This window comes from Chanos chanos, chromosome 13 (assembly GCF_902362185.1).
Source record: "Chanos chanos chromosome 13, fChaCha1.1, whole genome shotgun sequence".
NCBI classification, from domain to species: Eukaryota; Metazoa; Chordata; class Actinopteri; order Gonorynchiformes; family Chanidae; genus Chanos; species Chanos chanos.
In genome coordinates this window covers 19,919,730-20,024,316 of record NC_044507.1, presented here as the reverse complement: position 1 = coordinate 20,024,316, position 104,587 = coordinate 19,919,730, and the positions used below count along the sequence as shown (strand labels likewise).

The window sequence follows — 104,587 nt, the reverse complement described above, 5'->3', positions numbered from 1 at the left end:
AAATCATCCCTACATAAATTTTAATTACACATGCTTTAAATAAGAGGATATATCTAGTTCATCATGTCTAGCTCAGGGTAAATGACAATATTTACATACCCTGGTGTCTAAAGATCACAGCTGGTTCCCAGTTTACTGCCATGTGCATTGTTCACCTGTGTATTTAATGCTGCTTTTATCTATTGGGGGGGGGGGGGGGGGGGTTGCTCTTGGTAACATTTTAAATGCCCCATTGTTCTGCCAAACCTCTGTGAGGCTAAAATAAATAATTATGAGAAAAAATCATGTTACATATAATCCTCAGAGAATACATTTCGCACAGAGAGACACCCCCTCTCGTGCCTCCTGCCTCCCCAGTTCCTAAACGTGAGTCTATTTTGCCCATGCTAAAAACAAAGGAGGGCAATTATTTTAAAAACAGTTGTATGTTCCTTTTTTCTCTCTCTCTCTCTGGTCCATCGCCGTCCTTTAGGGAGCACAGCGGTTATGTGCATAATTATTCCCTTCTCCAGTCTGTGCCACAGTGTGACACATCAGTGAGTTTTCATGCAGAGAAATGGATGCTCATTATATGTCATGATAATCAGCTGCTAATGCTCAAAGTCTAATGGATGCATTAAGGCATAGTTCTTTGCATTTATTACAATTTACATTGTGCCTCTTCTTCGATATCTGCTGAGTATCAGTCAATGCACATCGTTTTGTGACTTCTGCAGCACACACAGAGCACAATCACATTCCTGCTCTCCTTTAGATTCCTCTCATCCTATTGGGAGATCAATATCTCATGTGCTCTGTGAGAGGCTGCTGATGCTTGCCAGCTTGGCTATCAGCCAACTCTTAAGCTTTTTAAAATCCCCTGGTGATTCTCCATGGCAGCGATGTGACGGTCAGTTTGTGTGTGGCATACATTATCCTTTTGATGTTTTTATATTCATTGCTTTTAGGGCAATTATGAGAGATATTCTTTCATGTGTGAAGAAAATAATTAGCTTCGGATACTTTCAGCCTCGGGACTTGAACATTTTCTGATGATTCAGTTTTCTTGACGATCAAACATTTCGCACTATTTTGCATCCTCATGATATCCATTTCCCCTTTTTCTCAAGGACATAGAATTAGTTTCAATCAGTGTATTTTCAAGTCCAGTTCTGGGAACCCATTCAAAGTAACCCTAAGCTAATGCTTCTTATACGACTAATTAAAAAAACGCTGATTAGTATTCAAATCACATCAGGTGTGTCAGTGATGAGTTAAAGCATGAGTTAAAAATTTCTATCCAGTGGGTCCCCAGGGCTGGAGTTGAGAATCACTGATCTGTGTGACATCAGCAGCTGCAGAGTGTCTGCAGGTTTGTGTCCTAATTGGAAAAACAGAGGCTGCAATCCAATCAAACTGTTCCACTGTGCTCTTGTTGAGATGCTCACTAACCGCATGGTACAGCTGCATCCGTACCAAACTGCACCTTTCCATATTTAGCCCTGAAAAAGGGATGGAGGAGACACTGTGTCCAAGTGCATGTTAGTATATTCTGTTAGTACAATCATACACATATACCACTCATACAGATATACTGGTGACACCTACATTGCTGACAAATTCTTTTGACAGACAAACAAAGAAACATTATTTCTGTTGTGGGTTGCGTAACAGAGTTTATGATCACATACTCATAAGAAAGCCTAACATTCTTTATTTATATTTTATATAAGTTTGCAGTTCTTGGACTTTGGTGCATTAATTTGTCTCATTAGGATGAATGAGACACATGGCAGCTTGATTCATTGTGTGGCTGCATTATACAGGAGATCAGAAGCTTAAGTGCTATTCATTACTTAGCTCTGCTGTAAAAAGCATTGCCTGAATAAAATGAAGATTGTTATTAAGATGGAGCAGTCGTCTCATAAAGGGCCATTTCTCTATCCCATGAATTTCATTGGCCTCTCGTGACCCATGAGTCCAGAATAACAATTAAATCAAAGCTGGATATTCTACTGCATATGGCTTATTCTTTGGTTATGGACAGTCTACCCACCCTTTCCAGGGAAACACACTTCATAACAATGTGAAATCAGCCTGAACAGCTTAAAATCAAGACACATCAGAAATCAGAGCTTATTTTACCTTTACCTTTACCAGTTACACAATGTAAGACATTGTTTTTCTATGTAAAAACAAACACTCAAACATTCTGAGAGATAATTAATTAAAATGAAAATGTAGAAAAATGGGTCAGGCAAGGATGCACACATCTTGATGAAAGCAACTGTTGTTAGGTCTTGTGTAACCAGTTCTTTTCTAAATCATCCAATAAGTTTATTAACATCCATCTGTGTTCTACTGTACTACTGTGGAACAAAATAATCTGTCATAGTGGGGAATCCATCTCGAAGTAACGGATCTATCATGAACGAAAAGAATTGATCAAAAGACCTGCTGGATGAAACCAGAAAGGTAGAGAGCAGGAGATGAAAAGAAAAGATAAGAACTCAGTCAAGACCAGCCTTTAGAGGTAGTGGATGTGGCACCATGGAAAACTTACCAGCTTCCTTCTTCAAAACCTTGCCTTCCTTCTTCCTTCCTTCTGAAGGCAACAGGTTTTCATCAACAGTTCTTCCACTCTGTACTTCACACAGTCTCTCTTCAGTATTGACTAGTGTCCCACTCCCTGTTGCCAAGAAACTCCAGATAAAAGTGGAGCGTTTCATCGAAAGCGTCTTTCGCCTTTTCCTCTCCCCATACAGACCAGGCTCCTGTCCAGTTTCGGAGTCTTTGACATAAAGACCCTGACGTTTTCCAACTTTTCCAACCTGCTGGTCTGCAAGTCTGATTAGTCATGTCTTTGGTTAGTCATCCATTCAGGACGGACAATCTGATCCAGGGAAAGAAAGTGACCTATCAACATGGCAATGACCGTAAGCACAAAGCTATAACAACAGGAGAGTGGCTAAAGAACAAAGATCCTGTGGAAACTTCATCAGAGCCATGTACTTGATCCAAAATTTGGGAACTAACCAGAGGATGGCAAACCATCAACACCTCCTCTGCCATTTGTCTGAACAACTCTGTATGAAGGCATGGTAAAAACACTGCCAAGTTTAGGGATGCTATGTCGGTACAAACCTTCCCAAACAGAATTATGGCAATAATTCAAACATTTGGTTCACCAAGTACAAACTCTACAGAGTATTCACTCATTCAACCCATTTCTTGTTTTCATTTTTAATCATTTTTGGAAATGTTTGATCATTTTGTTTTTTATTTGGAAGGTGTATGTTATCATGTGTAAATAAAGAAAAAAAAAAGATTTTCTGCAAACAGCATAGGTAATATATTAGGTAATATCTTTCAAAATACTCTTATTGTTGAGTATACTTTGGAATATATACAGTCAAAAATCATACCTTAGTCATACTAAATTTCCATGTTTGATATACAAAATACGTTACCTTTACCTCCAGAAGAACTTATGTTCGAGGCTCTGTTTAGATTGTCTAAATATTGTCATTAAGCTCCTGGCAGAATCTCGTGGCAGAAATGATTTGGATATGACAGTGTCACATTTGCTAGCTTCAGGTCGACTAACTGCAACTGCAGAGAGTTTCAATTATGTTGAATTGATGAGTTAAAGGTCTGGTAGGGGCGTGAATTAGGGACAAGTGATATTTTCCCTTTAAGAGCCACAGTGCAGTCTCCATGGCAATTTGATACAATGTTTGTTTGGTCTGGTTCTCGGAGACTCCTATCAGCAACAACTTATATCCAGCAAAAGATTTTTGCACCTACAACCTTACGGGGTGAGCAAGGATTTTTTTTTTTTTCATTTCTAAGTATGAAACAGATAGTTAAGGACAGGCTAGAACTCGACAGCACTTATAAATTATACGAAAGGCACTGAATTTCCATTAGTCATGTGGTTATCACCCCCCATTAAAGTGTAGCCAATATACATAGCCAATGTCATATTTTTCAGGCTAAATTCACGGCCTTATGACACTTACAGCTAATTATTGTACCATAATCCATTTCACCGTCACAGTAAGACCCCTGTCTCTAGTACTGCCATGAAACTCGTGAACCTGAGATTGATATGTCTAGAATACATTCCACTGTCAGATTCTACTGGTTTCTGAGCAACACCATTAGAAACCATGTTCTGGTGTTTTTTGCTGCTAATGGACCTCTGACAGATGCAAAGGATTTCAGCTTATAAGAAACGAGCTATGAACGTCTGGGTGTTTTATTGGATCCATCCCAAAGGAGGCTGGGATAATATTTTTTATACGTGTTAACTGATTTAATAAGTACTGAGAGCCTAAATTGGCTTGTTTTATAGTGTGGCGTTTTACAGGGAATTTATTGAATTGCTTCACCTTTAGAACAACATTTAGAACAAAATTTCCACTGGTGGGCAATTCATTTCAAACCCGAGTATCTGAGACATGACTGTGGAATCTGCCATTTGAGGAGAAGATAAGGCGCCTCAGTAAGAGGGAGGGTTAATTAGAGAGCTGTCTCTCCGGCTGAGCTGAACTATGAGTGCTCTATCTGCAGCATTTTGGCAAGTTGCATCTCAGAGCAGAAGGCTACTCAAGATGGATTGGGTAATGAAACAGCCCAGTCAGCCTTGTGTGCAAGCGCCCAAGCAACGGAAACCTTCCAGGAGGAATGAATTGGACAGCAAATTAGATTCCTTCGGATAAGGCGAACAACCAAGAATAGAATGATCTCATCTGCGTATAAAAGATTCTGTGTGTGTGTGTGTGTGTGTGTGTGTTTGTGTTTCATTTTACTTTTGTACCTAGCAAACAAGTCTCAGACAATGGAAACGGGGGTTGGGTTGCCAGCCAAAGTAAAGTATTGCAAACTGGCAGTTCCAACTGTGAACCATATTACAGATGTGCAAAACATCAAACTCAACTATAATGCAGACTCTATGCCACACCCATCATGCAGATGTATATCTGCTGCAAATGGGCATTATTGGCAAAAGGCATTTAAGGCTTTTTCATAAATCTCTAATGTAACCAGATAATTCCTAAACAATTGTTGTCCAGCACAACAGAAATGTTGTCCACGTTTTTAGGAGTAATAATCAATTGTTATTTATTTGCTTACCGAGAAGACTGCCACATTTTACTTATTGACGGAGAGCGTTTTGTGAATTGACTGAACGGTTGTGACAGAGTAGCTGGCGAAGCATCGGACTGATAAATCGCTCATACTGCCATCCAAGGCTCAGGGTGAAAAAAAAAGGTAAAAATCAGTATGCAAAGTCACAGTCTGATGCCATTCTTGCCAGAGGAGTTTGGGATAAATATAGACCCACAGCTTCTCAGCACTTTTAAGCTCTAGAACAAAACAAAGTTAGCGCAATACATTCTCATATGTAAAAATAAGATATTCATGCCCATGCTCTGTAGGGACTTCACCTTTCTCAGAGGTAAGCACGTCTACCCAGTCAGGCAAATGACTCAAAAATACCACACCGTCACACATTTTTAGGTCTAAAATGATAACCGCTGTGATCGCTGAGTTCATAGTCACTCCCTTATGCTCTTTTTTTTGAAACATCCCTTACAACTGTACACCTCTCGTTCACTGATCAGAGACCAGATGCCTTTTTTAACCTTTAAGTCTCTTTAAGTGCATGTTGATGTGCAAATCTGCTCAGACTAACAATGAAAAAAAAAAATACAGCAACCTTTAGCATGAATACACTTCTCAGCTCCATCGCTGCAACCCATGTTTGAACTGGAGCGTAATATCAGAGAAACCAGTCAAGCAAAAGCAATCTTATTTGATCAGTAAGCGGGAAATTATACAGCGTGGTGACCTTTTTTTTCTAAGTTAATACAACAGAATGACCTATGAAGAAAATATTAATGCTGGTAACACCAGCATTTGACCTTGATAAAGAACATGTATTATGTGTTCTCTTGTGGATTTTTCGACAACATGATAAAGGCCAAAGTGGAACGGGGAAAAAAATGAAAAGAAGATGTATTCTTAACTGTCTGAATTTCAAATCACGGCTTTATCCACAGAAGTTTGGTCAATGCTTTAATAAATGGATACCAAGATCAGGAGAAACGTTAAATATCAAAGCATGTTTCAGCAATGCTGTTCTGCTAATACGTCTGCAGTACCATTAGCTATGAACATGGCATTCTATTTGATATGGATATCATATCATGTTGGATACCATACATTTCTAAACACTCTAGTTAGTGTCTTAATTGTTGAACTGTGTTTTAATTAAGATCATCTCTCTGAAAACTTCTCTGCAAATTGAAAGATGCGCATAATTTTCCCTAATGTGAAAGTAAAGAACATGAAACCAAAGCTAAATACCATAGCAGAATTTTTCCTTGGGCAAGAGGATATAATATTTATCAGCACAGCTCTCTGGTCACATTTTACTGCAGTCTGTGGCATAGTTCTTTAATTTGCCTTGGACAGTTCATTAGACAAGAACACCACATTCATAGCGAGTTCCTCCATAAACGGAGTCTATTGGAAGACATTTCAGTATTTTTGATGCAGTGAGCAGACACTGTTATTGAAACGCAGATCTTTCATGGGCATATCTGATTGCTCTGAAATGCAAATAGAGACAGTCTATTGTGAGCTCAGACCTCATTGAGAGTCAGAGTTGAGCTTTGATCATTGCCGAGTGGTTTGCCTTTGTTTTTGCTCTCCTCATCGTGTTTCAGACACAGGGATCGATCCAGGAGAAGCTCTGTGACCGGCTAAAGATTGACATTTGTGTCAAGTCACTAAGGGGCCGAATCAAAAACCAACAGAGCTTACACCATGCTAATGTATGTTCACATTACCCAACTGCAAATCCCTCTATTTGTGTTATTTTAACTTCAGCATGCATTCTCAGTTCATTGTCATGAGACCATGAGTTGTCAGAATAAATGTCATTTCATGCGTATTACCTTTGTGCATACGTATGGGGTTAACTCAGTGAGAGCTAAATCAGTCATAACGAGGTGAGGGTGGAGTTTTAGAGATGAATACACTGGACCTCCATGTGTGTTACTATCAATGAGTGGTGTGCTATTGTTAAACATGTTACTCTATGAAAAAATGTATTTGTTACGTCACTTTATCTTGGATTCTGAAAAATATAAGGGGGCGAGAGAAAGCTTATAAAATTATAAAATGGGTAATTTCCAGCCAAAAAGGTCAAAAGGTCACTCCGACCGCGCTAAACTGAGCTTAGATGTACGTGCAATTAAAACATATTTGTTAATTACAATACGTAGGCTATGTCAAAGATGCGTAACCGGAGAGAAACACTGAAGTTGCTCATTTTATATGGAACTGCCTGTTCTTCACAGGCAGTTTGGCAAACCTATGCGCAGCATCAGATGGACGTTTAGACAGTCACGCTGTTACGAGGTTGTATGTTACCAGCTGTAAAATTATAGGCTGCAAATACTCTGTATGTGCAATTTTGACTCTCTGGATCAGAAGTCCCGCGACAGACGCAAGATTTCGTTGAGCAAAATATATTTTCACCGGTTTTGCTTCAGTTGTCGTAACTGAGTACCTCTGACTTTAAGCGCCTAAGGCAGAGATTGTTGATACGGGTTTGCAGTGTGGGAGGGCGAATGACAACACCAGCGGCTCAGAGCGGTTCAGCACCTCGTGTGAGAAAGGGACATTGCTCTTGGAGACACCCCTGATGGATGCAACTATAAAGCCACTCTTTTTAAAGATAATATAATGGAGAATTATCGTCTTTACGGAGTAACGCGTACAGGCGACGTCTAGGGGATCTAACAGTGGTAAGCGTTAACCTGTTGTGTTTCTCCTGTTTTGGATAAACGTTAAGATTTTCTGTGAATTATGCTTCCAATATTGGTACTGTTTTTAAAAATATGATATAACACGGTCTTTACTATATATTCTTGGATTACCGCATATTTAAAGCGTAAAATGCAATCACTGACAATGGGGATGCGGTGGATTTAAAATTGTTTTTAGTCATTCAAGAAGGCATCTGTAATATTTTTTGACAGTGGGTTATAATCAGAAATGGATGATTGTTGTGAGAAAGTGATAAATTGGCATTCTGAAATTATTAAAAAAAATAAATAACAACGTTCACAACAAAGCGATGTGACAAATGGCTAATTACACCGTAGACCTACTGATGGTCGCCTTCAAATTGTTCACCAGTTTCATCAGCGAAAAAGTTGATTTTTTTCCTCCTCATAAGAATTGTACTCCCCGTTTCACTTTAATTGTCCAAACGATATTTTCAAAAATATGTTGAGCGCCCCCTTCTGTTGTAAATTTCTGCCACAGGTTCTCCAGAATCAGCCGCTGTTTCCGACCATGCATCTGGTCTCTTGATTTTACGTCGAATATCAGTAATGAATCCACATTAAAATTAAATCAGAATGAAGCTCTCTCACGATAAACACATATAAAGTATGCTGTTCTTGAGGATCACAGGATTATAACTGACATTTGAGGATTATAACAGACATTTCAGAGGGAAGGCTTCATTAAAATTACTCTGTATTTTACCATAGTATCATATACTTTCATATGTTTTACCATAGTATCATATAATCCAATAAACGATAGAGCTTTCTACGTGTCCATATGAAGGACAGTAATGCAGAGGTGACAGACTGTCTCCCAGCTAAAGGGGAGGCGCTGATGAATCGTGGCCTGTGGCTGTTGTTTACCGTGTGTGAGTCTGGGTAGCCAGTTGCCAGTTATCTTATTTGCACTTCTTTGTGTTGTTGACTTTCGATAGCTAAAGTAAACAGTGTGATCCAGCATGATGATCCTACTTGACATATTGGTCAAGTTGAGTAAGAGGTGAACAGGCCGTTAAATATGTCAATGTCACATAATGCAAACGTTACAATAGCCCTGTCTTTATATGACAGTTTTTTTTACTACTGTAATATGTGTATTGTATGTGCATATATAATTATATATATATATATATATATATATATATATATATATATATATATATATATATATATATATATGTATGTGTAATTATATGTATATATAGCTATTTAATAGAGAAGGATCTATCATTTCAGTGATCTCAGGACATGAGAAATCGTCTATGCCATACAATACATAGGTCTGGATTTTTTGTTTCAATGTTATATTTTACTATTAACCTTCTCTCAGAGTGAAGCATGTTGTTTGGCTTTGCCTCTCGAAAGTAGCATCTGTTTTGGACAATAATTGAATGACGAAGCCCAACCCACTTACCAGAATTATGAGCTTTGACTGCTGCATATAAAGAGAACAAAAGGACATCAGCTGCCTGGTAGGCCTTAGTTTGACGATGCAGCACTGTGTACAGAACTGCTCATTTGAAGACTTCATTTATAAACAGACCAGGGAATGAGCGGTAAATCCATTTTAATGACTTATGAGAAATGACTCTGTGAAGCCAAGTGAAACTTCTGGACAGCCTATATCACCAACAGAAACATAAGACTGTGGGGTTTTTTTGTTTTTGTTTTTGTTTTTCTTAACAGTGATTGAATGTTGCTGTCAGTCAAAGAGAGTGACATCCAGTTAAAATGTCAAAAGATCGTGACAGACGAAGCAGAAACTAGCTTTAGGGGAAAACACTTCACATGCTTTTATCTTTCTGTGGTACTCCGATACTAGAATGCTGTCTGACGTCACTGCCATCAGAAGCTATTTTTACCTCAGCCTTTGATGGGATATGGAACATCTTTCTGTATACCTGGATGGCTGGTAGTCAGGCATTTAATCATTCTCCGAGGTTTCAGACAGTGCCACAAACATCAAGAAACTCATTTGTAACATTTGTAGAAAAAGAAAAAGAAAACGAGAGGCTAGGTTTTAGTTTTATGTAACATTTGAATTATGAATGCTCTGTTTCTTAGTTCTCTGTTCAAATCAGAAATGTACTCGGGTTTAGAGAACTGTGATGTGAGGTGAATGTAAATATGAAAGTTTAGTCATGATCAGGAATAATCTTTTCCCTCAGTTGTTTAACCGAGAGAACTCAATTAGTTTTCACATTCTTGGGAACAGTGTGTTAAGATGTGTTACATTTTATCTGGAAAACAAAAAAAAAAAAAGCCAAAGCATTATAGTTATACACCAGTGCAGATGCTGTTTTCCAATAGTGCCGATGTAACTCTAATTGTACTTTCATTTCAGGTTTAACACATATATGCAGAGGAAGTGTAATTAGTTGGTTTTATACAACTGTTTGTAATGGTGTATTGCATTGCTAATGTATTGTTGTGTCAAATCTTCCCTTAAATGGACCATTATATGATTCAGAGCATGTGTTTCTTTTGTGTTTTTTTTTTGTTATAACATTGTGTCACTTAGCTAAATCTCTAACCACTGTGCTCTTTCTATGTGAAAACCACTCTAATCTGTCTCCAAACCACTCTGGTTTGGAGACAGAATGGACTTCACTCAACATATTACCCTTCTGATGTGGTAATAATGTAAAACGCAGCTCATTCAGACCATTTATAAAAAGCTGTTGAATGATGCTGCAGACTGATGAGTGTAGTTCTAACCCTGACGACCCTCCTCTCACACAGTCTACACCGTTTTCCTCTGGACTCCAAACAACAGTACTGTGATAAAAGAGAGTGGACTTTTCTGCTGGTGAGCCCCCCACGGAAGGGTCCAGAAATGGGCTCCAAAGGAGTAGAGAGGCGAAGGCAGGCTACCCCTGCCCAAACTCCGGAGGGGAACGTGGTGATGAGTTTTAGTTTTGAAAGCTACCAGCTGGAGGAAGAGGACTGCCAAGGCAAAGACATCTCAGAGAAAGGTGTACTGGCCCTGTCAGAGCCTGGTGAGAGACTGGTTTTTCAATGTATCTATTGTGATCTTTACTTAAATATGTCAAAAGCAAAATACATATATGCTTAGATGTTTTGAAAGGGCGAAGATGTCTGTCGTTTAAGAGCAAGACCGTGCGTTGCTGGAACATTCTCAGCTCGGTAGATTGTCGAGTTTAATTGTGAAGGTTACATCACCTGATGTGACATACCAAGGTCTAATCATGTTAGTCTAGACAGGAGGCTGTCCTCTCTTGTTGCCTGGACACAAAAGTCATACTAATCAAATCACTGTGCAGAGAATCGGATGGCTTTTTCTCTCCTGGAGAAGGTTCTCCTCGGCGCTTTGGTCGACGCTGCTCAAACAGCTTTTATAGTATGCTTATCTGTCTCGATACGACACGGGATATTACTTTGCTCTGCAAACCACGCTGGTTCAGGTTAATTTGAGCTATTGATGTAGGCTGTGCTTTTGCTCAGACTCTCTAGAGTATTGATTTACGCGTGCGCTGAGCTTACATCGGTCCCCAAACATGTAAGTGCAAATGCTGCTGTTTTCAAATGCCAGTTTACCAGATCGGGCAACATTTTTTAAAATTTATTTGCAAGACCAAGATGGGCATCCCAGCTGTACTTATTATGAAGGGAGAGAAGTGGGTAAAGGAATTGTAAGGCCGTAATAAGACAGTTGGGAGAAAGCCAGACAGGGAATGCTGAGACCTTTATGAGCCAACTTCAATCAATGTCAGTCAGTGCTTCTGCTGCAGGACCTGGTGCACTATAACAAGTATACTCTCATAAATATACATGATAATAAGGCGGTGCTGTAACAGGGCAAGAAAGGATAACTGCTTGACTAAATCCCTGTTGTCTAATGAGGCAAATTGATAGGGACCTCGCTGTGCTTTGGTATGCTTGCTTTTACTAATTCGTGCGGGATCTCCCTGCGTAGCCTTCGAGGAGCCCGTTCCAGACGACCGATATCATGGGATCTACTTTGCTATGCTCCTGGCTGGAGTTGGCTTCCTGCTCCCTTACAATAGCTTCATCACTGATGTGGACTACCTGCACCAGAAATTCCAGGGTAAGATATCCTGTAATGCCCTCCATGTCGATTACAGATGTGTCTCTTTTTTTTCGTTAGCGTGATAAATGGCATTAATTGTTTCCAGGGTGTTCTAAGGCCAATTGTGCAGTGCATTGTAGTATTCTTTGTTTAACAGGATCCCAGTAAGAATGCACAGACGTTGAATGTAATTTTAGGTGGGGCTGTTTGTGGTTTTCTTTTCAGGAACATCAATAGTTTTTGATATGAATCTCACATACATTCTGGTGGCCCTGGTTGCTGTAATACTGAACAATGTCTTAGTGGAGATGCTGAGCCTACACACCAGGATCACTGTGGGTGAGTCTGTTGGCAAAACACACACATACACACACAAAGACAGAGAGAGGGACAAAAGAGAGGAGAGAGAGTGAGAGAGAGGAAGAGAGAGAGCTATGACAGACAGGGTTAACGGGCATAGGTGGGGGAGGAGCCTCTGGATTGACCTAAGAGAGACACAAGCCCTGAGGGATGAGAGAGGGAGAATGACACAGTCTAGCGACCACATCAGTCATCTGAGCTCTCAGACTAACACAACTCTCTCAGAACCCTCTTTTTTCCCTTCCAATGTATGCATACAGAGACTGAAATGAAAGAGATAGCATAGCATATCAAAGAATCAATTCATTATAGAGGTACTTCTTTGAGGGACAATGTATCTCTTTCCAAGGACAGTTGTCATTAGAAACACATAGACCAGAGCATTTTCTTATGTCCTCTGTCAGTTCACTGCCGATAGTGCTCTTTGTTCTTGGGGTTTGATATATGATTTGCATGCAGCTGTCCGTGCCGGATAAAAGCATGACAACGTGAATACTCTCATTTGTTTTTAAGATGCCCAACTAGTCACATGACACAAGGAGAAAGAAAATACAAGAGAGGCTGCAGTACCCAAATAAGATCAGAATCTGTGCTTAACCAAAAAAAAACAAAAAAAAACAAAAAGCAAAAAGAAAAACCCAACCTTTCTTTTGTCTTCTCTGGAGGGATGGGGATTACTGCGCAATTATTTTTCAGAACTGAGTCTACAGGGATATCTCCTCCATCAAAATGAATTCATAGATATAAATCCATAACCTGTTTATCAAACAAAACAGGGCGGTGCATTTCGCATGCAGTGTATTCCATGCAGACGGATCTGAACAAAGCCTTTTAGGAGGAAAAATGCATTCTCTTCATGCCTGTGTGCTGTGGTTCATATAGGAATGACTGGATGACTGGTGAAGTAAAGGCCTTTTTTTTTTTTTAGGTTACCTCTTCGCTCTCGGTCCGCTGCTCTTTGTCAGTATCTTTGATGTATGGCTGGAGGAATTCACCAGCAAACAGGCCTATATCATTAATCTGGTCTCTGTGGGTGTCGTGGCATTTGGATGTACAGGTATCTATGGTTGAGTTTTATGAGACTTAGATAAGACGGTCGTGTGCAGTTCTAAGGTTTTTGTTATCACCTTTCATTAATGCCGTTTATGACTTGTCTGAGGTGGAGATTTTTCTTCCTTTGTCAAAACACTTTCTCTTCACTTCATCTCCAGTGCAGCAGTCCAGTTTCTATGGCTACATGGGGATGCTTCCCAGAAGATACACACAGGGAGTAATGACAGGAGAGAGTAAGACTATTCTGTTAATGCTTCTCTTACTCTTAATCAGTGTATCACATTTGTTTAGATTTGCAATTCATGCGTGCCTGAGAAAGACAATGAAAGAACACTAACTGTAATCCTTTGGAAAGAAAGAAAGAAAGAAAGAAAGAAAGAAAGAAAGAAAGAAAGGGAATAGAGAATAGAGAATAGAGAAAGAAAAGCTTGCTCAGAATTTTACTTTCTTCACGCAGGCACAGCAGGGGTGATCATCTCGCTTAGTCGCATCTTCACTAAACTGCTGATTAAGAACGAGAGGAAGAACACCATCATCTTCTTCCTCATTTCCATCGCCATAGAGCTGATGTGCTTCGTGCTGCACATGCTGGTGCGCGGAAGTCGCTTCGTTAAATACTACACCAGTCTCGCTCGCCAGGGCCTGACTGACGCCAAAGGTCACACTCACCATGGCAACCACTACCAAGTCCACCATGACGTCATCACAGAGGAAGTAAGATTTGTAAGTTTTTTATTTTGATCCCCACTCCGTAGGATGCTCAGTACATTGTTTTCAATAATTCATCGCGTATACATTACACAATACTAATGTCAGTCAGGTTCATTTCTCAGAGTTTTACTCTGTTATTTGATACCATAATTTTTTTTTTTGTTGTGTTTTCCCCCCCAAAGAAAACAGTCATTGAGTTTGAATTAGCTGGAGTTGTGTCTAACAGAGACTCTAACAGAGCTGCCTCTGCGTATCACTTGATCAGAGTCGAAAGGATAAAAGTTGTTTTTGTTGACATCCTCTTCCACTTCAGCAGTCAGACACAAACACTGAGAAACCCTTCAGAGCAGACAGTGTGAATGTGCTGTCTTACTGCACGAGTACTTCTGTTATCTTCTGTTTTTACACTTCTAGACCCGGTGTCTCAGTCAACTGCTCCACCAAGTCCCCAGTCACAGTAGACACAGGGGAAAAAGCCTTTGTTTGGTGTGATATATACGATCATGCCCTTATCTGTGTATTAAATTGCTGTAAATACAGTGACACTAAACTGCTGGCACCACACTGCTGTTTTGCGAGAGACATTTCTAAAAGGTTCCTGAAGAACACTTATACGATGGAGTTTGAGCTTCCACTTTGGCCGTTTAATCCTCATTTGTGTGTTTTATTTTCCTGAAATGGCTCAGTTATTTTGGGGGGCTTTTGTGCTGCTTGGCTGGGCTTATCCTTCTAAATGTGTTCTAGATGCTTCTGAGAAGGACACCAACTAAGCTTGATTTACTGCTCACTTAGCCAGAGACGCTTCAGTTAGCGTAATTTATGGAAGCACTTCAGAGTAACATAATGTTTTTCCTCAGGGTGACAAGCAGAATACCAAAAGCGGTTCCCTTCATTTGAGACGTTTCCCTTTTCTGTGGTGCAGTTTTAACACAGCGCTTGCTGTGTTGTTTAAATAAGTAACGCGATAAGAAATTATTCATCAAATGAGAGTTTTGTAGAAATTTGATTTCTCAATTTAAAGCGAGTTTTTTTCCCCTCCTCAGTTTTAAGGGTTTTTTTTTTTCTTCTTCTTTGAAGCTTCGTTGATGTGAGGAATCGTTCGCTTATGGCACTCTGAGGGAGTCTGTTTCTCTTGAGTCCTTATGTGTTGCTGCTATTTCTCATCGCCTTGGGACCTGAGGGGTCTTTTTTTTTTTGTTCTCTGCAAATTAAAGAGAGTGGTTTTACTGGCTTAGGCAGACACTTAATCAAGTAATGGCCCTCTTCACGCAGCCCCCCCCACCCCCCTGCAGAAACGCTGCCTCATCAGAGAGAGCTCCATCTCGACTGAGTCCAGAAACTGCCCCTAACAAGGTTACGCCGACTCGCTCGAATTTTGTCGTCGGTTTGAACATGTTGTTCTGTTGTCGCTGCAAATATTTTAGTAATTGGAGGATAGTCCCTCGTTCCTGCATTGAGAGAGACACCGGGACAGAGTTGAGTTCTCTCATCTACCCTTTGGTGTCTGCAGTAATGTATTCAGTATGGATTGACCACATGTCCTGACCCCCCCGCCCCCTCTCTCTCTTTCCAAGGGCAATGGTGTGGTGGGTGTGTCCCCTGCTGAAGACGGCACGACTGAGGCTGAATATGCAGGCAGTAACACGTACGTTAGATTTGATGTCCCCAAACCAAAAGTAAAGAGGAACTGGCCCGGAATTAGAGGTAAAGAACAACGAGCGTCAAAATGACAGTGAATTACAGTCACGGTTACGTTTGTTTCGTTTTGTTTTGTTTTGTTTTGTTTTGTTTTGTTTTGTTTTGTTTTGTTTTGTTTTGTTTTGTTTTGTTTTGTTTTGTTTTGTTTTGTTTGAACTCTGTTGTTTGGGACTTAAAGAAACCCAGAATGTGAGAACTGGGGACTGATGATGATTGTTCTACACTTTACAGATATGATCCTGCACCGGTACGTGGTTTCTCGTGTGATCTGGGCCCACATGTTGTCCATTAAGGTCACCTACTTCATCACCCTGTGCCTGTTCCCGGGCCTGGTCTCTGAGATTCGGAACGACACACTAGGAGAATGGCTTCCAATTCTCATCATGACTATCTTCAATATGTCAGACTTTGTGGGCAAAGTACGTTTTAGACTAACTGAAATTAATAGTTAGAAACTAGCTCTAAAACTACAGTCGCCTGTTGATATTTAATGAAGACCAGTTTTACTATTAAGACGTTCTTTAAAAAGCATCATTGTATAAACTTTGGGAAGAATTCTGTGCGGTGAATGTGGTATGTGATACCTGCAGCTCATAGCTTACTCTTTCCTTTTGTATGTGTGTCCTTGTGTGTTTTTTTTGTTTTTTTTAGATCTTGGCTGCTCTGCCGTATGACTGGAACGGGTTGTATCTTCTCTTCTTTTCGTGTGTGCGGGTGGTCTTCATCCCCCTCTTCGTCATGTGTGTGTACCCCGCCCAGGAGCCCATCCTCGGTCACCCTGCCTGGCCCTGCGTCTTCTCTCTTCTCCTGGGCATCAGTAATGGCTACTTTGGCAGCGTGCCTATGATTCAGGCCGCGGGCAAAGTGGCTCCAGAGCAGAGGGAACTAGCAGGTATATCCATCTTTTCATTTAGAGCTTGTGTGTGTGTGTGTGTGTGTGTGTGTGTGTGTGTGTGTGTGTGTGTGTGTGTGTGTGTGTGTGTGTGTGTGCATGGTTGATTGTATCTTTGTACATGTCTTTAGATCACTTTATGTGTTCCCAAAAAAAAAAAATCACTATTCTTTACAATATATGATGTAAAACAAAGGTACATTCATCTGGTTTGACTTTGCTCTGCAGGAAACACTATGACGGTGTCTTACATGGCTGGACTCATGCTAGGTTCTGTTGTTGCTAAGGCTGCCTTCACTTTCACTGCCCAAGGCCCCAGCCTCAACCCAGGGGCAGCCAACAACTTCACCCTGGGGTATTAACACCATGCCAAAAAAAAAAAAAAAAAAAGAGAGATTCAGTATGTCAACTCCCGTTGTGTTTTTCATTGGAGGCAGTAATTGCAAATTCACTGTTTTTAGCAATGCAGCAATCTGTCCGACGACATGAAGATATGTGCTGCAGGCTTTTTTTTAATGGCCAAAACCAACCGTGAATCTGTGTACATCTCTGAATGTAGTTAAGTGTGGGGGAGAAAAAAAAAAAAACAGCAACAACAACAACAGATATTATAAAGAGTTCTGTGTATGCTTCATCCTGTTACATATGTTTACTCAATAAGAGCATCTCATTTGGCATTGAGATGTCAAATGTGTGCCAACCGCTCATGAGACTGGGTGCATTGTGACCTTTTGTTAAGGGGCTCTCCTGTCAGTTCAGTGTACAACAGGATGCCTGCAAAAGCAAGTGTTACTCAGGCAAACTGCTCAAACCCCCTGAGGTATTTGTGTTTTGTTTCTCTCTGGAAAACAATGTCTCATAATTTTGCTTAAAGGCTACAAGTTTAAAAAGTCAAATCCTTAACAGGAGGAAGGCAGGATGTCTCTAATAGTGCAATCTGAATGTTTCTGACCTTTCTTTGTTGGCTAATGCAAAATGAATGTTAATTCCTGTAAATAAAAGATTTTTTTTTTTCCTGTTTCTGTTCTTTTCTTTTCCTGTTGCCATGTCAATGTGATATCAGATCATCTGTGAGCTTTTCTACTTGAAAAGAAATTAAACTCAAAATTTCAATCATTCAACGGTTATCTTGTAAAATAATTGAATCAGCCGTATAGCCGTGTAATAGGATGGCATCCCTCATGTTAAACCGGCAAACACAGTACTTTCTCTTTTTCTTCTGGATTCGGATTTTTCTCTTCACTCTGTCAACACAGTCGTTTCAAGGACGTTTTCAGTCCTTCGAGGCCAAGCTGATCCCCTTTAGGTTTGAATAGATTGTTCTCTAGTGACTAAGGTATTGCTAATGTATGTAACTGATGAATTACCATGCAGCTCTTCACGGGGGCCTGGGGACCCTTGTACACAAAGACTGGCTCTTACGTGCTACTGAAGGACTGTCGTGATGCATCAGAAATCAAAAAAGGGACCAGACTTTAACAATGGTGTTGTGTGTTTGTGTACTGACTGCATATTTCATGTACAGGGAGTAAACTGGCTCCATAAAAGAATATTTATGCGTTGCTATAGCAGTGTGAAGAGGCACATTTAACAATACAATTTAGCAAAGGCAAAAGATTTTGTAGGTATTGTGCTAAAAACATCTTTGAAGTTGTAGGATCAGATTTACCATCATCATTAACACATATTTTAAAAAGACACACAAAGAAAACATGAAAAATATCACACTGATCTATAAGTATCTTTGTTACTGCTCACGTTTTGCGTCAGCTATGAAAAACTGAGCATCTCTCTCTCTCTCTCTCTCTCTCTCGCTCTTTTTTTTTTTTTTTGAGCAAGAGAAACACATGTAGGGCAGCAGATGGTGCCATTGTACAGCAAAGCACTTTGATTTAAACTCTGACTCAAGGACCCGGGGACTGAATTTACGCTGTACGCTCTTAAGTGCAGAGGACGACATTAAAAACCCTGGTTCGTCGATACGTGCTTAGAATACTGATCGGTCCGATTCCTCAGTAGAACAGTTAAACTAGCAGACGATATTTAGGAAGAGTCAATGTTCCCGCGCACCCCTTCAGAGAGAAATAAGGAGCTATAGTGAGTGCTTCGACTCACTTTATAGGTTGCAGTAATGTTGTCGGGGTGAGGTAGCCTCCGCTTTGATTGCATCATTATGAGATGCGTGAATTACCTACGTGTAGGGTTTATTGTGTGTGAAGATCCTGAATTTCTTTTATTTGCCCCTACAACGGATTGCTGTGCTTTTAACAGAGACCTCCAATCACACGGTTTGTCACTAGGGGACTTGAAAAATGTCGTGTAGTTTAGATGTATGTTCATCCAACCTGACAAGATGATGGATGGTACCCAGGCCGCACGGACTGCTGGGAGATAATTGCTGCAGCATCCAGGGCGAGCTGTGCCAATTTCCCCCCGTTTAAAAACAAAACAAAACAAAACAAAACAGTTCCAGTACATTTAAACAAATTGATTATGGTTTTGATTTGACGGCGAGCAGTCACTAATTTCACTTTTTAAATTTTACTCACTGAATGTGTTGCAGGCAATCCACTTAACCTAAATGAGAGAGATGATAAACTAAACTGTGATAAAATCATTTGACTTGTGCCGTACACTCTGAAATACAGATTCATAACAAATCTTTAAATATCTGGCTGCTCCACTGCGCGTGGCAATTCAAAAACAATATTCAGTTTATGTAGTTATATTCCAACATGCTGACAACACTATTACCGCAATATCCGTCTTATATGAAAAAAAAAACTTCTACGCTTTGATATTTGCGTGTAGTTGCAGGGTAATGGCCACTAAGCAAGAATGTTTTTCAAATGTGTTTGGTCAATAACGATGATGAGAAATTGATGGGGTAAATATTGTGCAGATGAGGCTGTGAAAGAGCCGAACGGTGCTGTGTTAGCGTAATGAGGCTTGAGTCGGTCCATTCAGAACGAGCCGCAGCATGCTGCCTCCGTTTCCAAGGCAGGCACTAATAATGTGGATTACAAATGCTGCTGACAGCCGTAATGACAGAGTGTTCCATCGTCTCCCTGGAGACGCACGGGACTGTATCGACACGCTGTTGACACGAAGACGCATCTCAGACCTGATCCTGACTTCTGAGTGATTCATAAAGCCGTGGTGTAATTTTGCGAGAGGCTCACATCACCCATCATCAGGACAAAGATTAGATTGGGTTGGATTAGAATGGATGAGGCAGATCAGCCTAGCACGAAATACAGTCAAGCGCAAAGCTACAAATAGCTCCATTGAGAGAGTATCAGTGTGACAGGGAGTTGAGTCTGAAATGGAGGAATCAATCCTGAGGCGTTTGGAGATTTAAGGCACATTTGTCCTTAATTTATCTAATTTATTCTTAGGTAATTTATTCATATGAAACCTGCTGGGTTTGGCATCGGTGCTCAGGCCAATTAATTATTCTCTCAACAGTTTGTCTGCAGGAACAGCTGCATGAATTTCAACAATCATGAACGTTTGGATGTTTTAGATTATGTTAATCTTTCAACAGCATTTTAAAAGACCTCTTAATTTTCTTATTTCTTACTTTTTTGATTATTCTTAGGAGGAAAATACCCCAGTGTTTAGCTATTGTATAAAACAAATTACAACACATGTAAAATAAAAGTGGTGTCCAAGGGCAGGGAGGAAACAAAAAATAAATTAACGTGTTTCTTTTTTCTTCCAGCTTTAAAAACATTCCATCTTCCACATGAATAATAACAATATGTGTTCCACATGATGAATGCACTCATGAACTCATAAATACAGCTGTGCGCTTATTCTTTCTTATTCCATATATGGTATATGTAGCTTGTTTATCCATTGTTTGTATTCAGTCATATGCCTAAGCAATTGTCTGTGAATATGAGGAAGGAAATGCCTTTGTCCATATCTAAGCCTACAACATTTTATCCAGGAAGCCGATAACTTGTATTAACTCTTTGCGATTCTGAAATTTTGATTAAAATGTTTTGTGTTAATTCTCATTTATGCTGTAACGCACCTCTGAATTCCATCTCGTCTTTCTAGAACATGAGCCATTCTGAGCGATTTCACTCACATTCTTAGGCTTTTTACGCTCAGAGAGACATCACAAGAGGTACATGGATACAGATATGACCTAATTAATGCAGCAGAGGAATGTATGGAGCTGTATGTGGCCTTAGTCACAAAGAGAGCGCTAATTTCAGCTTTGCCGCGGGAGGGTCTCTGGTGTGTAAGGCTTCTGCTGCTGATCATTTTTCACTGTGCTCTAGTTACGGAGCACTCGGAGCCATTTGAACAGCCTTGAAACACTCAGGAGGAGATGGATCAGTTCCGTGAAAGTGAAAGAGGCCAGGATGTGTTAGCTGACATCCTATTTATCACGCGAGCCTCGTCTCTCGACCGTTACGATAATCCCGTATTCCTCTCTGTCCTCCGAGCTGTGGAGTGCACTCGTGTACAGCACAGTGGATGACCTTCACACTTTGACCTGAGGCGTACAACTTAAGCACGAGAGAGAAGTGACATGGTCACCCGATTCCGTACCCACGAGCTGAAAGTATTGCTGTGACAGCTGGGTCCTGAAATATGACACGCGACTGTGGCGGTTACGGGCAAGGAACTGTGTAAGCTGTTGTTGTTATAGGTTTCGGGTTTTTTTTCCTTTTTTTTTTTTTTTTTTTTGGTCTTGTCTTACACCCACAACAGGTGTTTGTCCTTTCCCCCTCATGTCAATGTGCCTTATCGAATCTCAGGGCAAAACAGAGCTAGATCCTTAAGAGTTTACAGATTGGAATATTTTATGTCTCTCTCCTTTGACAATGTGATAATGTTGAATCTTCCCACGCATTCCAAGGCCCTAACAGGACTCTCTCTTCCCAAAGCTCTGATCGTGTGCCTGACTATCCTCCTTCTTGTGTCCTGCCACAGGGCTCAGTTTCTCTCTCTCTCTCTCTCTCTCTCTCCCTGGAACAGTGGCAAGGACACAGTCAAGGTCAGAGACCTAGTTTTCACACTTTCAGTCATGTAGGCCACCACACATTAACACTAAAGCCATTTACAGCTTCCAGTTTTAATGTGGCTGGCAGCCTCAGGCACTTTCAAGGCTGTGTGGAGTGGAGCTGCCTCTCCTGTTACAGTCAGGGAAGATAAAGCTGTAAATTTGTTGTGATCTAATGCCAACTATTTTGCAGTGATACCAGCCCTGAGAGGGTTATGCACACGGGAGTGTGAGTTTAACAGTCAAGTGTAACTTACACAGAGTGAATCAAACCAAACCGGTGTTCATAGAACAAATTCCGGAACTATTTTTTTTTCTCTTTTAACTTTTGCTTTTTAACTGCGTCTGTTAATACAACATCTCAGGTGCAGACAGAATGCTGTTTATTTACACAAGACTTAAGAGAAGTGAAAATATTTTATCTTTGAAACCCGGTGATGAAACAGGATTTCGTACAGATGTTTCGTAACAGCCACGATTGCGTCAATATCTTGAACCACAGACAACTCTTTAATGGCGACGTGCTCGGTTTGCATTTTGCCTCACTTGAAAGTCGCTCTTGGTAAAAGCGTCTGCTGAGTGAAGACATTTAAATGGAAAAAGTAAATCTTACTGTTAGTTTAAACTCCAGATGGGTTGACTGACCCTCATTGTTCTTCCTCCTCTTCAGTGGCTTCACACAGGCATGGTTTAGAGGGACAGAGAGACACATGGGATGTGGAACATGAGCATGTATGGGACCTGGTGCTGACAGAGAACTCTGCTCTCAGAATAAGAGAAATATACTACGTACAACGCTTGGAATCTCATTATTCAAATTCTTCTCTCCAGTGCGTGGAACTCTGCGCCCCGACAGCGTTGAAATTTTAATGAAATATCAGACCTTAGCACATCAATATTATGACTTATGCCTTTTTAGTCACAAAGTGTTCTGTTTGGAGATGTTCCATTTTTAGACCCTTTAATAGACTCCTAATGATCGTGCTATGAGGTAGGCCAGTCATCTGGTTTGAACCGCAAGCAGTGAAACCACAGGGCGGTTCATAAGGAACAGTCATTGTTTTAATAATGGCGATTGTGCATCCGTATGTTCTCCTGTTTTCTTGTTTTAAATCTGCAACCAAGCTTGGATTTGGATCAAACCCTCATAAAACTTAAATGTCACCTGATGTGTCTGTTCCTTTTCATATTTAACCAGTAGATGGGGTACTGAGGTTGCAGTAAATTACCAGTGTTTTGAATGGTAGGACTGGACGGCGTTTGTCTTTTCATATGCCAATGAAATAAGACCCCCAACTGAGATATGACCACAGCACTGCGACAGTCTATTCTCCTACTGATCAAGCCCCTCTAATACTGACATGATTGTGGTATAAAAGCACTTTAGCCAGAGTCAGCTCTGAGGGTATAATTCTCCTGTCCTGTCCTTATGCTATTCTGATGTGTTTTGACATCAGAAACCAGAAAGATGACGTTCAGAGAGGACACAGCTGCTCAGACAGCATTCAGACTTAAATCGTTGAGATGAAAATGAATCGGTGTTGATGTGTCTTCATTTGCATGTGCAGAAAGGAACGTTTACGGGTGACAGACAGCAGATACCGAAAGGACGGATGTCCTCATGACGTACTGACACGTACACAAAAATATATCTAAAAAAAACAAACAAACAAACAAACAAAAAAACCCATGTAATATTTTTTAACCTGACTGATTCGCTGGGAAATAAAACAACGTCTGTTACTTTCACATCATATGTTGATATAAATCTTCCATTTGGTGACAATAAAAACTGTCCTTCATAACTGTCATGCAGTCTCATGCAGTTTGCAGTTTAAATTGGAAAGAGTGGTTGTCCTTACAGCGTAATGTGTATTCACATTACTTATAATATTTGTTTTCTTTTTTTAGTTCTTTATGTATTTTTATATTTCTGATCAGGTCGAGTGACACACCTTCACTGTAATGTTGCAATGAACTGTGTAATCCAGCAGTTCACTGGACAGGTCTGCAGAAGAGAATGTCAAACCACCATTTATAACTGTGAGCGTTGCCATCCGGAAATAAGACAGATTAAGGTTTGATGCATGTAGAATTTCTTGGTGTTGTTTTGATTCACACAGACAGATGTAAAATTTTGAAATTACTGGACTGTCACTTAGTATTTCAAATAAAAGGACTTGTTAAATCCTACTTTTCTCCACTTATGGATTAGAAGATAAGCTTGTGCAAAAAGTTCTGCTTTGAACAGAAACTGTAATCAGGATTATTTTTTTTTCTTGAGTATAAATGAAACCACCTGATAGTAATTCCAGTACTCTTTATGCATTTTCAAAAGTAAACCTCTTAGCAACAACAGTGGCGCTAAACATTGATTTTAGGACATTGTAAAAGGCTCCATTTCCGCACACACGGCACTGACATGCTCTTTATGGGCTTTGAGCTTGAAAAGGATGCTTTGTGGATTGGATTATGGTTTGACAGCAGAGACAGAAGCACAGATTAAGATGACCTTCATTTTAACTCACTCTCTCTCTCTCTCTCTCTCTCTCTCTCTCTCTCACACACACACACACACACACGCGCACACACACACACAAAGTACAGGATTGAATTTCTGATAAGGCTGAAGGAAGATAGAGTTTCTGCAGGGAGCCAAGGGCTGCCTTTCTTTAATCTAGGCCAGCAGAGATTGGAAGGTGTAGAATTGAGGACCCAGTGACCACGGTCCCCTCTCCATGTCTCCAATTCCTTGTATTGTCAGCAGACTTACAGCGTTAACAATGTGTGAATGTGCTGGCTAAAGAAATACAGCATCTCCTGGATACAAAGGAGAAGGTGAGCGGGAATGAACGGGAGGTCAGCGACAAGAGGACTGGGGAAGCGTAATTGAATAGGAGACTGGTGTGAATTTTCTGGGATGGGACACTTCACGCATGACAACTATCTGTGTAGAGTTACTGCTCGCACAAATAAAAAAAATGTTTTTCTTACTTAAACAGCTGAAGGGAACAGGCCATGCTTTGATGTATTGGTTTAAAAGATGTGGCTGTTTTTTTTTGTATTGTAACTAAATGGCTTTCGACATGAAAGGGAATTTTCCTTTGTGTACAGATTTTGAGTTATACTCCAACAAATCAAAATTCATATTTGGTGTACTTAATTGCTCAATGCGACCTTCAAATCGATTCCTCCTGTATCGTACTGCAATGTTTCCCCTAACACCCCTTCATGGTTCCTGTCTTTCAGGCAATTGGTTTGTAGAGGACCTGTTATTATGTTCAAGACTGTGAGGTCAAAATATGTATTGCACCTCTATAAACTCATCTTTCCAGCACCCTCCCCAGTCAAGATGTGACCGGTTTTTCATCAGCTCTCTGGAAGTAAGAAGCTCCCCTCTTAAAGCCAGCCTGGTATCGTCAGCACATGTCTGGCTCCTGGGAAGATGATGGCATTGTGTTGGGGGAGGGGTGGGGGTAAGCATGATAGCAGTGCTTTATTGAAACCATAAACTCGTTGACGTCACCTCTGGTAAGCCAGCGTTCAGTGAAAGTTCTTTTTTTTTTTTTTATGTATCAAACCAAGGCTGTAACTCTTTGTGGGTCAGCCTTCACAGTTGAGCTAATGTGCGTTTTACTATTCTATAAAACTTGGTTTGTCCTCTCTGTTACACTCTTGTCCCCGTCAAGTGGATCCCTGTGGCATTCTCCCCCTCATATTTTCTCAGATTAGTAATGCCTGACAGCGGACTTTATTGGTTCCTTTTAGAAATTCAAAGCTTATGTAAGAAATCTGTGTTGACTGACAGAACTAGACAGAACCGCAAAGAATGCTCATGGAAAAACTGAAGTGCTATCACTCCAATAAAACCACGTCACCTCAAAAACCGTGGAAGGTCAGTGGTTTACACAAAAATAGCGCAGAAAGACCCTTGCCATCTTTCCACAGCTCAAAATCTGGTCTTCTTTACTTTTTGAAAGTGTTTAGAAAGTGCTTGTATGTATTTAGTAGAGGGCCAATCTAGAGATTTATCCACCTAAAAAAGATTCTCAAGATACAAACCAGCTTTTTTTCAGAGTTGGAATGTTGGAATTCTGCACATTCTGAACATTCTATTATGAACAGTCTTAGAGCGTTAAGAGAGGCCTGAGAAAACACTTCATTACACATTACAACATTCTGGGAACATCAAGAAACCTTCACAGAACTTTGTTCCCAAAACTTATCAATTGTATTTTTATTGCTCTAGAAACGGGAACCTGGAACCCAAGGATTGCAGCGTGGAAGAGGTAATGTTGGTATACACAGAGCTGACCCTGATTATACCTTTCATGCAGAAAACATTTGAGAGACACTCTGACAAACATAACATCTAACACACTGTCAAAACTTCAGAGCGAGTCTGTAGACATTTCCTCTAAAGCCCAGATAACCCAAGCCATCCACAGTCATATTTCTGAACATTCACTTCAGAGGGTACAAACACAGCACGGACTAGAGCTATTACGACAGGTTCAAATCTTGTTGCGAGTAGCAGAGGCGCTGTTCTAATATCCATGCTGCATTTACTGTCGCTATAAAGCACCCTCAAGGATATCTAGGATCCTTGTAAAAAATGTATTTGCAGCTACAACAGCTCAAACCATCACAAATCTGGAAAAATGGTTTGACAACAAGGACATAAGCCTAGATATTTTGTAATAAAACATGAACAGATTTAATCTGTGAGAAAAATGTTGCAGGAGAAGGAAGAGAGATGGATTCTGGGTGCTTGGGCTACCTGCTCTACTCTGGTTGGAGGGATGGAAGCTGGGTCGGCGTGACCCAGATTTCAGGCTTTTGTTTTTGCGCGTTGGACATGGGACACACCCAAGAGACCAAGGGAAGACGGAAGCACTCACCCAGTGGAGAGGAAGCACAATGTGATCCCACATGCTTTGAACCACAGGGACATTGTTTTTGATGAATTAGCCGACAAAGCCACACGAGAAAACATAACAGTAATTATAGCATGGTACACTGCTTCAAAACAGTAATATAATGTAGTCCGACGCAAATGCTACAATGTTAGGGAATTAATTTTAAAAAATCAACAACAATGACCTGGGAACAATCAGCTGCTTGCAGCCCAACAATCATCCACACAATTATAGTTACAGCCAGGGCTGAGTAGATCGATGCCGGGGGGAGCCCACGGCCTCTGTACTTGTGGAGGGCATTAGAGGTCAGAAAGTTATATGACTAATGAAAATTTCCGACAACGTGTTATGACTGTGCTTGACTTACAGAGATGACGAGGTCCATTTCGGTGAAGTCATAAGCGAATACATGTGTGACAGCCGGTCTCTGCAGATACATGAGACGCGCACAGGCGATGGGAGTGCCAATTATCACAGCCAGAGCTGGAAAATAAAAAAATGGAAATGTTTGGAAGATGAGGGTCTTTTGGGGTGTCATTACTAACCTTAGAAACTTTTCTTGTTGTGGCCGTCTCAGTGACAGCAATGACAGCTGGAACTAGACACACAAAGGCACTGACAGTTTCATTGGATTCTTTCAAACATTTGTCTCCCTTACTCGTAACATAAAGATACTTTGTACAGCTTGGCTCTTACGACTGTGTACTTGTCTGTTTTTGTGGAGTGACAACAACAGCTGCACGCAGGCGTCTTTCGTAAGGGGAAGCTGATATACGCGATGTAATAATTTAAAAAAAAAAAAAGAAAGAAAGACAATCCGAAGAAAGAAAAGTCCAACTGAAAGACATTATTTGGCATGGTGAGTCACAACTCCCGGAGTGTGCTGTGGTTTGTGTGCCCAGAAACGGCATGCGTGTTGTGGTTTCAAAGAGACTGACACGCCCACCCTCTGGGGGCCGAAGATTCCTTGTCTAAGGATATGACAAACCGCAAACATAAAAATAAATGGTGCGTGTGTGTGGGTGCTTTCACAGAGACAGAGAGAGAGAGAGAGCGAGAGAGAGAGAATTATGGCACAGATTTCATTCACAGGGTTTGTCCTTTCATCTTCTCTTTTTTTATTTTTTGTAGTTTTCCACAATAGCTCAAATTGCGCTGAAGCTCTTGCTCTGTTTGAGTAACACTTCGGTCATTTGAAAATCAAATAACACTGGCATTTCGTAATTTTATTTTATCGGGGAGCAATTCAAAACCAAACAAAGGGAAAATCACAAATGGACACGATGAAATTGCGCTAGTTCTCTCTTCTCCCCCTGATCCTTTGGGTTTTAGACAGTGGTACAATATTATGCCAACACTATCATGAGCAAAGAATCAATACTGAAAACCGTTTTATCTGAATGATCATTAGGATTTGACCCATGGTTTATATAATGCTAAAATTGCACCGAGCTATCGGCCGTGAGACTTTAAAAAACATGTTGACCTAAACCATCTCATTAATCAAACAGAAAATACTTTGAAGCGTGGCAACCAATAATATAATTCTAAGCCGTGTTGATGATAATCCATTGCATAAGCCTAAGGAATCTTTCAAAACTATACAGGTTTACAGAAATTCAGCCATTCATCTTCCTTGTCATAGCTTTCAAGAGATCAATAATGCAAAATGACACTTTTTATATTCAGGCATCAGCCAAGAGCCTTCCATTTTGTATTTGATTTATTCTTGTGGTATGAGCTGTCATCTTCCATCACTGTAGCTTTTATCTCAAAATAAGAAACGGGAACTGTAAATCCACAGCGATGCTGGTCGTTGTACAACAGAATGGCAAAAGCAATCTGCCTCTTCATCACACCAATTTATTTAAAGCATCGCTCGCTTATTTAAGACGTGAGGGGTGAGGTGACCTTCGGCGAGCAGGTGCCACCCATGTTAATGACAGACAGCTGAAGCACATCACAGCATATTTTTTTCCCCCCAGGATTCAAGGCCAACCCTTCTCTCTAACCATCATTGCTACAGTCCACCTCAGTTACCTCAAGGAATATCATCTCCAGCCGCTAGAGCACGAGCACCAGAGCCCCTTTAGGGGACTTGTTTTTGTGTTTTTGCAGAATCCTCCTCAGCTTAATAGCATTTACAGATGAGTCAGGCCTCCGGATTCCAGTGAGAAAAACACGCTATAAAAGACACTGAGCGACACTCCAGCGAATAAAACTGCAAATGTCTCGAGAATAGAAAGTTGTGTGACTCAGCCCATTCATCTGACAGAAGAGAAAGCTTGAGAAACCTTGGACCTGAGACAAAGCAAAGTTAATCACAATCAAAGTGACTCAGATAAAATATTTGTGTATTTTCCTTATCCTCTTTGTAGGTTCAACGCCATTCGTCTTCCTAGCTCTGCGGTGTTGCTCTTTCTAATCATCGCAAGCGGATTTCTGTTTGTCTACAGACGTGGAAAAAAAATCCCTCTATTAATTCAGGAATCATTTCAGCTCCACACAGTGCAGTGCTGAAGCCGGAGTTGTGACTCACTCATTTGGGGATCTGCAGGTGAAAAAACACAAAGTGACCGTAACGCTACGCTGTTGCTGGGTTTCGGCTCTCCTGTCGCTTGCTCCACACTTCCAGACAAATGTGGAACAGTGTACAAAGTGTGGATCAAACGAACATTTCCTTCAGAACGCTGATAGAGCTAAAACAAGGCCGGAGGCACTGTGATCATCTGATGTGTACATCAAATCCTTGTCCAGTTCACTCTGAGAGGTTTTCTGTAGAGTCAGAACTCTGTCCAACCATGAATGATGGGTTAATGGGAGCATTTCTTTCCTGGTCAGCCTGTGTAGAACCTGCAGCATTTGTCAGGTCTGCTTTAATCCATCCTCTAATGTCTGAGGCAGCGCTGGATCTTTTGAGAAATATGCTTATGTGACCATAAGAACCCTAAAGCATGTTTCACAGAGGCAACCATGGGCATGCTGGTCCATTTAACTCACTCCATACAATAACTTGGGCTCATTTTTCAAAGCTTGTGTTTGTCCAATAATGCAGTCATTGTTAAGATGATAAACATGTTTGAAAACCCCCAACATTGGTGATATCATTGTTTTTGTATGTCTTTATAAATAACATTATTTTGTGAAAATAATGTAACTAAATCTGCACAAACACGCTGGCTAAACAGAGCCCTGAAGTTCTGTCTGATTGCTGACTATGGTAGAAGTACTCAAATTCCATATTGTCTCAAAACAGATTTTGGTTTTGGGAGGTGGGTAAGTACATCAGACAAAATTGTCTCTATTGAACTGACTGATCGCCAAGAGGACAATAAGAGTGAATCAGAAAAACTGATGGAGTCCAATAACAAAACAACAAATGGATGTCATTTGTCCCTCTCAGTTGGATATATGAGGACACGATATCTTCTGAAACTGTCACAGGCTAGGGCTGGGAGTTTTCACAGGTTTATTTATTAACTTAATCTTGCATTTATACATGTATCTGTTCAATAGATGTATACATAGACTGTTCTCTTGGCTGGGTTTCTATATTATTTTACTGTCTGCCACTTTGCCTTTGTTTTTGAAGTATTATCCCGGTATTTGTGTTTGCTGGTCTGTGAATTTCCATCATTAGATTTGGACATCTGTGCCGTAGAATATATCATCAAAGGGCAGAGAAAAATGAAGCTTCATCACAGGGCAAATTCCAGTGACTCTGAGCTCAACTTTAAACAAAAATGCGAATTATTTGCATACCTTTCTGTCTCCTCTTGTTCATTTTTTTTTTCATCTGGCGTTGCAAGGCTGTCATTATCAGCGATGACAGCTGAGCGCATCCAAAATATTCTTGAAAGGGACGCTTTCTGTTACATGTTCTGCTTTTAAGTTCGAAGCAACATTTTGGTCTAGACGTACTGTCTACATTCTAAAAGAAACACACTAGTATGAGGTCACTGAGTGAACGTTAAGAGAAACTAATAGGGTTGTTATGTGGGATTGTAGTGAGATGTACCCTTTGATTCTTGCTGAGTTGGAGTACTTAGGGTTTTCTATTCCATGTCCACTCAGGCTTCATCTATCCTTGACTTAAAATCCCCTGACCTGCTGATTCTGTCTTTTCCTTCAGTTAAAAGTATGCAAAGAATCCTCTTGTATCAGGCAACAGGAAAACACTTCCACGCTTTTCTGAGGAATAAACAAGTGGTGTGTCTCTATGGATCCCCACACAAGCAATACACACACTGCTCGTCGGATACATAGAAAACCCACTCCACTAGAGGAGCAATGATAAGTATGACCTGTTTCAAATCCAAATTTATGGATTTTGTACTAAGTGGATCGTTAAGCCTGCCTAAGGATAAAATTCAGCTCAGAAGCCCCGATGGCATTTACCATCTGAAATATTTTTAGCATTGCAGTTTGTTCTCAAAGTGCAAATGCTACTTGAACCGCTGACTCTTAATTAGAAGCTCTATTCAAATGCTTCAACTCACACACTGAGTAATGATTCAATCCATTTTCTCAGTACTAGAGACATACTCCCAGGATTATCCAAAAAACTCATATTAAACAACTTGCTTACAATAAAATTAGATTTGGCCTATGTTACGGTTTGCCTTGGCTACAGGTCAAATGATTTCCAGCGAACATCGATGAAAGACCAATTAATAAATCTTTTGAGCAGAGCTGCAAAACTGATTCCCATCGGTTTTCCATTTCTTTATCCAATCAGAGACCCTGATTGTTTTGAATTTTCAAAGATTAATCAGCTGTTTGAATGTGCTGATCATTAGATTTTTATGAGCCAAAGATTAAACAGTGTAACTACCAGCAGGTAGATACAACAGTTTCCAAACAAAGAGGGAAGGTCTTACATAAGCACCATTGGCACGTTACTGCAACCACTACACAACTACTTTGTCATTTTTGTCTACAACCTCACAAAGGCAGCTGTACCAAAGAGTTATACCTTCGGTATTTTTCTTGTTTATTGTGTTTCTCTCCAGCATTATTTTACCATTACTGAGTAACAGGCACATCCTGCCTAATCTGTGGGTGGTGTGTATGGTGTGCCCGGACGAGTGTACTACAGAACTAACCAAACCAAAAGGACAGTCTAATGCCAATACTCCTGTGTGTATTTGTGTTTGTATGGGTGAGGCTGATGGAGCACCTAACTGGTGCTCCAGGGGATGAGGGTGGACCTTTGAATTCCGCACCGGTCACGAAATGCTCTACCGTCTGGCATGTGATGACTGAGAGTCAGTGGAACCACAGAGAATGTTAGCAATGATCAGCCATACAAAGCTCTGGGCCAGTGTAGGACTGCATGTGTGGCAGCCCCGTGCCGTGCTTCGGTTTCTACTCTTTTATATAAATATACTGCTGGTGTGGAATCATCAGGGCTTGTCAGAGTGGAAAAAAGTTTTTCTCATTCAGATTTTTAGGACAGCTGTCCCTGGTCATCGGCATTTACGCTGATTAGGCTTGTTAAGATCTTACTAAATAGCAAATTTAGTAGAGTGAACTAAAATCAAAGAACATTTTTGAGATGAGATTGAGACAATTATTGTGATAAAATTGTAATAAATTGTAGTCAAAATTATAATAAATTGTAGATAGTAAGACTGCTTGAGAACTTGAACAGTGTTTGAACAAAAAATGACCAAAAACATTTTTTAAATTCATCAAGTTAACTTAAAAGCAACATTAAAGATTATACATTTGAATTTACACCAGTGAATAACTCGGTCTGTATAAACATCAGACTTTCAAATCCTCTTCCATGATGGGATAATACAAAAACAAACACTTCATTTTTTTCCTCTAACTAATAAAACCAAGGCTGTACACTAAATTGTAATTGTAATATATGCCAAGGATGTAAAGTGACTTGATAGAAATTCTCTGAAAACTGCATGTCTCACACACACAGCCAGATCAACAGTAAGGTGCTTAGGGTTTAGACAAACTCTGAGACTGGTACAAGGCCGGGGTTAAAGCAAAAGCTGGAGTTAATTAAAAATGTCTCTAACGCTCCCTCGCCAGATTCGTGGCTCCCTCATTATATCTCTTAGTGGAGTGGTGTGTTTAATTTTTTTTTTGTTCCCCATTGAAAATCAGTTCAATTTTCTGAAAGCGCTCTTCTTCTTGTCCTGATGGGAGCATTATGTCCTGTCTCCGATTGGGTTCCACTGGAAAACGCTTAGGCCAACAACACCATTCTTATTCATGTGATACTTGACAAGAAACGGCTTAAGCTTTCACAAATGGATTAAACATTGTTCCTGTATTAGAAGTGGATTTTTTAAAAAAGAAAAAAAAAGGGATTGAAAAAAAGAAAAAACCTCTGCTTGATTGAGTCTTAGGCAAATTTGTTTTTGAGGGTAGTGGTAGGAGGGCTGTGTATGAGAGTAAATTTGGAAAAATAGTTTCAGTGCTTTAAGCTGCACACTCTTTCATGCTTTATTTAGGTTCAACTTTGCATTAACTGTTTTCTGCTATGCACTTTTGATCACTGCATTAAGCAAAAAAAAAAAACAAAAAAACGTGGAGGCAAGATTGACTGCATATTGCACAAAAACATTTTATCTGTGTAATGTAGAACACACAACTGTGATTATATGTCCAATATTCCTTTTTAATCTGTGATTCATTGTAGAGTGTTTACAGTGTATTACCACTGATTCACACAGGCAAGCTGTCTGACTGCCTCCTTCATTCCACTCATCAATGGGAGCCGTACATGTGTGTGAATGTGAGTGTGAGTGAGTGAGTGTGTGTGTGTGTGTGTGTGTGTGTGTGTTGGGGGGGGGGGGGGGGGGGGGGGGCGTAACAAAAGACAAACAAACTCATGAATAAAAAAAAAAAAAATTAAAAAAAAAGCAAAAAACCATGAATTCTAAGTGCTAGTGTAATGTGGGCTGGGGCAATTTGGCTCAGGATGTGAGTATCCCGCAGTACACTTGATTAAAGGCCTGTGACAGACAGTGCATGATGAATAGCACCCAGAGAGAATGAAAGTCTGTTATGAGAGTAGGCTGCCACACTGAGATTAAACCCCAGCAGGGCCCATCTTCCTGGGAGAGTCTCTATGCTGCATGGCAGCTTGTCTGGCCCGCCCGTCAATTGCTGGGCTGTCAGTCACCAGCAGACTGAGGGTGGGGGGTGGGAAGCAGAAGTGTGCATGGAGTTTGAGTCCCATGGGACCCCTCCGCCCCTCCCTACCCCCCACCCCCCGCCAAACACACACATACACACACTGCAGCACCGCCACCAAGGACCCCTCAGAGACAGGGGGGAGTGAAAAGTTCAATAAATTTTGTATCCCCACTGCTGCTACTTCACTTAAGTGCCACACATGAAAGGTGAACAGCGTTCGGGAGACGGGATGATTTGTTTCCCCACGTTTTGGAGGAGAACTGGCCCCAGCTTCAAAAAGAGATCTCCAAGCATGTGATTCAACTTGAGATGCACTGAGGCGTTTTTGAACCCCAAAAAAGTGTTGTGTCTCTATAAAGAGAAGAACAGGGAGTAAAGCAGATTATATTTGGCCTTAGGGATTTTGTGTTAACTATTCATGTGATGGATGTAACAGGCATGAAGAGAGAAAAATTTGAGATCAAAATGTTTCTATTAAATTTAAGGGAAACATCATCTCAGGTTAGGCATGTGTTTGGAATTTCTAAAAAAAAAAAAAAAAGCTGAATTTTTGTAATTGCCTGTAATGACTTTAGATTGGAGAAGGCTCAAAACCAAGGCTAACGTTTTTGTTTTATTTTCCTTCTGTCTTTTTCGAACTCCCTGTGAATTACTCCCCACGCGATGCACTTCTGTGGCCTTATAAGAGAGTGGCCAGAGAGTATTCTCAGGATGTCAATGCTTTCATATCAATTAACTATGACACAATTGATATTTTACACCCATGAATGGAGTACCATGGTCTGTAAAGATGATGCCAATCTTGTACATTTTAGAGGACTAACCCAGAATACGATTTTATTGTAAAAGCCAAACAGTCAAACTGAATGAGAGGAGTCATTCAGAGGAAACTAAAGGGTCTGCTAGGAATGAAGATAACGTTGACATTGTTCAAATAATGGGTGTACGCATTTTAATCATATTTTTCATAGACTTTTCTTTCACTGCAGTTAATTAATATGAGAACTCTGTTTTGTAAAATATCTGCAAAGATTCATTTGTCTTTTCAAAAACATCTGTAATTGTGAAATATGTGTCCTCAATCGAATAGTAAAACGGCTTCTTTTGTGTGTGTGTGTGTGTGTGTGTGTGTCAGTGACTGTCTTTGGCAACCAAGGACAACATCTGACCTAAATTTAGCCTTCACCAGTTTATATTTCATTCTCCCTTTATGTGATAATAAAACTAAAGCCAAAGTCTTCACCACAGAGTGAATCCTAGCTAGCCTCGGGTTTATGTTGGCCATGAGGGCGAGTTGAATGGGTAAGTAAGCAAGTTTTACAGTGGCTGATGGAAAGGAAATCAATCCTTTTGGCTGTAGCCCAAGGCACAGCACTTCCCTGGGTTTTCATGTGCAATAAGCAAAGCAAAGCAGATGTATATGCTTCTGGTCGGTGTCTCCTCTATTTATCTCCTCCATTCAACCCATTAATTTATCACTCTGTTTTAAACTTCACAGGGTTGCATATTGCCCCCCTGCACAAAAAGAAAAAAAAAAAGAACTATGCAGAAATTTCAGGGGCAATAAATCATAATTCACAAAGCATCCTGTAGTTTCAATAAACAAAGCTAGCTACGTAGGTATGGGTCGAAGAGCCCTGGCTGTGGAGGGGGCCGTGAGAGATCGAGATTTTGAAAACTCTCTCTTCAGGATGTAGGACTTCAACCATTGGAGGGCGCTACTCCTCAGTGCGCTGCAACTGCAGTACACCATGCATGACACTTCTAAACCAAACATTACTTCACAGTTGTTAACTGTAATAACTGTACAGAATGGTTTGTGTTATGTCGACCATATTCCAATCACGAATACAAACATTTACTTTTCGCGGGGTTGAGACAGAATGGTGACGCGGATTCAATATTTTAAGCCACAGACCACATAAGTAATAATACGTATAAATATACGCTCCAGTAATAGATCAGGACCATGAACCATCACAGCATGGGATCTTTTTGGTTACAGATAACATGTGTCTGAGTATGACAGAAATCCTCTCCATGACAACCTGCATCATATGAATCACAGCGCCATGTCCCCGGAGCTTGGTACTTGGGCACATTAGTGCCTTTGGGAAACATAAAGCAGTGATGCTATGATGGGGAGTGAAGACTTGGTGCTTTCTCCCCCTGAGTTCTCACTGCTCTCTCACAACTGTTTTGTTTTGACAGTCTCGTGTCCTTTACCACAGATGTTTACAGAACAACGATCCCCCAACCCCCCAACCCAAGTCAACTGCATCATATTTCTTTCTTCTGTCGTTTTGCTTTGTTGGAAACCATCTGGAGAAGCTATAAGATGGGTGAGACTGTTTGATGCCCCAATAAAAAAATTCTATGTACAAATTAGTAGTGGGGAATGTGGCCTTATATTCATTTCACGGTATTTCCCACATTATGGACGATAATGATACAATATCGCAATATGTTCTATTTACTTATTTCAGAACCAAACTAAAAGCAATGCAAAGTTTGTTGAGCACACACATTCCTCTAAATCAGTTATATTGACAGGGACTGCGAAAAACATGCTGGGGAGCAGTCTGGTTGAGCAAACTTGACGTGGTGAAATTCATTCAGTAGAATTTTGTTCCTTTAGCAGTCATATTTTGCCAACACATCTCGCAAATCACAGGCTTCTCTCCAAGGTTAGATGTTCCGAATTCAAGCCAGCTCCAAATGGTAGACCTAAAAGATACTTTATCATCAAATTTTCCTTTAATTTTGTGCTCACTCATTTTTGTTCCAACTTGGTCACACAGTTTTCTACAACTTCTACAACATCTTTGTTCATAACAGAACTGGTATCTATTAGCAATATAGGTTAGAGGGTAAAGTGCTTAACTTTGTTCAGCGGGCTACCTCGTCACACTAGTTCACCTATTTCCTCAGTTTTTCTTAAAAAATTTAAAAAACAAACAAAAACAAAACAAAACTACGTTTAGTAGACTAGCCTAGCTTCAGTATTACTGAATCTGGTCACACTCAAATGTAGAGACGGGAAAATGTTATGACATTTGCCATATTGAGAATGTGTCAAAACCAACATCGTGTAACAAATTGTCAGGAGACTTCCCCCCTCGCTACCCCGCCCTCCCCGTTTAAATGGTTGTGCGTTTATAGCCTCAACTGTATATTACTGTTTGGATAAAAAGCGAAAAAATATGTCACAATAATTTTAAATGCACTTAAACACAGTTTCTTTATCATCCACTAAAACGCGTGATATACAATATTTAAAATACAAAAATTAGTGAACAGAGATTAATTGAGTCTTATAATATATTGTTGTCTTCTATAAGTAACCCTTTCAGTATACAAGAATGTTAACCAATAGGACATAATCTCAAGTGTAACAAATGGACCATAACTCATCCACTCATACAAGAGTGTTGCTCAGCGCGGTAAGCATTAGCTAAAGCACGAACTAATCAGAAATAAAAAGTTTTGCATGACAACAAAATCCTGCTTTGTTCTTTTTTCCGTTCAATGTCAGCCTCAAACTTTGTAAAGAAGTTTACATAAACATCTACATTACGTTAACGTTGGCCATCTTTGATCCACAGATACGTCAAATTAAAAGAATGTAAAATATGAATAGGCTACTACGAGGCTGATCGCCGTCTGATCATGTTTTGTTGTGGAATCGCCCGGCATCAGTCTCACCCATGAAGCACGACTAATCCTTCATGAGAAATACATTCCGTTAATCTAACCAGCAAATAACGTTCTCTGGATGAGGGTATTACATTGAGAGTACATATTGCGAAGTCGAACGTGCTCTTGAGTTTATTTTTATCATCGAGAATGTCCAGATTAAGATTATAGCAGTAAACGCAGCGACGACTGTCATTTGACACAATACGCTTTCAAGAAATGTCCTGTCAGCCAATCTACTACAAAGAGTGACGTCGGAAATCATGTTTTATAGAGCCATAAAAACTCACCTGACAGCCCAGCTATTGTACTGACATTTCTCTATGCGGTTTAATTTTTTTTTTAATGGTAGGCCTATCTACAAATATAGGCATATGTCACCAAGAGGCACGTTACAGAGTCTGGGACTGTGACACTGGGGAAGTAAGTTTAAGTTTCTCTAACTGTTATCCCACATAGGATTCCTACCAACAGCCTACAGTCATCTGTAATGTTAACACCGCATGGGGAAAATTTGCTGCAAACGCGACACGAAGCCACTCTCTGTAACGCATTTGAGAGCATAGCAGTTAGATTTTATGAAGTGCGATTTAATGAGGTAGGGAGAAATCTAATATCTGAGTTGTAGAGATTAGCCTAAAAGCCTACATTTATTTTACTAAATGGTATATTGTTTAAAAAAAAAAGATTAAGACATCATTACTTTTTTAGAAGTTCACAATAGCTGTTTTAAAAGCCACCACAGGTTGAGGTAGTGGAAAAATGGAAAGTGGTCTTAGAATGCAGTGGGAATTTTCAAAATCAGTGAACTGAAATGTTAAGTTTTGAATTATTACACACTTCGACACTCATGTTTTAAAAAGACTGTTCTCTCAAATTATTTCACATATAACACGCGATTTGGGGGATCACAAGCCTGTCTTTTTCTAAATTTTTCATCAATGAGAATGAATAGAATTTACTCTCATGTACAGTCACATTTTGCCCACATATGAAGGTCTTTGTTTAAATATAGCCTACTCACCACGTTATAGCCTGCTAACCTGATGAGCTCATGATCTGGCTTTACCGTTCTTACTTAAGTACAGCTTATGGAAATCTGACTGCCGCGCTGTAACAGGGTATACTTCGTGTAGAATTATGCAACTTATGCAACAAACTGTGACTTCATTTGGTGTTTTGAATTCAGTGGTTGCTTCAACACAGGAGTATTGCTTGTTTGTCGTCGTAGGCCTAAAATAATTACTATGCAGAAAGCGATGAACATAGAAAGACTATTACTCCACCTCTCCTCGTGATCTGCTCCCCCATGCCAAACAAGCTTTTCAGTCACCCAGGAAAATACATCGACGACAGCCATGGGCATATGCAGGAGAACAAATGTTAGAGTACGTGACCAAGCATCGGAAGGGCCCTTCTATAATTTGAATTAACCCGTAGTCCGTACCACGTTTTGACCATAACAAAATAAAGCATAGATCTTTATTTTAATGACAACACAATACGAACTGCACGGTTTATTATGACTGACTGATGAGTTTTTCAGAATAATTGTAAATGTAACGGTCCATGGAGAGGCATTTAGACGGAAATCGCAGACAACTGTATGCATTTCAATAATGATCTGGGTGTTCTGAGTGCAATGTATTTTCTCTCATTTACCTTGAACTATTGTACGCCCTACAGTGCTTAAGAGAGCGTAACAAAAACAATAGGTCTGTTCGACAATTTGACTGAAATCATAAAAAAGACCACAGTGAACCTACAAAATATGCAGATATGTAGTAGGCCTACATCAACACATTTTAATGTGAGCTACATTTGACTCATCGCATCGATTAATATGCAGAGGACGCCTTTTCAGAATTCTGTTGAATTGTGAGAATTATTCGGAATTTTGTATCTGTGCAGTGCTTAAGTTTCACCCCTTGCCCTTGTTCTATGACAAATATGTGTCAATTAAAAAGAGTTTTAGATAGCTATATGGCCAACATTTGAACCCCTGAGTCAGCTTCTGTCAAACATGAAAACGTGCCTACTTTTGTCTGGCATGTGGGCCTACGTGGGGCTGAACAATTAATTACAATCAGCTGTTTCTTTAGAGTCATCTAAATTAGTCATACTTTCATATTTGAATAAAGAAGTCTGTGATGACAACTCCATGAAATTATCTATCCTTTATAAATCAGTGAAGTCTTGTGAGGCCCAAGAGCAGCAACAGATCCATCGACACAGTAACAGAGACGAACACTTAAAAAAGAAAGAATGAAAAAATAAACTTTGCGTTTGAATCTGGTCAGTCTTCCATGATGTAAACTGGGTAAACTGAGTTTTCTATCGACGCTGGTAGCGTTCTGTACAACGGCTGAACTATGTCTTCAATAATTTACCGTTATTGACCTAAAGGGAAAAAATAGAGTTCTTGTGGTAGAAACAAAGTTCTAAATTTGTAGACACGTTACCGTTAGCCCAGTCGAATGTGGAATGACTCCAACAAATAAATAAAAGTGCGAACTAAATGATACAGTTTAGAGCTGACGAGTTTGCTCGCAAGGATTTGGTAGGTTGTCGTAAATGATGTCGAACAGCACAGCCATGTCAACATGCTTTTAACTTGTACTATTTCATTAAAAAGCCACTTAGAATTACAATGATATTTAGACTACCTGAACGCGCGTGTTCTTTCAGTTTTGACAATAATGACTTCACCATCAGCTCGTTTAGTTTTGGAGAAGAACACTGGGAAACATATGACCTAGGTCTACTATATTTTACAAAACGCGTTAAGAATATGAGGTCTGTAAGAAACTGTCAATATGGATCAATAACTCTGAAGGCAGATTTAACCTCTGTATCAGAAAGGAGGCAGCACATATTGATTCAACCCATGTTGATAAGAAAATTACTTCGGCTAAAAGAAAAACAGCTACCTGTATGTTTGTACGCAAAAAAAGACCTTCCTTGTAAGGCATTATGTACTTTATCAATAATGTCCATCTTGACGCCTGGTAGCCCATACAAACCCTACAAATCTTTGGAAAAAAACAAAAATTGAGCGCCTGTTGTTATAAAATGAGGTGTAGGTTATAGTGTTTGCAACGCAGACTTACCTTTATTGTAAATGGGTGAAGACTGATGAGACAAATAGCTTTATTAACACCGAGTCACCGAGATGGATCATGAACAAAGGTTCTATAAAAGCAAATCGACGCAACCAAGACGATAAATATCTATTGCCTCGCGCTCTTCGATTGACAACGGAAACAAACAAAACAAAACATGTAGCCTCAGTTGTGTTGAGAATACTGTAATTTATTCGCACAAAACGCATACATAACCCACCTTAGAACTGAAGTGACTCACTGACAGAAACTGATGTAGAAGAAAATTTGTTTCTAAAAGAACAGTAAAGCAAAAAAAAAGACAAAAACAAAAAACAATATGTCTGTCCAACACCAGACAGTCGAAAAAAATCGGATCATTACAGCAAAGCACAAGCTAATAAAATTCCTACATTCCGCCTCAATTTTGAACGGACAAGGCAACGTAAACAAAACTGGAGGTGGTTGTCATTTACTGCTGCTCCATTGGTCATTAATAGCTGGCCGCACCATTGCTCAGGCAGCCATGAACTTTGCTATTGCATTAATACGCCTTGCTTCCATGAATCATTCTCACGACGAATCGCGCCTATTGTTCCGGTTGATCCTTCGGGAAAAATGGGTACAATCCAGAACCAGTGGCCTTTTCCATAAGTAAAGTCTTTCAGCAAGAGTTTTAATGGTAAATACTCGAGTGGTCGGGGTTCTCTTGAACAAGCGCATTCAGATATGTTTCTCTCCTCGTCTCGTTACAATTTCGGTCTTTCCCTCTTCTGCTTCCCTCAAAGGGATGCCTTGAAACCGCCTCATCAGGGCGCGACAGGGGTAGCTTGAAACCGCACCACATTTTTCCTAATCAACATTTTTTTTTTGCAACGTGCAAACGTTGCGATAACGGAGTGGAAAGTGAGAACAAATTAAAGGCGTCAAAAATCTAGTAACTGGAAAACCATCTCACAGTTTCAAGAAATCAGATTTATTCCTCAATACGGGAGTCCATAGGCCCGCATTATCTTCGTAGGACTAATAAAATAATTGTCAGTAACATAGGCTACATAAATGACCACTCTGCAAATTTCTGAATTTCTGTCTTATCAGTATATTTCTGCACTCAGTTGTATGGATTTATTTCAATACTTATCCACAGTGTACGTTAGGGTTCTTTGGAGTCAGTTTAAGTTAGCCTAATATACGTTCTTGACAGCGTGAATAGGCTGCCAAAGTAAGTTTACACTATGTGACATTTAAAACATTTCATGGTTGACTTATTCTGTAGCCTAGTAACCTACGCAAATAACATTAGGGTTTAAAAGGAAATGTTGCTGTCGAGTAATAATTACGGAATTCATACTAAGTGCAAAAAAACAATTCAATGCTGCTTATTATAGGCGCGCAATTATTTTAAAATATATTTTACAAACTGTTTAGGTGACGCAACAAAGCACACATCCCTAAAACTGATTCTTTGTGTCATCGCCGTCCCTGCACGCTCGTTGTTTTTTTCTTCATAAACATAAAAAGTTAAACTCGATAATAGTGTAACGCAGTTGCCGCAACCTATTCGGTGTCACAAGGTTCAAACAAAAACCCTCCCATAACTCTGCCCAGTACGTACTGTCTCGGTGGAATATGTTACAAAATCTTTGTAACTTCGTTGTCAGATTCGGACGTAATAGGTGCAGTTTATGTCCATAACGAAGTACGCTTCGGTCCCTTTAAAAGACAGCGCCTTTGCGGCCCAGAGAGTGCCCTCCAAAATTCTCACTGCTTGTTTTGATCATTCAAGTCTTGAAGGAAGGAGGGGGGAGCTTGAAACAGTTCAGCCTCCTTGGTCCATAATTGGTTTTATAGTGCTGGAGAGGAGCCAAAGTGTTTACATCGAGTTGATCGACACTTCAATGGACCTATCACGTGTTTTGTTGTAGGATTTGTCAGGTTAGGTTCGAGGAGGCGGTGCTTGTAGAACAATGCTTGTTTCATTGCTGAGGAGCTCACTAAGATCTACAGTGGTTATTAGGAAGGGCCTTCTTCCCCGAATTCTATCCCTCCGTGTATCAGCGGATGGTTTGTAAATGGATTGTACGAAGTCACATAAACGTTTGGATTTTGTGAAGAAACTGGATACTTTAAACTGAGAGTCACCATTGCAAGTAAGAGATCGATGTTTTCCCGCAGTTGATACATAGTTGCGTTCGTATTTTTAGACAAAGCATACCAAAAGCACTTTTAAAAGAATTTGCTATTTTCTCTGACGAAGAGGGCAGGGGGTTGGTAAATATGGTGTAGTTTCGACTCGTTCTAACTCTGCTAAGACACGCGTGTTACGTACGTCTGTATAACGCACGGCAACTAAAAAGTTTCTGAGTCGAAATGGAAGTATTTGAAAGTTTGAAACGTGGCCGACGAGCAGCCTGCCGTTTCCACTACCCAGCATGGCTGTTCAAGTCGCGAACATAAACTTTGACTCGCCATTGTGTTTATTTGTCTGTTGGTCGATCTTCCGTAAAACATTAAACCTAACTATCAGTTTATTAAAGGCAACGTGGAATTGAAGTTGTAAACTTGCATACATGTTGCTCGGCTCCAGATGAAGCCGAAAGTGGTTACAAACTAATATACAAACATGAATCCAAACAACATATAGTCTATCTAAACGAGAAACAGAACCCAGTTCTCGCCCTGACGCAATAGGCATATTACCAGTTAAAAGAAAGAAAGAAAAAAATCGCTTCTTCACGTGATATCGCCATATATTTCTGAGGACGTGTGAGCTTTTGCAATAAACTGTTAAGTAAGATAACAATAACTAAAAAAATGCTTGTCCTTCCGAACCCCCACAAACAGTTTAGCCTTCTTAAGTGCTAATGTTGAAATGGCAACATTATCTAGAACGACGTCTTCACTCGAATTTGTAATGACTTTGCCAGTGCACGTTCTTTTTTTGCCCCTCCGAAATTGTTAAAATGATGTAATCGTCCGAACGCGTTTGAATTCCACACCTCGTGAATTGCTTAGTCTACAGTGTAAAGCCTCCACACCTAAAGCATTTCAGGAAAGTGCGAGTCCCGTCCTGGCACCAATAGTATAGTGATGTCTTGATATATAAAACGAGCTCGATCACCTCGACAACAGTGTATAACAAATAGGATACACAGCGCGGCAATTGTTAATGTCTTTTCCCATATTCGAAGTCTTGCACTGAGTTTAGGCGCGTCCGAAACATGTATACTCCAAGGGTTTACAGTGTTTTGGCTGTGTAATGCAAGTATCTACAAGGATTTGTTTGGAGAAAAACTAAATCTGTTTATCCGTCGTGAATATTTGTACAGCATACAACCGTGCAGGCTACTTCGATGAACAGTGGGTGAAGTACCGACCTAACAGAAGGAAGCGCCGGATTCTATTTATACTGCGCGCATCGAAAATCACAAGAGCACCAAATGAACCACTGCGATCAGGGCGAAATGCCGCGAATAAGCTTTAATGCATCTTGACTGTTTTGACTGGAATTTTTTTCACAGTACTGATTTTTTTTTTCATAAAGTCTTCGTGTCAGTTTTACGCCAATCGAACTTAAAGGTCTAGTTTCTGTTTTTTCGTAGTTTATAGGAAAACTGCGTCATTACACCCTTCTAGGTCAGACCAATTCACGTCGAACTCGGATATCCATTTGGATATATTTTCAGTTGTCTACAGATTTTCTCAAGGCTTTATTCCTTTTTTGTTTTAGGTCGGCAGAATGCCGGATAAAGACACTGATTTGCCTGGGAATCTATGGACAGTATAGCCAACGAACTGGCTCTTTCGGAATATCCGATCGAACTGTTTCTTGTATCAAGTTTACCCATAGTGGATGATGGATGGCCGAGATTTCGGACCCCCCAGATCTGTTCACGTACCTCCACCTTTGCTTTCCGGACTGGCAATGGAGTCACACCGACTTGGAGCTGCAGCTGCAGCCGGTAGAATACCCCCTTCTCCCGGTCACTTGGGCGCGGGGCACCCGGCGGCTTTGCACTCTGGAAAATTCTTACCACCGGCCATTAACCTACATTCTCATCACAGTGAGTAGAGTTGTTTTCTTTTTTCGAATACCACGTAAGCAGCAGTCAAACGACAGTAAAATGTTTGAGATGCCTACGTTATATCTTCATCGAAGTTGTTGTAAATAATCCTGTCGAATGGGTATTACTGTCCACGCATGTTAATGGAAGTGGTGTTTGGCCGTAGCCTGTTCTGTAGTAACGGGTCTTTTCCGAACTGCAGAATGAGGTGGACAAATGCTTCGGTTATGCTGTGTCGTTATCGGTTCAGTTTAAGTTCCAAGATAAGGCTTTAAATATGGGGGGAAAAAACTAAAGAATCAGTGCCGTAGCATGTTTTGCATGAAAACTATTATTTACAGAGCTAAAAGGCAGAACTACATTTCAGTTTATCCGCATCTGACAAATTTGAAATAAACTCAACTGTCGTATAGATAAGTACCATTATTAAAATAAGTGTTTTAATGTTTATTAATCTGAGATATATTCATTTCGGAATAAGCAAGCGTTGGCTTCTGCAATACAGTCCTTTTTAAAGATAACGTAGCTATGGTCATGCCTTGGATAGTGAGAAATTATGCATCTAGTTTCCCCCTATACTCTCTTACAAATACCGCGCGATCACATATTTAAAGATAGTGGGAAAATGATACATGATTGAGAGCGAAATGGTACGCATCCAACGAAAGGTCGTATGATTTAAGGCGGGGTGGGGGGCCTGGCCTGCGATAAAGTGAAACACACTGACCTACTGTTCTGTTTAGCTGGGGGAAAACTTGTATTGCGTTTTCATCCCACATCATAATTATTGTTTTGTCAGGTTGGCAGGATACCCTCACTGAAATGGCAAATAACTCGGCTTTGTATAATCTCCTCGTAATAGAATAGACTGTGGTTTCAGCAACAATGTCGTAATTGTGTTATTTTATTGTATTGGTAAAACAGTTCAGGTTGTGTTTAAATTTTTGGTCTTATTACGTGAAGCCTATCAAGTAAATGTGTGAGTCTTTTGTAATTCGTGGACACGGGGTTCTAAATTAAAATGAATGCTCAAGGGAAGCATTAAGGCAGATATTATAGAACATGACCGTAAATAGTTCAAGTGATCTACTAGCGTGCACGTCCTGTGTTTTAACCCAAGTTTTAACCTAACGTGCCTCTTTTGACTGTGTGGCTAAATACCTGTTTGGCATCTGATTAGGCGATTCCTAAGCAAAGATGAACAAACGTCAAAAAAGTGTGCTTATATTTCCTCGTTGCTTCTGTTGTTGTAACTGCTATAGCCTTACAATGGGGAAAATACACTTAAAAGTAGATTAAAATTTCCTGACTGTATTGGGTAGGAGGGGGAGAGATAATCTTCTTGAACAGAAAATGGATTCTGCTTTAACGGAGTGGGAGTGGGCTAGATGTTACTGTTTGAGTATGGCTGTCGGAGAGCACTGTTTGTCACGGGGGAGCCACCCCCTGGCTTCCATCATAAGTCTGCTGCAAAAAATAGTAACCTTTAGGAAAAGGCTGCCCGATGGTGTCAAGCAATGGCTTTGTTCTTTATTTCCAGGTCATTGATCTGGCTTGTAGCTCTCTTGGATTCCAAAAGTAGTTTAAGGCAATTGAAATTGTTTGAGTTTCGTGCTATTGTGTTTTAAAACTCAGATTTGTCTTTAAATCATCCATGTTATTGTTCCTCCCAACAGTTCATATTTGTTTATTTATCTATTTATTTATTGCTCGTTATTGAAAATAGCCAGATAAAATTAATCTTTTGTGTGGAGACCCGCTTGTTTTAATCAAAATTCAGTACTTAGTGTAGTATTGTCGAAAGTGTTATTAGTTAAACTTTCCTGTTTCATTCAGAGATCCTTATATAACTATGAAAACATTCATGAATTGATGTTATTAAAGAGGATTTTGTCAGATACCCTGTAATGATCCATACATGAGCTGAATTGATGTGACGGGTATGAATAGATTAACCATAATACCCAAAAACCTTATCAGAATGGTCAGACAGTGTCTTAAATAATTACACACCCTTCTACGTCCTATTAAGAAAATATTTAAAACTGTACAACTGGGGAAGTTGCAAAACAGTGCGAAGGGTTACAGTTGCGTTAAAATAAAAGCTAGCCTGCTGTGAAAGATAAGTTCTTCTATTTAGGTTTCCGTCGTATTTTATGGAGATTTGGGGGAAGGTCCTGTCTTCTACAGAATTCATTAGAGAAGCGTATTTCAGTTTTTCAATTGGTTGCCATCTCTGGGACTCTCCGGCCTCTCTGGGACATCTTCTGAGAATAAGTTGGGGTTTTTTTTTGGTCTTTTAAGTACAGCTGATTGTTTGGGAAAATAAAAAAAACATATATATTTAGGAACAACTTTTCATCTCCTTGCTGTGTACAAATGGCACTCTAAATAGCTTTGAGAGTTTTAAGCCGTGTAATTAATTTGGCCAAAAAGTGCAGATGAAAGACCAGTGTGCTTTTTCTTCTTTTCCCCAAACAACAGCGTGCTCCGTTTTACTTGCTTATTGGACAGTAGTCGGGGGAGAGGCTTTGCCCGGTCTCTCTACTTTGAAAGAGAAATGCCTTTAAGCACCAGCTCCTGAATGAGAAGGCACAGTTTTATGTTCTAAGGGAAGCTGCTGACCATTTCCAGCCTACCACAGTGAACTCCCAAAGACCTTTGAAATACGCACTTAGAAACCTGAGCTCCCTCACCACAGTATGACACAGGGAAAGTGGAGATGAGATATCGCCTTCGTGGTTTCAGATCTGAGTGTTTCTGAGACGTTCTTGATTGGACGTAAAGGTATAGAGTCTCACCATATGCCAGACATTCATTGGAAGGTGGTAGCGATTAATGAGTTTACAATAGCGTTGAGACTTTGTCATGCTGAGTGGGTTGGACTAACTCAATGTTTGATATGGCTTTTTTTTTTAATAATAAGATATAGAGAGGTAAAAGATGTTTTTAGTGCAGCTTAGCCTCTGTACATTCATTGTAAGATTAATGATTATCTTGCAGACAAGGTTAATTTGCAGTAGAGCCTATCATGTCATCCAAGTTGTAACATAGCTGAAGTAAAACCTCAAGCCTTACCTCTGTATATCTTTTTCATTATCATTACTCCAACAATATACTATGGTGTAGTTGTAAAATGTGAATAGATAGAGAGATCAGGGAAACTTTGGACTGATCTTTCTACTTGGTGACTCAAAGGCTAAACAATGAAATAATGAGCACTGAATGTCTGTAATAGAAATGATATTGAATTCAGCACGTGGTGACAAAGTAAACAGAAAATATGTGTCTTTATGTGTCTCTGTTTGACTGCTCCAGTAGCTACATTTTACATTATTAGTTTATTCCATTGTCAAATTAGTGTTTGCATGTTCGGAGAGTGGGCAGAATTCTTTATTATGGTGTTTTTTTTTTAATGAAAATGCGTGTTCTGACTTGAAAGTTCCCATGCAAACAAAGTCTTAAGTTGTTTTTTTTTCTTCTTCTTCTTCTTTTTGAAAGATTGAATTTGTCTCAGGCCCATCCATTTGGAATGAAAGGGCCAGTATTCCAATGTCTGTATCCTTCCAGCTGAGCAAAATAACCACAATTTTCATCACAAACGGAAGGTTGTTTGTCCTTCATGCTCCATTTTGTCATAAATGAACTGAGATTTAACTGAAAAAAAAAAGCCTCATGCGTAGAGTCAGTGAGCTGAAAATGCATCATATGTTTATGGAATGACTCAGTTTCCTGAGGACTGTATGAACATTCCCTGCCCCTCCAATAATAACTTTTCAATAGCCCAAATTTCCCCTTTGAGCGAGTGGCTATTACTGTTCATTTGTCCTCCCTCTGGCCTCCACCTCAGCAAACATTACAATATAAGATATTTTTTATTGGCCTATTACATATAATTTCTTTTTTTTTAATGACCAAACTTGACAAACATGTGGTTTGAAGTAGGATATTTAGCTAGTTAGGTAAAATGGACAAAAATGTGTTTGGGTTTTTTTTTTTTTTTTTTTCCAGTTCCTTTTTGTTTATTGTTCAAAGGATGGTGCACATGGTGGATTTTCTCTCTCTCTCTCTCTCTCTCTCCCTCAAATATGTTTGATTTAATTCAAGGAGCCCATTGTAATTTGGAACATAGAGAGTTTGTAAAATGCACCCTCCTTTTGAACCCCACTCTCTGTGTCGGGGGGGAAGAAGCATTCTGCCTTACTGGACTAGAACCAAGTCACATGCTGAAAGACTCGAAGGGCATGTGAGCCAAGCCCTGTGCCTTCATTTTTTATGACTCTTTTGTTCACATGCCTGTGTTGTATGCTGTAGATAAAGATATATATATATATATACAGGACTTTTTTTCATTCTCTGCGATATTCTGTGCTGTGTACACATTTAGATAAAAACTTGCCTCTGTGCTGTACACTGCATTTCTGTATATTTTCTTTTCTTTTTTTTTTTTTGCTCTGTTGAATTAGCACTTTGCCAGTATTTTTTTTTAGCAACTTAGAAAAACAGTTACAGTGATAAAACTAACATTTTGTTCTGTGTGCTCGTGAAATATTTTGGATACCTGCAGGAGCTAGCAGCTTGAATGGTTAATAGTCAAAATAATATTTTTTTGTAACAAGATTTTTTTTTTTTTTTTTTTGCCCAATAGGGATTTCTCTCCAAGAAAGGCTGTTGTAATCAGCTTGAGCCAGTTAACATGTGAAATATGTACATACCAACACCAACAGCTCATTCCAAAATTTCAACAAACACACTCTTCATACGAAACCGAAGTTGACAGATGGGTGTTATTCTTGGATTTCATAAGCCCAGCATTCTTTAGCCTCACTTCTACACTTCACATTTTCACTTTTTCAGCAGCTCCTGCTCTCGCACCGAGGTGTTCCATTTGGATTGGGCATTAAGTAGAAATCTGTGAAATTTTCATAATGTGGCCTCTTTAATTCTGGGTTTTTTTGTTTGTTTGTTTGTTTGTTTGTTTGGGGGTTTTTTTATGTCTGAAACATTCTACTTTATATATTTTAAGAACAGTAACTACAGTTGGGAATGCGGTTCTTTCTGCCTTTGAGAAAGTATCAATAAACGTGTAGCTTTCCTTGTTCAGAGCAGTGCCTGTTTCCCTGATGCACCTGATAATCCCACATCTTAGTCGTTGTTGTGCGTGTGGTGTTGTTTGTTGTTGTTTTTTCTGATATTTCCTCAGTGGTTGTGGAGGAAAACCGGACAATTTGCAATTAGGGCAACCAGGTGTCCCGCTTTGCATTGCGATGCACAGCATACCGCATGTTGAAATAACGTCCCGCGTTCTCATTGGTCATTTGATTTTTAACCATCAGAAATAAGAGCACATGAATGCGTTCTTTAACCCGCCCAGCACATTAGCCGCTTATGCCGTTGCGGCGTAGTTTCTACTCTATTTAATAGTGCCATGTCAAAAGCAGCAACCTGGCTCATACAAGTGCAACATAGCCAAGCTTTTCTAAAAGCCTGGCTTTCATCCAATGGCTGAGAAGAGAGCAGTGAAGGTGGTCATCAAGAGGCTGTGATGGCTGTCAGTCAAGCTGTGTGGACGTGGGGCCGGTGAACTCCTCTGCTACGTTACCAGCCAAACTTAGACAAACTTTGCAGATATGAAAGTAAAAGCCACCAGGCGACATCATGGCCACAACGACAAGAAAATGTTCTTTTAGTGAGGAATGGGCTACGACATATTCCTGGGTGTCCTTACTTAACCTTTTCCAGTTAAGGAGTAGTACCATTGTATTGGCCTACTTGTCTCCACATTTTATGCTTCCCAGCGATATCAGATATGATTGTTCTAACATTGTGAACAGCTTAGGTTCACTGACAGTTTGAGAATCAGCCGTTGGTTAATCGGCCAGTGGTTATCTAAAAGCCCTAGTAATTTTACAACTATATGATGAATATCGCTTCCATATGCACATTTACTTTTCAATTTCTTTTATTCTATATAGTTGTGTTAGTGCAAGGGAGAGAATGTTGCTGGCCTAACTGGTGTGCTGTGGAATCGACTAGAAGACAAAGTATGGGTGTTTGAGCCGAAAGACAGAATACAAATGTTTTTTATTCAGTCAGCTGAACATTACATCAAAGTTTTAGGTTACCTCTCAACGTTGGTAACATGTCCCACGTTGTCCCACACAAACTTGCTGCTCGTCCCGCATTTGGTCTGTCTGCATCTCCTCACCCTTTCTGCAGCGTGTCCATTTAGTGAAGGGCGATTAAGAGTGGCATTAGTGAAGCTGTCAGCTGCTTGTTTGATAATGGGAAAGGAAGTGGAAGATGAGGTGGAGAACACTTTTAAATTGTGTAACGCTGTGTCTGGGTAATAGCTTACATGTTCAAATTCTGTCAAACCACATTAATCTACTTAGAGATTATATGGCTTTCTGATCCCTAGAAAATGATTCACTAAATTCAGTTGGCTGAGTTTGGCAGTTAAGGCCCCCCACCCCTCCCCTCCCTCCCAAGAGGAGCATACACTTTTGCCAGGGTTGAATAAGTTGGCGCAATTTGTACGTGTTTGTTTTTATTTATTTATTTTTTTGTTTCTTTGGCCGTTTTCATACCTAATGCTTGCGTAATTACATCCTTACTAATGGAATGGACGCAGGTGTTAGTTTTAATGTATTTACCTAGCCGGGCATGAAACGCAGAATGTTTTAAATCCAAAATAAATGAATATACAATGTTTAAAACAAAGTCATAACAACTGGTGGCAGAGCAGAGTGAGGAAGAAGTAGTGAAGCGTCATGGAGGAAATGTAAATGTTGGAATCGTGAATGCTTTTGAAGCGACGCTGGCGTGGAGAGAGTACGATTGAGAAGTTTTCGTACGGAGCGTCAGAGGAACCCGTGTCTCCTGCCCTGTTGGTGGTGTTTCAGGCTGTTTTATTAGGCAGGGACCTTTGTGTTTGGCCCAAAGATAAGACTGACCGCTGACATCCAGCTGTCCTCCAGTTGGAGAAGCTCTCGGTATTGATTCGTCTCACAGAGAGCAGGATCCCACAGTCCACGTCCCAAAGTATTGCTCCTTTTTTTTTTTATCTGTTTTTGGAAAAATACAATAAAAGTGTCTGTTTTGTGTCTGTCTGTATGCATGTATGTATGTTTGTTTTTTGTTTTAATAAACTTGGAGGCTATGGTTTGTTTGAAATTTGTTGAGTAACCTCCACTGACTCCAGGGGAGAATCTTGCCCGAGGGCACCGGAGCAGATTGGGAGGCTTGCACAGCAGCGAGATGAATGCTCTGCTTGCCCTGCACTCATGGTAGTGTTGATTCTGTTACTGTTGTTGCTTCAGCCTGTTGTTATAGCAGACTGCACTCTGCCAAATACAGGGAGGAACACAGAACTTGGGATCATGATTAACTGTTTGTTAATTGCGATCTCTTCTTTTCTTTTAATGACTCGCTGGTTTTCTAAACCTGTTTAAGTCTCGTGCAGTGAGAACAACAAAATCTAAATAAGACCCTGAAGGATGTTGAGGGAGGAAAATTGCCAGTAAAAACTGCCACTGCTATCCAGGTGTTATCATTGCCACACTCTGTACTGTGCTGGGCTTTCAAGGTTAAAAGAACATTCCTATAAACTGCAGGGCTGGGTGGGGGCTGCTAAACTAGTGATTTGTTGGTGTTTATTCAGCAGCGGGTGTGTGGTGAGAGCTGAATTTAATTTGCGACCGTACTTAGCGCTGTCCGGTTCCGTCCTGCGAGAGGATCTTTCTCTGCGGTCTCTCCTCAGCGTGGGTCGGAGCCAGGCCATTGTAGGCAGTTTGTGACATGTCCTTCATTGTGATCTGGCGTGACAGGCGGGGGTAAGCTAGGCTGAAAGGGTGAATGGGTGAAACGCTGGGCTCTTCTCCCTGAAGAGTCATGGTGCAAGGAAAGCCACTGACAAGAGGCGAGCATGGAGAAAGGGTTTTTTTTCGGGGGGGGGGGGGGGGGGGGGGGTAGTTCTGCGCGCGCACACACACACACACACACACACACACACACACATACACACACACACACATCCCACACAGTCTTGGCTTTCTTCTGAATAAAACATTCAGAGTTTAGTGTCCCAGTGTACAGGCCCTAGTTCTCTCATCTTTCAGGGGGCAGAGCGTACCCCGGCTTTTTGAAATAAAATGCCCTGGCCATTTCGCCTGCTGACATCAATGTATTTCATAGATGAAAACTGTGCTTTTCTGGAATATGATTATTTTAATTTTTTTTTTTTTGCCTTGGCTTTTAGTGTTTGGAGATGTCTCGGTGATTATTATTAATGGGATGAGGGAAGAAGCGGGCTTTCCTTGCATATTTCTCTCTCTAATTTCTTGTTTATACACGCTCCATCTACTGAAAGCTTTTTTTTTTTTTTTTCCCCCTCCGTAAGCTTTTGATCTGTATCCCCCCCCCCCCTTTCTCCTCATCATATTGCTCATAGAGTGGTCTCTCCTAGAAATGATGTGAAATAATACAACAAAATTCTCCATAAAATTGTTCTGCTGCATGTAGCGGGATGGTAAATGGAATAGCTATGTCTCATAAATCCCACATTTACCATCTGGCAGAAATTGACAATAGAGAAAAGACTTATGAAGTAGTAATTTGACGGTAAGTGATTGGAAGGCTGGCGTGATCGGGTTTCTGCGTTTGCACAGACGCAAGGCTTTAGAAATCGTACACTGAAGTCAGTGCCTTTTAATTTTCTGCTGGAAAGGTAGGTCCACACACTAGAGGAAGGCCACAAAAGACATTTCTGCCTTTCATTCAGATGAAAGCCATGTGCTCTCACTTTCCTTATTATTGCTGTTAAAAGGAATTAGGTGGTTTCTGTAGGCCTTGTTGTTTACATTAAATAACGGCCATTTTAACTTGTTGATTGCGCAACTGCGTTACCACCACGGATAATTGAAATGCAAGAAATTAGCGATCGCGTTTCATGTCCCTCTGCCGGCTTATTTATAGAGCGCTGTTTATGATTTTTTGGATGGAGTCTTGCATTCTTTCCCATTGATTTACTACCTGAGCCTGTCCCATTTATGAGCTGACCATTTTCAGTGTCTTATTAAACTTCTGATGAGTGTGTTTGTTTCATTGTTGCTATTTTCTGTTGAGTTGCCTCAGTTGTAACCGGTGGGGAACAACAAAGGTCATTTGAGAGACCTGATCCTCCCTTTTTTTTTTTTTTGAAGTGTTTGGAGTGTCTCCGTCTTGAGGGGTTGAGTTTTATGGAGGCACTACATGCATGCTAAAACACACACACACACACACACACACAGGTGGACAGGCAAGGCAAGTGAGTTGGCTTGTGTAGCGGCAGGAGGGTCATTGTAGGGGCTGGGCCACACAGAAGATGGCCACATTGGCTTACTGTGGCAGGGATTAAGCCAAGCTTCTGAAAAGCCAACAAAGGATGTGAAATGAAAACCAGCACTGCTGCCCTGCTCTCATATCATTACCTCCTGTTACAGTGGTGGACTCTGAAGTGCTGAACAGGCCCAAGTTATTTTTTGCCTTTCAAGTTGAAGCAAAATATAAATAAATAAAATCTTCATAGCCTGTCTCTGGGTAGACATACCTAAAGTTATGTCTCTCTCTCTCTCTCTCTCTCTCTCTCTCTCTCTCTCTCTCTCACCTGAAAGAGACTTTCAAATTATTTTGAACATTTGGTATTGTCTATTTTGGGCCAAAATATTCAATTGGAATATTTTTAGGGTTGGTTGACTTTTTCTAATATTTTGTTGGTTGTTTGATTTAATTTTGGATAACCCCGACATTTCCATGTGGTTTTGGTGAAACTCTGTTTGAGGAACTGCAACTTAGCTGGAAAAACAGTCAGTCCCCTTGAGTGACGCTTGTAATGCATGTCTAATGCTGTTCAAATGAACTGTTAGCCGTGGTTGCATTTAGCAAAGTCATTATCGTACATAACAAGGTATGTCACAGTTGCTTTTTTGCACCCTGCAGGGCGCAGATATTTAAGTGTCGACGTGTCGTAGAAATGGTTAAATTTGGGTTGTTATTTCCTACTGTTGAATGTTTTTGCGCTTTCTTTTGGTAATCCTCACGCGCGTTTGGGGTGGAAGTAAAACCACATAACTGCTATTGTTTCATTGCAGAGCAGTCGGCAGGAACTCATACACAGACATATTTTAAGCTTGTGGTTTTATTTGCCTTATGCTCCGCAGAAAAGTCCCCAGGCCATGAAGTGCGAGTATTTTTTTCTTTCTTGCAACGCCTGCAAAATGCATTTGGATGTTACGACAGCGCAACATTTATCACGCTCCAGTAAGCAGAATATTCAGGTTTAAGACCAATCGCAGAGTGTTCCACAAGTGTCAGCCAAATGCTGGCTTACTCACTGGACTTTGGTCAGCTATTTGTTATTATAAGACACTAAAATTTGGGGGGGGGGGGGGAGTCGAGACGTCCAAAATAAAAATTTACGATTATTGGTCGATCAGAATTGCAGAATGCGTCCGGCTCCTTGAATGTTCTGAGTATTTTTCCTTTAAAAAACAAACACGTTGTAAGCCTGCATTCTGCCCTGTGCTTTCGTTTTCCGAAAAGCATTTGCACCAGGCTTCCTGCTTTAATTCTCTTTCTTTTTTTTCTTTTTTTTTCTTTTTGTTTTACAAAACACATTAATCTGTAATTCAGTAAATTTGTTTTTGCACAAGTACTGTTTTTTTTTTTTTAACTGGAAAGAATTCTCCTCTCCTGTTTACGTGGCAAATGCATGTTGGTTAGTCCTTGTTTTTTCTTACAGTCTAAGTACGTGTTATGCAAACCTCCATGACAAAGCGCATTTTTTGCTCAATTAAATGGCATGTTCATTAAAAAAAAAAAAACACCCTTCCCCTACCATTCTGGATTTGTCATCATAGAGCATATTGCGGGAAGATGAATGAGAGGCAGGAGTAAGCAGTCAGCTGCCAGTGTAATAACCTGCTCGCTGAAGGGTCAGTACTGGACAGAAAGCCTTATTTTCCAGTGTCAGTCTACTATGTCGTTGTGTGCATGCATGTAATGAAGAGGTGGTGAGAAGACTTTCTGCACGCAGATATTGATGTTAAATGGGCAGCTGCTCTTTGAAACACCGTAACTGTGTGTGCGCGTGTGTGCATGCCTTCTGCACATCATTAAGCGTGGTCACGTAATTGCAATCCAGTGCAGAAATTTCAGTCCCTGCCTCCACTGCAGTCTGTGGGTCACTCGCATTATTTAAGCAGCAGCTAACGGCCAATAAAACACAACCCCAGCATAAATACACGGAGGCAGAGGCAGCTAACAAACGTTGCTTGTTTAATATCAACAGAGCCGTTCTGTTCTTAAAGGATAGCGACGTGCTGATAACTTCAGATGTCATTGACCTTTCTGGTGCTGTATCACGTTTCTGCGTCTCTTTCGACATGCAAACACCGATTATCCCAAAGAGGAAACGCAATATATTTACTCCAGTATATTAATTTACAATCGATAATTTAAAATGATCGATCAGGACGCGCAAACAGAATTTGATTAATTAATTATATCGAACTGTTCTTTGTGTCCTCACGCATGTCATTTGATCAGTGTGCTGTACATACATGCAGTACTGGCAACGGAAACTCTAGCAAAAATCTGCCTTTTAACTGAACATTCAACTGTTTGTGTAGAGAGAACACGCTATCTATTATCCTTGACACTTTGTAGAGCGAAATGCAACCGAGAGACATTGTTGAACGCAATTGTAGGGTTGCTAAGTCTGAATAGGCAGTACCGCCTACGCGTAAAGCACAGACTCTCATGTGCTAGGCAAAGATTACCACAGCATGTAGGATTTACTGGTGTATGTTGCAATTATTTTGTCATTCCCCTCTTGTCAAATTGGCTTAAGAAAAGTTTCCGTTTGAGCCCCACAGTGTAGGGAGCGTTGCTGGAATCTGGTTTATTGTAATACGTCCAGGTTGACTTGTTGGAACGGGTATTTTTTTGACATGTTTTTGTCTCTTCACAGGTGCTGTATTGATAGAGGGGAATGAATCGCAAATGACTTGTTTTCTAGTGGGTGGTAGATGTGACAGAAGCAGAAAAGCAGAGATCTTCTTTTTCGGTTTAATGGATGGGAATAGTTTGAGAATAACTGTAGTAAAAAAAAAAAACACAGCCCTAATCCCCTCCGCAGAATATAAGTGCTTCACAAAAGAAAACTCCAGATAATATATAAACAGAGCTGCCTAGCGCAGAGGTCTGAAAATGTGTACATGAACACATGTGCACACACACACACACACACACACTTTTCACACTTTTCCACTTTTGGTTTGGTGAGAGTAAGATGTTTTTGTTTTTTGTTTTTGTTCTTGTTTTTGGTTTTTTTTTTTTTTTGGATGGCGTAACCTCTCTTACAGTTTCATAATGCTTTTTCCCTCTCATTGTCGTTTTAGTTATTTGGTCACAGTTGAGTGAACAGTGTGTGTCATCTCTTAGAGGCCTGGGTGTAGGAGGGAAGCTTTTCCACTTTTTGTATGATTGCATAAACCACAGTGGAGTCACTCCTGCACGGCATGTGACTGTGAACATGACACCTCCCCTCTTTTTTTTTTTTTTTTTTTTTTCCAAAAACCAACTTACGTAAAGGACTCATCTGAAGTGCTGCTAATTATTAATTCTTCTTGTCACACGTTTTGCAAATCTCATTCACGGTGCTTTTATGGCTTTATATACCATAAACACAACAGATTTCATATCCGTTCCACAATTGTGTTCTCATACAGAAATGCTTTGTACTGGTTATCCCATTGTGCTGAACTGTAGTGTTGGTGAAAATGCTGGCTTTTGTAGTTTGTGAGTGTGTGTTTTTTTTTTTTTTTATTGGAGCAGGTGGTGAACTGTGCAGTGCCAGTTAAGAGTGTTTCTGAGGATTTTAATGGGCCAGGCTTTTTCATTGCTTTGGTTTAAGGCCTTGAATTCTAATTAGTGTCTCTCCTTTCTCTAAGAACTAACAGTTCTTTCTGAATTGTCTTTAAGGACCTGGCTTTAATTACAGGGGGGTGTCGGGAGGGGCGGTTGGGGTGGGGGTGTTTGCGAAAGCTCTCTGCTCTAGGCCTGTGGGTCACAGCCGAGTTGAGTAGCATGAGCAATTAGGAAATTCCTCTGTCCTATTCAGCGTGTCTTGTACAGTGCCCTTTGGTTAGGATAGGAAAGTTGGTCAAACCCTCCCACCCTTCCTCTTGAAAATCTCCTGTGTTGAGAAAGTTGAACTGTACGTGACCTCCTGAACTCCTCTAGGTTTTCTCATGCATCCCGGGCTTGAGCTGCAGCCGGGATAAAGCCAAGGCGTCGGAAAGGCTTGATGTGCTCGGTAAACTCCGTGTTCCGAGGGATTGTCGGCTTGCATGGCAGTGTGAAACGTTTGCAGATGGGGGTATGAATATTTCAGAGATAATGTGAAACAAATGACTTTGTAAATTCCCTCCGAGGGTTTCTTGGACATACTTCTAGGTAAACGATCTCGCCTCGCCAAGCAAGGGAATGGCTTTAAGTTTCCGCTGGTTGTGCGGATCCTGCATGACTCACATACTGGGTGCCGGGAACGGCTAGCAGACACAGCGCCCGACTTTGAGGTTTTGTTTTATTTATTTGACAGGAGCTACCACTTACGTCGGAGGCAGTGGAGCGGACCTCACGGTGTGCCCTGGAGCACTTCAGAGGGGATCCAGCCGTCAAAATAGCTCCCCCAATTGTAGTGTGCAGACTCTAACAACACGTGCAAGAATATATTGTGATTCCATAGTGAGTCCGCTGGAGAGTTTACAAAAAACACTTTGGTTGCTGGGGGGGGGTAGGGCAGTATGTCTGGTTTGGAATACTTTGCGTATGATTGATTGGATCTCTGTCTTGCCTTGCGTTTTATCTCGGGGGTGTGGCGCTAGTTGTGGAAATAAGTTAAAGCACATGTTTTGTTTTGGGTTTTTTTTTTTTTTTCTTTTTGTCGTTAGATGCGACCCCCATGTAAGGAAAGGAAATGCTGACCTGATTTGTTCCAGGTGGTGGGCCAGTGCAGTCCCGCGTCTGTGGAAAGGCAGAAGAAACAGGCTTGGGGTGGAGGTGGGGCATGAAGGGCTTAGGTCTCTCTTAACTGCACCGCTGGCTGTTGTCAAAACACCTGACGAGTAAAAACAACCAAACCCTCTGTGCCTCCCGCCTGCCGCTCTTGCATTGAAACTGTGTCATCTTTGAGGTGTAGAGAATAGTCTGGCAATGTAAAGCAATCCATCATTTCTAGGCTGTGACCTCTCTCCTCTCTCTCTCTCTGTCTCTCTCCCTCTGTCTCTCTCTCTCTCTCTCTCTCTTTCTCTGTCTCTCTCCCTCTGTCTCTCTCTCTCTCTCTCTCTCTTTCTCTGTGTGCGTGTGCGTGCCACTAAATGCCAGTTAGTAGTAGTTTTTTTTGTTTTTGTTTAAAGATGAAAGATGCCCCAAAATCAAAGGTAGATTGCCTTTTGCCTGAGCTGGTCTTGGTATATTTGCATTCCCACCACCTTGTGCATTTGAAGAGACCTGCTCTAAGCTTTGGTTAACGTTGAGATGCAGGGAGAAGAAGTGGACCTGAGGCTGCAGGCGGTAACCCTAGCCTGAATAGTCCTCACAGATCTCCAGCAGCACCGCTCCCCTCCCAGGTTAATGGCACGCTAACCTCTGATACAAAGGGCCTCGTGTTGTTCTCCAGGCCAAGCTGGTCCTCCTCTTCTGTTCATGCTAATGCTCTGTTTACACATGCAAAAAATGGGCCATTGTGCCAAAGCAGCCAGAGTTGCAGAAGAAGTGTGTGTGTGTGTGTGTGTGTGTGCTCGAATCCATCTCTCGTTTGCGTAATAGGTGTGAAGGATTCCTCCCACGCTAGTTTGAGTAGGGAGAGGGGGGGGGCAGAGAGAGAGAGAGAGAGAGAGAGGCAAAAACATGGGGAAGGGGGATGTGCTCATTAATTTCGAATGCATCTCGTGTTCATACGTAACGGTTGATTGGACAGTGTGGTGTGTGTGTGTGGACTGAAAGGTTTAATTTGCTGATTTAAATGCAAGGGGTATCACTGACTTTGCTCAGGGACTTTAGTTCCAGATAGGCCTATTTTCACAAAAACAGTACACACACGCGTTCTCATCAAAACACACTTCTCGTGTTCGTCCATGTGGTATGAATCTCCACTAGTAGGTTTTTTTTTGTTGTTTTTTTTGTAATTTTGACAATGCTTTAACAGATCCAGATCTCTGTATGTGACCATGTTGCTGCTGCGGTTGCATTTTTTTTTTTTTTTTGAATCATCGAGGCTTTGAAAGCTTTGTGGGAGCCAGAGAACTAAACAGTTTGCATATCCAACCCCCCACGCCAGTGTCAAGGCTCGGCAGAAAAGGGCCTGTTTTATTTAGACAGTCCCCTTCTTGAAGCTGCACATCTGGTGGCTATTGTAAAGACAGTTAACATAACATCGTAGATGACTAATAATTATTCATGACATTTGTTTACAAGCAAAAGCAATTTGCGTTTGCGGTCTCCCCGAGCCTGTCGGTAAACATTCTTCTTTGAAGGGAATTAAAAGGCCGTCCCGCTGTCGAAACAGGTTTGAGACTTGTGGTTGTTGAAACTGTAAAGAAACCACTGGCTTGCCCCAAGTAATCATTTTGACTTTTTTTTTTTTTTTAATCTCCAGTCATTTTACTTCGCATTTGAGCTCTCTTACTTTTTTATTTATTTATTTTTTTTTAACAACACTCCTCCGTTCTCTCCTCAGGCGATGCCTTCCCAGGTGCCTCAACCCCATTTCTAAGCAGCTATGTGAGCAGCTCCAGTCACCACGGAGGGCCCAGTCCGCTGCCCACCGACCCAGCTTTCAGAGCCCCCAACCCAGCCAGCCTACAGATGGCCCAGCTGTGGGCCACTCATCCCCACGACGGTTAGTCTTGGTTTCTCCCATATTGCCGTGCTCATGTCAAATGCATGCATTTACAAAAAAAAAAAAAAAAAAGAGAGAGGGAGAGAGAGAGAAGGAGAGAGGGTGCAAGGGGGTGGGGATGTTGCCACTTCAAAACAAATCTGGAGTTTGTCCTATGTAAGCCTGTTTGGGCACATTGAGCTTAACGATGGAGATTGTTGGCAGTTCACTGGGCTGAGACAAAGCCCAGATGCGGTGACTGGGTGAAAGACAGAGGAGAGATGAGCAGAGGACAGGGTAATGGAGGAAGAATAACACACCCTTCCTGTCACAGCTGACAGGGGGGTTTAAAAGCCGCTTTTCTGTTTGAAGTTAATGGGAATTGACTCGTGGTTTGGAAAGTGTAAGAATGTAATGGGGGCTCTGCTTTGGGAGATAAAGGTACTGTAGAGAGTTTGGTGAGAGAGAGTGTCCGTGTGCGTGTGCGTGTGCGCGTGCGTGTGTGTGTGAGAGAGAGACAGAGAGAGTGCTGGTCAAGACTTGTGGTGTGTCATTTGTGAACATGCCCATGCGAGATAATTGGCATTTCTGCGTGCTGATGTCATTGAGCTTAATTTGTATGAGTACCCTTCTTCTGCTGAAGCTTCGACAGTAAGCAGGGTTTTTTTTTTTTTTTTAAAACCTGTCTCCGCAGTTTTATTACAGAAAATAGCATTGTTTCAAGGCTCTGTAGGGTATCACATTTTTCAGAAATCCCATCTGCTGAGACAACTTGAACTGATTGTTCGACAGAATTCACGTTGTGAAAGATGAATGTAGCAAACAAGAGAGCTTAGTCAACCAGCATTCAAGTAGTTAAATCACTGCCATTTTGAGCAAACATTGATTTTTTTTTTAAGCATACAAAATGGTTCACATGTAATGCCAAAAGAAAAGAGAAGAGATGAGTGAGAGCTATGGCAATGGGTGGGGGCGGATTATTACCAACCCTCGCTGAAGGGCCTTGTACCCACTGGCCTTTGTCTCTGGTCCCTACAGAGAAATTTCAGATGAATTGTTGTCTGAAGCCTTGGCCCAGATCTGAGTGTGTGCCTGCTCTGAGCTGAGCTGCCTACATACATACAGAAGTGATGAATGGTTGACATTGAGGTGCACTCTGTCTATTCGTAGCATGTGAAAATATTTGAAACGCACATGTTTATTCTGAAGGGCGCGTCTGGCTCTTATTAACTCGGAAAGTATTAGTGACAGCTGTGGATTTTTCTATCCGTTTATTTATTAATTTATTTCTTTATGCATACATACATATATATACATATGTACATAAGAAGATCATACACGAGATGATCATACAAAAGCGTCAATTGTACATCGCTTGGTCCTTTTTCACATATACTGTATGTGTAGACTACATCTGATGGGGTATTGCACTGTCTTAGAGGACAAAAATTCAATCCCCTGGCGCTACACTTTATCTCATGTGCTCAATTAATAAACATGAATTGCAGCGAATTTTAAAAGGCTTGAGTTTGTTTGAACATTGGTCTTGCTATACATACATACAAGGTCTTTTTTTTTTTTTTTTTTTTTTTTATATGTGATAACCCCCTCGAGCAGCAGTTGACTCTAAAATAAGCCAATCTCTATGGATGCGATAATGAGATTTTTTTCTCTCTCTCTCTGTCTCTCTCTGCCCTTCCTTCATGGCACAACACCCAGGGTTCTTTTACAGCCTCCCCTCCCGCGCTTTGCTCGGCGCAGATAAAAGTTTGTACCGCATTCCCATTTAAAAGAGCGTTTGGATCTTGGAGCTATGGATCTTGGAGCTATGGGTGCACTGCAACATGCCTTCCTGTTTTGTTTTGGGGTTTTTTTTTTTCTCTTTTCCATGAGCCTTACATTAGTTCAACATTATTGATCTAGTCTTTCAGCAGTACTCCCACCTCTTATGGTACTCTCACTAAAACACATCACTCTCTCTCTCTCTCTCTCTCTCTCTCTCTCTCTTTTTTTTTGGTATGCTTTCTTTTTAATACATTGCATTTGTACTCGTATGTTAGTACCGGTTGTTAAATGTCTTTCTAATCAGATCTGTAAATAGTCTTTGTCGCTCGCCATTGGTCCGTAAGGGAAGGTGGAAGGTGTGCAGGGCTTGTCTCTGTGGGAATAAGTGATAGGAATTTCCATGCCTGTTCTTGCTGTCACACACTCAAGTCTAGTCAAATGGGAATGCAAATGATGGATCTGTCCCGTGGGTGGAGAGGTGATGAAGATGAAGATGGTGCTGCATCATCCTGAGGAATCCATTTAGGGACAAACATTTAGTGTTTAACATACGTATTTATGTGATTAGAATTTATTGTTTGGAAGATCTGTTTGGCCTTTCCATCTCAGGCACATTCAGAGGCGTGAAGGTGAGATGAAACTGATTGAGTGTGACATGTCAAGAGTTTGGACCCTGTCCACCCACCGCTTGCCCTCTTGACCTCATGTGTGTCCTGACCCCCAAGGCTTTTTGATCAGCCTCCTCTTTTCCCTCTTAGCCTCTCTTGCTCTTTGACGTAAAGAAGAACGTCCCAGCAGGGGAAAGGCCTTTCTGTGGAGATCCAAAGTCGTTTTCAGTCAGCCCGGGGTCTGTTGGACTTTTCAACCAGCGTGGCTTCTGAATGCTAATGACCTTCTCTCAGTTGTTATAACTTTAAGCCGAATTCCACTCCACATGTCTCACTTAAATATAACCTTCTTCTGTCCTTAGTAACTCATCCCTCGAGAACGGCCAGGTTAGATCATGTCTTATGTGCCGAGAATCCAGATACATCTTTTCTATTTCACATCATCTCAACTCTAAAACCTTAAGCTGTTGGGTGGATTATGCCCCCCACCCCCTACACGCCACCACCAGATCCATCACTATACCCCTCACTGTTTCATCCTGAAGTGTTGAGGTTTTTTGTTTTTTTTCTTTTACTGGGTCCATTTGGCGGATCTAGGAGTTTCTCTGTAGTGAAGCTCTCAGATGCACATTTGGGGTGTGAAGGAGAAATGCAACTTTTGGAAAGGGACGTGAACCTGCCAAAACAAGTTAGAGACAGAGAGAGGGAGGAGATTAACTACGATTAAACACAAAGCTGTTTGGCAGGCTGTTTACTAGTGTGTCTCGCTTGAGGTTCTCTTGACTTAGTATTTTTTTTTTATAGGGGAACAGAAATAAACGGCCTTGTGCTCACTCGCACAGTGTTGCTAAGGGTAGGATGTCTTCAGTCCTCTTCTGGAATGGTGTCGGAATGTCATCAACAGCCTCACACTATGGTGTCACCTGAGATGTGCTATATAAGGAGATTGCCTTTGAACCCTCAAGGAAGCGTTTTTGCTGAACTGTTTCCAGAGAGAGAGAGAGAGAGAAAGTTGTCTTACTCTCTGTCTTAGTCAATAAGTGGATGAATGACTCATTTCTAGAGACACACGTTTGTGATAGTCCTTAGTTTCATTTTAAGAAGTTGAAATTGATGACAAGTGCAATTTTTAAAATTGCCGCCAGTGATGAGGAACTCTGTAAGCTGTTAAGCGTTGCCCTTGATGAGGTTTTTAGTCTGTTTTATCTGCTCGGTGCTTTGTCAGACAGTTGTAACTAAGTCAATCAGAATACAGACTGTCATCCGAAACCAGCTGGCAGGAGTTTCCCGTTATTCCATGCAATTTAAGACTGAAAAACAGATGCAGTTGAACTCTTGATGCTTATCTCTTGGAAGTCAACCGTATACAGCCCATGCAAATAAACAGTAAAAAAAGAAGAAAAAAAAAACCCTCACCTTTGAGAAAACTGAGTGCAACTGAGTAATACGACCACATTTTTGCACGACGAGCCGAATCAACCCTACATTTAGCTCTGTTTACATAAAGCTTTGGGACGTGCACTTTGCATGCTTTTAGTTGATTGGAGAGCCAAAGACCTCACTGAGGAATTTGGACTCTGAGATCCTGCAGCCGCGAAGCAGATTCGTCCGAGACGCGGTCAGGAAAGGCAGCGAGTTTGTCTTCTGCTATGTGCTGGACACGCTTTCACTTCTGTGAGCTCCTATTTAAAAAAAAAACAAAAACTCTTTTCAGACTTCTGGTGACACTCATTAAGCTTGCCTGACCTTTGACCCTGTCTTTTGCTCCAGCAGGCCTCTGGCTCTATCATCTCTGCAAATGCTTTTGAGAAACATTGCAGCGACAGCACTTAACACATGTTCTAATCCACCACTGGCTGATGGGACTGGATATTAATTGCACTGATTGCTGTAACAAATTGCGCTGCGTTTCTCTCTTTCAGTCTTTCTTTTATTTTGGGTGAGGGGGGGGGCAGTTAAATCCAAGCTGCTGTTTCCAGATAACAGGTACTTTTTGTCTTTTATTGAGCAGTCACATACTGGGTTTTTTTTTTTTTTATTTCTACTTTTATTGCATTGTTTAATATAGTCGTTCACCCTGCCAAAGTAACTGCACTGAAACATTTCTGCGTATTTTGAGATGAGGCTCTGGTTATGGCTGAAATATTGACATGTGGCGTGATTCTGTGACATAAGGTGTGCTGAAAATTCTTATGAGGAGTTTGGTTGGTTGGTCCTGAGTCACGTAAGAGAACAGAATCCAGTACGACGGCTGTTTGACCTTTCCTTCAGCTAAGCTTCTCCAATTGTGTGGTGGTTGAAACCAGAGACAGGGAGATACAAATGTTCTTGTTTTAATTAAATTCCCCTCGTTTGCTTAATGAAAAAGGAGTGTGCAGGTTCAGTCAGATGTGCTGCTATGGCTTCCTCTCTCTCTCTCTCTTTTTTTTTTTTTTTTTCGGTCGAGGTTACTCATTGCTTTAAGTATATTCTTACGAGCTCCCCCCTCCCACCCCCCTCTCCTTTTTAACCTTTCTCTAAACCACTGAGCCCTCCTGACATGCCCATAAGAGTTCTGAGTAATTGCATGCTTTGGCTGCGGCAGATCTGAAAACAAACATTTCATTTGTCAGTCCTCGCATTGCTCCGAGGGCAAAGTCATTTTCGGTTCAGCGTGCGCCAGGGGCCAGGGCGTTTTTGACGCCGCCATCGTCGTGGTTCTGCCAAGTTTCCCCGCACAAACCCTACAACAGGTCGAGTCAGTTCTCAATCTACGCCTCAAGTCTCTCTCACCATAAACACTCGTCTGCCCCACCCAGGCTGCACCACACCAGGCCAGGGCCTCTGACTCAACAGCACAGACCCGGCCGTCCGACCAATTAGAATTCAGAGCTCGCATCCAACGGTGATGAAGGCGCTTGCGTGACCCCGGCATTCACGCACCAAAGATTTGACTCAAAGCCTTTCCCGGTTCCCTTTTTAAGAAATGTCAATTGATTCTATCTTTAGAAGCCAGCTTTATCTTTGCTCCCGACCACTTTTGTCTCATTAAAGGTTTATTTAAAAGGAAGAAAAATTTCATCTCTTCCTCCGTTTCGTTCTCGGTGTTTGATAGTACAGGCATAAAGGGTGTGGGTGTGTGGTGTGCGTGCGGTGTGCATGCTTGTGCAAGTCTGTGTGAGTGTGTTTGTGTTATAGTCTGTCCTTGGTAAAATCTTTGATGAAATTCATGATTTTGTGCATGTCTGAATGGGCACTCCCCAGTGACCAGCTGTCAAAAGTGAGTAATAGCCCCCACCCCCCACCTCCCCCTTTGGCTTGGGGTGTCCATAATTCAGTTTTATGATTCCACCAATGCAAGCTGCCGTTCTCTGGGTATGAAACAGATTCATAAACTGATAAAAGATTAAATCTTCAAGCCCGTTGTTCGGCTGAACAAAATGGAAAGAAAATGCTATTGAAATGGTAACCAAGACTGACTGAATGTTTTTGTTTTTGATAGCAGTTGCAAGTTGATGGGGCTATAAAAATGATAATGCCCTTTTTAAAATGGCACAACAAAGAAAGAGGGAGAGTGTTTTTTTTTTTTATCACAATTGTTTTGGGATGGGTTTATTTTGTGTTCCAAAGATGGAATGTCTAATGTAATATGTCTCTCTTTCTTCCTTTTTTTTTCTTTTTCAGGTTTCCCCCACCTGCCAGGCAGTCTGTATACTGCCCCCTACATTCCTCTGAGCCACATTGAACACCCGCAGCTGGGCCAACACACTCTCTACGATTCCCAGAAAGGTCTGTGTGATGAAGCGCAAATAACAGAAACACTGAAAGTCTGAATTATGCGTTTACAAGCACACTTTAGCCAAAATACCTTCTAAAGGAGTTCTGACCCGTTAACTGAATGGCCAGGGGGGAAAAAAATTTACATTATGCTGTCAGGTAACATTCATTTGAGTGCTTAGATTCAGTTTTCAAATTAAAATGGTTCGCCTTGACATCATACTTTGAAAGAATCTGTGTGGGAAGGTGCTCTGGTATGTGTTACTTTGTGAAAGGCCAGAGCACTGAATTTGTTTAGAGCGCATGTTTTTTCTTTACACTCCAGGGTTCTTCTATAACCTCACGACTAGAGCCAACAGGCAAACAGGCAATGCAACTGTGATAATGCAATACGGCTTTAGAGGTCATCACAGCTGTTTTTCTTAGCCAAGCACAGTGAAACGGGTTATATGCTGTTTTGACATGATTTCATCTGACTGTGGACAAACTTTGACGTGTTATTTGACAGGTGAACTATTATAAAATGAGAGATTTGTGTGTGCAAAATTTAGCAGAAAGGGTAAATAGACTCTGAGTGATGATCTCTGTGCTTTCTGCAGCCTGAAATCACTGACCTGTTTTACTTGGTCTGGCTGAGTCCTGATGGTTCTCACCTTGTTCTTCTTCTTCTTCCTTTCTTCACCATCTCCCAGAGGGGTTTTACCTGTCTGGATCAGTGGGCCAGTCATCCCTGCACTCCCAGTCATCTGCCGTGCCGAAGAGTCCAGTGGCCCACGTGCCAAGCTCTCTGTCCAGGGAGAAGGAGGCTGCACCTTCTCACAAGAGCTCTAAAGACGCAAGCAGAGAACTCAGCAAAGAGAAGACTTGCAGGAGTGACCCCAGCCATTCTCTTCCGCGTAAGGAGAAGGAACGGCCGAGGGAGGAGCCACGACCCCACAGCGTAGTGGACCTCACCCAGGACGTGAAACCAGAGGACGACCGCAGAGGGGGCGTCTCGGACCGACCGGCGAAAACGACAGAGCACACATGGCCTTTCTTTCACCAGCACTCACCTGCACTGGGTGCATCAGACACTAAACCCAAGAACCCCCTTCAAACCTCTTCACTCAGCAACTGCAGAAGCAGCAGCGGCGGCGGCGGCAGCAGCAGCACTCCTTCGAGATACCCGTCCACGGAGCAAGACAGGAGAGACAGGGACCGAGACGATGAGAACGCCCGGCCGGGGTGCCACCCTCCTGCCGACAAGCAGAAAAGAAGCGACTCGGTCTCCACCTCGGTCGGGACTATGCACGTGTCTTACGCCTCTCCCACCTCCCTTCCCAGCAACCCGTCCCATCTTCCGCCGAGGCTCGTGTCCTCTGGCACCTACCCTCCCCCACACCACATGCCACCCAGCCTGTATCCCTTCTATTCCGCGGCGAAAGAGCCAGGGAAGGAACACAGAGTGATCGCTCCTACTTATGTGCCTTCTGTCGAGGTTTACGACGAGAGGAAAGGACCGATCCAGATTGCTTCTCAAGCTCGAGATAACAAAAGCGATAAAAGCAGGGAGAGGGACTTGCACAGATCGGCCCTGCTGGGTGGGGGAGAGAGATCTCAGACGGATCACGGCCGGTCCTCTGTCAAAAGCGAGTCTCCACCCCATGGGGATGTCAAGAGAGATATTGTACGGGAGGAGGGCTCTGTTATCAGGGCGAACGGCTTGGCCATGAAAAGGCCTCTGCCCTCAGAGACGGGCACCAGTAAACCTGGGCATAGTCCAGATGCCAGAGACTTAACCAGCACCATGTCCAGGCAGGTGATCAGAATGGGACTCGAGGTTGAATCCCGCAGTCAAGAGCGAGATGGAATTCAAAGATCGGGACACCCGTTTTCTGGATTGGACCCAGCTGCACTGCGTTCAGAGAGGCATCCGCCGAAGGGCTTCGCCTCTGCAGAATCCAAATGGAAACCTTTTGACATGGAGAATTATGCCACCAGCCACATGGCTGCGCTTGCGGCCCAACACGGGCATGGACCGAGAGGGGAAGAAGAAGGGAAGAGGTTGTACCTTGACCCGGCGTGCGTTCATAGGTCTGTCAGGAGTGGAGGTAGCCCTGAGGGCCTTCATCCGGAGGCCCATGGGGAGGTGTCAGCCATGCAGAGTCTTATCAAATACAGCGGCAACTTCGCCAACGAGTCTGGCTCCAGGCACAACTTGGAGAGCAAGAGCCCGTTTGGTGGCCTGGGCAGTATGAAAATGGAGGCCGCCAACCATGGCGTGTCCAGAGTCCAGCATCTTCCACCCCAGCAACCCGGGAAGCAGCTTAAGAGGGACCCGGAGAGGCCTGAGAGTGCCAAGTCCTTTGGCCGAGATGGGTCCTCCCAAGGGGAAGCGGAGGTACGCCATCCCCCGGTGGGCATCGCCGTGGCCGTTGCACGTCAGAGGGACAACAGCAGCAAACCCAGCTCTGGACTGTCAGACAGAGACAGGCCGATCTTGGCCGGAGGTATGAAGGGTAAGGAGCCAACTGTTCCCCTCACCAAGTGTTTCTCCCACTTTAACAACTTGCCCAGATCTACCTTCGATAGGGCTCAGTCCGAGTTTAGGCTCTCTAAACCAAACATGGCTGAATTGTGACACACCCATTGACAGTTCTCATCACCAGGTTGTTTGGACATGCTTAAAAACCATATCATTTTTATTTGGTCATCAGTATATCAAATGATTGCCTCCCAATTCAAGCTGCTTGCCAGAAATTCCATATCTTTTAAAAAAAAAGAAAAAGCAAGAAAACAAACAAAAAGACAGCTGTGATAATGTGTGTGAGCTTGGCTTTTCCCTTTGCCCACCGTTGATCCAACACAGTGTGGAGAGTGCGTTTATATTTTCACTGACTAAGACACTGCTGCCTGCCTGAATTATAAATGTAATTTACAGAGCAGAACTAAAAGCTGCAAACAAGCACTGAATTCTAATAAGACTTATGGTTTGTTGCTAAGCAATAGAGTCAGCAGAGAGAGGGAGGGGAGGGGAGGGGGGGGGGGGGGCGGAGGGAGAAAAGCATTAATTTATGTTCTCCTGTGTGCAAAGGGATTGTGGTAATAACATTAGCCCTCTTGTACAGAGAGGATGTTTGAATTTACACAAGTATTTAAAAAGAGAGAAACAGAAAGGAGAGGTCTTGACTTTATGTGCTGTGTCTCTGATGTGAGAAGGACAGTGTGTTGAACTGGCTTTTGGTGACCTTGGAAACAAGCTGAGACCTTTCTCTCCCGCCCGTCCTCCCCCCTGAGCATGACAGATCAGCGTGATCTTTCCTTCCCCGCTCTGAGGTTTACAGAAACAGAATCCCCTTCCCTGCTGCTGTCTGTCAATACAGAAAGATTCAATACACTCTCACACAATCACTCTCAGGGACATCTAATGCATTTATCCTCTGGTAAACAAGGGTTTGCGTTTTGATATTTGTTCAGTGGTATCTGAAGTGCAAACTTGAAAGCCTTTTGTGGCTTAGGAAAGAATTGGGAAGATATTGTTTGTCTTGCTCCTTTTCTGTCACTTGACAGTCACAGCTAAACTACTCTTACAATTTAAAAGGGGAAACCCCCCCCCCCCAAAAAAAACCCCAACAACTCAAATAAACACTGAGGTATTACTGTTGTCCCTTGGTCTTGAGAATTTATTTGGAATAAATGGATTGGGTGGTGAGGTTGAGGTGGACATTTCTAAAAGGTTGTTACCCTCTTATCGTTATTTCTCTTTCGGGGGCACCGCACTGTCAGTTTCACATGCTTGCTGTAATAGATATTACTATCATGATGTGACAATAACATTTTCCCTTTTAAGATACAGAATCATGTGCAAAGACTGCTGAATGCAGCAAAGTGTAGAGGACATATTTAGACCCTGTATTTGTTTCCACAGTAAGAAGTGAATTCATAGCAAACACCAGGTGTCTGTAGTGGGAGGAAAGCTATCAGTTGTGTTGCAGGGGAATAGTATGATGCAAGTACGACCTGACCTTTGCTGATTCTTTTTGGACGGGAGAATCTCTTATTTTAGCTGCACAGAGGTTGTTGTTATTATTATTATTTTTTTTGTTGTTGTTATAGTTTCCCCATGTAAAATGTTAATGTTATCTCTTATCTGAAATGCTGGAAAATTTGAGGCTATATATCTGTTGGTTTTTAATTTTGATGCTTCCCATAACATACAGGCTCAAGTCACACTGATGAGGACCGTGCTGAAGAGAGGGCTCGTCACCGTGACGACCGGCTCCTGACGGGCCGTCTGGAACGAGAACAGGAGAAAGTGTTGAGGTAAGATGAGAGATTAGAACCAGGGCGCAGATGTATTCTTATTTGTCCAAAAATCTCTCAGCTCTCCGAAACATGCCTGAAACCTGAACTTAAAACCCTCCTGCACTTTTAACACTAGTCAAGACTGTAAGGTGCTTTTTTTTTTTGTTTTGTTTTTTTTTTAAACTTTTTTCTTATTTTTCTGTTTTTTGATTTCTTTAAAGAATGAAAGCCTCTCTTTAACCTCTGCTCTGTTGCTTTATTTATACGTTTTGTCATTTTAATCTCGCATGGGGAGTTCTTCAAATCTCCAGTTTTGTGTTTCAGAGCCCCTAAATCTAACGGTGTGATGAAATGTCGTGTTACTTGGAGGAGGATATAAAGGTTAAAATCACACAGACCTCAGCCATTTTTGTGGTCTCCCAGATGCTCAGACAAGTACAAAAATAAAATGTCGCAAAAGGAAGGAGGGATTGTTAGAAGCACTGTTGTTCTTATATTAAAATAAACCAGGCCAGACGGTTGTTCCTCTTAGATTTCTCGTTTCAGTTCTGTTCTGCTAATAATGTTTGGTTGTGCAGCAAGTAATCCACGGCTTCTGGAGATGTAGGAGATGTTTGCGTTGTCTTTTGAGGTCTGTTGTTTTATTCACTGTATTTTCTGTTGTCTTCTGTGAGGGGGGGGGGGGGGGGGACAGATCTTTTAAGTCCTTGCCCAATAGTGTGTGTCAATGTTGGACTGTGCAATGCGTAATCCATGACTTCTAGGAGATGTTTGCATTGTATTTTGTGTTCTGCTGTTGTTTTAATTAATAAAATAAAACAACAGAACACAGAACCCAATACATGCAAACAAATTGGCAAAATGGAACATAGCCCTGATCCCACCCAAAAAAAAGAAATAAATAAATAAAAAAAAAACAGCATGAGTTTTTGCTGTCAGGCAGACAGAGATGATGGAGATTGATTTTTCTTTTTTTTTTTTTTTCCATCTTCCATGGAGTTCTGTGGAAAGTGGTGATAAGAGTAGGATGTTTGTTCTTTTGAAGGTTACTCATTAAAGTAAGTCCATCCTCTGAAAAGACTGGCGAATGTGCCCGTGGATCTTTGAAGATACGTCCTCCACCACTGCTGAGCTCTGTGAGAGACGAACAGGAGCTGTGTAATGCCCTGACTTAAAGCATATGCCAGTGCCAAACGTAGATCATACCATATTTTCACGTGGACAGTCCCTCACTTATATAACGCAGCCTGTACAGAAAGTGGCGTTGGTAAATTGAATTGCATCTCACTGTGGAAATAATTAATTTAACTGCCCAAACCCATGTTCATATCCGTTCGACTCAAACTAAAAATGGGAGTCTGGTTCTTTGATATTTCTCATTGGCTTAGAAGGGCAACTTAAAAAAAAAAAAAAAAGAGAGTCTCGCTCACAGCAAGGGTTTCTTTAAGGAGCAGATGGATTTATGGGTAGTTTCTCAGCTCATAGGAGTCTATTTTCAAAGTGTTGCACTCATTTAGAGTGGCAGACCAAGGGAACCTTCCCCACTGTGGAAATTGGTGCTTATAAAAGCAACTGGCTCTCACAGCAGGACTCTGCTCTCTCAGCATTGCTCCAAATGTAATGTGGAATGGAAGTCCTAGACTGGGTGAATTAGTGCCTCAGTCAAAGGCAGGGGGAAAAAAAAAATCCACACACCATTACGATTATGGCTTAGCATTAAGAGCACAGATGGTTCTTGGAGAGCATCAATAAATACCTAGTGAGAAAGATTTGGGCGTGGTCACCTGGTCATTCACATACTTTGATTTCAGAGGGGTTAAGTTGTGGTTAACATTCAGCTTTTGTTGGGCACACTTGGAACGAAATGGTAGTTGTGTTTAATTCATTTAATTTCGTTTCTAAATCCGTGGCTGTTTTGCATCACTGTTCTACTTACCGGATTTTAGAACATGGGCTAATGTTGTGTCCCCGGACATGTTACTAATCATTATAGCTCACCACAGTATATCTCTGCTGGAGTAATGAGCATGACATAACAGCTGTTCTAAATATTGTGATGCGTGATAACTAAGACAGAAGAAACTAAATATAAACATAAATATAAAACCAAAGCTGAATACAAAAGCTCTGTAATGTGCCCTGAATGTAACCACAAATACTAGCTGTCTTCAAAAAACAAACAAACAAAAGAAACCCTCAAACATTTTGCTTGCAGGAGTGTGAAATGTCAGTGTATGTACTTCAGCTTAACCTCCGGAGGCTGTACCGAATTAGCTGTATCTCCCTGTTTGCAGAGAGAACAAGGAGCTGGCTGAGTACACTCAGATGCATCCTCCCATGGTTTCTGCTAGCGGACTTAACCCCAACCTGATGGTAACGGGTGGTCCGACCCTGGCTGGGGCAGGGCGCTGGCCCGCCGATCCTGCTTCTCATCTGGCCTCCCATCCTTGGCTCTCCCGTCCAGGACCCCCCTCCATGTGGCTGCCTGGATCCCCATACGGTATGAACCCTTATTTGGACTTAAACCACACCGTCATAAAACTATCTGGTATGTGTACTGGCAAGGATAGTGTCTCTAATATTTTTTTGTTGTTGTTTTTTAAATAACATGAGTACAGGAGTTTGGAATGGAGGTCAAGCAGAGTTGGTGTGTTTGTATTTCCTCAGACAGGCTTTGGTGGCCTGCTGGTCTGCACAAGACTTTTTTTTTTTTTTTTTCCCCGTCTGTGCCGAGAGGCTTAGACACTCTTAAAAAACAATCACGGTCTATGCTTGTTTGCCTTCCAAAAATAACAGCAAAACAACATGATCATGTTGCTTTTCCCCTAACACTGAAATTTCTAATTTCTGTCTAGACTTTACTTAAACACCCCCCCCCCCCAAAAAAAAACAAAAAAAAAAAAACAAGAATGCCCAGAGAATAGCAGTTCAGAAGTTCTTCGTGGTTCCTGGCAGCTGCGTGTTCGCAAAGCCGTTGCCTGAGGTTTGGGGGTGACGTTATGGTGGAAAAAACTGGTTCTTGGAGGTGGGGTGTGAGGGTGGGGGATTTGATCTTGAGCATGCATGAAACCGCCTGAGTGCTACAGCAAATGGACCATCAACTACAGACACTGTACAGACTGCCTCAGCCCTAACTATGTTGCCCTCGGCTCTGTTACGTGCAGGATTGGCTCCTCCTTCCCTACACCAGGGTCTGCCTCCTGGATACCCCCCCACTATACCAGGCTCCATTCCCTCACCTTACCAGTTTGCCCGGGACCCACAGTCTGGACAGTTGATTGTCATTCCTACAGAGCACCTTCCACACTATGGTAGGTCCCGTGCCCATTTTCTTAACATACGTTAAAGCGATGTTTCTCGTGCAAGCCCATGTCCAGCTTGTTCGTGTCTGTGTCAGCGCCTGGGCTTGTATGGTGTGGGGGGGGGGGGGGGGGGGGGGGGGGGGCAAATGTCCCCGTGTGATGCCAACGTACGCATAAAGATTATATGAGGTCTATAAACCGGGCTTCCATATTGCTTATACTCCTCCTCCTCCTACTCCAATCCTCCAGCTGAGATTTTGGAGCGTGGCCCCCCACTGTGGTCAGCCATGTACCCGTCAGCAGGCAGCTCTCTCCAGCACGCCCACCAGCTGCAGCTCCTCTCTCACCAGCAGCTTGTGCGCCAACAGGAGCTCTACATGATTCAACAGCAGGCCGCCCAGGTCATGGAGCTACAGAGGAACGCGCAGTTTGTGGTAAGTCACTTTTACCCATTACGCTAGCACCGCTCTGCCATTACGCCAGTACAGCTGTTCCAAAGTGCTCCTGCAGGCCGGAACCTGTGATTGGTACAGAGAAGAACGAATCTGAATCTGTAGTTATGGTACATTTGAAGAGATGGTCATTTTCAAACCCTTTTTGCGTAGTGACGTCGTTTTACTTCAAAAAAAAAAAAAGACAACTTAATTTGTTCATTTCGCAAAGTGTTTGGAGCGTGTATCACTCTGAGTCTTTGTTTTCCCCACAGGAGAGACTCAAGGCAAGTGAGCAGAGAACAGAGCTGGAGGACAAAGCGGACAAGCCGGGCAGTGACGGGGTCAAGCCCAGCTTCTCAGGTGTGTCCGCCCCGACCCTGCACTCCCGCAAGCCTCCCCCGCGTTCTCCGACGCCCTCCACCTCCTACAGCAAGCCCCTCACCCCGCTCCCCGTTCCCCCTGTTCCCTCACCTGTCACGGCGCTCAAGTCTGAGGAGAGACAGAAAGGAGAGAAAGCCCTCTCTCAGCAGTCATACTCGGATCCCTCGACACCTGCTCCTCACCCCCCCAGCCCCGCATCCGCCTCGCCTCCTCCTCCTTCTCCCATCCAACCCAAAGAGGAGACTGTGGAGGTGACGGAGAAAGAGGAGCTAAACCTACAAAAGCAAGCCCCTGCGGCGTTCCCGGCTCTTTACACTGGTGAGGTCCCACAAATGTTTGTTTTGCCCAAACGTAGAAGTATGTAAGGCCTTAAAATGGCCTTATTTCAGTAAAATGGCCTGATGTAAGCTGTTTGGGCCTTTTTGGTTGTTGTTTGGCTGCTCTTTGATTGTCTAATGTGCTATAAAATCCAGTTTTCATTTGTAACTAATTTAGACATGCAGTGATTATTACTTTAAGTGCTAATGTGTGTGAAAACATTATCATCAGTCTTTGAGGACAAAAAGTGATAAATTTTCAGCAATTTACACAATGCAATATCTGGGATATCGTCTGTAATTAAAAATACAAAGCAAGGGATGGGGGGGGGGGGCACGGGGGGGCATCAAAGGTGCAGTTGATAAGATTTGGCTTGTTAATTTCCACCAAGCTATTTTTGGGGAGTGTGTTTTGGGTGGGGCCTGTGGAATCCACACAGGACAGCAATCAAAGGCATCAGAGTGCTTCTCCTCTTGTCAGACCATGCCAGAGAGACGAGGCATAATGAGTAGTCTGCAGATATCCTCGCATATGGGATTACCAGATGCCACTTCACTGCAATAGAGACTTCTTACGATCGCAGCTCTATCTGCCCTGGTTTTTTTTTTCTTTTTCATTCCCTCCCCTGGCAGCGTCCCTTTAAAAATGTTAGATGCTGGGAATCAATAGTATTCTCTGAATGCTGCCGATCTGAATGTGTGAGTAGGAGCTTGTTGGAGTGCGTGTGTATCTAAGGGCTTTTGGGATGGCTTTGCCCAAACCGTTTGGCTCATGAAAGTTTTATACAGCTTTATTGCTGAGTTGCATATGGGTTATTAATCACTTTTGTCACTCTGTCACAGGGAATGAAGTCCCACCCCACCCCCCACCCCCCTTTTTTTTAATGTAAGCTCTCCAAAACCCCCTCAAACTGTTCTCTCATCTGTTTTGGCAGAAATTCCTCCTGGCTACCCGTACCAATCCATAACCGCACCCTTCGGCAGCCGCTATCCTTACCTTCTCCAGCCTCCTGGCGCTGTTGCCGACGCTGATGGCCTGGCTCCGGATGTGCCCCTTCCGGCCGAGGCCTTGGAACGCTTGGCTCCGTCAGCGGATGTCAAACCACGGCACTTGCGTTCCCCGGTGGTGGTGGAGCCCATGCAGCCGTCCAGGGAGGTGGAGCTTATGGACGACGGTGCTCCGCTCAAAGAGGAGCCAGGTCTGGAGGATAGCAAGCAGATTCTTAGCCGGGAAAGCCTGGGGTCTCTCCACTCTGGCACAAAAGCGGCACCCATCAGCAGCCAAGAGTCCAGTTTGCCTGCTGAACCAGCGCCCTGCTCCAAAGTCCCCGCGACATCACGACTGGAGGATGATCTTGAGGAGGACCAGGAGGACGGTGGAACAGTGAAACTTGAGAGGACCTCCTCTCTTCGCCACGGGCCATACCAAATATGCGAGTCTGACTCAGATGAGAACGCCAAACCAGAGACTTCGGAGGCGTCGGCAAGCCATGCAGACGCTGCCTACAGACCGTCGGCGGGATATGCCGAAACGCGTCATGTCGATACAAAAACTCAGCCATCCGATCAGGCCCCTAGGCTCACGGAGAGGGTAAGCTCAGGGTCGGATCTGAGAGAACCTGTTTCAGACGTTCAAGACCTGGAGTCCTCGGGAAACAATGTGTGTCTCCCACATCACAACCCTCCTCAGCTCCAGCCACCTGTCATCCCCGTTACCATCCTACCAGAGGACCCCTTGGCAGGTATGAAAGCCCTGGTCACTGCTAGTGAGCTGCCCCAGGCTGGAGCCCTGTTTGTCCTGCCCGAAAATGGCGGGTCTGATCACTGCTCAGCCGTCAGCACCCTGGAGTCCACAGCCCTGGAGGGTATGGCTCTGCTCAGCCAGATGGCTGAGCTAGAGATGCAGAGGAGTTGCAGCAGCACCCAGAGTAAGTATTGCCCCCCACCCCCCCACCCACACCCTTTTAGCGTGGTCTAGGACGAGAGGGGGGGTTTTGGAGGAGAAGAAGGAACACATAAGATTTGATCACTGTGGCAAAAATATGCAGAGCGCAGCAGGAACGGTTTTCAGCCTGGCCGAGTCTTGGCGGTGTTCGCCGGAGTGATGAATAGTTCACAGATGATGCTGCGGCTTTTATCGCCAGCGCTCAGAATACTTCATACATCTTTTAGAGTAAATAAGTAGATTAAAGGAGAAAATAATGGTGCCGCAAGCAAGTCTCATTCTCCGGCATCACAGCAAATCCATTTTCACATCTTGACACAAAACACCCATATTTATGGCTTTATTAGTATAGGATAGCCTGGGGATGAGCATAAGGTCTTCTTTGTGTGTGTGTTTGTCTGTATGTGTGTGTGGCTAGAGGTAATTAATGTTTGTATTGATCCTGTGTCTATGTGTGCACAGGCATAATGCACTGTGGACTAGAGAGTCTTCTAGAGGCTGGCAGACAGGTCCTTCTAGAGGCCATTGAGTGTCAACCTCTGGTCAGCATCCGCCTCCCTAGAGAGCTGGACCCGAACAAGAAATACAGTTGGAGACAGAAGAAAGATGAACCTGTAAGCCATTCCTCTTTTGCAAGAAACTCTTGCAACCTCTGATTGTATTTGCCCAAGTATGGAGTGGAAAATAAAATTCTAGTTGACCAAAATAGTTGCTTTCAAAATTCCAGTAAGAGATTTAACCGGAAACTAATGGGCGTTTTAAAATTTTGATGCTTAATTTTTTTTTAATGTGACTAGAATTCAGCTTCAGATGGAAAAAAAACGTTGGCAGTCTAGGCAGCATCCATTATTTTATTGTTAGTTTTGTTTCAATTCTGTGTTTTTCCACATGGAAATAAGTCAAATGGACGATACTAATTTATTTGTGTGCCCCGGCACTTACCTCCTGCGTTTGAAGATGTTTTTCTTTCTTTTTTTTTTTTCCATAGAGAGTGCACGTCAATAAGTGGCGTTTTTTTTTTATAGTTTGCTTTTAGTCATACTTAAGTTTTCTATCCACTTTGATAATTGAGGTTGAGGGCCACCTCATGCACTATTACTGCAGCTGAACACAGTCTGTTACCAGGAAAAGGGCTAAGGGTGAAACACGAAAATATTAAGTGCACCCATGGCGCTCAACCCCCCCCCCCCCCCCCCCACCCTCCACTCTTCCCTTTTTTTCTATCTCAGATGTTCTCCAAGAGTTCTCTGGATGGGATGGATGCCACGGAGGTGGAGTACCGCGTGAGATTGGCTGAGGTGCAGAGGTGCTATAAGGAGAAGCAAAGGGAACTCGTCAAACTCCAGAGACGGAGAGACAGCGAGTAAGTCCTTCATACAGAGCTGGAGCAGCTTCTTCAGATTACTCCCAGTTTTACCAACTTACTCCATTCATAACAATGATTGCCCTCCTACCAGTGTAATCCTCTTTCTTGGCAGCTTGTTTGTATGTTTTGTTTTGGTTTTCTTTCTTTCTTTTTTTTTTTTTTTTTGATTGGTAAGGATAAGATTTGATTTTTATTGTTTGATTTGTGACTCACTGTGTTGTTTTTGGCAGAGAGAAACGTCAACAGCTTCAGCTTCAACAGCAGCAACAGCAGCAGCAGGAGGAGGAGGAGAGGAGCAGAAATTTGGCTAGACGAGGCCCGGGAAGGCCTCCAAAGAGGAAACATGCCCTGTGCGCTCTCTCTCCTCCCTCTGGCAAACTAGATTCAAAGTGTGTAAAGTGAGTATTGGGGGAGACCTTGAGCCTAAGTATACCTCAGTAGAGCAGCATGCAGCTCCGCCCACAGCCGAGAACTGTTCTGATATGGGGTTTTTTTTTTTTGGTTGCTGTTTTCTTTCTTTCTTTTTTTTTCTTTCTTTTTTTTTTTTTTTCCTTTTTTTTCTGGTGCAGGATGGTCAAGAGCGGGCTCTACTCGGAGGATTCGGAAAGCGGAGAGGTGCTGAGGAAGCGCTTTCGAGCCTCCAGCAGGGAAGAGGAGGAGGAGGAGGAGGAAGAGGTGGAGGGCGGGGTGCTGAGAATGAAGAGAAAAAACAAGAGTTGGAATGACCAGGAGCCTTCCTCCAGTTACTCTCACGAGGTCAGTTTTGGCAGCTTTTGTCTTGGGGGGGGGGGGGGGGGGGGGGAGAATCATTTTTGGAGAGTTTAGTATTTTTGACACACTGCTTTGGATTTTGGATTTCATTCATCTAATTCTGCAACTGTACCTCTTTTTAACAGGTGCCTAAAAAGATTAATAAAAAGACCAGAGTGAGTGAGCAGGAGCAGTTGGCCAGTAAGCTGGACAAGGCTCTGTCTCTCACTAAACTGAGTAAAATGAGCAAGTCCTCTTGTAAATTTGTGGAGGGCCCCTCAGGGAAATCCAGAACTAGTTCAGGGAGCTGCCGGAAACTTCCCACACTCACAGACATAGACATGAGAAGCAAGATGGACAAACCGAGCTTGTCCAAAGACCTTTGCCTCTTTCACAAGTCTTCCAAAGGAGGTAAAAACAAAAATGCCACCAAAACAAAACCCTCAGACACCTCCCTGAAGGGCAAAGACCAACTGAAGGCTTCTTTCTCTCCGATGAGGTCAGAGATTAGCAGTTACTCCAACAGTAAGTCAAAGATTTGAAAGCTCTTCTTCACTTCTTATTTATCCTGGGCTTTGCATATTTTAAGCGTGTGTGCATGTGCGCGTGTGCATGCGTCTCTGTGTTTTGCGTTAGTGAAAGCTGTGTTACTTACTGGCTGCGTTTCAGCCTTCTTCATTGTCAGTATGGCAGGCAGATACGGTTCATTGGTGTTTTTCTTCAAATTCTCAAAATATATCTAAGTTTATTACACCGGTGTGTAATCTCACCTGTTGGATATCTTTTAATCAGTGCTGCGGAACATGACCCAGTTTTCCGTCTGAACTCGCGTTTTCAAGCGATGATTACAATGGAGAGATGTCTAAGGCGTTTGTGTGATTATAACACAGATACCGACTCAGAGGAGGACAGCTCCATTAAGGAGATGTGGCCGACCCGCGCTCTGCTGAACCAGCCCGGCTCCCGACCTCACATCTCAGGACTGTGCAGCACACCAGCCAAGAAGAAGCGGTCGTCGTCGAAGAGAGGGCCTTCGTCGTCTTTGTCATCGCTCAAGTCCAAGCAGGCAGCCAAAGAAAGGAAACAAAAGCACTTTGCTTTATTGTTGCAGGAGGCAGGAGTCAGCTCCTCCGAGGACTCGTTCGACCAAGGTTACTGAACAAAACTCACTATGCACAGATTTACAGATGATAGCTCCTTTCCGAATGCCAACACTCCTTTTTTTTTTTTTTTTTTTTTTTTTAAATGTAGTCATGGCTTGTGGTTAGGGGGGCTATTTTTTTTCTTCCTGAGACGCCTGTTTTTAGATTCTTGTGGCAGGGTTTTCTACCTCACCTCTTGTATGTTTGTATATAATATTATTGACTCTCTTTTTTAGAGTCCTGTTTTTAAATGCTGGGGTTTTTATACATTTGTCTGGCCTTCAGGGGCTTTAGTAGCATTGTGAATTGAAAATTGTGTGGCTTTGTGGACACTTGTTTCTTAACTGTATTACGGTTTGGCACCCAAGCTTCATTAAACATGCTAATTTCATTTTTATTGAAAAGGAAAAAAAACCAAAACAAAACGAGAATGTGTTCTTTGTCTCTCTTGCTGCATCTCCTCCTAGTGTACTAGAATGCAACACTCTGCACATTTCTAATTTTCTCTGTTATTCAAATATCCCTTTCAAAGCAGCGAGTCCTAGAACTCAAAGTATCAAATCATCTCTGCAAAAAAACAAAACGAGAAAAAAAAACAAACAAAAAAAAACAAGCTCATATGTTGATGAAGGTGGAAGAGCTTGACTAGCTTCATTTTTGAGGTCTCTTATGATCTCTTAGTAGGTATGAGATTGAACTGTGAAGTCATTTTCCATTACTTTACCTCATTTACATCCTCAGTCATGGAAATTTTTACATTCAAATATTTGTATATTAAAATAGACCCTACATATAAAAAAAAAATGGAAATTTTTTTTTAAATATCAACCGGCAAATCCAGACTTTTATCAACCATTATTTTTACTACACCAAAAATAGGTACAAAAACGGGTGTCTCCTTTTGACTGATGATTTGAACGGTATCGTGGGATATTTGGAAAATAGGGTGCTCCCTGTTTGACCAAAAAAAGAAAAAAAAAAAAAAAAGAAAAGAAAAGAAAGAATAACCTAGCTTCTCTAGACTGCTCGCTTTCTCCCCGCAGCTGCTTGGTCACCCTTCCACCTCTGACCCCCTTCTCCTACCCATGATGCTTTTGAATGTCTATCCGTCTGTGCATTTGCTTGTCCTGCTGCTACCCAAAAAAAGAGAAGCAAAGCGCTTGGCTTGGAGTAGGGCAGCCAGCTCTGCAGCGTGAGGTCACTATCCATGTCACCTGAGCCTCTTGTGCGTACTTGAGTAAGTAGGACACCACCCGCTTTTGATGTGACTTCTGAATTCATCATTTCTTTAGTAATTTGTGATTACGTTTTGGTTATGCGACAAAAAAAAAAAGAAAAACCCCCCCTTAAAAGAAACGAAAAGAAAAGAAAAGAAAAAAAGCAAATTTAAAATGGTTGTTGAATATATTAACCTGTTCTCACAAATTTAACCTATTGTATGCCCATAAGCCATGGTTATGTCTTGCTGGTCTTCTTTCAAGTAGTTCCAGATTGTGCTATGTTTAGATTTTTTTTTTCTCTTTTTTTGGGGGGGGGGGGCAGTTTTCAGCTGCTGTATTTCCTTTAATCATGGGGTTCACACCACTTGTTTATTTGTTCTTTTCACTATAAATATATATATATTATTTTTTCTTCTGCCCCAGGGGACCAAAGCTGTTATTTTAATAATATAGATGTAGAGGATAAATAGGGTTCCTTCTTTTCCAGCGTTGCAGTCTCATGTAATCAGACAAAGTAATTACTCTCCAAACTCATTGATTTTTAGTTTTCAGCTTTAGGTGCTTTTCAGTCTACTGTAAGGATAAGGAAGTCAGGTTATTGTATAACAGTCATAAGAAATCAGTTACTTATCCATCCTTCCTGTTTTAGTTTCTATGTAGGCTATGTTTAACATGACTGTACCTCAGCTCTTAAGACAATAGCATTACCTTTAGTTTGTGTGTCATCACCTAAGAGGAGAGTTTGAGCGTGGCTTAAGAGAAGGATATAACCATGGCTGGAGAGGCAGGACCCCCCCCCCCCCTCACCCCTGGGTTTTCTCTGTCCCCCAGTGTATCTCCAAGCGGCTACAGAGCTCCAGGAACCATGGAGGTCTGTCCTCACAGAGCCTGCTTTGTTTAACCTCCGCTTGCTTCTACCTGTACATGTCGTCTGCCTGCCGCTGACCTCTCTACTACACGCTTCAGATCGTAATGCTCTGTTTGTCAGAACCTGTGATGTCTCTAACCCTATGTTTTTTTGTTTGTTTGTTTGTTTGTTTTATTATCTGTGCACAACATAACAAGCCGGGCTCCTTGTCTGCAGTGACCCTATGCGCTTTACTCGTGCGTTTTACCAGCTCACTTCTGGCTTCTTCAGACCTTACTGCCCTGTAACATTCTGTCTGTGTGTGTGTGTTTGTATGTGTGTGTGTGTATGTGAGTGTGTGTGTGTGTGTGTCTGTCTCCTGTCCACTAATGTGTTCCTCACACACGAGTGAAAGCACGAAGAGTTGAGGGGTGTTGAGTGAAGCGGGTACCTACTGTCTTACAGTTAGTCCTTGAGACATTTTTTTCTGCCCTTTATCGGCTTAGACAAGCTAGGCGTAGAATGATCTGTTAATAATTGATGACCGTCTTAGTCAGGGTTTCTGTCGGCAATCCAAGTCCAACTTTTTCGCCACACACTTGGCTGCTCTTATTTCTTAAGTTGTTTTCTTTTCCTTTTTTTTTCTCACCCCTTCCCCATCCTGATTGAGCTTCTTCAGCAAAATGGACAAGGCCGTGTCGCAAGCCACTCTTGTTTGTGCTGGCGTTTTTTTCTTTTTCTTTTTCTCTCTTTCTTTCTGTCTTTCTTTTTTTCTTTCTTTCTTTTTTTTTAAGGGAATCTTTGCATTCCTGTCTCCGCATTTTCAGAAAGCCAAAAAGGACACGCTGAATTAAATCCAGCCCCCCGAAGCTCCTTAGTCTGAAAAGCTGTATTTAGATGATGCTGCCCACCCAGTCTGGTATATCACTATTACATGAGACTAGGCATTGTCCCTCCTACCAGTAAGCTTTTTAAATGGTGTGTGGTCTTGTATTGGTACAGGAACATGGTAGTCCATTGAAAGTTGGTTCTCTGTGGAACTAGATTACAGTGGTTAATGAGAGAGAGAGAGAGAGAGAGAGAGAGAGACAGGATTTGTGTATTGAGCAGTGCAGACTAGGGTCGACGACAGCCGTGACATGAATGGTAGTGATTTGGTATTCACTGTTATGCAGATTATCCAGATGGGTTTTTTTTTTTTTATATCCAATCGAAGATGCTTCAGTTTGAGAGTCATGTAGCAAAATATCTCCATTATAGTTGAATAATGAATATTGGACCCATCTTTAGTATCTCTTTTTTGGGTTTTTTTGTATTTCTTTTCCAGATGCGTGCATTAAGATTCAAATATTATTGATTTTGCGAAAGCTCTTGATGCGTACTTGCGTACTTTCCTTTCTAAAGAATGTTTGGCATGTTAGCCATTTTTTGGAGTGCAGTGGTTTTACAGAGCAGAGAGTTTCATTGGCTTTCAAGGGCTTGAACATCTTAACAGATGTCATTTGGTAACTCTCTCTTTTTAACCATAAACAGAGTACTTCACAGAGAGGGATGACTCTGAGGATGATGATGACGACAACGATCATGATGACGATGACGATGATGATGAGGAGGAGGAGGAGGAGGAAGAGTACGAGTACGAACTGGACGAGAGCGACGGGCTGTGCTCGCCCTTGCCGGAGGAGAGCGGTCTGGGACTCCTGGCTCGATTTGCGGCCAGTGCCATCCCCAGTCCCGTTGTCTCCAGCCCGCTGTCTGTCATCCAGATGGAGGCCAAACAGAAAGCCAAGAAGAAAGAGGAAAGGCAAAACCTTCTGGGTAAGTCAGCGGGCCTTTGTGGAGATTGCGTATGGCTTTTAAATAACTCTCCATAACCACATATCAGTTGACAGTGTAAGTGTATATGGGATAAACAATGTATTTAGGTCTGTTGGGACTTGCATTCAATGGCACCTCTTTGATTTCCTGTTATTGTCGTCAGTTATTGGACTCTCCCTCAATGTGCCTGTGTGTATGTGTATGTGTGAGAGTGGGGAGAAAATTGAAAGGGTGCCACTGGATGAAAACGCATTGAGCACTGAGCAGTCACTCAGTGGGAGTGTTATTGAATATAGACACATATCAGTTTGGCAGCACCTAGAGAGCGAATTGTCATTATCCTCTCAGTGTACGTGTGTGTGTGTGCGTGTGTGTGTGTGTCTTTCCGTGCCCTACCTGCGTTCACTGTGTGCCTGAGACAGAAAGGCCTGGCTTTGATGAAGCTCTGCTGTGAAGCTGTGATCTCAGACAGGGCCCCCAGCGGAGTGAACCGCAGGCCTGCGTGGAATCAGACACAGCCCTCCTTATTAAAGGCCCATACCCCTTTTAAAATAACTGTTCTCTTGAATTCCTCTCCAGCATCTGGCCCTACTTATTTTTCTCCCCAAAGTACACATTATATTGTCATGTGTAGTTTTGGATGTCCCATTTCCGCATGACTGGAACACAAACCACTTTGAGTCTTGTTTAGTATAATAACATATCTCTCATTACGTTTCTCCAAAGAGGCTGCAATTATTCAGATGGAAGCCATTTAATATTGTCCTAGTCCCATATAGTTTTGTGTTGGTGTGACACAGTGAGTCTCTCATCTCTGCCTGGGCATGGTCGTGTACCGCACCACAACTGGATTATACAGCTATGATTGGCATGATCCAGCACTGTTGAATTTCTATTTCCTCAGGCCCAGAGTTTGAATACACCGACTCGGAGAGCGATGTTAAGATCAGGAAGAAGTTTCCGTCGTTGTTGCATGGGAAGAGATCCGTGCCCGAGCTTCCCCTTCTCCCCCCTGCCAGCGTCCTGCGTGAGGACTCCAGTCCCAGCAAGCGCGGGCGCAAGCCCAAGAAGCCGAAATCCCCGCGGGAGTTCGGTTTCGATTTCGGTCCCGACGGAAGCGACGATGAGCGCTGGACCCGCAGGAGGAGCGAGCGAATTTTCCTCCACGACGCTGCCCTGGCCAACCCCATGTCTCCCACCAACAAAACTCCTCTTCCCCTCCCCCCAAAACCAGCCCGCGGATCAAAATCTTCGCCGCAGAGTCCCAAAGAAGTGGCCAAAACCAAGGAGGCGAAAGAGCTCTGTAAGGTAGGCCCGTGTTGTACTAATGCAAACCCGCTTTGCCACTGGAGAGAAACAGCTAGAGTGTTTCCTATCAGCAGGTGTCCTGGTGCATTTGTAGCGCAAGGAAGATACCTGCTGGGAGTGTCATGTTATTGGACACAAAGGGTTGACTTGAGCTTGGCAGGCTACAATTACCAAAGATGGGTCTTCCACCCCCCCCCCCCCCCACACGCATTTCCCTTCAGCGATTGTATTGCACACCCAACATGATTACCCAGTAATGCTTGTTTTCCCGTCCACTGCTATGAAATATTAAATAAATAAACCATGTCAGGGTAACTATGACTGATTTCACTGTGGATTTGTCTAAGGCTTTTCAAAACCATTTGCTGTATTTCCCTTTTTTTTTTCTCCCCCTGTCACTGTGTCTCTCAGAAGAAGAGGGCAAAGGAGACCCCTCTTTGTTTGCCCCCTCCCCAACTCTCCAGCACCCCCTCGGAGAGCAGCACGGCAGCGCCTGTCAGCCCTGGACGAAAGAGCAAGGTCAAGCCAAAACCCAGAGAGGTAACCACTGCTTCCTGCCGCTTGCATCGCTAATCAAATGCTAATGATGATAAAGATGGCCGTACCCACCCTCCCCCCCCCACCACACACGCACACACCGCCTCCTGATAAAACGCCTAAATCCATTAGTACTACCTCTTACTGCATTAGCGTATGAAATTTATGTTTTATTGAGCAATAGCAAACACTTAAAAGGGCTTGAAAACAAGTGGACCAGCCGATGAATATTTTAAATGGGTCAGCCATTTTGTAGGCGCACGCGTGCTTGTGTGTGTGAGTGTGAGTGTGTGTATGTGTGTGGGCGAGTGTGTATCTGTCTAGAAAGGGCTGTTGGTAAAGTCGGTCCAGGAGAAGTGAACTGAACTGAAGAGGGATTTGAATAATTTTACCTGGCTGGCTGGAGGCCCTTCCTGCATCCCATGGGGAACCGCCATGCATTTGAATGAGCTGTGCATTCCGGGCCCCCTGTCCCACTCCGCTCAGGGCCGTTCTGAATAGCAGCCTGACTGATACAGGCTCCGCTGACAGAGCACGAGGCCCAATTAGTCCGCGCACGCAGCGGGAGCAGGAGAGGAACGAAATTAACTAAAGGACATTTCCAGCCGTCCATTTTTTTCCCCTCCACCCTGGACGTTGATTCATTCATTTGTTTTTAAATGTGTGATTCTTTTCTTTTGCTGTTGTTGTTGGGGAAGAAGAATTCTTGATTGCATTCACCCTGCCCCCCTGCTAGGTTATTTATATGTATGAATGGCATGCTGTAATACAGAGGCTGTGGCAGTCTCTTGGGTACTGTGGCATTTTGATTGCGAGAATCCTGCTTTCTAGTGGGGCAGAGCTTGTCACTCATCTAAATGGGTTTTGTAAAATCAATTCTTGCCACATAAGCATGTAAGTTTCGTCTTTCAAATTAAGCCAACAATGGCTCCGATGCTCGATATTTGAAATTGTCGGCTGGGCTTCAGCAGGCGTGTATGTATGCGTGTTCTCCCAGCAGGCTAGAGGGAAGGGCGGAGCTGTCAGTAAGCTTATGGAAAGCATGGCTGCTGATGAGGACTTTGAGCCCAATCAGGACTGCAGCTTCTCTGAGGATGAGAACCCTTCAGCGGGCAGACAGCCTGAAAGGCCCAGCACTCCTGGTGAGCGCATACACACACACACACACACACACACACACACATGCTTGGAGAATCTTCACTCAGATACAGATACACACATATATATTATACACACACAGAGCTGTGTTTCCGCTGTATCTCAGCAAAACTTGAGGTTGTTTCATTTCTATTCTTTAATGTTTAATTGCTGCTTTATGACTTCATCAGCATTCATAACACTTAAAAAAAAACATCTTTGACTAGCACATGACGCAAACATAATTACCCTCCACATCTTATCGTTTCTGTTTATAATTTTTAACACTCATCGAACCTGGTTACTTCCATTTGTTCTGAGTGCTTGAGAGACCGCCCAGCTGGGTTTGCTCATCCAACTCTATGTCTTTCAGCTCCTCGGAACTGCGTCATCGACAAAGACGAGCTCCAGGACGGACTACGGGTGCTCATTCCCATGGAAGACAAACTGCTCTATGCTGGACACGTCAGCACTGTCCACTCACCAGACATGTAAGGATGACCCCACCCGCTCACCGTTCCATTTTCCCCAGTTTCACCTGTTTCTCCATAGACATTCTCCACTCTTTGTCTCTCTTTCCAGAGAGACAAAGATGATTCTGTGTCTTGCTCGTAGGTGTTTGATTCACTTAGCAGAGAAAGTGCAGTTCTGCTATTACACAGGAGTAAATACCTTCTCCAGGTGATTGCCAATGGCTGAAATATGACTGCCTTGATCAGAGCAATGTTAAATCCACTCAGTGGAGCAACGTATCAGCTGTTCACCCTCCACTGTTTGGAGAACCAAAAAGGCGGAAAAACTAAATTTTTGTTTTATTGTAGCGGACACTCTTGTTTTCGCTGAAACAGTTTATTTTAAGCAATAGAAATATATTGTAAAACTTATTTTAAGCACATATGAGCCAACCTTTTAGTGTTTTAGAGGGTGGCCTTTGTATTTTTTTTGTGGTTTTTGTGGTTATTTGGGTTTGTTGTGAAACGTGTAGTCATGAAGTATGGATGTGGTTGCTAACAATATTGTCGAGGTAGTTTGCTAGTAGTGCTAGGCTAACGTCCAAAAGATCACTAATACTTTTTCAGTTCAAGGTAACAATTCAGCAGTGTTTTACTATCTGTTGACTTATTTGCACACAGTTTTACAAAAGTAAATAACAGGTACGTCATATCGGTATAACCAGCAGCAAACATATGGACTTGCCATGATAAGTGTTTATGACCCTGTCAGTAATTTGCCTCTTAACCCCCACAGTTCAAGAGTTCCACAATATACCATCGCTGATCTGTTAGTGACTTCTGCGGTCAACTGTAAACTGCTCCAAAGTTATTTGAAATATCAGGGCGTGGATGTGTCAGAGGTCATGTTTTACAGGATCAGAGTGCATTTCTTATGCATATTAGGAAGTTCTTAGCCGCTGTGTGCTAATATCTGATTTCCGTTTTCTATCTTTAAGTTCCAGGATTCCGTATTCTGTTTACTGGCAAGGCAAGTGTATTGGCAAGATGTCCCAAAAGAGATTCTTTTATTTCTTTTACGAAATTCCCCACGGGGGCCAAGATTGCTTGACAAACCTAGAGAAAAAAGATCCTTGGAGGCGGGAAAATCACTGCTTCCTTCCAGCGTTAGCGACAGCAGTAGCATCAGCGAGAGTATAACGCTCATCTGAACTCCCATGGGGGAGACCTATGCATTCTGTAGTGTTCTGAAGTGTTTTATCTGTCTCCATAATGTTTCGTCCGTTTTTTTTGTTTGTTTGTTTGTTTTTTAAGTTCAGTTTATCGTTAAAAGTTTCACACCAGTTTATCGACACTTGCCAGCTAAACAGTTTTTTTTTTTATCTCAGATTTTTGTCGTTACCGCTACCCGTTTACGCAACCGGCACCCCTACAGCGAAATTAATTCCTACGCTCATGAAATGTACTCATGTAATGCCAAGCATATTGTTTGTTTATTACAGAACATTATTACAAGCACCTGGGAAATATTGCAAGCTCTAAGTGTAACCTCATTTGTTTTCCATAACAGAAATCTCCCATAGCCTTTTGTTCCCACTGATTAGCAAGTGAAAGTCTATTGATGGGTTAGAGACTTCTGCTCAAAGTCGTCTCTACAAAGGCTAATCTAATTTAGACGAAATGTCAAACTGTTGAAGCATCTGGCCGGGGAGGCTCTAATGAGTGAGGCTCTGGTTCATTCCCGCCCTCAGTGAAAAAGCTGCGTCCTCCATTTTAGTTTCATTAGAAAAGCAGTCCCTGGTAGCTTCACGCCTGCTTTGAGCATGCAGCGCTAAAGCTAGTGTTACTCTGATCAGTTTTGGGCCCCTTTGTCAGCCTAGATTGAAACCCTCCCCCCAGAACAGCTCGTTCCCCCCAAATCATAGTGATCGATGATGTTTTAGTAAGCCGAAGAACTGAGGAAACAGAGATGCGTTCTCTGTAGTAGCCTCTGTAATATCACAAACACACATTCTGAGCGTGTTATCAGTCTACACAGTGTTTTGTGCTGGTGCTTTTGATGTACTTATTAGCTGTGAGTTTACATGGAATAACAAGAGATACACATCATGTTTGGCAGGGTGATAAACCCCCACCCAACTCTCTCCCTCCCTGCCTCCCTCCCTCCCTCCCTCTCTCCTTCTCTCTCTCTCACTCACTCCCCCTCTCCGTCACTAAAAATATCCTCCTCCCGCAGAGGAAGGTGCCTTTGTGCATGACTCTGCTTGATTCCCAGTCCTTAACTCCAGTGCTTCAAGGCGGACGGTTTAGTATGACAGTGAGAACTGGTTGTGTGAGGAGATTTAATATCCCTGCTGACGAGAGAGAGAGCGAGAGAGAGAGAGACGCTGTCGTGAAGAGGTTGACTGGAACAGATCGCTTGTTGTCCGACCCTACCTTCTGCAAATCTAATTCCACCATGGCTCGTGCTACACGACACCCTAAATGCGTAGAGAGATTGAAAATCCATTCGCGGGAGCCATTCAGATGTGTGCGTTTCGGGCTGCTGTTTATATGCCTTGTGCCTGTCTTCATTAGCGAGGGCCTGCGTCAGTATGTGAATAAACTGCCCCTCCTGTCCATCGCAGGAGACCAGTTATGTCTACAGGCATGAACGTATCCACAGCTGCGCCGCTGTTCTACGCCCCGGTCAGTAATTACGACAATCGATGGCAAATTAAAACCAGAATCTTGGGAGAGGAGAGGAAAAGTGGCTGTCCTCCTCGGAGCTGCTCCTTAGACAGAGCTCCGTGTGTAGAGACAGAAAAGACTGTTGGCAGGCCCATTGTCATGCGCAGGACACGGGAGGCATACTAATAGCACAGTCTCATTATTTATCGGGGTAATGGGTAAATGATTTGACGCTTTCTCCCCACCCTTCACTGATTTTCTCCTATTTGTGTATGTATGTATGTAAGTAATGTATGTAATGTTCTCTTGATTGAGTTTCTGAGTTGTGTGCGTATGCCTTAAAGAAAAAAAAAAAAGAAAGAAAGAAAATAGAGGTTTTCGCGTTTGCTCTCTAAATTTATCTCTCTTTCGGTTATAATTGTTGATCCCTCAGTAATTTTTTGCTTTTGTTTTTTTTTTTTCTTTCATTAGAAACATTCATTAAAGAAGAGCCTTATTTGCCCTTACATGGACCTGCTCATGATCCATGAATTGCTGTAAAATCTAAAATCACAAATCTTCAAACTGCTAAATAGGCCTAATTAATTTATTAATCGGTTAAATTTTTTTTCTGCTGAGAGAGTCATTACTTGTACCGGTTCAGAAGAGATCTTCGACTGAAAGGCATAAATGCCTCACAGTTCAAACAGTAGACTGCTTTTATTTTTACTTATGTAAACGGTGGACGTTAATAACCAGTCTCCTGAAAGGCAGACAGTTTAATCCTGCTGGATATGTCTCGATCCCATTGACATTATGCCCCTGTGGGAGCAGCCAGTCTGAATTTACCCTCTGCCTTTAGATCCAACCAATAGGAAACCTCCCAGCAGAACCCTCCCCCCTTTGCCCCAGCCTCGCTTCGTCTCCCAGGAGAGTCTGTTACCACTGGAGTAGGAAGTGTTTTGTGGGGTGGGACTCCTATATCACCCCCCAAGCCCATGTGGTAGTAATGAGACTGTCACATAGTGACAGGCAGGCTTGACAGCTGGGCATGGGTCTTTACTTGAACCACAGTCATCTCGTGAATCCAGATATAGGGGAACAGAAAGAAGGTCACACATCTTAAATTTTATTTTATTTTATTTATTTATTTGCGTATTACAGGCAGACAACTTGTATACTTGTATACTTGTTGTCAGCTCAAAGCAGCTCTGTGCTGTTCCTCTCATTCTCCTCAGGGCTGCAGCTACCATTTTCCATCATATCTTCCTGAAAAAAAATCATACACAAACATATCACAACTCGTATATCTCTTGGAAAAAGTAGATTAACATTCCTTCAATATTACTCAAAGATCTTTTGAAAAAGACAAAAAAAAAAAAAAAAACCCAAAGCTTCCTTTATAGATTAAATTTTCCAGCTCACAACAAGGGACTCCCTCTGTTTTCTGTCTGTCTCTATATGCGGGTCCAGAATGGACCAGAGTGAGACTCCTCTCTACCCACACAGTGGCTCAATGTAGCAGTGCCTCTTATAGACATCCTTCCACCCCCTCAATAGAAGAAAATCAAATGTCATTTTCTTCCTTTCTTTTTTCTTTTCTTTTCTTTTTTTTGTTCCATGTCAGAACCTATTTTTGTTCTCTTGCTCCGGGTCTGATCCAAAAGACAAGCTTTTGACTCATCTCGCATATCCCAGCAGCCCTGGTTCTCTTTGACAGTAAAGGAAATCAAATAGTCACAGAAAGGATGAACTTATCAGACAACAAATTCTGAAAAGAAAAGCTCCTTCAAATCCAGTCCCCAAGGATTAGCCTGGGTAGATAGAAAGAAGGAGAGAGAGAAAGAGAGAGAGAGAGAGCATAGAAAGCCTAGTTCCGTGGGGTATTCTGTAGAAAGCACTGTTCAAAGCCCTGCCCGGTCCTCTGAGGAGAACTATCATCAGGTTAGAACAGCTACAGCACTAAAACTGCGCACAGGTCAGCCCTTTTTCTGCCTCAGACATAGCTGAGTTTATATTCAGTGCAGGGTAAAATTATACAAAATGAACCCAAATGGCCTGTGTATTTCAGCCAGTAGCGTCTTAATTTCATCCATTTTTGGCTTGCTTATTTATTTATTTATTTATTTATTCATTCATTCCTGTGCTCCCTGCATGGTTTGAAATTGAGAATTACTTTTTTCGACAGTGTGTGCCTGGTTTATATTGTGGTTATGCTTTTATGTAATTGGGCTCCATTAAGAGATAGGCATTTTGAGTTTATGGTTAACTGATGATCACACATATTGGGTCTGTTTAACTGTCATGTATGTATGCATTTGTTTATTTCAGAGATGTTGCGAACATATATGTGCCTTTGTGTGTGTGTGTACGCGTGCGGGTGTGTTTAGTCTTAGCCGGGAGGTTCATTTACCACTCGGGCCCTGCCTGTCAGGCACAGCTGGTCAGAGTGTGAGCTAATGACCGTGTCTGCTGTCTCACAGATACAGTGTGGTGGTGGAAGGGGAGCGTGGAAACCGTCCTCACATCTATTGCCTGGAGCAGCTGCTGCAGGAAGCGGTCAGTACAGCACCGTGTCCTTCTACATACACTAATGATCTACACACATGTCCTACCGCGGACGTCTTGTATGCCCGGCCAGGGGCGTGCTTCATACTGCTGTCTCTCCCCGCTAAAAGCCCCGTGGCATGCCTTAAACACTGGACCACTTTAGTAGCGCCTTCCGCTGCTGTTAAGGCTAAGGGCATGTTTTGGTTTGCTACTTGGGACTGTTGTTTTAGGCGGGCCTCACCCGACTAATGTAATGCAGGAAGCAGGGCTCTGCCAGAAGCAACTGCAGCCCCAGCAGCCTGTCCAAGACAGGTTATTAAAATGTTTCCTTGCCAGATAATGATTCATTAGACTGATAGGAGGAGAATTAAGAGAAGTCCCCTATGCATTTTAATGTAGATTAACGGTAACCGGTCATTTCAGCTTAAACGGCTGAATGTGCTGATTTGACTTCTGCTCTTGGATCACGCCTCCCTCTCTCTCATCCTGCAGATTATTGATGTGAAACCTCCTTCAGTGAGGTATCTCCCTCAGGGGACCAGGATTGCAGCGTACTGGAGCCAACAGTACCGCTGTCTGTACCCGGGCACAGTTGTAAGAGGTAAGGGCTTCTCTCCACATTCAAATCTGAGTCTCTCAGCTTAATGACAGCAGGCAATTCATCATCACGGTTCACACAGATCTGAATCTGACTCTCCAACTTTCTCAGCTCGCAAAAAAAAAAAAAAAAATTACACAAAGCTGCACTGTTGTGCACTTCAGTAAGGTAACCTTTCAAGCAGTGCCTTGTTTTTTTTTTATTTGCTTTAATATAAAGCTTTTAGTCAAGCTTGGAGGTATAGCCAGATAAACTGGAAGAAGCCCTGGGGAATGGGGGCTGATGTGGTTTTAGCTTCTTGCAGGCCTTGGCTCTATTATTTATTTTCCCTCCCGCCAAGGAAGGAGAGAGCTGGAGGCCTGTCAAAAAACCTCTTAAGAGAGAAAGCCGTGTCTACCACCACTGTGGAAGCCAGTGAGAATGAAAAGCCCCCCTGTATGTTACTCTGTGGGTCTAACGCTCTTCTCCTGCGCTAGACCAGTGAGAAATGTGTGGTTGTCACAATTTGACATTTGTTCATTTTCTATGGCACTGTTTGCTGTCTTGGTCACTGGAAATGTAAATTGAAATGATGTATGTTCATGTGTATGAATCCTTTTTGTTCCCTGGCCCCTCCCTCTGGCAACCGTCTCCAGGGAGCCCTGACATGGATGAAACCGATGACTTGATAACAGTGGAATTCGATGATGGAGACACAGGCCGGATTCCACTGTCACATATTCGACTTCTTCCTCCAGACTACAAGATCCAGTGTGAGTACTCGGACCTGTTAACAAAGGCAAACCTCATGATTTGGGAGAAGAAGAAGAAGAAAAAAAACTTTCTGAAGGAGAGCCAGTCAGGGAAAAAAAAGCACATTTAACATAACCTAAAATGTCCAAGTTCTGTAAACAGGCCATAAGCGCATTATTTGATTTGGACTCAACACAGCCGGTCATTTGTTTGGTTTTGCTCTTCAAGCTTGATGACGGATTAATCAAAAAAAAAAAAACGAAAAAAAACTTTCTCCCAAGTGGCAAGTCAGTTGCATGTTGTTGATATTATTGTTGATAATTTTTCTTTTAAAAGTCAAAATGATCATTTTTGGATGCCTACATATTTCTTTTCTAACTGGCACTCTTCTTTTTATGAAATGGTATTTATTCTTGGCATAGTCCAAACTCAGAATGGGACTTTTTTTTCCCCCACAGGTGCTGAGCCATCCCCTGCCCTACTAGTAGCCAGCACTAAAAGACGAGGCAGGAAATCCAGTAAAGATGTTCCTGAGAGCAAAGAGACGGGTCCTAAAACAACCGAGGAGACAGGGGCACCAAAGAGCAGAGGAAGAGGGCGAAAGCCCAAACCCAAGCCTGGTAATTAGTACTAAACAGACATGCTAAAGAAATTCAGATGACACAGTTATCAAAATGGCATGTTCCACAGATAGTATTGGAATTACTGAACTAAGACAAAGTGCCATGAGTCTACAAATGTGAATTAGATCTGTGTTGTTTTTTTTTTGTTTTTTTTTCTTATTGACATTAAATCATGAGAGTCTATGAGGGTCAGTATTTTTGCTCAGGTGTGTTAAAACCTTCCCTCCGGTGCTGTATTCCAGAGCCTGAGGTGGCTCCAAAGGAGTGTGAAAAGGCTGATACACCAACTCCTGCTCAGACCCTGGAAAAGCCTCTTTCAACTCAGCAACCCAGTGGCCCGAGGACAGCCAGGAAGAGCCAGCAGGCCAACACTGCCAGCCCCTCTATCCCAGTACCAGGTGAATGCCAAAAGAAAACCACGGGAGTGAAGGCCCCGGCCAAAGTGCGGTCCCAGACACAGTCCGTCTACGCGTCGCCACTTTACGGAAAAGTCCTCTCGGTGGATCTCTATAATGACCCATCCACGTCACTGGCCTCGTTCATGTCCAACAACGAAACGGGTAACAACGCAGCAAAAGGGAAACCAGTGAAGCGAGCACGCAAGAGCGAAGAGCTTCAAGAGACAGCGGGATTTAACCCGAAGCCTCAGCGGAAACAGCCCCAGACGGAGCTGCTGATCAAGCTCGACCACGAGGGGGTGATGTCACCCAAAACCAAAAAGACCAAAGCCCTGATGATGATGGAGGGTCAGAACCTCTGTAAAAGAGAGAACAAGCCTGTGATGGGCGTCGGCTACACAACAGTGACCACGACACCAGCCAGTGAGAAATCGGTGAAGTCTAAGACAAAGCTCGCTGAATCAGCACCCCCTAAGACTGACAGTGTGTCTACATATAGCGTGCGTAAGCTGAGCACCAGTAACGAGGGGGTTGTTAAAGTGAAAAGCTCTGGAGAAAAGGAGAAGGCAGAGGTCGACTCTGCTAGCAGTAGTAGCAGTAGCAGCAGCTCCGAATCAGAGGGAGAAGAGGAGGTGGCCTCGCAGGAGAAGAATTCCAAACAGGACACAAGCTCCACCAGCTCCCGTGCCTCCAGTCCCACCTCCTCTAATTCCTCTAGCTCCTCTTCCAGCAGCTCCTCTTCCTCTGCTGGCTCTAACTCTTCATCCTCTTCCTCTTCCTCATCCACCACCACGGACGAAGAGTCATCCTGCAGCTCGGACGAAGAGACCCCTGGTCCGTCGCAGACCTCTCCCCCATCTGAGCAGACCCTCCCACAAGAGGAAGAAGTTGAGGAGGACATGGAGAAATCGGAGCTGCAGCCTGAGGCCCACTCAGCCACCCCTAAGACTCCGAAACAGCAGCCCGCTCAGAAACAGCAGCAGCAGCAGGCTAAACCGCAGAGGCAGCAGAGGCTGAAACAGCAGGGCAGTGGCCGACCAAAGAAACGCGAGGGCATTCACCTCCCCACCACCAAGGAGCTTGCCAAGAGACAGAGACTTCCCTCTGTGGAGAATAGACCCAAGATATCTGCCTTCCTACCAGCAAGGCAGCTTTGGAAGTGGTTTGGAAAGCCCACACAGGTGAGCTCAGGTTGCAGCCCCATTGGCTCTAATGGATAGCTTTTGTACTGGTTCTTACAGTTAGTGCTAAGAATGTCTCTCATGTCTTGGCCCATATGTACTATGGTTGGCGGTAGTGAATTTTTGCTGTGGAGTTGCAGTGTGAGCAGACTTTTTTTTTTTTTTTTTTTACCTTTTTCCACAGAGACGAGGAATGAAGGGCAAGGCAAAAAAGTTATTCTACAAGGCCATAATGCGTGGGAAGGAAATGATCGGTATCGGGGACTGCGCTGTGTTCCTGTCTGCTGGTCGACCTAACTTGCCCTTCATCGGACGTATCCAGAGCATGTGGGAGTCCTGGGGCAACAACATGGTTGTCCGTGTCAAGTGGTTCTACCATCCAGAGGAAACAAACCCTGGCAAGAAACTCCATGACAAAAAGGTAACATTTTTCACCTTTGGTATGGTAGACAAAACGATTTGTCTACTGTATGTAAAGCAGGAAATCGCATCAGGTTCCCATGTGTAGCGACATATGGTTGTATCCCTCTTCTCCATCACATTCCTCTCGCTGTCCTTATTTGTGGTTTCTCACCAATGTAACTTCTCTTTATAGAACTGGGATCAGTTGTCAGGCAGGAGCCTCCCTGCCGCTCTACAGGCTTCCAGCCAGAGGAAAGATTTCATGGAGGTGAGAAGTTTCTGAGTTCTCTCTGAATATCTGTCTCTTCCCTTGCACATAGAACAAAAAACACACACACTGTCTCCACTGTAAGGGGTTAAGATTCCATAACCTGAAGTGCTTTCTTCCTTTCAGCGAGCCCTGTATCAGTCCTCACACATCGATGAGAACGACGTCCAGACCATCTCTCACAAGTGTCTGGTGGTCAGCTTGGAGCAGTACGAGCAGATGATTAAAACCAAGAAGTACCAGGACAGCGAGGACCTGTACTACCTGGCAGGCACCTACGAACCTACCACTGGAATGATTTTTAACACTGATGGGGTGCCTGTCATCTGCTGAAAAAAAAAAAAAACTCCTTGTGTTTAAAACCCTCCCAAACCCTTATTCCAAATCCCTCAGCTCTCAAGACTTGCACACGACAACAAGAATGATAAAAAAAAAAAGAAAAGATGAAAATCTTTACAGAATTTTAAGGGCTGGTGAGATGTGAGAACTGCCATTTGAACCCTCCAGATTGGACTAACTTGGAAGAAATACTGATGAAGAAACAGAGTCTTAGAGTGAGACTGCTGTAACTCTTAATTGGATGAAAATTGGAGAGTGCCCCAACCGAATGTCGTCTGTGAAGATGTATTCACACTTTGTTTCAGTGACTTCAAACGTATTCGAGTCTACGGCAGCTTGCTATCTGTCAGTATTGTTCAGGATGTGCTTAGAGGAGCCCAGATGGCCAACCGGGAGGACGTCTCAAAACCTGCTAATGGAGCACAATTCGTTCTCGTTTTGATCCGACGAGGACTCTGGCGGACGAGAGAGGGCCTCTGTCTTTTGGAAGCTCCCGTTGAGCGTCGCAGTGGAGAGGGACTGTGTGCCAGAAACGTATTTAAGGTCAACTGCATGTGCACAGCTGAGCCCCTCTGTCTCAACCATCACCAGCACAGCTCAAATGGAGGTGACACTCCTCCAGTGGGGCCGAGTCTCCAGGGCGAGAGAAGGCTGCTTGGAGACGGGCATCCTGGACGCAGGGACCAGCTCGTTGTGTGAATGATCCAAGTTGACAAGCTGTGTAAGACTGTAGTCAGATTCTACCCAGAAAGCTATCGCCAACCACCCGCCATGTTGTTCAGGGAACTCCTGGAAAAACCAGGCTTAAGTTGAGGGCTGCAAAACATGACTGGGCAAATGATACAGTTCAGACTCTTAAAAGAAATGGACCATATGGGGGCAACCATATTTTGGGAAGAGCGTTGATATGAAGCACTTAAAGAAAGATATATACTGAGAAAGAAAGAGAGAAAAACGGAAAACTATTCCTTACTGATTCCCTAAAAGGTAACTGGTCCGTGCAGCAGGTGGATCTTTTGGTGGGAAGTTGTGCGAGTTGACCTATAGCTAGCCCAGCAGGTTAATGGGAGCACTCAGGCTACCATTAGCCTTAGGCTGTGAGAGGTCCCTCTATGTGAACCGAGGTTGGCCAGGCTACAGAGGGGCATCCTAACATTGTATAGATAGCTACGTCTGTAAATAAACACACTCGCGCTATATAGACGGTGTAGACAAACACACATTTTATTTTCATGTACCATAGATTTTTTTGTGAGATTAATATTTTTAAAGAGGTTAAAGAAAAAAAGAGCTTTAATAAACTGTGAATAAAGTCTGAAATTAAAGAAAAAAAAATCAGGAACTCAGAGGTTTTAGATTTAGGATCTCAGAATTTGTTACTGGAACTTCGTAGAGTATCCCACTACATTAACGACATGTATACAAATAGTAACATTACAAACTTACCATTACAGAACTATGGGCTTTATGTAGTTAGACACAGTATTCAGTTCCTAATGTAGACAATACTGCAGTTTTACAACAGTAAGCACTTAAATTCTGCCCTTGGCCTCGTTTTGGACAGATTTCCCTTGACAATCTGCAGCATAGGTAGACTTTTCAATGCTCCTTGCATGTCAGAGAGAAAGAGAACAAGATTTCTACTCCTCAGGCACCACCAGATCAGGCTGTATACTTGATTATCACAATTCTGTGGCCATAACAACAGATGGATCAGACATGTCTATTTTTTGTTTGTTTGGTTTTTGTTTTTTGTTTTTTTGGGGGTTTTTTTTTTTTTTTTTTGCTTGGCTTTCATTCTTTTTTTTTCCTCTCTTTTTTTTGAGCATTCCTGTTATCTTTCACCCAATCTCTCTCCCTGTAGAAAGCAATTACATCTCATGCATGAAAGCACTTTGTTGGAAAAGACAAATAGCTGAGAAGCACAGTGATGAGACAAAAAAAAGACATTCACGTTTGAGGATGGAAGGGGGTGGGGGGGGGCTTGGAGACTGCTCTGCTGGAAGCTGCTGTCTTTCTACCTGTGCACCCTCGAGAGCACTTATTTCCCCTAAATCTGCTTCCCCCCCCCAAAACTATAGACACCCCCATTCCCAATCACCTGCTAATTCTGGTCTATGGCCTTAATAGCCTTAACTTTGGTCCTTGAGAGAGGCCGCACAGAGAGGGGTTTTTTTTTTTTCCGAATCACAGTTCGACACAGAATGTCGCTCCTTGTAAATAGGGTCCCACAGATTGATATTGTATTCCAAAGAAAGCATCGTCAGTCACCCAGGGCACCGGCACGTAGAGCTGGACCAGGCTATTTATTCACTGCTTCTCTAATCAAGACCAGTCAAATGCGTTTGATTTATGGCATCATTACATGTTGAGGATGTTTGTTTTTTGGGTAGTTTTTTTTTTTTCCAGCATTCGTGAACATTCACTTTCTTAATTGTGTGTGTGGGGGGGGATTTGTTTTTGTTTTTGTTTTTTGCTCTTCTTCCTCTTTACCTGTGCCTCATATTTATGTACTGAGGTGCTGAAGAATGTTAATTCATTTTTTTAATTGGTTGGACCTTTTTTTTTTTTTTTTTTTTTTTTTTGCTTCCGATCAAAAAACCTTAGTGTTTCATACTGGGTGGGTAATATTCTCTATGAGTTTGTGTCGTAACCACCCAGATTAGATTAGAACGTGAATGTGGAAGAAAAACACAACGGATGAGGAGAATACTCCTCAAAAGAAAAAAAAAAAAAAGAACTTTCAATTGTGGTTATTACGTCAAATTCAGAGAAAGAAGTGAGAGGCTGAGGATTTGTTGAGCTTGTTTGTTTGCCTACAGATGCTTCATATCTTTGTTTATGTGTGTGTGTGTGTGTGTGTGTTTGTATGCGTGTATGCGTGTGTGTGTGTGTGTATGCGTGCGTGTGTGTGTGTGTATGCGTGCGTGTGTGTGTGTATGCGTGTGTGTGTGTGTGTGTGTAGAAGAGTAAATGTGTCTATCAGTTACATGTGCTGCATTATCTCATGGAGTATTTAGCCAAATCTCTGCAATGCCACCTTCTTTTCTACCTCCCTCTGCAATGCTACGTGTCATCCTTTCATCGCTTCAGAATTTGTCCTCTCCACTTGTGTTTGCAGTACAGTTTTGTACATCATCAGTCCATAAACCTCTGTTCACATGAACATGTTTTCCTTTTCAACACCACCGCTGTACCTAAATATCTGTTGCCATATGAATCTCACATTTTTTTTTTTTTTCGTGGATATTATTTTAATTTGTCATTTGAGTGCTGTGTGTGGTTGTTCTTTCCTTTGACCTTTTTTTGGGGGGAAAGGAGGTAGACAAACAAACAGAAAAAAAGGGATGGGACACTATAGACTTTTTAGGGCTCTGCAGTATTGCTGTACTTCTTTATATTGTAGAAATATGACAACACTATTGCATATATAGAGTATATCAGCAGATACAGTCTGAAATATGTGGGGTTTTTTTTCATGTATGTTTCATATAGCATTGCCCAGTCTCTCTTAAAGAGATGATATCTTGTTGATATTCAATAGGTTGTATTTCTTAACATGTTAATCATTATATGTTGTCGTGAGGTAAAAAGAAAAACAAATATATATATATATATATATATGTGTATGTATATATATATATTCTTCTTTGTATCAGGTTCGGACTGTTTTCAAAGCTGTTGTTTAGTTGATTTTTTTTAACTGACCCAAAGCTGACAAAAATGGTGCCAAAAAAATCTAGTAGTTCACCTAAATCAACAATGACTGACTGAGCAGTCCTCCGGCCCAGCACCCTCTCTGATTTATAGAGGGGTCTTCTTTTTTCATATTGAGCTGTACAAATAAAGTGCCCCTCAAAACAAAGTTTACTCTAAGCTTGAGTGGAGCTCTAAAGCACTTTTTAGAATATTTCTGTGTCTGCATGCTTTAGCTATAGCAATTTTAGCAATTAAGCCTTTTGGAATGGCATTTTAGCAGAGCAATCAACTAACACACACACACACACACACACACACACACGACCCATGCAATGTAAAGATAGTGTGTAGATGGAAGCCCAGTCTCCTTTTCCTATATGTAAAACTTGCTGTCCGTTTAGACATGTCTTTAGATCGCCGTGAGAAACAGCGGCCTCTACTGGACACTGCAAGGTTAGGCAAGTGAGCAAGCAACATCTGCAGGGAAATATGTAAATAAGTCAGTCCTTGGTTAGGGTCTTTTTTTTGAGATGATAAGCTCTTAGTCATGAAAATGAGGGCAGAGGAGATTAATGTAAGTGAATGTCTCCTGATCCTCCTCTCCCTCTGTGTCTTTGTACAGGTGTGTGGGCCATACAGAAAACCACCACGCAGATAGCCACGAGCAATGTGTGTTTTATTAACCAGTACCTGTTATATATACACATATGTCATGACTATGCGAGCTGGTCGTCTCTTTCACAAGCAGATGCACTAACTCGTGAGAATTATACCAGCTGTGTACCAGAGAGCCGGGCATTTGTTTTTGTATGTTTTCGGTTTTTTGTTTTGTTTTGTTTTTTGCTTTTTGCTTTTTTTTTCCCAGATGGAACGTTTTATTTGATTTTTTTTTTTTTTTTCTAAACCAGCTTTGTTTTCTTAATGTTGCATATTCCTGCTCCTGTCCATTTGATAATTTTTCTAATCATGTTTCTCCCCTCTCAAAGCAATTGTTCTCCGTTCTTAATGTGCAATACTGCTGACTTCTGTTTCTGTGAGGTAGCTGCTAGTAATGGATAGAGAGTGTTAATGAGTGAGGGAGGAGAGAAAAGAGAGAAAGAGAGAGAGAGAAAGAGAGTGAGGGCGTGGACTGGAGGCTGGTCCTTCACTGGTCTTCGTCTGCTGTTCCTTCTGTATCGCTAAGGTCCTGTTACAAAAAAAAAAGAAAAAAAAAAAAAAAAGAAAAGTTATAGTTTTAAAGTAATTATTTTGAAATGTTAAAAGCATCAAGGTTTTGTAAATGATCCTTTATGAGAGGGGGAGATAACTACAGATATACTTTGTACACACATATAATCTTGTAAGAAAACAATGACGAAGAATAAATTTTTAAAAAAATGAATTACAAACGTGAAATATTGCTGTTCACCTGTGTGTAAACTTCACTGAATTGACCTTTCTTTTTTTTTAACAGAAACAAAACAACAACAACAACCAACTTAATCAGTGTTTTTCTCTTCAGTTCTTTTAGTAACTCAATATTTTCTAGTTCATCAATAAATGGATAAAAAGTCATTCATTTGTGTGGCTTTTTTTTTTTTAAGTGTGTGTGTAACTTGTCCACTTCTTATTAGACTGCTAAGTGTTTTATTTCTTCAGTCTTTACCTTATATAGTCTTATCTTTCCACACAGTCAACAAAGTTAGTGCCATTATTTGGGGAAGAAAGGTTGTTTAACATCAGAGAAACCTTCCCTTATAGTTCTGTTCTTTAAGTTTTATTCTTTAAAAAAAAAACACACACACACAACTTTTTACTTGGAACTATTCATACTTGACTAACAGTTCTATGACCAGTAGCTATTGTTGATTTGAAGGTCTGCTGCTTTGCTCTGGTGAGGAAGCTCCCACCAGTTTTAAAACGTGTTCCACTGACCGCCTCTGTGGCTTCTGCTGGAGCATTACTGGGCGTTGAGTGTGAGTGAGTGGGGCTGGCCAGACTGCTGTCTGAAAGCCCAGTAATGAGCGCTGAAGTGGAGCTCACCTTACCTCGCACATCACGGCCAGCGTAATGATAGTCGCCGCTGTATTGAAAAGCATAAATAGTTTCCATTTACAATGCACTAGTTGGGTGCATTAAATGCAATTTATCCTCCAACACAGACCATATTGTAATGGTTAAATTGAGGGGTTCTTGGTCTCTGAGTAGCTGGCAGACAATTGCAGGTTATGCTACTCATCAAAAGCACATATTGTGGCATTCAAATGAATGTTATTCGGGTCGCGTTAGCTTGTTGACGTGGATTTCTGAAACTGAAGGTCATTCATTATTTCGTTCCTTTTCTTTTTCTGGTGTCGTTTGTTTTCTGGCATCAGAGTGGAGTTTGAGGGTAGTGTCTCCTTTGGCAAGAAACAAACAAACAGAGAAGCATTACCTACATATGCACGAAGCATTGCTGGGGCACAAGTCCATCCCTGCTGACGGGAGTTCTTGCCCTTGTTTCATGAGAGCTGACTTTCATAAAATGGAATGCTATTCAACAGCTTATAAAAACATAACATACAAACAAAACACACAAAATGATAGATAATAGATCATAGAAATAACACATGTATACACGCGCGCACACACACACACACACGCGTGCGCGCACACACAGGTATGGGTAAAATGTCTGTTAATGACCATGTGACTAATTTTTCACATGAGAATGAATGTGAAGGGCAGTTTGTATTGTTAGTGTGTACACAGGTTAATAAGCTAAACTGTGGGACCCCGTGACAGGAGAACTCAAATGCTTTGTGGAGAGAGACGTCAGCATTATTTTGGGTTGGAAATGACTAGGACGTTGACCATCTGAGGTCATTTCAACAGTGTTCAACTGGTTTTGAGAGATTTTGCAAACTGACATGGACTTGAACTTTAAAAACAAAAATTCCTTTGTTTTAAAAGATCGTCTCAGCCAGCCATTTTAAATTTAAACTTTTCCTCCTTATCAGGGAACGAAAAAAAAAACAAAGCAGCAGCGTTCAGAGATTCACATGAAGTATGATGATGGGATGTGAGAAGACATTTCTTTGATTTTGCACGTAATGGAATAAAATTAGCATAATGCAATCTAATGGAAGTGCCTCCTAATTTTATTACTGGCAAAATGTATCCTGCATATTCAACTGTTCATCTTCGTCTCTCCTAGATTCTCCTCTAATGTGGTAAATGAGGAAAAAAGAACATTTGTGATTAACAAACCATAAGATAACAAGGACAAATTAA

The 104,587-nt window shown here is 42.1% G+C and overlaps 2 protein-coding genes across 2 annotated transcripts; both read left to right on the top strand.

Moving 5' to 3' along the window:
• Positions 1-10,637: 10,637 nt before the first annotated feature.
• On the top strand, positions 10,638-16,977 carry slc29a4a (solute carrier family 29 member 4a). The gene is made up of 10 exons (XM_030789750.1): positions 10,638-10,849; positions 11,788-11,919; positions 12,127-12,240; positions 13,190-13,318; positions 13,473-13,547; positions 13,772-14,037; positions 15,600-15,729; positions 15,955-16,142; positions 16,375-16,615; positions 16,844-16,977. Exons 1-10 carry the CDS (start codon positions 10,687-10,689, stop codon positions 16,975-16,977), a joined length of 1,572 nt encoding a protein of 523 aa, XP_030645610.1. The 5' UTR covers positions 10,638-10,686.
• Positions 16,978-42,544: 25,567 nt separating this feature from the next.
• tnrc18 (trinucleotide repeat containing 18) lies at positions 42,545-98,878 on the top strand. Its single transcript, XM_030789630.1, has 30 exons — positions 42,545-42,671; positions 44,252-44,585; positions 60,367-60,528; positions 66,564-66,668; positions 67,349-69,154; positions 70,856-70,958; positions 73,235-73,440; positions 74,105-74,251; positions 74,492-74,676; positions 74,949-75,375; positions 76,310-77,302; positions 77,782-77,933; positions 78,549-78,682; positions 78,916-79,083; positions 79,255-79,441; positions 79,582-79,960; positions 80,326-80,586; positions 84,178-84,462; positions 85,367-85,770; positions 86,182-86,310; positions 87,305-87,449; positions 87,818-87,935; positions 93,029-93,104; positions 93,588-93,696; positions 94,329-94,445; positions 94,884-95,045; positions 95,291-96,627; positions 96,812-97,048; positions 97,223-97,297; positions 97,424-98,878. The coding sequence occupies exons 2-30, from the start codon at positions 44,375-44,377 to the stop codon at positions 97,628-97,630; spliced, it is 9,027 nt and encodes a 3,008-aa protein (XP_030645490.1). The 5' UTR covers positions 42,545-42,671; positions 44,252-44,374; the 3' UTR covers positions 97,631-98,878.
• Positions 98,879-104,587: the final 5,709 nt, after the last annotated feature.

Coding starts and splice junctions, on each gene's coding strand:
- slc29a4a (XM_030789750.1), top strand. CDS start 10,687: ATGGGCTCCAAAGGAGTAGAGAGGCGAAGGCAGGCTACCCCTGCCCAA. Junction 13,319..13,472: donor CGTGGCATTTGGATGTACAG/GTATCTATGGTT, acceptor CTTCATCTCCAG/TGCAGCAGTCCAGTTTCTAT. Junction 15,730..15,954: donor GAACTGGCCCGGAATTAGAG/GTAAAGAACAAC, acceptor TACACTTTACAG/ATATGATCCTGCACCGGTAC.
- tnrc18 (XM_030789630.1), top strand. CDS start 44,375: ATGATGGATGGCCGAGATTTCGGACCCCCCAGATCTGTTCACGTACCT. Junction 74,252..74,491: donor AGAGCACCTTCCACACTATG/GTAGGTCCCGTG, acceptor CCAATCCTCCAG/CTGAGATTTTGGAGCGTGGC. Junction 94,446..94,883: donor TCCAGACTACAAGATCCAGT/GTGAGTACTCGG, acceptor TTTCCCCCACAG/GTGCTGAGCCATCCCCTGCC.